This window comes from Dryobates pubescens (genome assembly GCF_014839835.1).
Source record: "Dryobates pubescens isolate bDryPub1 chromosome 41 unlocalized genomic scaffold, bDryPub1.pri SUPER_41_unloc_1, whole genome shotgun sequence".
In the NCBI taxonomy this organism is placed as follows: Eukaryota; Metazoa; Chordata; class Aves; order Piciformes; family Picidae; genus Dryobates; species Dryobates pubescens.
In genome coordinates, this window is record NW_026530685.1 from 8,584 (window position 1) to 115,531 (window position 106,948).

Below are 106,948 nucleotides of genomic sequence, written 5' to 3' on the forward strand. Positions count from 1 at the left end.
ATCATTGCATTGCATTGCACTTCATTTCATTTCATTTCACAGAGAGCACCATCATTGCATTGCATTGCACTTCATTTCATTTCACAGAGAGCACCATCATTGCATTGCATTGCACTTCATTTCATTTCATTTCACAGAGAGCACCATCATTGCATTGCACTTCATTTCATTTCACAGAGAGCACCATCATTGCATTGCACTTCATTTCATTTCATTTCACAGAGCGCACCATCATTGCATTGCACTTCATTTCACAGAGAGCACCATCATTGCATTGCACTGCACTTCATTTCACAGAGAGCACCATCATTGCATTGCATTGCACTTCATTTCATTTCATTTCACAGAGAGCACCATCATTGCATTGCATTGCACTTCATTTCATTTCATTTCACAGAGAGCACCATCATTGCATTGCATTGCACTTCATTTCATTTCACAGAGAGCACCATCATTGCATTGCACTTCATTTAATTTCATTTCACAGAGAGCACCATCATTTCATGAAGCCAGCCAACACCACCTAACCCTAACCATCCCGCTAAGATACCCACAGGAGACCCTCCATTGGCACCCGCATGCCCCTAAATTCCCTATGGATAGCCCAAACGCCAAACCGATCAGTATTAAAAAACCCTACCCCGCACACAAAGGAAAAATCCATTCTTTGTGTATTATAGCTACACATTAAGCTTACATATTTGAGAACCCCATGTAGCTTATTTCAAAACCTTTCTTTTCAGAAAAATTAATACCATACTTTTACACATAGTTAAACAGGAAATCTATGGAGTTGGAGGAGAGGGGTTAGGGGGAGCCGAGCCACGCCCTTTCACGGGACGGAAATCCTCTCGATTCGCTGAGAGAGCTAAGCCAACTCACCCTAAGACTAAAAATCTCTTCTGGTAACCTAGATATTGAAGAACAGTATTAATTCATAAGTCAAAAGGCTTTGAAATCACCCCTACTGTATCTCTGTTACATGCAAAGGCTTCTAGAATGTAAAAGCAAGTTCTAGGTACAGCAAAACCGGGTTTGAAAGCATAAATATAAAATCTCTATCGCTTACTTAAAACCAGTTGTCCTTCTGTAGGGCTTTGCGTTTCTCTTGCAGTGTGATGGTTTAACGCACGGACGTCGACGAGAACTCGGGTGACTCCGGTCAGAGAAGCGAATGAAGCTGTATTTTACAAGCAAAAATAGAATGCAATGAATATGCACAGAATATACAGTACTTGCAATATTATACAAGGATTTACAAAGGGGGACAAAAAACACCTTGCTGCCCGCCCCCCAAACACCTCCCTCCCTTTTCCCTCTAGTTAATTAGAGGAAAAGAGAAAAGAAGAAATGTTAGAGGAAATTTCAGTTAGCTCAAAGTGTTGTTAAGAAGTTAGTTTTGCTTATCTCAAGTCTGCCAATGAGCAGCGTCTGTCCAAGGGCAGTGTGCGTGCGTTCCAGCGGAAAGAGACACCGTCATCTACCGGTGACATTTGTCTAGAGTTATTGCTCTCTTGTTTTCCCTTTTACACCAACTGTAGCTCCTAGCCTAAAGGCACAGCCTCAACTGTCACAGTTTCATCTGGGGTTTTTTGTTTCTTTGTTCTCGATACGCACGGCAAAGCCCTGAAGAGCGCCCGGCTAAACCGCTTCCCGTGCGCAGGGGCAAGAGAAGCCCCTGACTGGTCACTGTTGAGAGCGCAAAACAGATTTTGAATACAAACCTATAGAGAGTGTATCAATTACAAACAGGTGATCTTCCGTTGTGTGTATCAGGAAACATTTATCATCCTTTATTGATTGTTTAATTTGTTGTGGAATTATTTGGTCTTTGTTTCTTTGGTTGTAATTTGAATGGAAAACCCTCTCAGAGCCTAGCAAAGCTGCTTCCCCCATGCACCAGGGCAAGAGAGGCCAGGGCTGTTAGCACACCTTTTAAGGGGTTCTGATGACATCCGAGGTGGGTCTGGGGGTTATCAGAGGAGAATAGGGGGCATATGGAGGGATGCGGGGAGCCTCTACAGGGCCCCAAACGGATCTTTTAGTTGGACGCTCAGGGTTAGTTGGAGCCAACAACTACTATGGCACCCGCCACCAGCCACCACCGCCGACTACTACCGTGCCTGCCACCGGCCACCCGCAACTAACCCTAACCGTCCAACTAAAACGCCGAGAGGAGACCCTCCATTGGCATCCGCACGCCCCTAAATTCCCTCTGGGCGGCCCCACGCCCATCACAGATGCAAACAGAGCCCCTTAGGAGGGGTGCAACAGTGACCGGTTAGGGGGGTGTCTCTTACCGCTGTGCATGGGAAGGAGCTCAGCCAGCCTCTGTTCAGAAGGTTTCCCATTCAAATTAAATTAAAAAAAACCCACACAACACCCCGGAAAAAACCCTACACCCCCCTCCCCCCCCCAAAATCAATGAATATTTAAAAACCCCTAACACACACACAAAGGAAAAACCATTCTTTGTGTATCAGACATACACACTGTAAGTTTACGTCTTTCAGAACCCCATTTCAAAGCCTTTTTTTAAGTCAGATGAATACCACACTTCTACACCTAGTTAAACAAGAGAGCTATGGTGTTGGAGGAGAGGGGTCAGGGTTAGCTGGCCTCCTAGGGGGTCTTAATCCTCCCCAAGAACATGCAGGCATTTCAAACGTTCCAAGCTGATACAGAACCCCCCCAGAGAGCAGAAGAGGCTGGCACTTACCTGGAGGGGAGCCCAAGGAAGCCAGAAAAAAGCTGAGCAAAGAGCCATCCTCGGCAGAGCCGGGCACCGCCGAGCCCGGTCTTAAGTAGCCCGGCTTGACGGAGCCACCATCCCTTTAGGGACAGAAAATCCTCTCGCTTTGCGGACCGGTCCTAAACATTCAGTTACTGGCCACGCTCACATTTACAATTTTCGCTTCGTGTGTCTCTGGCCACGCTCGTCACAGAACCGCAGATTGGGACTCCGACTCACTCCGTAGATTTTTTTCCTACATCTCAATCGTGCCCACGCTCAGCTGCACGCTCCAAACCAACTACGTTTCTAACGTTTTAAGGTCTTTGAGGAACTTCCCCTGGTTCTACACAGACAACGCTACAATACCTGAAGTTCTTGGGGGATCCCCCTGATCCCATACGCTTGGCCCCAGTTTCCATTTTCTATAATGCAACACCGTACCGCCTCCTCACTGTACAGAATACGCCACAAAAAAACCTATTACACACACAAAGGCAAATCCACTCTGTGTTACAGAAGCACACTGTATACTTACGTGTTTCAGAATCCCACGTAGCTCATTTCAAAGCCTCCTTTCATACAAATTAATACTATTCTTCTACATCTACTTGAACAGGAGAGCTACGGAGTTGGATTGAGACTCCCTCTCGCTTCGTAGATTTTTTTTTTCTCCCGCGTCTCGATCGTGCGCGCTCAGCCACGCGCTCTAAACAAACAAGGTTTCTAACATTAAGTTCCTTTGGGGACTATCCCCGGTTCCCCACAGACAATGCCTACAATACCTTAAGTTCTTAGAGGATCCCCCTGACCCCATACACTTCAAACAGAAATAACACCTGTAATACTTCAAGTTCAGCAGTACCTGTAATAAAAGAAACAATGCTTCTAATGCTTTTGGCTCCTGAAGCCCTGTGTGCCAAACAACTTCACAAACTCCGTTTATTTCCGTAATACAGGAAGTGGCACCGTTTTAGTGCCAGAAATCTATTGCCTTTTTTCCCCGTTTTGAGGGTTACGGCATATGTTTTTCATCTTTTTTTTTTTTTAAATCAGCCACTTAGCTATCCCTTGTGGTTATTTTGCTCCTTTGACACTCACAGTTTAACATTCTTATTTCATATAAAAGGTTAATCTTTTCCCATGTTAATTCTTATTTTATACAAAAAGGTTAATTTTTCCCATATCAGGCTCAGCCAGCCTCTGTTCAGAGGGTTTCCATTCAGATAAAAAACAACCGATCAACAAAATCAATACATTTCAAAAAGCCGCTCTTTGCATATTATAGATGCACATTGTACATTTATATATTTGAGAACCCCATGTACCCCATTTCAAAGCCTCCTTTCATACAAATAATACAGTTGTAGTAGAGATGTTTCAATTACTTCGAGCAGCACTTTCTGGACCAGAGGTAAGCAGCTGAAGACGTTTATTACATTATACAGCAAAGTTATATAGTCTATCAGAAGGCAGATGTGGCACATCTCAATTGGCCATTTTCTACTGACGTACGTGTAATTAAGGCATACAATAGATCGTAATAACAAAACTATTTTAACACATCCAACCGAATTCTGCCCGGTTTCTCTCCTTCGGTTCCCAAGTGTTTACATTATGTAAAAGCACAAAATTGCAATCGCAAAAAAGGTAACGCCTTAGGCCGATATCCCTGTGACTCACAAACCAGCAGCACCTGAGAGAAAAAGGGAACTGCAGAACACTGCACAACTGCTAGATGACATCAAGCTATTTGCCCTCCTTCATTGAAAAGCCACCTTGTTACTTCATAGGATAGGGTACCTCTTTATCCCTGCTTGGCGATTTCACTGAACTGTACTCCTGAGATGCCGCTCTCAAAGACAAAACATAGCTTTCTCTAACTCGAGCAAAGGCAAATCTTCCCCGTAGTCTAAAGCTATCCGAAAACACCCTCTTCCCACATCTCCCCCCTTTCTGTGTACCAATAGAACAAGGCTTTTGATGGACCTGTCCAAAATTCTTTGCATACATAGAAGCGAGCAAGTTAAAAACCGTATAGCAAAAGCTACAGTTCTATGAACGCGGTGTGTCTAACGGACTGATGTAACCCATAAAAGATGCGATGCTCAGCTAATCGGCTAATTGAGCTAATTAGAACATTCTAACAGAACTGGCATAATATATGGTTAAAGATAACAAAACTCCCAGCTACACCTCAGCAATTAGTTCACATTCTTTTCCATTTCTCTTACAAGGTCAGAACACAAACAGAACAGTTGCTTTTTTCAGACAAAGTTGCATCCTACTTACTCCCTTACTTCAAAGAACTTACCTCTTTGTCACCTGCTTAATCTGTCAAAGAACTTAGATCTTACCAGTTCAAGTTCTCACACTTCACTCCTCTTACCAACAGAGATGACTCGATTAGGCCCAAATACATCGTACGCGTCAAGACGCGATGACTTAAAAACACAGCAAACCCTATCCTCGCCCCTGTCTTTTACAATAGGCTTTAAAGGTACGTTACATCTTCTCTTGTCTAAGAGGCTCAAAAATCGTAAGTTGTTTTATGTTAGCAAGATTCTCCTTGATCCGTAAAGATAAAGCTGGCCAGGCTCCATCTCCGTAAGTAAAGAAGAATCTTGCAGGTAAACGGCAGAAGTGAAAAGGCTTCTTTGCCGGGTCAAAGATGACGCCTTGAATATTCACGGTTCTGCCCGATATAAAATTGACCGTAACGCAACGATCCACACTTACTCATCCTAACAACGCTGATCTTTTGATACTTTATTTTTGCTAAGGCACTGAGCCCTATCGATACTATCTTTGGTCTAATGTTGTTTGTTCTTCTTTCAAATTTCTCCTAGCTAAAACTTCAGAATTCTTATATCCTCCATAAACTTTGTTAAATCGCACTAGAAACCGCACATAAAATGAAAGTTTGAAAACGTAATATACTTTAGCCTTTTTTTTTTGTGATGTAACACCTGAATTCTCCCCCCCCCCTTTTTTTTTATATAACCCAAAATGCAAATGTATTTTGTGTTACAATGAAACTAACTATTTAAAATTATGACAAACCGGTGAGTTAACATACAAGTCCATGTCAACATATTCTCTAATCACACAGCAATTAGGCGATCCTGATATTCAGTCCTAATAGACATAGTTTTTGGGTACATTCTTCTGATCGATGCTTTTCATCTCAGATTATCTTAACAGACATTGTGATCGGTGTCAGGTAGATCTGCTGATTTTCAGCTTCATGTGAAATGCCATCTGTCCCATCCTCTTGATTCTTGTGCTGCTGTTTAAGATGATTGCAGTACTGCGTTGCAGAAGTGATGTTTCCAGGGGTTGACCTGGGTTAGCTATTTCTTGCTGGTATTACTAAAAACCTTAGTTACAAGATATGCATCCTTTTTGGTTTTTAGTATATATAATCCCTATCTTAAAAGAATTTTGAATACAAAGAAAACAAAAAAAAACACGTTCTATAATATCCCTACATCAAACTCTTATGCTAACACCAAAAATCTCTACAGAACTGAAAGAACCGTGTTAAAATTAAATTATCAAATCAATGTCTAAAAATAAACAAAAACTTAGAGCTCTTTCAAAATGCCATGGCACAAAAGAAAAAAGAAAATTCTGAAGAAAAAGAAAAAGTTAACATTTGAACTCATTACTAAATGGTTATACCTGACTATAATTACTAAATACTTATAAACACTAAATACTTACTATTCATTATGCTTACTGGTAAAACTTAACTATTGAAAGCATGAAAAAAAACCAAATCTCTAAAACATCACAATCAGAAATAATGAAATAATCATTGCTGCTTTAAATCGGAACACAGCTTTCATAGACTAGAGAGGTTACCAGAAAAGGGGCGGGGGGGGGGGGGGGGGGGGGGGGGGAGGGGGGGAGAGGTGGCTGGCTAGCAAAGGCACCGTAGGTACAGAGGGGCAGGGGGGAAAAGGAGGGTGGGGAGAAGGCCACCGAATTCACAGCAGCTGCCCTTTCAGGCAGCCTCCAGGTCAAATGTAGGATCCCCTGAAGGCACGGAGAGTTCCGTGGGAGGTGATAGCAGCAGTTTTGAGCTTAATGGATGTTTTTGAGCCTAAAACTCGAGGTGCTGGATGCCATTGTTTCTTCTCCGCTCCGTATCGCCGGATGTTAGTGCGTACGACTTACAGCAGCGGTTCCTAAAGTATGCAAAAGTATCTGCCAATCGGTGTTTCTTACAGGCTTCTGGGACAGTCATCCTCTCCCAAGTCATGCTTTTTGCCTAAAGTGTCCCCTCTGTCCACAATTAAAACACATGGAAGAACTTTTAAGAGTTAGTGGGGGGGGTGTCCAGCAGCAGGGGGGGAGTGGGCCGCTGTTGCTATCGGCCAGGCACCAGTGACTGCAGCTCCAAGGGTACGGGTGAGCTTAGTGGCCGTGGTAGGGGAGGGGGGCTGGGGGGGGCGTAGAAGTCAAAGAGCAGCTTTGTTCTGGTGAAATGGCATCGATTACTATTGTAACAGCTTTGTAAGGCTCTGCTAATTGATCTAAAGAATGCTTAATTAGTCCCCATACCGTAAGAGAAGATGTAACAATTTTGTTTACTTTTGTTGCCGCCCTGAACACGCCATCCCTCCCCGCTCCCGTGTCTTTTCATCCTACGTTGTTGCCCTTTTTTTCCCTCCCAGATGTAAGTAATGACTCCCGGTATCAAGTTATCTTTTGTTATTTGATTACCCATATGTGCTCATCAAAAGGAGGCACCCACCCTCAGTTTCCCCAGTCGCTTACCTCGGTCCGGGGTGACCGTTTGTTGCAGTATCAACGTTTTAATTACTTCGAGTGGCGCTTTCTGGGCCAGATGTAAGCAGCTGAAGACATTTATTACATTACACAGCAAAGTTAATATAGCCTATCAGAAGGCACATGTGGCACATCTCAATTGGGCATTTTCTACTGGCATACATGTAATTAAGGCATACAATAGGTCATAATAACTATTTTAACACATCCAACCAAATTCTGACCACTTTCTCTCCTTCAGTTCCCAAGGGTTTGCACTACTCTCAGAGTCAAAGACAAAACACAGCTTTCTCTAACGCGAGCAACAGCAAATCTTCCCTATAGTCTTCCAAAGCTATGCCAAAACATCTTCCCACATAATACTATTCCTCTACATCCGGTTAAACAGGAGAGCTTCTAGAATGTAAAAGCAAATTCTAGAGAGAGCAAAAGAGGGTTTCAAAGCATAAATATAACAGGTGTATCAAGTAAAAACAGTGGACCTTCCTTTTTGTCTGCCATGGGAGGGGGGGGTTGCCCTTTTTGGTTTCTTTGGGGTTTTTTTCCTTTTTGTTTCTTTGTTTTCAATACAAATGGAAAAACCTTCAAAGAGGGCCCCACTCGGCCGCTCCTCACACACAGGGGCAAGAGAAGCCCATAACTGGTCAGCGGTGCCACCCCTCTTAAGGGGATCAGTTGACACTAAGGTGCACCTGGGGGTATTCAAAGGGGAATTTGGGGGCACATAGAGGGATCAGGAGGGCCCCTGGAGAGTCTCCCAAAGGATCTTTTAGTTGGATATTTAGGGTTATTTGGACACACCACCCCCACACCCCCCCTCCAAAGGCCACTACTGCAAAGCTTACCACCACCACCACCCCTTACCATCCAACTAAAATACCCACAGGAGACCCTCCATTGGCCCCCACAAGCCTCTATATTCCCCTTGACTTCTCATTCAAATTAAAAAACTAAAAATAAAACCAGTGATGGCTCCTTTGTGTGTGTCTTGTGGGGGGGGTTAATTTATAAATAAGAGTAATTTCAAAGCCTTTTTGCATCCACACTACTACTGCTCTGCAATCTCTCAATTAAGAGCACAGCTTTTTCTCTGCTGGAATACCTCACACTAATACTTTTTTCCATGGGTTTTCATCCCCTCTGAGAGCATTCAGGCCTTCAAGCAGCTTTTCTGGGCAGCTTCCCCCACCTCTCGCTCACCTGCTCCTCTCCTGCATCACCCACCCCCATCGTGGAAGGAAAGAGAGACAGCTGAGGGGCTGCCCTGCTTTTTATCACCCCGACCCACAGGCGCCCTTCTCGGTAGGATTTGCGCCTTCGGCACACAGCTGAGTTTTTGCTGCGCTTCTCTGCGAGCGCTGCTGTGCGGGTCTGCGTCTCCAAGCGCGTTACGCGTTCTGGGATTTACTACCCCAAAAGTCACCTTGCAGTCGGTGCATTTCTTGCTGGCAATCAACCCATCTCTTCCATCTGTTGCTCTCATTGTTTTGTTTCAGCTTTCTGAGCCTGTGTCGGTACAAGTGCTTCTCAGGGCACCACAAACAGAGAGAGACTAAGCCTCCTGTTCTCCCATAGTTCCAGGAAGATTTCCAGCACTCCCAGGCAAGCACCAACAGAGTGACAGCTGTGAGGTGACATCAGCCTGGCACTGGCGCTGGGCATTCTGAGCAGATGAGGAACCCTGGGGAACACCTGCAGAGAAATCTTGGTTCCTCTGTGGAGAAGCGCTGGCCTTGGAGACAAAGCTGTCTTTGATCTGGGCACCGGCTGCAGCTCTCAGCGGTGCCCAGCTGCAGAGCAACGCCCTGCACCTTCGTCCTGATCCAGGTGGAGAGAGAACTGCCAGGAACACAACTTCTCTGCTCCGGTTGCAGCATCCCCAGGTGCCGAGCGCAGCCTCGCCGTTAGCCTGTTGGAGTGGAACGCGGCCCCTGTGAGAAGCTCCTGGGGTCAGGGGACAAACAAGAGGTTTTCCACAATGGAAACAAGGGAAGTCTCTTTGCCACCCCCATTATACCCATCAGAGGACCTCTGCTTGCCTACCTGCGCGGTTGGAGTCTGCACTGGCAGAAATTTCAGCTCCTCGGTAAAAGCGTGGACTGAACAATTTCCTTTTCAGCCTTTCCCTCCTGACTGACAGAGATCAAACCCTACCTGGAGCCCACACAAGCCAAGCAGAAGGAGATCCCCTGCTAGGCTGCAGGGCGAGGCTGCACCGTCGCGGCAGCCGCGGCCCTTGCGCTGCTGCACGTCTTGCTTGCTCGGTCAATGAAGTGGAAAGCAAAGTGTCAATCTGTAAAGAGTAAAGCAAAAAGCAAAGAACAGATCTCAGTTGCTCCCATTGTAAAGCTGTGAGGAGGTTGGCGTGCATCCAATAAAAATACTGCAAAATCATTTGCTTTTCATTCAGTGTTCATTTAACTCACAGAGCTGAGAACTGGTGCCAGCCCAAAACACACAGTCAGCATCTGGTGGTACTTGGAGCACCAAGAAGAGAGTCTGGCATACTGGGAGGACACTTCCCCACTGCGGGAAAGATCTGGGGCCCCCCTGGGAGAAGATCTGGAGGTTACTGGGAGCACTAGAAAAGGATTTTGGAGTTACTGGGAGGAACAGGGAAAACACAGGGGCCATGCTGGGAAAGCAGAATAGAATACAGGTTTAACCAGGCTGGAAAAGACCTTCAAGATCACTGAGTCCAACCTATCACCCACCACCATCGAATCAACCAAACCATGGTACTAAGTGCCTCATCCAGTCTAAGTTTAAATACTTGCAGCGATGGCGACCCCATCACCTCCCAGGGCAGCCCATTCCTCATGAGTGTAACAAAAGGAGATTTACTTGTGGTCTGGTTCTCCAAAGCACAACGTACAGGCTGCCACTGATGGAGACATACACACAAATACAACATGTATTGAACAGCAAAAGTCCTGCAGACAAAACTCCTAAAAGGAGTGGGGAAACACTAGGTGTACCAGAAAGCGGGCAGAGACCCAACCCCCGAGCCGCCAGCCCGCCAGCCCCGGCAGCGGCGAGAGCCAGCCCCGGCAGCGGCGAGAGCCAGCCCCGGCAGCGGCGAGAGCCAGCCCCGGCAGCGGCGAGAGCCAGCCCCGGCAGCGGCGAGAGCCAGCCCCGGCAGCGGCGAGAGCCAGCCCCGGCAGCGGCGAGAGCCAGCCCCGGCAGCGGCGAGAGCCAGCCCCGGCAGCGGCGAGAGCCAGCCCCGGCAGCGGCGAGAGCCAGCCCCGGCAGCGGCGAGAGCCAGCCCCGGCAGCGGCGAGAGCCAGCCCCGGCAGCGGCGAGAGCCAGCCCCGCCAGCCCCGGCAGCGGCGAGAGCCAGCCCCGGCGGCGGCTATAGAGAAACCCCAGAAAGCAGCAGAGGCTAGCACTCACCGGGGACACAGCAGAGAAGCGAAGAGCTGCACCAGCCACAGCCCCCAACTCACGCGTTTTAAAGCATCCGGCGCCATGTTGTTGAGGGCGGTGCCGGCTCGGGAGGGCGGTGCCGGCTCGGGGAGGGCGGTGCCGATCTTGGACCGGGCAGCTAGGATAGGAAGGTCGCCGTCGTGCGGAGGGCAGCGCTGTCTTGGTGCCCCCCCGATCCGTTTACGTGTCCCCAGACCCCCTCTGTCACCTCACACGCACAGCTTCCCGTGGGTTTTATTCCCCTCCAAGACTGTTGAGTTCTGAGCAGCTGAGGAGCCCTGGGGAACACCTGTACAGAAATGTGCCTCCGAGAGCTGTCAGAAAAACGTTCGTTCCCCCAGCAGGCAGCTCTGGCTTCAGAGCAAAAGCCTTCTGTGATCATTCTGTTTAGCTCAGCACCAGCTGCAGCTGTCAGCATTACCGAACTACACAGTAATGGCCTCCTCCCAGTGCCCTCCCAGTCCCAACAGTTTCCTCCCACCGAAGGACTGGGAGAGAACTGGAAGCGACTGGGAAGAAACTGGGAGTGACTGGGAGAGCGCTACGTGGAATCTGGGAGGGAAGGAGGAGGAAACTGTCAGAGACTGAAAGAAAACTGGGAGGAAACTGGTAGAGACGAAGAGGTAGTGGAGGCTCAGGTGGGAGGCACTGGGAAGAACTGTGAGAGAGCTCAGAGGGAACTGGAAGGGACTGGGAACAACTGGGAAAAAAGTCCCAAACAGGACCCTAAATTGGCCCAAATGGCCCCAAAGTAAACAGAGCCCAAACTGGGGTGATCGGTACCAATGGAGCCAGTTGGAAGCACTTCCCACCTAAACTGCACCGATTGAAGAGAGCGCAGCTCTGCTTTCCCACTCCGGGAAATCTGCCACGCTGCAAGATGAGAAGGAGACTGGGAGGGATTGAGAGGAACTGGGAAAGGACTAGGAGAGATTGGGAGGGGACTGGGAGGAACTGGGAGGGACTGGGAGTGACTGGGAGAGACTGGGAGAGGATTGGGAGGGATGGGGATGGGACTGGGAAGGGACTGGAAGGAGATTAGGAAGGACTGGGAGAGGAATGGGAGGGACTGCGAGGAACTGCAAAGGGAATGGGAGGAACTGGGATGGAAATTAAAGGGACTAGGAGGGACTCGGGGTGACTGAGAAGAGCTGGGAAAGAACTGGGAGGGGCTGGGATACCACTGGGACCCTCACAAGTCTATGGGACCAGATGGGATCCATCTCAGGGCAGAGAGCTCTGGCAGATGAGCTCCAAGCCACTGTCCAACGGTTGCCACCGGTCCTGCAGAGGTCCCGAGTGGCCGGAAGCTGCCAGTGTGATGCCATTCACAAGAAGGGCCGGAAGGAAGAACCTGGGAAGTCCAGGCCTGTAAGCCTGACCTCAGTGCCTGGCAAGACTACGGAGCAGATCATCCTGAGGGCAATCGCAGCAAACCTGCAGGACGGGCAAGGGCTCGGGCCCAGCCAGCAAAGATTTGGGAGGGGCAGGTCCTGCCTCACCAACCTGATCTCCTTCTATGCCCAGGTGACCGCCTGGTAGGTGTGGGGAAGGCTGTGGGCGTAGTCTGCCTGAACATCAGCAAGGCCTTTGACGCCGTCTGCCACAACAAACTCCTGGCCAAGCTGACACATCCTGGACAGGAGCACTCCGTGCTGGGTTAGGAACTGGCCGGAAGCTGAGCCCAGAGAGTGGTGGTGAATGGTGCCACAGCCAGCTGGCAGCCAGGCGCCAGTGGTGTGCCCCAGGGATCGGTGCTGGGCCCCATCCTGTTCAATATCTTTATTGATGATCTGGATGAGGGCATTGAGTCCATCATCAATAACTTTACAGATGACACCAAGCTGGGGGCAGGAGCTGATCTGTTAGAGGGTGGGAGAGCTCTGCAGAGGGACCCTGACAGGCTGGGCAGATGGGCAGATTTTGGAAAGCATGCACGGACTCCCTGGTTGGTGAAGCAGGAAGTGTTTATTGGTACAGAACGAGCAGTTTATGTAGGAAAAATCAAGCAGGCTAAGCGATTCCCCGACCTTCTCGCACCACTGCCGCTCATAGAGTTTTCTCCCTTGATATGCAGCTGTCCATTACTATCTTCATCCCATATCAGGTTGAGCTTCTCCGGCGTGGAGGCAAGCGTCCTCCTGTCTCGCGCTTCAGGCTGGTTACTGCGGTCGGCTCTTCTTCGTCATCGGACCGGTCTTCTGTTGTCAGCAGCCTGTTGTTCTTTCCTGTCCTGAAGCCTTCCATAGATACTTTCTGCTTTCCTACAGGCAGAGTCCAAGGGGATGATGTTTAACACATCCAAGTGCCAGGCTCTACACGTTGGCCACAACAACCCCGGGCAGCGCTACAGGCTGGGGTCAGACTGGCTGGAGAGCAACCACGCAGAAAGGGATCTGAGGGTACTGGTTGAGAGTAGGCTGAACGTGACCCAGCAGTGTGCCCAGGTGGCCAAGAAGGCCAATGGCATCCTGGCCTGCGTCGGGCACAGGGTGGCCAGCAGGAGCAGGGAGGTCATTCTGCCCTGTGCTCAGCGCTGCTCGGGCCACACCTTGAGTCCTGTGTCCGGTTCTGGGCCCCTCGGTTTAGGAGAGAGGTTGAGACTCTTGAAGGTGTCCAGAGAAGGGCAACAAAGCTGGGGAGGGGTCTGGAGCACAGCCCTGGGAGGAGAGGCTGAGGGAGCTGGGGTTGCTTAGCCGGGAGAAGAGGAGGCTCAGGGGAGACCTTCTTGCTCTCCACAACTACCTGAGGGCAGGTTGTAGCCAGGTGGGGGTTGGTCTCTTCACCCAGGCAAGCAGCACCAGAACACAAGGACACAGTCTCAAGCTGTGCCAGGGGAGGTTTAGGCTGGAGGTGAGGACAAAGTTCATCGCCGAAAGAGGAATTGGCCATTGGAATGTGCTGCCCAGGGAGGTGGTGGAGTCCCCATCCCTGGAGGTGTTCCAAAAAAGAACGGGATGTGGCACCTGGAGCCACGGTTTAATTGTCAGGAGGGGTCAGGGATGCAGTCATAGGTGGGAATTGATGAGCTCTGAGGTCTCTTCAAACCTGGTTGATTAGGTGATTATGTGAGACTGGGAGGTACTAGGAGGAACTGGGGGCTACTGGGAAGTACTAGAAGGTACTGGGAGGTACTGGGAGGCTGTGGAAGGACTCTGGGGGGGAGGATTACTGGGGGGGGAGTGAGTGGGGCACTGGGGAATACTAAGGGATAACTGGGAGGTACTGGGAAGGGCTGTGAATGGCGCTGGGAAGAACTTGAAGACTGTGGAAAGACTTTGGGGCAGTCTGGAGAGGCTCAGGGAGGCACTGGGGGTTATGGGGAGATACTCCCAGTGCTCCCAGTACTCTCCTAGTTCCTCCCAGTGATGTCTAGTGCTCCCAGATAGGTTCTGACTGCTTCCAGCTGTCTCCCAGGGCTGGAGGACTGATGCCATGTAGTGCAGGTATGGCTCCCAGTCCCTCCCAGTGCCTCTCAGTCCCTACCAGCCTCCTCCCAGACTGGGAGAGGAATGGGAAAGGACTGGGAGGCACTGGGAGGGGCTCTGGACAGTACCGGGAAGGACTGGGAGGCTGTGGAAGGACTTGGGGGGGGTGGGTTGGGGGGGGGGCGGTTACTGGTGGGGAGTGAGTAGGGCACTGGGGAATTCTAAGGGTTAACTGGGAGGTACTGGGAAGAACTCAGAACGAGCTGGGTTCTGGGTTGGGCGGGGGGCAATGATTTGGGGGATCCAGGCAGGCTAAAAAGGGTTTGAGGGTGTGCAGAAAGGTCCTGAGAATTCCATAGGGGATTGTCTGGGGGTGTCAGAGTTTTGGGGGGGCGATGGGGGGTCCTGAAGTGGATCATAGCTGGCCAGAAAGGATGAGCTGGGAACTGGTCAGAGGGAGGGGGGAGCATGGATTTCGGGGGCTGGGGGCCTCTGGGGGTGTCCAGGCAGGCTACAAACGGCTCTAGGTTGTGCAGAAGGGTCCCTAGCATTTGGGAGGGCTTTGTCCGGGGGTGTCAGGGTTTTGGGGGGGCTACTGGAGGGGCCTGAATGGGATCGTTGCAGGGTAAAAAGGACGAGCTGGGTTCTGGGTTGGGCGGGGGGCAATGATTTGGGGGACTCTGGGGGATGATTTGGGGGATCCAGGCATAGTCCAAAGGGTTTGAGGGTGTGCAGAAGGGTCCTTGTTATACCCTAGGGGTTCGTCTGGGGGTGTCAGGGTTTTGGGGGGGGTTACTGGACGGGTCTGAATGGGATCGTTGCAGAATAGTAGTAATGCCTAAGTGGAAAGCCTTTGACATCAGCCCTACTGTATCTCTTCTGTTACAGGAAAGGCTTCTGGAATGTAAAGCAAATTCTAGGGACAGCAAAACAGGGTTTGAAAGCATCACTGTCACATCCGTATCACTCGCTTCAAAGCCGTTGCCCTTCTGTAGGGCTTGGTGTTTCTCTGGCGGCGTGATGGTTTCACGCACGCGCATCCGCCGGCGCTCGGCCGGCTCCAGGCAGGGAAGCCAACGAAGCTGCATTTCACAGGCGGAGATGGGATGCAATGGGTCTGTACAGAATGTGCAGCACTGACAATATTAGACAAGGATTGACACAGGGGGACAGCAACACCCAAATCCTCCTTGGGCAGGACTCCACCTGGCCTCCCCCCAACACCTCCCTCCCTTTTCCCTCCAGTTCGTGAGAGGGAAAGAGAAGAAGCGTCAGGGGAAGTTTCAGTTAGCTCCAAGCGTTGTTAGGAAGTTGGTTTTGCTTACCTCAAGGCTGCCGGGAAGCGGTGTCTGTCCGAGGGCAGCGTGTGTGCGTGCCAGCAGGGAGACGCCGCCGGAGTTTGAGTCCAGGGCTGTAAAACTGCATCCCACTCCTCTCCCAGTGCCATTTGTCTGGAGTTATTGCTCTCTTGTTTGCCCCTTGACACCAGCTGCAGCTCCCAGGCTAAAGGCACAGCCTCGGCTGCCACAGTTTCCTCTGGGGTTTTTTGTGTCTTTGTTTTTGATACACATGGGAAAAGCTCTGAGGAGAGCCCAGCTGAACTGCTTCCCATGCACAGGGGCAAGAGCAGCCCCTGCCTGCTCAGTGTTGCCACCCCCCTGAAGGGCCAAAGGCCAGAGCTGCCACACCAACATCACCACCCCCCCACCCACAAAGGCCACAGCTGGAACACTACCAGCACCCCCTGCACAAAAGACAGCAGCTTCACCTGCCTCAAAGAACGATTTTATTCTTGATTCCTTTTCCCAGCAATGCAGAAAGGCTCAGATCTACCCCAGCTCCAGGAAGATGTGGCTACAGTTAGAGGTGTGGGAGGTTCATGCTGTGTCTGCTGCAAAAGCCCTTGATGACTTCATGAGCAAAGGAAGCTTTGCAAGGGGCAGGACACTCCTGCTCTGGGCAAGGTCATGGAATGTATCCTTACGGGGGGAGTTATCTAGGACCAGCTTCTCCACCCAAGTGGCACTAAAGCAGGCAGAGAGTCCTTAAAATCCTTGGAACTGAGTGACTGCAGAGGGCTTTGTGCAAGGGGAAGGAGTGGAGACCATGAGCTGAGTGTCACATCTTAGAGGATTCCCTTGGCTGCCTCAGAACGAGGAGGAAGTGGAGCCTCTGTGGCTTAGCCTGGTGGAAGTCTCAACTGAGAGAGGGGACAAAGTTCCAAATGACCCAAGTTCACCTCTAGGAAAGAGGAGTGGAGGGTGGAGAAAAGAGGGAGGGAGGAAAGCAAGAAAAGCCCAGAAGAAAAGGGCTGCTGGCAAGGCTTAGAGCCAGATGTCAGAGGTGCAGTCTCCACCAGGGTAGCGAATCTCGTGAGCCAGGACAGGCCCATCAGGTTCCTTCCCAAAATCCACCAGGAAGTTTGGATTCACTTTCAAGCCACCTTTGTCAGAGTCCACATCAATCTGCAGCATAACAGATCCTTGCCTGGAAAAGAGAAGGAAATGGAGGCTTGGGAGAAGGGCTTGTGCTCCTCGCTGTGCCCCTCCACATCTGGGCAGGGGTTGCTGGAAAACGGGAAGAATCCCAGCATCCAAATGGTCCTCAGCAGGCCACCAAAGGGCACTGCAGCACCTCAGGGGGAGCTGCAAGCTCCAGACAGAAATGGGGAAGGGTCTGGAGAACAGGGCTGGGGAGGAGCAACTGCAGGACCTGGGCGTGTTTGGTCAGGGGAGGCTGAGGGAGACGTCATTGTTTTCTCCCTGAGGGGAGGCTGGAGCCAGGTGGGGGGGGTTGGGCTCTTCTGCCAAGAAACAAGGGACAGGACAAGAGGAGATGAACTCAGGTTGCCCCGGGGGAGGTTCAGGTTGGCCGTAAGGAACAATTTGTGCCCTGCAAGAGTGGTCAGGGCCTGGCGCAGGCTGCCCAGGGAGGTGGTGAAGTCCCCATCCCTGGAGGTGTTCCAGAAACCTGTGGCCATGGCACCTGGGCCCTGGTGGTGTCGATGTTGGAGTGGATGACCCTGGACATCTTCTCCAACCCAATCAATTCCATGATTCTGTGAATTAGGGACCCTGAGCAGCGACAGGAACAGAGAGGCTGTGCTGAGCCCTCCTGTGGCCATCTGCAAGAGCTTCTCCTTCCTTTCCTTCCGGAGTGGAACCACAGAATGGTTGGGGTTGGAAGAGGCGTCTGGAGACCATCCGAGCCCAACCCCCCTCCTGCCAAAGCAGGCTCACCCAGCGCAGACCACACAGGAACACATCCAGATGGGTCTTGGAAGTCTCCAGAGAAGGAGCAGAGTCCTCCTGACACCCTCACCTAGAGTTGGAGCCAGGCTCTTTCCTGCACCAGCTGGTGCAGGAACACCTCTAGCTCCATCACCTCTTGTCCCATCACCCCTCTTGCCCACAGGGTTCTTACTTGACAAGCTCTGGGTAGAACTGCTTGTCCCAGCCGCTGTAGAGAGAGGTGGTGACATACAGCCTCTTCCCATCCAAGCTGAGCTGGATCATCTGAGGGCCACCTGGCACTTTCTTCCCCTAAAATTGAAGCAGAGAACAAGGTGCTGCAGGTGAGCTGCCAGAGAAATGCAGCAGCAAGGCAACAGCAACCAGCGGCCCAGAGCCAGCCCTCTGCTGGGCCGAAGCCAAAGCAGGGAGGGGATTCTGCCCCTCTGCTCCGCTCGTCTCAGACCCCACCTGCAGCACTGCTGGGGTCCCCAGCACAAGAAGGACCTGGAGCTGCTGGAGAGGGGCCAGAGGAGGCCACCAAGATGAGTAGAGGGCTAGAGAACCTCCCCTGTGGGGACGGGCTGCGAGAGTTGGGGCTGTTCGGCCCGGAGAAGAGAAGGCTCCAGGGAGACCTTAGAGCTGAAGAGGCTCCAGGAGAGCTGGGGAGGGACTTTTGACAAGGACTCGGGAGTGCCAGGATAAGAGGCAATGGCTTTGAGCTGGGAGAGGGGAGACTGAGCCCAGAGATGAGGAAGAAACTCTGGAGAGTGAGGCTGGGGAGAGCCTGGCACAGGCTGCCCAGGGAGGCTGTGGCTGCCTCCTGCCTTGGAGGTGTTGAAGGCCAGGCTGGACGAGGCCTTGAGCAAGCTGGGCTGGTGGCAGGGGTCCCTGCCCGTGGCAGGGGGTTGGAACTGGATGAGCTTTGAGGCCCCTTCCAACCCAACCACAACTCTATGACCTGACAGAAGCAGTCATGGCAGAAGTAAGGGCTGAAGGGTTCCTGCTGCTGTACTGGGCCAGAAAGGCGAAAAAAGAGTCAAGGGGTGGGTGGCCCAACACAGTGACAAGGAAGAGGAGGTCTGTACTGCAGCTGGGCCACACACTGCAGCCAGTGGAGCTTCCTGAAACTGCTTTTGGTGGCCAAAAGATCTTAGCTGTGACCATATTCAGTCCATGACCATAGGTACCTCCCTTGGCAGTGGGGGACATCAATGGACACAGACAAGGAGCAGGGACCATTAACGTTCCTTCATTTGTCACACATCAGAATGAGCCGGCTTAGGGCTTCAAGCATCCGCATCTGCGGCGATGGCAGAGGGGTGAGCGCAGACTGAGCCAGCTGCCTGGCAGCAGCAGGGAAGATGCCATGACTCAGGCTTCGGGGCACTTGAACAGCTTGTCCTGTGCCAGCGGGAACCCAGAAGACCACCAGGAACCACCAGCATCCTGCCCAGGTTGTTGATCTGAGGCACAACCCAGCTCAGACACAGCTGCACAGGGTATAGGAGTAACCAAGGAGCAAGGGGGAGGTGGCACAGGGGTCACGATGAGATCACCGAGAAAGTGTAGTAGGAAAACTCACCTGGATCACAAAGGGCTCTGGCTGGCACTGCAGCTCCTTGTCCTCCACCACAGTCACAGCCCCACCTTTAGTGATGCTGCCTCCCAGAAACACCTGGAACACAGGAATGGAGCAGGGGAGGCCACCAAAGGAAGGAGACAGCAAGATGGTGACCAGCACTCGAACAAAACCCTCAAGAAACTGGGGGTGCTGGGTGCAAGCAGCTGGGGAAGAGCCAGGGGGTGCCCAGGTGGCAAAGGCGGCCACCGGCGGCCTGGCCTGGAACAGCTACAGTGTGGCCAGCAGGAGCAGGGCACAGGAGAGGAGAAGGCTCCAGAGAGACCTTCTTGTGGACGTCCAGTATCTAAAGGGGGCTCCGAGAAAGCTGGGGAGGGACTTTTGAGGCTGTCAGGGAGCGATAGGCCGGGGGGGGGGATGGAGCAAAACCGGAAGTGGGGAGATTCGGATTGGATGCGAGGAAGAAGCTCTTCCCCGTGAGGGTGGCGAGAGCCTGGCACAAGGCTGCCCAGGGAGGTGGTGGAAGCCTCAGCCCTGGAGGTTTTGAAGGCCAGGCTGGAGGTGGCTGTGAGCAGCCTGATGTAGCGTGAGGTGTCCCTGCCCACGGCAGCGGGGTTGGAACTGGCTGAGCCTTGAGGTCCCTTCCAACCCTGACAATTCTGTGATTCCACGATTGCCCCCTGGGCTGGGCACTGGGGAGGCCACAGCTGCAATCCTGGGCTCAGGGTTGGGCTCCTGACTGCCAGGACACCGAGGGCTGGAGCAGGGCCAGAGAAGGGCAACAAAGCTGGGGAAGGGTCTGAAGAACCAGGGCTGGGGAGGAGCAGCTGAGGGAGCTGGGGGTGGTGAGGCTGGAGGAGAGGGGGCTGAGGGAGACCTCATTGCTCTCTGCAACTCTCCAAGAGCAGGCTGGAGCCAGGTGGGGGGTTTGGGTCTTCTGCCAAGGAACAAGGGAGATGCGGTGGTGAGAGAAGGCTCGGTTCTCCCCCGCACACAAAGAAACCACAGCTGACTCAGTCAGAGAAGCGGAGATATGGATGAGAGCTGCATTCACAAGCAGGATGAAATGCAGATGGATATAGACACAACACACAGGATTTACAATAGCTACAGAAACACACAGCAAAAAAAAACCTTTTCCTCCTCCAGAGGAGGGGTCCCCAACAATCCCCCCCTCCCCCTTCCTCCCTTTTTTCCCCAAAAAGCGTTAGAGAGAGAAAAGGTAATTATTGAGGAGGGAATTCTGTTAGCTCAAAGCTTGTGCAAGGATTAGTTTCTTATCTGGTTGGCTCAGTTAGTCCGAGGTCAGCTCCGTCCAGCACAGAGAGAACACAGCTGCTGCTCAGAGAGACTGAGACAGACAGACTGAACTGACTGAGATTCAAACTGAACTAAAGCCAAACATTTAATGCTGCATTCTACCACTCTGCCAGTGAAATTGGTTTAGAGTAGCTTTGTTTTCCTTTTTGTAGCAAACCATTCAGCCAGAGCGTTCCAGCAACTGTCCCTTTCTCAGAGGCACAGCCTGAACCGGCCACGGGACAGGACAAGAGGGAACGGCCCAAAGCTGCCCCAGGGGCAGGTTCAGGCTGTCCATGAGGAACAATTTGTGTCCTGCAAGAGTGCTCAGGCACTGGCAGAGGCTGCCCAGGGAGGTGGTGGAGTTCCCATCCCTGGAGGCGTTGAAGAACCCTGTGGCCATGGCACCTGGCCCCACGGTTTGGGGGCCACGGTGGGGCTGACATTGGATTGAATGACCTTAGAGGTCTTCTCCAACCCAACCAGTTCTATCATTCTATGATTTTCTCCTCTCAAGAGAGAAGGAAACCAGCAGCCTGCACTGCTGTGGTCTGCGGCAGGGCCTCCGCTGCTGCCTCACCTGCCCCACCAGCCTGGGTCTGCGGGTGTCAGAGATGTCGTACTGGCGGACGTCACCGTGCAGCCAGTTGCTGAAGTACAGGAACCTGTCATCCAGGGAGATCAGGATGTCAGTGATGAGACCTGCAAGGAAAGAGGCAGCAGCAAAGTCAGGACACGGTCAGGACCAGCAGCAGCCAAGAGCACAACGGTGACTGATGTCTGTCAAAGTTCTGCTCGTAGGAGCTTCGGAAGAAAGCCTTCAGAGAGGAGCTGGACAAACAGGAGAGGAAATGGCCTGAGATGGCCCCAGGGGAGATTCAGGTTGGCCATGAGGAATTTGTGTCTTGAAAGAGTGGTCAGGGACTGGCACAGGCTGCCCAGGGAGGTGGTGGAGTTCCATCCCTGGAGGTGTTCAAGAGCCCAAAGGAGGTCCAGGCTCTGCCAGCACTCCCAGGAACATTCCTGGACACTGGGATCTCATCTGAAGGACCCAGACTCCAAGAGGAACCAACTTCAAGCACTGAGCTGTGTGGAAGCAGGGGTCTAGCCATCTCCTGCTTGGCAGCTCACAAGCCAGGCTAACCTGGCTCCGGCAGGAGATGGATCACATCCACATGGAGCTTGGAAGTTTCCAGAGAAGGAGACTCCACAAGCCCTCTGGGCAGCCTGCTCCAGGCCTCCAGCACTCTCACACAAGCCAAGCCAGGGGAGCGCTTCACAGGGGTGGGGGCTGTTTGCCATTTCCGGTGAGAGCTTGCAGAAGGCTCACCTGCGCGAAGGGACTGGAGAGGACGCCACCCAAAGGTGATCCGCACACTCACCGGGCATGTCAGGGAGCAGCCAGCCCTTCACCTTCTTGTTGGGGACTTCAATCACCTTTTCTGCTGCCCAGTCTCCCTTCTGCAGGAGGCACAGGGGAGAGAATCATAGAATCAACAAGGTTGGAAAGACCTCAAAGATCATCAAGTCCAAGCTGTCACCCAGCACCTCCTGACTACTAGACCACGGCTCCAAGTGCCACCACATCCAATCCCCTCTGGAACACCTCCAGGGGTGGGGACTCCACCACCTCCCTGGGCAGCACATTTCAGTGGCCAACGACTCTCTCTGGGAAGAACTTTCTCCTCACCTCCACCCCAAACTTCCCCTGGCACAGCCTGAGACTGTGTCCTCTTGTTCTGGTGCTGGCTGCCTGGGAGAAGAGGCCAACCCCCACCTGGCTACAGCCTCCCTTCAGGTAGCCGTAGACAGCAGTAAGATCTCCCCTGAGCCTCCTCTTCTCCAGGCTCAGCAACCCCAGCTCCCTCAGCCTCTCCTCACAGGGCTGTGCTCCAGACCCCTCCCCAGCTTTGTTGCCCTTCTCTGGACACCTTCCAGCAGCTCAACCTCTTTCCTGACCTGAGGGGCCCAGAACTGGACACAGGACTCCAGGTGTGGCCTGAGCAGTGCTGAGCACAGGGCAGAAGGACTTCCCTGCTCCTGCTGGCCGCACTGCTCCTGATCAAGCCCAGGCTGCTCAAGGTCTCATCCAGCCTGGCCTTGGGGGGTGCAGGCAGACCCTCCCTGGGCAGCCTGTTGCAGGGCCTCCCCACCCACACTCACCTCTGTCTTGTAGAAGCGCTGCACAGCTCCGCTCAGAGCACAGCCGACGAAGCCCTCTGCAGCGTCTGGGTTGTGGAGGAAGCGAATCTCCAGCGGGATGGAGCCCTTCCCCACGTCCACTGCCTGGGTGAAGCGGTGGGTGCTCCAGTCCCACACGTTGATGTGGCTGCCGTAGTGCCCTAACAGGGCAGGGCAGGCAAAAGTAAGGCCAGAAAAGGCAATGTTAACCCACCAAAGAGATAAAACGTTTCTCTTTGGAAGAGTGCAACCAAATCCTCCCTCACCTCTCTCCACATCAGCTGGGTTGAAGCCATCCGCAAAGACTTTTGGGGGTGCCCACTCGGTGCTCAGCAGGACGTTGTGGCGGGGTTGATACCAGAAATCATAGCCCAGGCTGGGCATCTTCTCCCCTTTCTCCCAGTTCCCTTTCACCTCAAAGGTTTCCCCATCCAGCAGGATGAAGCCAGCTGGTAGAGAAAGCAAAGAGAGATGTTCGAAGCCACCCTACAGAGATTCACAGCTTTCAATAAAGAATAAAGGTTGGGGTTCAAAACAGGCTGCAAAAGGCAGCTCTGTGCTGGAGGAGAAGGTTGGGATCAGAGGATAGCAGAGGTGGGAAGGGACCTCTGGAGATCATCTCCTCCAAGCCCCCTGCTCCAGCAGGGCACCCACAGCAGCTTGCCCAGCAGCACAGTGCCCAGGGGGTGTGCAAGCTCTCCACACAGGGAGACTCCACAGCCTCTCTGGGCAGCCTGCTCCAGGCCTCCAGCACCCTCACACCAAACAACTTTCTCCTCCCGCCCTCCGCTTTGTGCCCCTTGCCCGTTGGCCTGGCCCTGGGCACCACTCAGCAGATGCCAGCCCCAGCCTCTTGCCCCCCACAGCCTCTTCAGCTCCTGCTGAGCATTCAGCAGATGCCCTCAGGGCTCTCAGCCTTTGCTCCTCATAGAGCTGTTCCAGGCCCCTCAGCAGCTTCCCAGGCTCCTCTGGACTCTCTCCAGCAGCTCCCAGGCCCTCTGCAGTTGGGGAGCCCAGAGCTGGCCCCAGCACTCCAGAGAAGGCCTCCCCAGGGCAGAGCAGAGGGGCAGCAGAATTTCCTTTGCCCGGCTTGCTACACTCCTCTGAATGTCCCCAGGACGCTCCTGGGCACCTCGCTGGCCCAATGAGAATCTATTGTCCATCGGCACTCCAAGATCCTTCTCCATGGAGCTGCTTCCCAGCAGGTCGCCCCCTGGAGCACTGCCTGGGGTTGCTGTGGCCAAAGTGCAGCCCCTGGCACTTGGATGTGTTCGATCTCCTGCCCTTGGCCTCTGCCCCTCTGCCCAGCCTGCCCAGGTCCCTCTGCAGAGCTCTCCTACCCTCTAACAGCTCCACTCCTGCCCCCAGCTTGCTGTCATCTGCAAACCTACTGCTGATGGACTCCATCCCCTCCTCCAGATCATCAATAAAGATACTGAACAGGCTGGGGCCCCGCACTGGTCCCTGGGGCACACCCCTGGTGCCTGGCTGCCAGCTGGCTGTGGCACCATTCACCACCGCCCTCTGAGCCCGAACAGGAAACAGGAGCAGGGTTCTCCACCCACCATCTGAAAGGCTTCCTCTGGTAGCTCAGATTTCTCTGTGGGTGTCAGGTGGTTCACACCTGAATAAGCAACAAACTTTACAGTCCGGAAGCCTTCCCGAGTTTTAAGCAGAAGACAGAATCTAAACTAGCTCGAGAGGTCTGAGGCAAAGAGGACTTCAGGTTGGCGCCAGAATTTCTCCTGGCCAGGTCACAAGCACTGAGCTGCTACAGGCTGCAGGCCTTCCTTGCTCTGTGCTGAAAGGGATCCCAGTGGAATGTTCATGGAATGGCTCAGGTTGGAAGGGACCTCAGCGATCATCCAGTTCCAACACCAGCCCAGGCTGCTCAAGGCCTCCTCCAACCTGGCCTTGAACACCCCCCAGGGGAGGCAACCCATTCCTGAGCCTCCCTATCCTGGTACTGAAGAACTTTTTCCTCAGCTCCAGTCTAATCCTGCTCTCCCTCAGCTTCAAACCGCTCCCCCTTGTTTTGTCTCCAGAAACCCTCAGGAAAACTCCCTCTGCAGGATCCCTGCGGGTCCTGGCAGGCAGCTCTGAGGTCTCCCTGGAGCCTTCTCCTCTCCAGGCTGAACTCTCCCAGCTCCCTCAGCCTGTCCTCACAGCAGAGCTGCTCCAGCCCTTGGCTCATCTTTGTGGCCTCCTCTGGACTCTCTTCAGCAGCTCTGTGTCCTTCTCATGCTGGAGACACCAGAACTGGAGGCAGGATTGGAGGTGAGGTCTCAGCAGAGGCCAGGTGCAGAATCCCCTCCTCTTGCCCTGCTGCTCACACTGCTCTGGATCCAGCCCGGCACGCAGCTGCCTGCTGGGCTGCACGAGGGCATTGCCAACCCACGGTGATGGTTTCTCACTCCCAGCCCCTGGACTTGGCTGTCTTCAGCGAGCCGAGGAAGCTGAACTCATCCCCAGCCCCCGCGAGGTTCCTCCACAGCGGCTCCAAGCTGCTGTGGCAGAGCAGGGACCATAGCTGGTGGCTGAAGTGTTGCTTCTGCTGTTAGCTAAAGGGCTTGCTTGGAGATCTCAGAGGAGGTCTTCACAAGTCCTCCAGCTCTGGGAGCAGGACCCTGCCATACTGAGTCCCTTTCTGGAGTAGCAAGGGATGATAAATACCTTTTCCATTGCCAGCAGGGTCTCCCAGGCAGCTGATCAGGATGTCACCGCTGCCCAGACAGTGAGAGGTGTGAGGATTTGCCAGGTTCCCCTTCCAGAACAGCTCCACTGGCTCAACAATCTGAAATGCAGACAGAGAATGGTTGTCAGCTTCCCTGACCACTGCAGGACACCAGCTCCAGCCTCAGAGTTCAGCTTTCAGAATGAGGAAGGAGCAGGAAGGGTTCACATGTGAGAGGGAGGCCTTTGCTGCTTTGAGTTCCTGCCACCTCCTGGTTTCTCCTCTGCCCTCTGGGCCATCCATGACATTGATTCATTCTGCTCAAGAACACAAAACAGCAAGAGCTGAGGGGGTTAAACCCAGCCTGAATCATGCAGCAGGAAGACCCTGACTGGAGTTAAAAAATTCTTGAGAGTGAGCACGGGGAGACCCGGAAACAGGTCGCCCAGGGAGGCTATAGCTGCCTGGAGGTGTTCAAGGCCAGGCTGGATGAAGTCTTGAGCAGCCTGGGCTGGTGGGAGGTGTCCCTGCCCATGGCAGGGGGCTGGAGCTGGATCACAGAATCATGGAAGGGACCTTAGAGATCATCTACTCCAAACCCCTTGCCATGCCCTCTCCAGAGATGGAGACTCCACCTCCTCCCTGGGCAGCCTGCTCCAGGCCTCCACCACCCTTCGGTTCCAGAAGTTCCTCCTCATGTTCAGGTGGAGCTTCTGATGGTGCAGTTTGTCCCCATGGCCCTTGTCCTGCCACTGGTCACCACTGGTCTCACCCTCCTGTCCCCCACCCTTGCAGTATCGATCAGCACTGATCAGATCCCCCTCAGGCTGCTCCTCTCCAAGCTCCAAAGCCCCAAGTCCCTCAGCTTGTCCTCATCTCAGAGATGTTCCAGTCCCATCAGCATCTTCACAGCCCTTTGCTGTGCCCTCTTCAGCAGTTCCCTGCCCCTCTTGAACTGGGGAGCCCAGCACTGGCCCCAGCACTCCACAGGTGTCCTCCCCAGGGCAGAGCAGAGGGGCAGCAGAACCTCCCTGCCTTGCTGGCCACACTCTGCTTGATGCACCCGGGAGACCCTTGGGGCCTTCTTGACCACCAGGTCACCTTGATGGCTCATGGTCACCCTGTTGTCCAACAGGACTCCCACATCCTTCTCCACGGAGCTGCTCTCCAACAGACCTTATGGAGTCTGGGAGCTCGTGAGTCTGTCCCCACATCCACCACGTAGACGCGGGAGGAGATGAAGCTGGGCAGGATCAGTCGGTTCCTCTTCTTTGTGGCATCCCCAAAGCAGCTGCTGCAGGAATTCCACCCAGAGTGGTGGAGCTCATCCCTCAGGTTGGGCATGGGCAGGCGATGGATCACCTGCAGAGAAGCACAGCATCAGGAAGCCCTCCAAGGGCATCCAGCCCAGCCCCGCCGTGGCCTCCGAGCCCTGGCCCCAGCGCCGTGGCCGCGGGGCTCTTCGGCGCCTCCAGAGATGGGAACTCCACCGCCTCCCTGGGCAGCCTGTGCCAGGGCCTGGCCACTCTTGCAGGGTACAAATTGTTCCTCGTGGCCGACCTGAACCTCCCCTGGGGCAATCTCAGGCCATTTCCTCTTCCTTTGACCCTTGTCCCTTAGCAGAAGAGCCCAGCCCCCACCTGGCTCAGCCTCCTCTCTGGGAGCTGCAGAGAGCAAGGAGGTCTCCCTCAGCCTCCTCTTCTCCAGCCTCACCACCCCCAGCTCCCTCAGCTGCTCCTCCCCAGCCCCGTTCTCCAGACCCTTCCCCAGCTTCGTTGCCCTCCTCTGGCCCCGCTCCAGCCCTCAATGGCCCTGAGGAGCCCAAGCCTGGCTGTTAGGTTACAGCCAGTCCCAGAGGGGGTGGAACTGAAAAGAACCCAGCCCCCAGGTGGACAAAGAAACCTGACCCAGGTGGGCAGAGAGGCTTGGTCCTGCCTCCCAGGGGAGGGGTCCTTGGGTCAAAGCCTATTCCACTGCCCCTTCCTGTCCACCAAGCCCATTCAAAGGGAGTCATTTTGCTGCTCCTGCTGCTCCCTGCTGTAACCAGGCAGTGAGGCCTGCTCCATGCTGCACCCAGACTCCTGAGGACTGCACCCCAAGAGACTCCACACTGCACCAGGGAGTCCTTTGCCAGATGGGATACTTTTCTGTAGATCTTTCTTTCCTTTTTTCCCTTGTGGCTTTGTGACCTTCCTTTCACTCAAATGCCTTTTGTATTCTGTTAATTTTACCTCTTCGCTTCCAAATCGAGACTGTTTCTTTTGTGGGTTCACCTCCCTTTTCTCCTGCTTAATTTGCTTTCCCCTACCAGGAAAAATGGGAGGGGAGGCAATCCCAGTTTGTTCCATTTGGGCTTTTGGACTCTGGGAAAGCTTAAACCACAACACCTGAGCCCAGGATTCCGGTTGTGGCCTCCCCAGTGCCCAGCACAGGGGAACAATCCCTGCCCTGCTCCTCCTCACCAGCTTTGTTGGCAGAGACAGGCTGAGGGTGCAGTTCGGGGTCGCTTTTCCCCGAGGCCAAGGAGCAGGTCTGGATGTCAAGAGCATGAACTAGTGCAGGAACAGAAGGAAGGTGCCTGTTTGTCATTCAGGAAGCAGCTCCAGGCTGAGACAGAGCTGCAGCTGGGAAGCGGGGGAAGGTTGGACACGGTGTCTGCAGAGCCTTTGCTGCATGCTGGGTGTGCTGGTGGCTGAACCCAAACCTGGTCAGGTTGAGACTGGAGAGGAGGAAGAAATTCTTGGGAGTGAAGCTGGGGACATTGGCACAGGCTGCCCAGGGAGGCTGGGGCTGCCTCCTCCCTGGAGGTGTTCCAGGCCAGGCTGGATGAGGCCTGGAGCAAGCTGGGCTGGTGGGAGGGGTCCCTGCCCGTGGCAGGGGACTGGAACTGGGTGAGGTTTAAGATCCCTTCCCACCCCTTCTATGAATGTATGAAACCTTGAGGTACAAGTTTGGGCTCTCCAACTTCTGTAAGCCTGACGAATTAATAACCAGCACGAGGGGGTGGTTCTGCTGCCTTCAGCTCCAGCCAGGATCTCCCCAGAAAGCTCAGGCTGCACCCTCACACCAAAGAATGGTGGGGCTGGAAGGGATCTCTGGAGATCACCCAGTGCCACCCCAGTGCCTGGGCATGGGCACCCAGGGCAGGTCACACAGGAACACAGACAGGTACGGTTGGAAGCTCTCCACGCCAGGAGACTCCACAGCCTCTCTGGGCGGCCTGCTCCAGGCCTCCAGCACCCTCACACCAAACAACTTTCTCCTCCTGCTCAGCCAGAACCTCCTGGCCTCCACTTCGTGCCCCTTGCCCCTGTCCTATCCCAGGACAGAGCTTGGCCCCTTCCTCTTGCCCCCCACCCTTCAGCTATTTGCAAGCACTGCTCAGCTCCATGATTCTACCCAAAACTGAAGATGTGACACCAAATACCCAACCCTGGCCTGGGGGCCACTCTACCTGACAGTAGCTTGGGGACTTGGGGTCCACATCCACAGTGGCCAGGTAGTCAGGCTTGTCCTTGCCAGTGTTCCTGTAGATGCAGGGCACGTAGACAATCTCCTCCCGGGGCCCTTGCAAGGCACAACTCTTGTTAATGAAACCAAGAAACCATTACCATTTCCCAACAAGCTGTGCCCAACTTGGAGGCAGTTTTCCCTGGATTTAACCTTTTCCTCTCTAAACTCCAGGAGTGAGTGACTGGAGCAACCAGGTGGTGACCCAGCTGTGGGGCTTTTCCAGCCCAGTGCCCACCTAATGCAGGAGCCTCTGGGGCTGCTCTGGGCTCTTTTGCTGGAGCAGGGCAGTGCTGGTGACCACCCTGCCGTGGCACAGCTTCTCCCTTCCCTGGTGGCCCTAGCGGTAGCTGTCCGATGTTCAGTCCACCTCTGCCAAAAGCATGCTCAGGACAAGGCTGAAGCTTTCCAAGGACTCACAGAGGAGTTCTGCCACCATGAAAGGCTCCAGCAGAATGCCTCAGGAGCTCTGGTGAGGTTCAGGATTTAGGCAGACACTGCTGGGAAGAGCAGATGCTTCCTGGGAAGAGGAGGGGATCCTTTTCTACAGCTGTGAGTGGATGAGAATCTTGCACTAACCTCTTGTCACACTGAAAACCCTCACTCCTCTTTCCCCCTCTGGTGTCCTAATGGGCATTGTTGTTATGGGAGAACCTGAGGGCTGCACCTAAAGCTCTCCATCCCAGCTGGAGGAAGTGGTGTGGCAGCACTTCAAACCTCAGCCCACTTCGTGTTGGTGGACTCCGGGTCAGAGCTCAAAGGCTCTGCCCAGAGCTTGGCTGCCAAAGGAACCAAACTCTTCTGATCTTTGGAGTCTCTTTGGCCTTGCTAATCAATGAGCCACTCCAGAAGGCATCTACCCAGCCTTCACCTTTCAGCTTGAGACCATCCTTGGCTGATGGCCTGGCTTTAGAGAAGACATCCCAGTACTTGCCTTTCATGGCATCCAGGGGAGTTGCATATCCTGGGCCACAGGCTCCACATTTTGCTGATTGGAGAAGGAAACAGGAAAGTCTTTAGATCTCCAGCCCACTTCCCCCAGCTGGAGCTTGGGTTTGCATTCAACACTTAGACCCCATCTTCACCCTGCCAAGTACCCCAAAGTCTTGCTGACTCCCCTCAGTGCTGAGGTTCCTTGAGCTGCTGAAAATAAACCTGCTGGGAGGAATGGGAGATCCTGGAATGGGAGATCCTGGAATGGGCTGGGTTGGAAGGTACCTTTAAAGGTCATCCAGGCCAAGCCTCATCATTTAGGTTGAACAGAACCCTAGAGATCATTGAGTCCAACCATTAACCCAGCACTGCCAAGTCCACCACTGGAGATTCAGCCTTCATCCTGTCCTTGGGAGGGACCCCACTTGGAGAAGGGTCCCTGGCCTGCAGGCAGCCCTTAATGAGCAAGGAGGGAGTCACATCCTGCCCAGCCTGCCCTCCACTTTGACAACATCTCTGATCCCTCCCAGGGAAAGTGATGCTGCCTCCCAGAAACACGTGGAGCATGGAACGGGACAGGAGAAGCCACCAAAGGAAGGAGACAGCGTGGTGGTGACAATACCCAAGCAAAACTCCCAAGAACCTGGGAGTGCTGCTTGCCAGCAGCTGGAGATGAGCCAGGGGTACCCAGGTGGCCAAGAAGGGCACCAGCAGCCTGGCCTGGAGCAGCCACAGTTGGGCAGCAGGAGCAAGGCAGGGATTGTCCCCCTGGGCTGGGCACTGGGGAGGCCACAGCTGCAGTCCTGGGGTCAGCTTCGGGCTCTTTGCTGCCAGAAGGACCTTGAGGGCTGGAGCAGGGCCAGAGAAGAGCAATGAAGCTTAAATCCATCAGCCCTTGTCTCATCACTCCAGGTCTTTGCCTCCTTGTGTGGAGAGCTTCCAACCCCACCTGGCTGTGTCCCTGTGTGACCTGCCCTGGCTGCCCCTGCTTTGGCAGGGGGTTGAGCTGGGCGATCTCCAGAGGTCCCTTCCCACCACTCCATGATTCTATGATGAATGTTCCCTTTTCGTTCTTCACACACGCCTCTCTTCCTCCTGTCTCTCTGATCTTGTTCCAACCCTCTTTTGTTCTCCAACTGCCTGCAGATACCTGCTGAGGCCTTCCCATGCAGGCTGTGCCAAGCTGGCTTGTAAACACAACCTGAGAGGTTTGTCATCAAGCTGGGATTTGCAGCAACTCGTTCCCAACAGCCTTTACACTACCACGTTCAGAACCTGTGCTCAGGCACCTACAACTCACACACTGCTTCTGGGCTGCAGCCAGAGCAGGGTGGGCAGCAGGGCAAGAGAGGGGATTCTGCCCCTTGGCTCTGCTCTGCTCAGACCTCGCCTCCAGCTCTGCTGTCCCCAGCAGGAGGAGGACACAGAGCTGCTGAAGAGAGTCCAGAGGAGGCCACAAAGATGATCCAAGGGCTGAAGCAGCTCTGCTGTGAGCACAGGCTGAGGGAGCTGGGGCTGGGCAGCCTGGAGAAGGCTCCAGGGAGACCTCAGAGCTGCCTCCCAATAGCTGAAGGGATCCTACAGGAAAGTTGCAGAGGGAGTTTTCCTGAGGGTGTCTGGAGACATGACAAGGGGGAATGGTTTGGAGCTGAGGAAGAAGTTCTTCATGTACCAGGGTGGGGAGACTCTGGAATAGGTTGCTCAAGGAAATTGTGGTTGCCCCCTCCCTGAGGGTGTTCAAGGCCAGGTTGGATGAGGCCTTGAGCAACCTGGGCTGGTGGGAGGTGTCCCTGTCCATGGCAGGGAGGTTGGAACTGGATGAGCTTTCTGGTCCCTTCCAACCCACTCCATGAATCTATGAAATTGGAATTCTTGGCCAGTTTGGAGTTCCCAGCAGGCAACAAAGGAAAGGAGCAGGAAGGGCTTCTTGGTTGTGGCATTGTGGTCCTTCAGCCCTCTTCAGACAAGCTGGGAACAGACCCAGGGCACTTTAGAGAGGCTGTTGAGGCGAAATGTGACAATAAATGACGCTGCCCTGCTGAAAGCTTCGAGTGAGGTGGAGCAAATCTGGGCCAAGCTTGGCTTGCTGCAGAGCGTGAGTAAACAGCAAGCTCTCTGAAGTGAAGGTGTGGGCCCCAGCTGCTTAAATCCTGACAATGGAGGGAGGGTTGTGGAAGGATCCCAGCAAACTGCTGAAGAGGCACAAACTGGGGGGGAGGGGGAAGCATCCACATCCAGGACCAACCACAGCCAAAGCTGCAGGTCCTTGCAGGAGACCAATTCTTCTAAGTACCAAGCCATGCAAGCAGCCTTTAATGAGCTTTGGGGAGGAGAAGCCCCAGAGCTGATCCTCCACACTGCCAAGAGCACCTTGCTGACACCAACCAGCAGCTTGCTGGAAGCTTTAAGGTAGAATCATGGAATTGGTTTGGTTGGAAAAGGTCTTCAGGGTCATCCAGTTCAACCTTTCTCTGTCTCACCACCCTCGCTGTGCAGAACTTCTCCTGATGTCCAACCTGAACACCCCCTGCTCCAGTTCCAGACCACTGCCTCTTGTTCTGTCACTCCCAGCCCTTCTGAACAGCCCCTCCCCAGCTCTCCTGGAGCCCCTTCAGCTACTGGCAGGCTGCTCTGAGGTCTCCCTGGTACCCCTTCTTCTCCAGCCTGGCCTTCTACACTTAGTGCATCCAGACCTGCTCCTGTCCTGCCTCTGAGCCCACAAAGCATCCAGGTGAACTGAGGATGGGGTTCTGACAGTTAAAAGAGAATCCTGGAATGACTGTTGTTGGGAAAGGCCTTTCAGATCATCTGGTCCAACCAGCTCTAGCTCTGCCAAGGCTGGGGCTAGTCCATGGCCCTCAGTATCACACCTCTGTGGCTTTGAAACCCCTCCAGGGGCAGGGATTCAACAGCCTCCCTGGGCAGCCTGTGCCAGTCTTTGAGAACCCTTTCAGTGAAGAATTTTCTTCTAATGGCCAACCTAAACCTGCCTGGGAGCAACTTGAGGCCATCTTCTCTTGTCCTGTCCCTACCCACCCCCCACATGCCTCCAGCCTCCTTTCAGGGAGCTGCAGAGAGCAATGAGGCTTCTCCTCAGCCCCCTTTCCTCCAGACCAAACACCCCCAGCTCCCTCAGCTGCTCCTCTCCAGCCCTGCTCCCCAGAACCAGGTGCAGCAGTTAACTTACTGCCAGGTGACCCGAGCAGAGTGTGGCAGAATTGGCACCATCCCAGCTCACAAACCCAAATGCAGAGTTTCTTGGAGGCCTGGAGCAGCCTGGGTTGGTGGGAGGTGCACCTGCCCATGGCAGGGAGCTGGAACTGGATGAGCTTTGAGGCCTTGTCCAGCCTGGCCTTGCACACCTCCAGGGAGGAGGCATCCACAGACTCCTTGGGCCACCTGTGCCAGGCTCTCCCCACCCTCACTACAGAATTTCTTCCTCATCTCCGGTCTCCATCTCCCCTCTCCCAGCTCAAAGCCCTTCCCCTCACCCTCCTTCAGCCATCTCCTTCAGTCCCCTCCTTCTACTTCCTTCCCTTGTATCCAAAACCGAACACCCACAGCAACACCCAGGGCTGGCACAACAAAAACGTAACCAGAAGGTTGCTGAACTCTGTCACTCAGTTCTGCTGCCTGCTCCTTGGAGACCTTCCCAAGCACGCTCCAGGTTCCCAGCCAACCACAGCAGTGAGTCCAAGTTGTTTGCTCCTCGAGGGTGAGAAAGTGGCATTTAAAGGGGAAAAACAGAAGTGACATTCGAGGGCACAAAGAGAAAACAAAGTGGCACTAATAGCAAAAAGAGGCATTCAAGGGCAAAAAGTGGCATTTAAGGACATGAACGGCGTGCACTGCTGCCAGTCAACCCTTCACAGCACAGCAGTGGCCGAGCTGAACTTCGGCCCCACGGCTCTCCCCACCGGCCCGGCCCACCAGCAGCCGCCCCGGCCCCTGCCGGCCGCTTCCCCGAGGCAGCAGACCCCTCCGGATCCGCCGTGCACCTCTTACCCATGGCGGCTGGCAGGCGGCGCAGGAGGCAGCAGAGCTGCTTGCAGAGGAGCTGCTTGCAGGGGAGCTGCGAGGAGCGAAAGCGCCCGGCCGGGGTCAGCGCAGCGGCGCCGGGCGGCGCGGAGGGCAGGGAGGCTCTCGCCAAGGGGAGGATCCAGCGCAGGGGCCGCGGCCGGGAGCGCAGCTCCGGAGCGCCGCTGGGGCTCTGCCGCGCCTTCACCTGCTCGGATCCTGGAGCTGTCCCTGGGTGCTTTGAACCCTCCTACTCACTGCCCTGGCGCAGAACCAGCCTGCGGCTTCGCACCAGCCAAGCGAAGAGTTCTGCTGAGCTCCTGTTCCTGGGCAGGGTTTTATGCTCTCCAGGAGTCCAGGCAGGTCAGGGCAGGTTTGGCAGCCTCCAACGTCTCAACCCCATGCAGCAGGAACTGCTGTCTGATCATTGCACGAGGAGCAGATTAGGGGATGAGCTGGTGAGAAGCAGCTCCATGGAGCAGACCCTTGGAGTCCTGGGGGACAGCAAGTTCTCCATGGGGCAGCAAGGTGCCCTGGTGGCCAGGGGTGTGCTGGGGGCATTCAGAGGAGTGTGGCCAGCAGGGCAAGGGAGGTTGTGCTACCCCTCTGCTCTGCCCTGCTGCGTCCACCTCTGGAGTCCTGGGGCCAGTTCTAGGCTCTCGAGTTCAGGACGAAGAGAGAGCTACTGGAAAGTCCAACAGAGGCTGTGAGGATGCTGAAGGCACTGGAACATTTGATGGGGAAAGGCTGAGAGCCCTCAGGCTGTTTAGTCTGGGGAGGAGCAGCCCCAGAGGGGACCTGATCAATGCCTGCAATTAGCTGAAGGGTGGGGGGGCAAGAAGAAGGAGCCAGGCTCTGTGCAGTGGTGTCCTGTGATAGGACAAGGAGCAATGGACACACACTGGAACCCAGAAGTTCCACCTCAAGGTGAGGAGAAACTTCTCTGGTGTGAGGTTGCAGTCTGAGCTTTCTGGAGGGCCATGGGCAGGGACCCCTCCCACCAGCCCAGGCTGCTCCAGGCCTCATCCAGCCTGGCCTTGAACACCTCCACGGAGGAAGCAGCCACAGCCTCCCTGGGCAGCCTGTGCCAGGCTCTCCTCACACTAAACAACTTCTTCCTCATCTCCAGGCTCAGTCTCCCCTCTCCCAGCTCAAAGCCATTGTCTCTCATCCTGGCACTCCTAGCCCCTGTCAAAAGTCTCTCCCCAGCTCTCCCAGAGCCTTCTCTTCAGGTACTGGAAGGCTGCTCTACGGTCTCCCTAGAGCCTTCTCTCCTCCAGCTGGACAGCCCAAACTTCCTCAGGCTGTCTCCACAGGGGAGGTTCTACAGCCTCTGATCATCTTGCTGGCCTACCCTGGATCCCCTCCAGCAGCTCCAGTTCCTTCTTGTGCTGAGGGCCCCAGACCTAGATGCAGTGCTGCAGGTGGGGTCTGAGCAGAGCAGAGGGCAAAACCCCCTCTCCCCTCATCCTGTTGGTCACACTTCCCCTCAAGTTGCATCCATGCTCAAGTATCTCCTAAAACAAAGTCCTCACACCACAGGGGACACCTCCTAACATGGCTATGTCCTCACACCTCTGTCCTGTCTGCCAGGAAACCTCCAGAGAAGCTGGGAGGGGGAATTTTACAGCAGTTTTAATTCTTCACCTCTCCCTCTGGAGCCATCCCCGAGGGGTGAAACCTGTAGCAACTTTTGAGATGAGCCTCACAGAAGGGACATAAACCAGAGAGAAAAGGAATCAAAAAGACTTCTGAAAGTGTTTGGACCTCCAAAGTCTCTTTCCTCACTAAAATCATCTTCTGTTTCGAGACATGGCCAGCAAGATGCATTTGAGCATCCCTGGCTCTCAGACTCGTTGTTTCATGGCCGATGGGACTGAGGTTCTAACCACAGCAGCTTTCACTTCACCTTCCCCCAAAACTAAAGGCTACAGGGCAAAGGCTGCAGGCTTGACTCTTGTCAGCATTGCTAACCCCCTAAACCACCTCGCACTGAAGACACCAGGACCCAAGGACAACAACAGGGTTAATGATCACTACACCTATAGATGGTAGCATCGAGCCCTCACCACGCTGCCAACCTATGGTGCCTGGGGAGTGCAAGATGCAATCAACAGTACCAAAGGTGGCAAATGCCCAAGATACAACTAAAGCCAAAGGGAACACAGGCTGCAGGTGGGCGATTTTGGCTGGCAACGCTCTGGCCAGCCACCTCCTTGCTTCGACATGGTGAGGAAGGCTCCATTCCCCTCCAGCAGCCATGAAGGCAGGTGGGACAGCCCTGAGAAGAGATGGCACAGGCTTGCCTGGAAGCCTGCTGCACCCCCAGATCCCACCTGAGGAGATGGCGCCAGGGCCTTGAGGCGGCGCCCGGGCCTGCAGGCACCGGCAGGGCCTTCAAGCAGCGCTAGGCCCCGCCACAGCAACCCCACCCCCAAGCTCCCACCGCTTCCCCTAGAGGCCGAGAGCAGCCCGGAGGCCCCGCATCTCCTCCGGGGGGTGCGCAACCTGCGCTGGACAGGCGACAGGCGAGGAGCTGCCCCCGGCCAGGCCCCGGCGCCGTTCGGAGCGGGGCAGCGCCGGCCTGCGGGTGACGTCAGCACGCCACGCACCTATCAGCGCGCTTCCCTGCGGCCCAGGAGGAAATGACGTCACCGTATCCCTCCGCCGGCAGCAGGTCGCGTGTTTGCGTGTATGTACGCAGTGTGCCTGCGCCGCCGCGCGCCCTCTTTTTCCTCCCGTCTCTGGTGTGAGGGGGACTTCCAGGTGAGGGAGGGAGGGAAGAGGGGGGAAAGAGGCGGGAGGGGGAAAGAGAAGGAGAGGCAAAAAAAAAAAGACCCGCGCCAAGCACGGAGCCGCCCCCCGTGAGAACGTGCGGGGAGCTCGCAGGAACAGAGATCATTTCTCCTCCTCGCAGCATCACGCTCGGGGGTCCCGGGGGGCTCATGCCTGTCGCCTCACCCGGAGAGCGGCGGAGCGGGGGGGCCCCTTTAGGGACGAGCAGGCGCGGCTGAGGCAGCGGGAGGAGCGGCGGCGGTGGGGACGTGAGGCGCCGCGAAGCCGGAGGGGGGGATGGGGAGTAGGGCAGGGGAAACCAGCGGTGGGATGTGGGGGAGTCTCCGCCGTGTGCGGGTGGCGGTAGGTGGCTGCTGGAACCGGTTCGAACCACCGGGGTCTGGGGGAGAAGAAGAAGAAGGGGGGGGGGAGGGGCAGGCTGCAGCCTCAGTACACAAAGCGGCGGCGAGGGGAGGGGAGGGGAGGGGGAGTGCTGGTCCCGCTGAGCGGCGAGGGGAGCGGAGGGCGCCGCCGCCGCCTTGTGTGTGGGGAAGGGACGGCAGGGGGGTGGCGAAGCGGCCCCGGCGGCTCCCTCCGCTTCTCGCCACCTCCCCCCACCTCGCTCTGTAGAACCCCCCCGGCGCTAAGCGGAGCCTCCCCCCGCCCACAGCCTGGGCACCAACAGAGCTTTCAGAACAGACGGTCCCGGCCCTTCCCGAAGGTTATCCAGCCAAGAATGACAGAAGGAGCGCACGCAAGTCCCAGTTCCCCTTTGCTCTTCCTTTCTTCGAGGTCCCTCTGCCCCTCCCTGCCTTCCAGCCCCTTGTAGGAAGGGGAGCTCTTGGTCAGCGTTGCCATCTCATTAAACTGGGCATCTCTTTATCCCCTCTGCTGTCTTGTTAAACTCGGGAATTGTTTTGCTGCTTACCAACAGGAGCAGCTGCACCACCAGCTCCCAGCGCAGGGCTCTGCCCCAGCACCTTGGAACAGAGGTGTGGAGAGGGACATCCTTGGATCCACCTGGGCCCACAGACCCTGGCCTGGTGCCTACCCTGGCCCCTCACACTGACAGGACACATCTGGGGTGCCTTGGTTGGTCTCTTCACAGGGACAGGACATCATCTGGGACCCCTTGGTTGTTCTCCTGTCCCATCAGTGGGGTAGGAGCTGGCTTTGAGAGCTTCTGGCCAAGGAGCACTGAAAGCTTCCCTGCAGAGTACCCTCAAGGCTGATTTTTCTGCCTGCAGATCTTAAACTGGAGATGTTTGCTGTCCCCAAGGTGTAGCTGTCACTGGGACAACAAATGGGACAGGAGCTGGGGGAGGTTTAGGCTGGACATGAGGAAGAAGTTCCTCACAGCCAGAGAGATTGGCCCTTGGGATGTGCTGCCCAGGGAGGTGGTGGAGTCCCCATCCCTGGAGGTGCTTAGGAAGAGCCTGGCTGAGGCCCTTGGTGCCATGGTTTGGTTGATCAGATGGTGCTGGGTGCTAGGTTGGACTGGATGATCTCGAAGGACTTTTCCAACCTGGTTTCTGGGGGAGGATCTGTTGCTTCTTTCAGGCACTATTTTACATCGTCCTCACCCTGCTGCTCTCTGCTGCCTCAGAGCTTCAGCTTGCTGCAGTTGTCCATTTTTGTCTTGCAGGCTTCCAGCAGGCACATCCCACACTTGGGTGGTGTCCCCAAGGCTGCCCCATGGGGCTGCCTGCCCTGGGATCCTTGCTCTCTGTTGCTGCTTTAGGCTCTGTCTGGCTGTGGGAGTCTTGGTGGGGGTTTGGTATTATGGCTATTCAGAGAAGCAGAGAATGCTGGGGTTGGAAGGGACCTCCAGAGATCATCCAGTCCAACCCACCCCCCAGCCAAAGCAGAACCACCCAGTGCAGGTCACACAGGAGCACATCCAGCTGGGTTTTGGTCTCCAGACAAGGAGACTCCATAACCTCTCTGGGCAGCCTGCTCCAGGCCTCCAGCAGCCTCACACCAAAGCAGCTCAGCTGGGCTCTGTTCAGAGGGGTTTCCATCCAAATGAAAAACAACCAAATTACAACAAAATAAACTCATTTTGAAACCCCTACAGCCCAGCCACAGGAGCATCCACTCCTGACCCCGTGCAGCCCAGGTCAAAGCCTCTTTCCGTCCTGGGAGGGACGGAGAGAACACAGGGGCCACACGGGGAGATCACTTCATGCTACTGGGAACGGAGCCCCCCTGACTCCTCCGGACCGCTGCAGACCGACCCTCCCCCCAGCCGCGTGCCGGCTGCCGCCGTCGGCTTCCGGGCAGCGCCGAGCCCAGCACCCAACCCTGCCCCCCGCCGCGGATCCTCGCGGTCCCGGCCCCGGGAACCTGCCGCCAGCTCCGGGAACCCTCCCACAAGCAGAGCCAAGGCAGAGTCCTACAGCTGCTACAGCAAAGCGCCAGAGAGCAGCAGGGGCTGGCACTGACTTGGTGCAGAGCAGAGAACCAGGAATCCAGGACGGTGCAGTGGGAGCCGTTTTAAAGCGGGCAGCGCTGTCGTGCAGAGGGTGGCACCATCTTGGTGCCCCCAGACCCATTTACATGTCCCTTAGACCCCCTTTGTCACCCTCTAAACCCCTTTAGATGACAGGGAAAACGTGGTTGGGGGGGGTCGGGGCTGCAGGGACACCGAAAATCAGAGTGAGTCCTGCGGGACCCCAAAACCTGAAACCCCACAGAGACCCCTAACCCTCACAGCCCCCTTGAACCCCCCCAACTCCTTTGGGACCCTCCAAAGGCCCCTAGGGAGCCTCCAGGAGACCCTCTAGAGGCCCCCTGACACCTCTAGATGTCCACAAAACCCCTTTAGAGGCCCCCAAATACCTTTCAATGCCTCCAATGCCCCTTTGGAGGCCATTCACGCCCTTAGCGGCAGGTGGCAGCACGCAGTACCCAGCCGTGCCCACAAGGAGGCAGCAGTGAGCAAGAGAGTCCGCGGCACTAGGGACGCCGAGACCCCAGCAGCGCCACCCAGACACAGGGGGTCCTGACACAGAGACCCCAGCAGCGCCACCCAGACACAGGGGGTCCTGACACAGAGACCCCAGCAGCGCCACCCAGACACAGGGGGTCCTGACACAGAGACCCCAGCAGCGCCACCCAGACACAGGGGGTCCTGACACAGAGACCCCAGCAGCGCCACCCAGACACAGGGGGTCCTGACACAGAGACCCCAGCAGCGCCACCCAGACACAGGGGGTCCTGACACAGAGACCCCAGCAGCGCCACCCAGACACAGGGGGTCCTGACACAGAGACCCCAGCAGCGCCACCCAGACACAGGAGGTCCTGACACAGAGACCCCAGCAGCGCCACCCAGACACAGGAGGTCCTGACACAGAGACCCCAGCAGCGCCACCCAGACACAGGGGGTCCTGACACAGAGACCCCAGCAGCGCCACCCAGACACAGGGGGTCCTGACACAGCTCCAGGGCTGCGCTGGCCCCGGCAGGGCAGGGCTGCCAGGCTCTCAGGGGGGCATCTCCCACATTTTGGGTCTCAGCAGCCTCCCTCTGCCCTCCCAGACAGCCCCAGGGTAGCTGCAGCCCAGAGGCAGCAAGGGGGCAAAGGAAGGTCCTCGCTGGCAGCCCCCAGCCCGCCCCAAGCCCCCAGCCCCACACAGCGCCAGGCCCTGGAGCACTATCTGCATCTGTGGGGGTGAGTTCTGGACCCAGCCCCCCCCACCTCGGGCTGGGGACCCCCAGGTTGGGGCCACCCCACACTGCCTCTGTCTGTCCCTCTGTCCCCAGCTCTGGCTAGCTGCTGGACCCCTCTGGCAAGTGGGTCAAGGATGAGAAGGTTGACTTCGACTCAGACGAGGTGGAGCCTCCCACGCTGCTGCCCCCAGCCCGAGTCCCCCTGCCCCCCACCAGGCCCCCCAGAGACAGCCCCCACCTGGCTGTCCCCCAGCCTCCCCCTCCCCTCATGAGCAGAACAAACTGCAGCAGGGGTGGAAGTGTCTGAGCCCTTGGGGCAGCTCCTTGGGCTGATACTGACTGGGGGTCCCACAGCCTTCTGCCTGGGGGGTGGGAGTTCTGGGGTTTTTTGGGGGGGTGTCCTGACCCTGGTCAGAGCCCTGGGAGCTCCATGCCAGCCTTGCTGTGGGCCTTGGCCTGGCCTTGCCCTGTCCCCTGCCCTGTCCCCTGCTGTCCCTGGCCCAAGTCACACTCATTTTTTCACACACTGGCAGCTGCCTGCAGGTTGTGGCCTTTTGGGGTGGCAGTGCTGGGCCCCCCACCCCCATCCCCACCCCCATCCCCTCCCTTCCCCCAACCTCCTCCTCCCTGTCCCCAGCAGCTGTCCCAGAGCTTTGGAAAGTGCCTGGCCCTGACACCTTCCCCTGCCTCAGTTTCCCCCCCCCCCCGTTTTCCTGCCTGCCTTTGAGTGCCCCCACACCAGGGCTGGCACCGAAGGAGCTATGCCCAGCTGGCATCCACACCCCTGAGGCAGCACCCAAGGGTCTCTGGAGCCCAGAGTTGGCTCCTGTGCCCATGGAGGGGGTGTCCCTGGCAGTGATGTTAGCTCTGGGCACCAGGCTTTAGCTGCTTGCTTGCCTCCTGCTATAAATAGGTGGTAGGAGCTATAAATAGACCTTGTGTGTGCCCCCCAACCTCACCAGGCTATGGGTGCCCTGGGTGCCAGGTTCTGTGCCATGTGGGGGCACCCAGCTGCCCACTTTGGGGGGGGCTTGGGGGTTACCCTTCTTCCTTGCACCCCTCTGCTGCTGTAATCCAACCCCTGAGGTATAAATACCCTGGGCCCTGCTGCTCCCCGAGGGGATCCAGGCTCAGGCCGGGGATTAAGGGCCGGATGTGAACGGGGTGGGGGCACGGCCACGACCTCTCCCTCAGCTCATCCCCATGCTCCCAGTCCCGGCCCCAGACACAAATCCTACCCCGGGACACATCCCAGCAGATCCCAAGCTCAGTACTCTCTTTATTTACAGCACTGGGATGGGGCTGGGGAAGAGGGGTTGAGGGCTGGGGGGGAGGGAGGGGGCTGGGGGCCCTTAGGTTTTCTTCTGCTTGCGACCTGGGGCCAAGGAAAAGAAGCAAGAGAAAAACTGTCAGGGTTGGAAGGGACCTCAAGGACCACCCAGTTCCAACCCCCCCTGCCATGGGGGGCCGGGGGGGGAGGGTGGCAGGCATGGGACCCCCTTCCCCTTCGCCCCCATTCCTAGCCCGGGGGGAGCGGTCCCGGGGGGGCACTCACGGAGTTCGTTGTTGTTGGTGATGGCGATGGAGGCTCGGGCGCGGGGTCCCTGCTGCGTGAAGTGGTAGCCGAAGCGCACCACGGAGGGACACTGCTCCAGCATGGAAGCCATCTCCATCTCCACCGAGTCCCCGAGCCGCTGGCACTGCCGGCAGACGGAGGTCGGGGGGGCGGCGGCAAATTGGCGGCGGCGGCAAGTCGGGGCCACCCCTCCCCTGCCCCAGTGCCCGGCCCCCCCGCGCCCCCCAAGTCCAGCTCCTGGGGTGTAGTAGATTTCGTGCTGAGAAGTCCCCAGGGATGCTCCAAGCTTGGAGCAGAGGGGTTGGAAACTGCCCGGGAGGGAAAGGAGCTGGGAGGGTTGGGGTCAATAATTGGAAGGCAGAATCGATTCTGCCAGGAAATAGTTAAGGCAGGAACCCCGGAATAGCAAGGGGCACAAGGCGGGGGGGGGGGGCTTGGGGGAGGTCTCAAGGGGGCTTGGAGGGGCGCTCCCACAGCTCTTGATGTGGGACAGACAGACAGCTGCCTGGGCCAGGGAGGGTTTATTCCCATATCACAGATCCCAGGATGTGAGGAGTTGGAAGGGACCTCTGGAGACCCTCGAGTCCAAGCCCCTGCCAGAGCAGGAGCACAGAACCCAGCACAGGGCACACAGGACCCCAGGGGGGGCTTCAAGTCTCCAGGGAAGGAGACTCCACAACCTCACAGTGCAGAAGCTCTTCCTCCTGCTGAGCTGGACCCTCCTGTGCTGCAGTCTCCATCCATTGCCCCTTGGCCTATCCCAGGGTGCAGCTGAGCAGAGCCTGTCCCTGTCCCTGTCCCTGTCCCTGTCCCTGTCCCTGTCCCTCTCCCTCTCCCTCTCCCTTCCTGACCCCCAGCCTCAGGTATTTATGACCATTTCGTAGGTGTCCTCTCAGCTTTCCTCTCTCTACACCAAGCACCCCCAGGGCTCTCAGCCTCTCCTCCTCAGGCAGTGCTGCAGTCCCTTCCTCACCCTTGCAGCCCCCTCCAGCAGATCCCTGTCCACCCTGGGCACCTCCTCCTGCCTTGGGGGCACCTCCTCCTCCTGCTGCCGGTGCCAGTCTCTACCTGGTTGTCCACCTTGAGCTCCGTGAGGCTGCGGTTGTGGTGCATGGCTCGGATGATGCTCAGCATCCCGGCGCTGGTGATGAAGTTGGACTCAATGTTGAGGCTCTCCAGGGTCTTGTTCTCCATCAGCATCTCGGCCACAGCCTGTGTGGCACCTCAGGGAGTCACCTCGGCTGGCACCCCAAGGCTGGCACCCCAAGGCTGGCACAAGCTCCACTACCACCACCTCCACCCTCTGGAACCTCCTGGCGCCCATCGACGCCCCACGGGCAGCGGTGGGGATGCCAGCAGCAGCCTGGGTTGGGCTTGCTGGTGCCCGGGAGGGAGCCAGAGGGAGGGGACTGTGCCCTCCTCTGCCTGGGGGGCACCGGGAGAGGGAGGAGGGGACAGCGGCACAAGGGGCCGGACTCACAGCGGCCACGGGGTCGTTGCTGCGGGTGGCCACCAGGCTGAGCTTGCGGACGTGGGTGTTGGCCTTCATGGCCTCGCAGATGGCCTTCAGCGTGGCGACAGGAATGTCCTGGGGCGAGGGCACAGTCACCCAGGGCCCGGGGACACCCCCAGGGCACCAGGAGTGGCACCCAGAGGCTGTGGGATGGCGCTGAAGGGGCGCAGGTGGCACGAGAGGAAGGCTGGTGCCACCCGGGAGCCGCTCCGGGCTGGGGGCAAACGAGCCAGGGGTGCCCCCAGGACAGGGAGCAGCCCCACAGGGACAGAGTGGCTCAGCCACGTGGGCACACACCGAGGTGCCACTCGTCACCCTGGCACCACCTGGGGACACTCTGGGACAGAGACCAGCCCAGCATGGGCAGCAGAACCTGGGGGTGCCCTGGAAACACCCTGAGGTAGAGACTGCCCCCATGGGGACACCCTGGGCACCTCGGGGGGCACTGCCAGCTGCTCCCTCACCTTGATGTTGTTGAGGTTGACCTCCTGCAGGGCCTCATCGTTGGTCTGGATCCTCCTCAGGGTCTCCTCCACGTCCGTGGGGTTGGGAGGTTCGTCTGGCACCGGCTTGTAGCTGTAGCTGTCCGGCTTCACCACGCCTGGGGGCACCCGGGGGGGCATGGGGGGCACCCACGGCCATGCCAGGGGTTGTGTGTGCCCAGGCACAGGGGCACAGATGTGAGGGCAGCCCACAAAGGTTCTGCTCTCCACAGCCCTGCCGTGCCCTGCGCTGGGAGTGCCAACCTGTGCGCCCCCTGCCCCAGGGGTCCCACCCCAGTGCCCCCCCGTGCCCATGCTACTCACTGTTGATGCCCTCGGTGTTGGAGATGGTGCCGCTGCAGATGGCATCATAGTACTGCTTGTTGCTCATCAGGGTGTACATGCCCAGGATGGCTGCAGGGCACGGGGGGAGGGGTCAGCAGGTGCCCCACAGCTCCCAGGGTGTGCCCTCGCCTCAGGCTGTGGTGTGCCATGGCCACCCCTGTGCCAGGCTGTGGTGTGGTGTGGCAGCCCCATGCCAGGCTGTGGTGTGCTATGGCCACCCCTGTGCCAGGCTGTGGTGTGGTGTGGCAGCCCCATGCCAGGCTGGGGTGTGCCATGGCTGCCCCAGGCCAGGCTGGGGTGCCACACAGGTGCCCTGTGCTAGGCTATGGTGCCATATGGCCACCCCATGCCATGCTGTAGTGCCACACAGCCATTCCCTGCCAGGCTGTGGTGCCCAGGGGTGCCCGTGCCATACCCACCGGCGATGTCGCACATCTCGGCCTCGGTGGCGTTGGCCAAGGCCTCCTCCAGCTCTGGCTCCAGAGTGATTTGCTCCTCCCTGGGGATCTCCCTCGTTGGGTTCTTGGGCACAAAAGGCTTCCCTGGGCACAGGGGGGCACAGGGGTCACAGGTCACACATGGCACTAGGCACAGGATCCTCCCTGGGGTTGTGTGGCTATGCTGGGGGCATGATGGTGCCAGGCAGTGGCCACGCTGGAGGGGTGGCACTGCCAGGGGCTGGGGTTGTCACCAGGTCTCTGTGCCAGGGGTGGTATTGCCAGGGGGTGGCATTGCCAGGGGGTGGCTGTGCTGGAGGTGGCATTGCCAGGGGTGGCATTGCCAGGGGGTGGCCGTGCTGGAGGTGACATTGCCAGGGGTGGCATTGCCAGGGGGTGGCCGTGCTGGAGGTGGCATTGCCAGGGGTGACATTGCCAGGGGGTGGCATTGCAGGGGTGCCCATACAGGGGGATGGCATTGCCAGGCAATGGCTGTGCCGGGGATGACATTGCAGGAGGTGCCCATTCTGGGGGTGACATTGCCAGGGGGTGCCCATCCCGGGAGGGCTGGCAGGGCCCCAGCTCGCCCAGGACACCTGAGCCGCTGGCGAGCCTGGGGCTGCAGAGCTAAATATACTCAGTGCTGGGGGCCCCCGGGCGCCCTGGCCCCTGCCACCTTCCCCCCCCCCCGTCCCTGTCCCCATTGCCCCCTTCCCCCACCCCCGTGTGCCAGCCTGGGCTCCCTGGGCACCTTTCTTCTCGCCGGTGAAGGGCACCAGGTCCTGGCGCTCGGCAGCCTCCAGCGCCTGCTTCTCCAGGTGCTGCAGCAGAGCCTCCCTGTCCAGGGGCCCCGTGGGGCTCTTCTGCGTCTGGTCCCTCTGGCGCAGCCCCGCGGGCAGCAGCACGTTCTGGGGGGGCAGCCGTGGGGGAGTGTGGGGAGGTGGGGGTCACCCACAGTGCCAGCCGTGGCGGGGGATGGGGATGGGGTGGCTCACCTCGGGGTCCATCTCGGCCAGCTCCAGGTCGAGCTGCGCCAACTCCTCTGCCGACAGCTCCCGCAGGATCTTGTCCTCGTCGATGTCTTTGTACTTCTCCAGCTCCTGCCGGTAGGACGTCATGGCGGGGGGCTCGGGGGGCTCTGGGGGGAAGGGGACACAGGGGAGGTGAGGAGCTGCTGGGAGGCTCTGTGGGGTGGAAGGATGCCCTGTGGCATGAGGTACCATCCCCCACCCCCCCACCTCCACGCCGGGGCGATCCTCCCCCCACCCATGCCAGAGTGACTCCACACCGTGCTCACCCCCCCCGTGCCGTGGTGCCCTCACATCCATGCCATGGACCCCCCCTCCGTGCCATCCTGCTCCCCCTTCCAGGTCATGGCCCTTGTGCCACAGGGTGGTATTGGGTCCCTACTGCTCTGGTGGGGCCGGGGGGCACCCCAGGGTGGGGGTCACAGCTCCAAGGTGCTCCCCAAGACCTGGAGTCCCCTCAGTGCTCCCCAGGACCAGCACCAGCACCAGCACCAGGACCTGTTTTCCCCTCAGTGCTCCCCCCCCCCCCCCCCCCCCCCCAGTCTTCCCCACTGCCTGGGGGCCAAATCCCAGTTCGGCCTCCCCCTACCCCCCTCCAGCCCCACTTTGACACCCCCCCCACCCCCCCCAGGTCCCCCCCTCCCTGCTGGGTTAACCCCTGGGGCCACGACTGCCCTGACACTAGGGTCAGACCCCTCCGAGAAGGACCAGGTTGGGATTTGTCCCCCAGGAGCTGAGTCCCCAGGGCTGGGAGGGGACCCCCACCCCCAGCTATCCCACTCAGTACCCCCAGGAGGAACCAAGCCCCCATGGGTGATCCCTGCAGGGTTGGAGGGACCCCTTGGGGAGCAGCTGACAGCACCCAGACCCCCTGCTTGGGGGGGACCACCTGCATCCCGGAGACTCCCCCCTCAACCCCTGGGACCCTCCCCACCCCCGTGGGCCCTACCTGGCTGGCGGCCGTGGGGAGGGGGGGCGGCGGCGGAGCTGTGGCTGGGTGCTGAGCCCCGGTGCTGAGCCAAGGGCTCCGGCGGCGCAGGGCATGAGATCAGCGATTTATTCTGCGAGCCGCGGGGAGGGGCAGGATCACATAACCCCAGGCGCTATCGAGCCCTGCCAGCCCCGGCGCCTCCTCCCCGGCACCCCTCGCCCCGGGGGCCCCTCCCGACACGCCCCCGCGCCCCGGGGGGGACCACGGGAGAGGCTGACCTTTGTGCTTGGGGTCCTGCAGCGCTCTGAAGACCCCCACGACCTCCTCCCTGCTCCCCAGGTGGGGTCAAGCCCTGCCAGCCGCACTACAGCACCCCTGGCAGTGTGCCCCCCGCCCCCCCCCCGGCACCCCACTTCACCCTTTGTGGGACCACAGCAGAGGCTGAACCTGTGTGCTTGGGGTCCTGCAGCGCTCTAAAGACCCCCGAGACCACCTCCCTGCTCCCTCAGGGATGTTTTTTGCCTTCCCCCCCACAGCTACCTGGGTGACTCTGCTCAAGTGTCGTCCCCCCACCCCGAGGAGAGCAGCTGCAGGGGCTCTGGGTGCTGCAGGGGTCCCCTCTCCCCTCGAGTCTCCCCCTTAACTCTCCCCTCCCCCCCCGAAGCCATTCTGGGGGCAGCAGCCTTGGGAACTGGCTTTTATTGTAGAGGCTGTGAGAAAAGGGGGGGGTGGGGGGGGGGAGGAATCCTGCACCCCTGGGGGTTAGCAGGGGGGCTCCTGGTGACAGGAAAGAAGAGACCCCAACCCCCCAACCCCCTCCCCCCCCCGTGGCTTGCAGGCCTCTGGAATTCATTTCCCTTTCACATATAAAAAAAAAGAGGAAGGAGATAAAGAGAACAACAAAGTCCTGGACCTGGGGGGGTGAGACCTCCCCCCACAGCCACCTCAAGCCCCCCTAGGGCCACCTCAAGCTCCGTTTGGGGACCCCCAAGCCCCGCTCTGAAGCTCAGCTGCCGGGGACGCTCTGCTTGATGATGATCTTCTGGCGGGCAGGGCGCAGCCCGGGGTCGGGGCCGGGGGGAGCGGCGGCGGCCGCGGCAGCTCCTCCCAGCGGGGCGGAGGAGGAGGAAGAGGAGGCGGCGGCGGCGCTGGGCAGGCCGTGGGCGGTGATGTACTTCTTGTAAGCCTCCCGGATGATCTTGAAGGCTCTGATGTTGGAGTAGGGGATGTCGGTGATGGGGTCCCGGTAGACGGCCGGCCGGTGGGTGACAGGACACAGCTCCCGCACCGGCAGCCGCGGCGGCTTGGCCCGGGGGAAGAAGCGATCGAAGGTTTCGTCGTCGCTGAAGGAGATGAAGGTCCTGGAGCACTTCCCAGCGCTGCCCAGAGGTGGAGCCGGGGCTGCCTCGGCCGGCTGGAGGTCTTGGTCCAAGCTACAAGAGGCACAGAATGGGGACGGGGGCTGTGCAGTCTCCTCTGGAGGCTTTCAAAGCCCCCTCTGGATCTGCTCCCGTGGGACCTGCCTGGGATTCTGCGCTCCTGCTCTGGCAGGGGGCTTGGACTCCAGGATCTCCAAAGGTCCCTCCCAGCCCTGACCTCCTGGGATCTGTGACCCAGTGGAAGGGAGCTTGAAGACCAATGCAGTTCCAGCTTCCCCCCACAGTGGTTTTGTGTGGAAACTTTGGGGAGTTTTGTCCTCTGACCTCACCTGGCAGCACTGCTGGGGCTGGAGTGAGGTTGGTTAAGTGTCACAGACTGGGTTGGAAGGGACCCCAAAGCTCAGCCAGCTCCACCCCCCTGCCATGGGCAGGGTCACCTCCCACCAGCCCAGGCTGCTCCAGGCCTCATCCAGCCTGGCCTGGAACACCTCCAGGCAGGAGGCAGCCACAGCCTCCCTGGGCAGCCTGTGCCAGACTCTCCCCAGCATTTCTTCCTCATCTCCAGTCTCAGTCTCCCCTCTCCCAGCTCAAATCCATTGTCCCTTGGCCTGGCACTCCCACCCCTTGTCCCAAGTCCCTCCCCAGCTCTCCTGGAGCCCCTTCAGGTTCTGGAAGGCTGCTCTGAGGTCTCAGAACCCAAGAGACCTCTCTGGGGATTGTGGGGGGGAAGCCCTGGCAGAGCTGCCAGGGTGTGCAGACCAGATCTGCTCCAGCCACACCTGAGACGTGAGGCTTGAGGGGCTCCTAAACACTGCAGAGCCTGGGGAAGGCTCAGGGTGGGGAGGTGGGGACAGAGGAACACATTTGGGTGCATGGGGAGGAAAACAAACCACAGCTGAGGTGAGCACAACCTACCCCTCCACGTCCACGTTCTCCTCCCTGCCCGGCTCGGGCAGCAGGGGCATGGTCACAGACCAGTACCGGATCACAGGCCCCACACACTTCCTCTTCTTCTGCACCTGCTTCTTCTTGTCGGCCTCCAGGCGCTCGTAGTTCTCTGGGGCAGCCCCAGGGGGAGGCTCCACCTCAGCACCACCCTGCCCTGCCCCCCAGCACCCTTCAGGGGGTCCTTGTGCCCCTTGGCACAGCTCCCAGCTCACCCAGCACCCTTCTGGGGGTCCCTGCACCCCTCAGCACCCTCATCTCCCCTGCCCCAGCACCCTTCTGGGGGTCCCTGCACCCCTCAGCACCCTCATCTCCCCTGCCCCAGCACCCTTCTGGGGGTCCCTGCACCCCTGGGCACAGCTCCCAGCTCACCCAGGGAGCGGAGGTTGATCTCCTCTGTGATCTTCGCCTCCTCCAGCAGCTCCTCCTGTGTCAGGGGCCGGTCGTAGTTGGGGCCTCCCTTCTTCCTCTTGGACTGGACCTGCCTCTCCTGGAGCCGCAGGAAGGTTTGCCGAGTGTGCTCCGTGGTCGACTGCCGCATGTGCTTCCGGCCTGCCGCGGGGGGGCGCTGCTGAGCCTGGGCACCCCTGGGCCCGGCTCAGCTGGAGCTCACCCACAGCCTGCCCTCTGCCCGCCTGGGTCCAGCCCATCCCAGCCCTGCCCAGGCCTGGCTCACCGTGGGCACTGCCTGGACCCGGCTCAGCACAGGCACCCCCGGGGGTGGCTGCCCTGGAGCTGCCCCCAGCCTCCCCCCCCGCCGGTGCCAGGGCACTCACTGTCTCCCAGGTCATCCTGCAGCTCCAGGGGGATGGATTTCACCTCCCGGGGCTTTTGGGAGCTGCTGCTGGGGGTCTCTGGTTTCTTGGGGCGAAGGCTCTTGAGAGGTTCCTGTGGGATGGGGGAAGGGATGTGAGGAAAACTTCTCCTGGCTGCGGCAATCCCTTGGGATGGGGCAGAGGATGCGAGGCAAACTTCTCCTGTCCACAATCATCCTGTGGGATGGAGCAGGGGATGTGAGGAAGATGGAAATCTGCCCCCTGGCCTCAGCTTCGTCCCAGCCTGGGTTTGTCCTAACGGGCAGCCCCCGGCCCCGCCGGTACCCGGTAGGCCTTGGTGACCACGCGGCGGCGGCGCTTGGGCTCGCTCTCGTCCTGGTCGCTGGCCGGTTCGTCGCCCTCGTCGATGTCGAAGTCCGAATCCACTTCGTCGTCGCTGTCCGACTGGTCGCCGCGGTACTCGTCATCGCCCGACTCCTGCGGGGACAAAGCGGCTGCGGCGCTGCCCGCGGAGCTCCCCCGAGCCCCGGCGGCCCCACGGAGGTCCCGGACGGTTCCTTAACAGACATCCCCAGAGCCAAGCCCCTCGGATCCCGCCCCTCCCCCGGTGATTCCCACCTCCCCCCCGGGGCTCCACATCTACCCTACCTCAGGATCCCCAGATATCCCCTCGGGGCCCCCGAGCCCCCCCGTGACACCGCACTGCGCCCCCGAGCCCCTCACAGCCCTGAGACACCCTGGCTCTAAGGCCCCCGAGACCCCCGCCCGGCCCCTTCCTGCCGCAGCTCCCCGCGTCCCCGCACCTCAGTGAAGCCTCCGTAGGTGGTCTGGTAGAACTCATCCTCCTCCTCGGCCTCCAGGAGCCCCGAGAGGCGGTTACCGGCCGTGCGCCGCGGGGCGCGGCCCTCCGCCAGGCTCATGGCTGCGGCCGGGGCTGCGCCGGGCTCCGCGGCCGCCAGGCAGGACGCAGCCAGCGCCGAGCTGCCGATGGCAGCGAGCGCCCCCGGGCGGGCCGCGGGGGCACTGCGCGCTCCTCCTCGGGGCGCGGGGAGGGGAGGAACCGAAGCCATCGTCACTGGGAAGATGACGTCACTGGGAAGGGTCCATCATGGAGGCATCAGGGGAAGGTGACGTCATGGGGAGGGTAACGTAGCGGGGCCGCCCCCGCCCCCCATGCCTGTCTGTGTGCCGGCTTCGGGGCCCTTCCCCCTCTCTCTCAGCGCGGCCTCATCGCTCCGGCTGGGGAGAGACGTGGGGGTGACGTCACCGGGTGACGTCATAGCAAGCCGGCAGCGTCCGGCGCTGCCACGTGCTCCCCCCGGCTTTGTTTTGGAGTCCCTCGCCGCGCTCTGCGCATGCGCCAGGGACATTTCCCCCTCCCCCCCCCGGCCGCTCCTGCCCTGGCTCCCTCCCGGGCGGGGGCGGGCCCTAGCGGGGAGGGGCCTAGCGGGGAGGGGCCGGAGGCAGGCGGGGAGGGGCGCGGGCGGCGCGTGCTCGCCCGTGGCCGCCGCAAGAGGAGGGCGCGCGGCAAGATGGCGGCGGCGGGGCCCGAGTCGGGGGGCAGCAGCGGCAGCAGCGGCGGCCTGGCGGGTACGGGGCCGGGCCCTGTGGGAGCCGGGAGCGCGGGCTGGGGGCGCCCTGGAGCCGAGCCGAGAGTCGGGAAGGGGGCGTGGGGTGCTGAGGGGCTGTGAGAGGCGCCGCGGAGGGGGCTCCTGGGGTGTGTGTGGTGCCGGGAGAGGCCTCGGTGGGGCCCGGGAGGGCAGTGCGAGCGAGAGGAGGTCTCTGGAGCCGAGGGAGGCTCTGTGGGGCTGAGAGCAGGGGGCCCGGGGGCAGTGGGCAGTGCTGAGTGGCCGCTGTGGGGCTGAGCGGGACAGGAGCGGGGAGAGGACAGTTGGGGCTTGTGGGGCTGAGGAGATCTCCTGGGGGGGTAGTGCTGAGGGGGCGCCGCGGGAAGGCTCTGGGGCTGGGGGGGCTGAGAGGGGTGGGGAGCGTGGGGCTGAGGAGGGCTCTTTGTGGGGGTGGGGGGCAGCGGGGCTGGAAGGAGCCGGCGGGGGGAGGCCTGCGGGTGCCCGGGGCTGGGTGTGGACAGGAAGGGACTCGGGACCTGGGCCGGGGAAGGGCTGGGGTCGGCGTGGGAGTTGGGGTTTGGTGCTGTGGGGCAGGGCCGTGGAGTGAGGGCAGGGCTGGGGGAGGCCCCTGGGCGGTGGGGGGGATGAGGATGAGGAGGCTGAGCCAGGCTGAGCCTGTGTGGGAGGCAGCACGGGGGGGTTATGGGCTGCGTGAGCCCAGCTGGCTCCGTGGGGTGCCCTGGGGCTGAGCCTTCCCGGGGGAGGTGAGCGTGGGGCTGAGCTCTTCCTGCAGAAGGAGCCTGGGGGGTTGGTGAGGACCCTCCAGGCGTGAGCGTGGGCCCAAGGAGTCTGCAACCCCTGCAGCAGGGTGTTGGGAGGGGGCAGAGGGGCTTAGGGGGCCCTGCCTCCTCTGGGGGGTGCTGCCCGTGGGGTGGGGGGGAGCAGAGGGGCTGCTGCCAGGGGAAACTTGACTCTGCTGCCTTGCACTTGTAGAGCCTGAGCCATGAGTCACTTCGCCTGCCTCGGGGGTGGCAGCAGGTCCTGGGGCCCTGGGCTCGGCTGCTGGGGCCCGGAGGAGCCTGAGTATCTGCCTTCAGGCAGGGAAGGGGGAGGGTGGCATCTCCTTGGCAGCTCCCTGGCACAGACACCTTCTCCTCTGTTGCATCTGGTGCTGGGCAGGGCGAGGGGAGCTCAGCAGAGCTGCTTGGCACCTGTGGGAGGCAAAATACTGTGGGAAGGCAGAATGTCTTCTGGGTAGCTCTGCTCTGCTGAGTGGGACTGGAGCTGTGGAGAGTCAAAGGGAAGGTCCTGGAGTGCTCTGACAGCTGATCCAAAATGTGAGCTGAACCTGAAAGACAGAGGGCAGGAACTGGGCACCATCCTCACAGAGGGGTTGGTGACAAGGGATGGAAACCTCCTCTGGGGTACACCAGGCAGCTTTTGGCTCTTCAGGCTGTGCCTCCTCCTGCTCTTCCACAGCCTTCTGGGGGGCAGTCAGGAGCCCTCTTCCCCTTTCCACAGGCCCCCAAACAGCTTCTTCTTTATGCTGGTTTGTGGTTAGAAACCAGAATGAGTTTCTCAAAGCCTTGAAATCTGCATCTGTCACCCTTCCTGAGGCTCCCTGGCAGAGGTGGCCCAGGGTGGCAGTGTCACAGCCTCTGACAGCAGCCTGGCAGTGGGAGGTGTCCCTGCCCGTGGCAGAGGGATGGAACTGGGTGACTCAGAATGGTTTGGGTTGGAAGAGACCTTCAGGATCACCCAGATGAGCAATGAGATGATCTTGAAGGCCCCTTCCAACCCAAACCATTCTGAGTCTCTGTTGGGTGATGTTTTCTTGCACCCTAAGCCCTGCTGCCTCCTTTCTGGAGGCATTTGGGGCCCCCCCCCAAGGAGCAGGCTGTGGTTGTTGCTGTAGTGTTGGTGAAGGGCTGGCTGCTGGGGGGCTCTGGCTGTGCTGGGCTTTCTGGTTGCTCAGCTGGGTCCTCTGGGCAGGCTGGAAGGCAGCCATGCCCCATTCCTGCTTTCTCCCTTGTCCCTGTTGCCCCTTCTGTGAGGAAGAGGAGAGCCCTCGGCTCTTGGCTGGCTGTGGTGCTTCAGCACGGGGCTGAGTGTCCAGGGCCAAGACCCTTTGGGTCTTTCTTTTGCTTGCAGACTTCCTTTAGGGATCCCTTCAGCTATTGGAAGGCAGCTCTAAGGTCTCCTTGGAGCCTTCTCCTCCCCAGGCTGCACAGCCCCAGCTCCCTCAGGCTGTGCTCCCAGCAGAGCTGCTCCAGCCCTTGGCTCGTCTCTGAGGCCTCCTCTGCACACCAACAGTTCCATGCCCCTCAGATGAGTGTTGGAAGGAAGAGGGCAGGAGCCAGGTTGCTCACAGTGGTGCCAGGCTCCTCTGGCAGAGGCTCTGGCAAAGCAGCAGCTGGGAAGTGAGTGAGGCTGGTGTGCTTCTGGGGCCTCCCCTGACCTAGGCCATGTCCTGACTTAGAGCTGAGCTTCCCTTTGGAAGGCACAAGCTGCTTCTCCCACCCCCTGCTCCTTGGGTTTGTTCTCCTCCCCACCACCCCTCTGAGCCCTGCAGGCTTCCCAAGCCCTTCCTTTGGAGCTGGAGGTGACTTAATGCCTCTGCTGCTGCTTCCCTCTGCTCTGCCAGAGCCTCCTTCTCTGGGAGGTGCCCCTGGCCGTGGCAGGGGCTGGGCCTGGATGGTCTGTGGAGTCTCTCCCAACCCAAGGCAGCCTGGGGCTCTGTGTGAGAGCTGTGAGCTGAGGAGGGCTATGCTGCTATGGCCCAAGGGAGGTGCTTGATCCACACACAAGGGTTTACCACTTCAAGCCCTTCCATGTCTTTTGGGGGCTCACTTTCCCTTCCCCCCGAGGTATCCCACTCCTCCTGCCCCAGAGCACAGTGCTGATTGACCTCACCTCACTGCATCCCTGTGGGCTCTGCCTTGGTTACCAAGCAGAGTGCCTCAGGGGCAGGGACATCCCTCACAGTGACCCAAATCTCACTGCTCTGGGAGTGAGTCTCAGCCTCCTGGGAGGGGATCACTTCTCTACTCCCAAATTTAGACTGGAGATGAGGAAGAAGTTCTTTAGAGGAAGGGAGGGGAGACACTGGCACAGGTTGCTCAGGGAGGCTCTGGATTCTCCCTCCCTGGAGGTGCTCAAGGCCAGGCTGGATGAGGCCTTGAGCAGCCTGGGCTGATGGGAGGGGGCTTGGAGCTGGATGAGCTTTGAGGTCCCTTCCAACCATGATTGTTGCTCCAGCTTGGACCAAGACCTGCAGGAGGCCAAAGCAGCTCCAGGTTCCTGCTCTTTTTTGACTCCCAAGCAGCTCCCTGAGGAGGAGCAAAGAGCTTGTGTCTGCTGGGTGGGTTTGTTGTGGGGGAGCAGGAGGCCTCCTGGCTCAGAGATGTGCCAGGAGAAGATGTTGACAACTTCTCACTCGGTGTCCTTTCGATCTGCAGAGTTTCTGCCCTTTAGTCCTTCCCTTTGCCACTGCTCTGTGCCTCCAGCCTGGGCTGCTGAAGCCACCAAGCATCTGGGGCTGCTTGATTTGGCCTGGAGGCTTTGGGGTGTTTCAGCGGCAGGGGGAAGCTGCTCTCAGCCACAGGGTCACAGAATGGTGTAGGGGTTGGAAGGGACCTCTGGAGATCATCCAGTCCAAGCCCCCTGCCAGAGCAGGCTCACCCAGGGACACAGCCAAAGAGGTCTTGAAAGCCTCCAGAGAAGGAGACTCCACAGCCTCTGCTCCAGGCCTCCAGCAGCCAAACACTGTGGAAGCTTCTCCTCATGTTCAGAGACTCACAGAATGGGTTGGGTTGGAAGGGACCTTCAAGATCCAGCTCCAAGCCCCTGCCATGGGCAGGGAGACCTCCACCAGCCCAGGCTGCTCAAGGTCTCATCCAGCCTGGCCTTGAGCAGCTCCAGGGAGGGGGCAGCCACAGCCTCCCTGTGCCAGGCTCTCCCCAGGGGCTGATGGCAATGTGCCTCCCTGCACACTCAGGCAGGGCTTTGTCTGCTGGGGCCCTGTGACCACAGCCCTTTGGTCAAGCTCTGCAGATGAGACCTGAAGGAGAGCTTTCTTCCCAGCCCTGCTGAGTTCTGTTGATGTTGGCCTGGAGCTCCCAAAGGATTAATAACCATGGAGCCCTGTTTTGGTTCCTGGAATCCCTGGGGTAAGCTCCAGCCTGTGGAGCTGGAGTTTCAGTGGGGGCAGCACTCATCTGCTGCCATCAGCCCTGGCCTGGGATGGAGGTGGAGGCTCAAACTCCAACCTCGGTGGCACCTTCTCCCTCTTGGTCACCACTTCTCTGCTCCCCCACTGCAGAGAGCCAAAAGTGTTGCTTGGCTTGTGGGGTGGCTTGGATTGATTTCTGGGTGTCCTACCACTGCTAACCTCTGTGGCCACCTTCATTCCAGCCCTGGCTGCTCTCTGGGTGGCTTGGCCATGCTGAGGTCCTCAGAGAGCAGCTGGCTGGGGAGGGAGAGATTGAGGCAAGGGTTTCATGTTTCTGCCAGGCAGCCAGGAGCTCTGAGATAAGGTTACTGAGATTGCTTCTGCTGGGACATGTCAGTGGTGTCCTGTGACTCCCAGGGGTGTCCCATCCTGCTCCTCCAGCAGCAGCTTCACCAGGAAGCCATAGGGGACAGGGTGGGAGGGGTGGTGGTGTAGGGCCCCACAAGCTCTTGGTGGGGGGTGGGACAGAGGAGCCCCCACAGGGGACTGTAAGGTGCTGGTTGGATCCAGGAGCTCTTAATTCCTCAGGCTGGAGAAGACCTTTAAGATCTTTGAGTCCTGGCATTAGCCTAACCCTGACAAGTCCTTGGCTGAGCCATGGCCCTGAGCACCTCATCTCCATGGCTTTGAAACCCCTCCAGGGGTGGGGGCTCCAGCAGCTCCCCCAGGGAGCTGCAGAGAGGAAGGAGGTCTCCCCTCAGCCTTCTCCAGGATGAACACCCCCAGCTCCCTCAGCTGCTCCTCCCCAGACCCTGCCCCAGCTCTGTTGCCCTTCCCTGGCCCTGCTCCAGCCCTCCAAGTCCTTCTGGCAGTGAGGAGCCCAACCCTGAGCCCAGGACTGCAGCTGTGGCCTCCCCAGTGCCCAGCCCAGGGGCACCATCCCTGCCCTGCTCCTGCTGGCAGCACCTTTGCTGCTCCAGGCCAGGCTGCTGCTGCCCTTCTTGGCCACCTGGGCCCCCCCTGGGTCCTGTTCACCCCCAGGCCCCTCCATGCTGAGCTCTGCAGCCACTCCTGTGGCAGTGTTGGCCAGAGCAAACCCACTGCTTCAGAGACTCACAGAATCAGCACTGCTCAGCCTCTCCTGGCCAAGCTGAAGTGTTCCTAAGTGGTTTATCTTGCTCTGGAGAGCTGTGCTGGGCTGGCTGCTGATCCCATGGGCTTTCCTCCAGCTCTAGCTGCTGCTGTTGAGAACTTTGGCTTCAACTTCTACTCCATGACAGTTTTCCAGCCCTGTGCTGGGCAGCAGCCAGAGCAGGGAGGGGATTCTGCCCTTCTGCTCTGCTCAGAGCCCACCTGCAGCACTGCAGCCACCTCTGGGGCCCCCAGCACAAGGAGGACCTGGAGCTGCTGGGGAGGGGCCAGGGGAGGCCACCAAGATGAGCAGAGGCTGCAGAGCCTCCCTGTGGGGACAGGCTGGGGGAGCTGGGGCTGCGCAGCCTGGAGAAGAGGAGGCTCCAGGGAGACCTCAGAGCAGCCTTGCAGTGACTGAAAGGGCTCCAGGAGAGCTGGGGAGGGACTCTGGACAAGGGCTGGGAGTGCCAGGCCCAGGGCCAATGGCTTTGAGCTGGGAGAGGGGAGACTGAGCCTGGAGATGAAGAAATGCTTGAGAGAGGCTGGGGAGAGCCTGGCACAGGCTGCCCAGGGAGGCTGTGGCTGCCTCCTGCCTGGAGGTGTTCCAGGCCAGGCTGGATGAGGCCTGGAGCAGCCTGGGCTGGTGGGAGGGGTCCCTGCCCGTGGCAGGGGGTTGGAGCTGGCTGAGCTTTGAGGCCCTTTCCCATCTAACCCATTCCACAGTCCCAGAAGAGCTTCCTGAGGGAAGCCAATGAACCTCTGCTGCTGCTGTGGACAAGGCTCTTGTGTGCAGCTGAGTGCCCTGCTCAGCAGGGTTGTGCTGGTGAGCTTTGGCCCTTTCTGGTGGGGGGAGGATTTCTTTTTCCCATTCCTTTCATTTCCTAGGGGGCAAATTCCTCTTTCTCTCTTCAGGCAGGTGCAGGAAGCAGCACCACAGCTGCTGATGGCTTTTGTTTCTTTTCCCTTGTGTAGCTCTCCGCTGTTTGTGCTGCTCGGTGGTGTCCTTCCCAAGAGGTAGTTGTGTTGCATACAGCTGCTGCTTCCCAGAGCATGATGGCAGCCCCCCAGTAACCACCAGCCCCCCCAGTAACCAGCAGCCCAGCCTGGGGTGCCCCTAACTGGCTTTTGGCTTTTCAGGGGTGACAAAGCCTGGGGGGGTTCCCTCTCTAATTAACTTGCTCCTGCTCCCCAGCAGAGCTGCTGCTGTGCCTGAGGTGTGTTGTGGAAGCTCTCTCCTGACCCAGACTGCTCTCTGCATCCTGCTGGCCACCAGCAGGACTGTTCCAGAGGGGTCTTTCTGCTTTGTTTTTGGCTGTGTTTGCATTTGGAAGGAAAGAATTCCTGCTGCTGTTCCCTTTTGTTGGGAAGGACTCCCCCCAGCAGGCTGCTCTGGGGGGATTTCAGGCACAGCAAATTGGATGTGGCCAATGTGGAACAGATTGGGTTGGAAGGGCCTCAAAGCTCCTCCAGGTCCAGCCCCCTGCCACGGGCAGGGACCCCTCCCCCCAGCCCAGGCTGCTCCAGGCCTCCCCCAGCCTGGCCTTGGGCACCTCCAGGGAGGGGGCAGCCACAGCCTCCCTGGGCAGCCTGGGCCAGAGTCTTCCCACCCTTGCTGTCAAGAATTTCTGCCTCCTCTCCAGTCCCAGTCTCCCTTCCTCAAGCTTCAGTCCATTCCCTCTTGTCCTAGCACAAGAAGCCCTTACAAGAGTTCCCCTCCCAACCTGCCTCCCAGGCAGTGCCTGCTGGGCCCAAGCCTTGAGTCACAGAATCTCTCAGATTGGAAGAGGCCTCTGAGGTCATCACGGAGTCACAGAATGGTGTAGGGGTTGGAAGGGGCCTCTGGAGATCATCCAGTCCAAGCCCCCTGCCAGAGCAGGCTCACCCAGGGACACAGCCTCTGAGGGCAGCCTGCTCCAGGCCTCCAGCAGCCTCTCAGCACAGAGTTTTCTCCTCCTGTTGAGGTGGAACTTGGGGGCTCTGGTTTGTTCATGCTGCTCCTTGTGCTATCCCTGGACAGCACTGAGCAGAGCCTGGCTCCTTCCTCTGCCCCCCAGCCTTCTGCCCAGCATCCCCATGGCCCCATTCAGGTGGGCTGAGCTCAGGGCCAGCTTCTCTGTGCTCTGCTCCGGGGTGCCACCCGCTGTGGGCAGAAGCCAGGGCAGGAGGGACACTGTTCCCATCCCTCGCACTGCCAGGAGCTGCCTGTGCAGACCTCTGCCCCCTGGGGTGTGCTTGAGGCCCCATCCCTGGGCACAGCCACCAGCAGGCTCCATGTGGCCCTGCACAGCCAGCTGGAGGTGTCCCTTCCAGCCTGCTGCTGCCTGTGAGCTCGGGGGCCCGGGGAGCAGGAGGAAGGGCTCTGCATGGCTGCCCTGCCCCAGGGGGGCTTTGCAGGCTGGTGCTGTGTCTGGCTGTGTTCACCCCCTCCCCTCTTCAGTTTGCTCTGAAGCCACAGAGGTGCAGCTCGAGTCTGAGCAGCTCTGAGCTGCTGCTTTAACCCTGCCCTGGGCCTCTGTGGCAGCCTCCTCCTTGCTCCCACCAGGCAGGATCTGAGCCACAGCCCTTCCTCCCCTGCAGGTACTTGGCCAAGCCCAGGAGCCCTCCTCACGGCGTGGTCAGGCTGCTTCTGCCTCGGCAGCATGACAGCAGGGCTGGGGAGGGCAGGCTGCTGCTGGCTGAGGCTCAGCCCCAGCCGCTCAGCTGCTTGCTTAGCTTGATTCAGCTGCCAGCAAACAGCTCTGAGCAATGCTCTGAGAGTGGTCCCCAGGGACTGCTCCCAGGGGCAGGAAAGGAAAAGGGAACCTTTGGGGGGGGCAGCGTGGACTGGGTGTGACTTTTTCACCCTTCTCTGTGGCCTTTGGGCTGATTTAACTCTTCAGGAGGTCGAATTCTGGCTGCTGGGAGGGGGTTGGAGTCGATGATCTCCAGAGGTCCCTCCCGAGCCCTGCCCATTCTGGGCTTCTCTCGTCTGAGAGGTGCTGAGGCAGCTCCAGGAATAGCAGCTTTGGTGAAGTGATTTCATTTGTGTCAGGTTGGTGCTGCTGGATTTAACACCTTCACTTCTCCAGGCAGCGTGGGAGGGCACCAAGCCTCCCCCCAGACCTCCCTTTGCACTGCAGTGGAAGGAGGTGGAGACAAAGGAAGCTCTTTGGTGTGGAGCCCCTGGGGCTGTGTCCTCTGACCTCACCTGGCAGCACTGCTGGGGCTGCAGGGAGGCTGAGCTTTGTAGATAGCACAGAAGGGGCTGGGTTGGAAAGGACCTCAAAGCTCAGCCAGCTCCAACCCCCTGCCACGGGCAGGGACCCCTCCCACCAGCCCAGGCTGCTCAGGGCCTCATCCAGCCTGGCCCTGAGCACCTCCAGGGAGGGGGCAGCCACAGCCTCCCCAGCCTCACTCTCCAGAATTTCTTCCTCATCTCCACTCAAAATCTCTCTGTGGAGGGTTGAGGTTTCCCCCCAGTAAAACCACCACACTCTCCCAGCTCAAAGCCATTGGCCCTGGGCCTGGCACTCCCAGCCCTTGTCCAGAGTCCCTCCCCAGCCCTCCTGGAGCCCTTTCAGTCACTGCAAGGCTGCTCTGAGGTCTCCCTGGAGCCTCCTCTTCTCCAGGCTGCGCAGCCCCAGCTCCCCCAGCCTGTCCCCACAGGGAGGCTCTGCAGCCTCTGCTCATCTTGGTGGCCTCCCCTGGCCCCTCCCCAGCAGCTCCAGGTCCTCCTTGTGCTGGGGGCCCCAGAGGTGGCTGCAGTGCTGCAGGTGGGCTCTGAGCAGAGGGGGAGAAGGATGCTTGGCAGACCTCTCACCATGGTGTCCATCCTCATGCTCAGGCCTGCACTGGGGGTGTTGTGGTGGTCAAGCAGCAGTCAGCCAGGTCCCAGTCAACAGCAGGCTCAGGTGGAAGCCAGCAGGAGGCAGGCAGGGAGGGAGGGGAAGCTTCCTGCGGCGGCGCTGGGGGCGCGGGGCTGCAGCTTCCCCCTGCTGACTCGGCCCTGCTGGGAACATCCTGGGCAGGAGGGTCCTGCTTGGTGCTTCCCAAATCACTCTGGGCAGGGGTGAGCAGAGACCCAGTGGCCTTGGGGTGGTGGGGGAAGAGGAGGAACCCTCTTGGACTCCTCCCTTGCAGGGAGGCCTGGCCAAGCTGGGGCCATAGGCTGAGGTCAGTGAGATGAGGCTCACTGGGGCCACCAGCTGGGTCCTGCACTTAGCTCACAGTAACCCCAGGGAGGCTCCAGGGTTGGGGCAGAGTGGCTGGGAACTGCCCAGTAGAGATAGGACTTTGGGGGGTTGGTGCCAGCAGCTGGAGGTGAGCCAGGGGGTGCCCAGGGTGGGCAAGAAGGGCAGCAGCAGCCTGGCCTGGAGCAGCAAAGGTGCTGCCAGCAGGAGCAGGGCAGGGGTTGTGCCCCTGGGCTGGGCACTGGGGAGGCCACAGCTGCAATCCTGGGCTCAGGGGTGGGTTCCTCACTGCCAGAAGGCCTTTGAGGGCTGCAGCAGGGCCAGGGAAGGGCAACAGAGCTGGGGAAGGATCTGGAGAAGAGGGCTGGGGAGGAGCAGCTGAGGGAGCTGGGGGGTGGTGAGGCTGGAGAAGAGGAGGCTGAGGGAGACCTCCTTGCTCTCTGCAGCTCCCTGAAGAGGAGTCTGAGGTGATAGAAGATGAAATAGCCTCAGATTGCCCCAGGGGAGGTTCAGGTTGGCCATGAGGAACAAGTTGTGTCCTGCAGGAGTGGTCAGGCCCTGGCACAGGCTGCCCAGGGAGTCCCCATCCCTGGAGGGGTTTCAGGAAGTGTGTGGCTGTGGCCCCTGGGGCCAGGGTGTGCTGCTCACGGTGGTGTTGGGTTGCTGGTTGGACTCAATGATCCTGGAAGGCTTTTCCAACCCCACCAGTTCTGACTCTTGGACACTGCAGTCTTTGGGTGGTGGTGGAAGAGGAGGAACTGCCCCAGATGAGGACACCCCCAGGTGTCCCAGGGCACAGGAGAGGTGCTGGCTGCTCCAGCCCAGCCTGGCTGTGCTCTTGCCCTTGCTGTGCCCTGCAGGTGATTAAGGCAGCAGAGAGAAGATTTGCTGCTGTGGCCAGAGAGCTTTAGTGAAATCCTCCTGGAAGAGAGCTCTGCACAGCTGATTAAATCTGAGCCCAGGGGGCTGGGGGTGCTGCTTGGGGCTGGCCTCAGTCACAGGCCTTGCAGAGGTTTCCATTGCCATCACTGCAGACACTTGGTTCAAGCAGAGGCCTCACTGCCACTGGCCAGGTGGCCTGCTGGGATTCCCAGGAGGTCTTCTCCCTCTCTGTGTCCTGGTGGAGCTTGGCCAAGTTCAGAAGCAAGGTGATGGGAGTCAGTCATTGCTTAATCATAAGCCACCAAGAGACAGAAGCTTCCTTCCAGCTGCAGGTGACCCCAGATGGGAAGGGGAAGAGGGATGGGAGAGAGGCTTTCCTGGAAGGTCTTCTTCAGCCTGAATGCTTCTGTGGCTCCCTTGCAGAAGTGGCACTAAGGGACATGGCTGAGCAGTGCCATGGAGGTGTGGGACTCCTGCTTGGACCTGACCTTCTCAGAGGTCTTCTCCAGCCTGAATGGTTCTGTGGTTGTGTTGTGGAGGTGGCCCTGGGGCACCTGCTCTAGTGCTGGGTTTCTGATTTGGCTCAGGCTTTCCCAACCCAGGTTCCCTGATTCTGAGAGAGGGGAGGCAGGGTGGCCAGCTCCACAGAGCCTTGGGTGTGCCAGGGAAGGAGGAGAGCCAGCTGCAAGAAACTTCCAAGACAAACAACAGAGCTTGTGGGGACAAAGCTTGGAGAGGATGGAGGCTGGTTGGAGCCACTTGGTGCTTTCCCTGGGCCCCTCTGGATTGAAAGGAGAGCTTTGGTCACTCAAGGAGGCTGGGAAGAGCCCTGCCCTTGCTGTGGGGGACCTGGGGGAGGTGCTCCTGGCTGAGGGCAGCTTTGCAAGGCTGTGGTCTTGGCTGCCACTGCAAATGAGGCTGAAGGAGAAGCTGAAAGAAGCTGTCTGGGCTGGAGGCACAGAGCCTGGCTGGGGCAGCAGCTGTGTCCTGGGCTCAAGCTGGTGGCTTGGTGGTGTGGACACTGCAGAGGGGCAGAGCCACCCTGATGGCTCCTGGGTTTTCCTCACTGCCTCCAAACCAAATCTCCAAGATGGGAGCTGAGGCCTAAAAGAGAAAATCAGAGCATCACCTGGCAGGTGCTGAGCACCACGGGGGGCAGGGAAGTTCCTGGCCTTGGCTTCAGCTTGGAGGAGGTCCTGGAAAGCATTTGGAGGTGAAGTGTGGTCAGCACAGCTCCTGAAACACTGCAGAGCTCTTGGCCCTCTCAGTCCTGATCAATGGATGGCAAGAAGCCTCCACTGAAGGTGAGGAACCACCTCTGAAGGTGGTCCTGTGGCAGAGCCAGGTGAGTGGGGGCAGGGCAGACCCTCACCCACAGCTCTGCCCCCAACCTGGGTAAGCAGAGCAGCATTTCCTGGTGGCTTCCCCAGAATCCCTCCCTGCTGGAGGAGGAGAAGCTGGGAAGAGAGCAGCAGTGAGTCAGTGACGCTTCAGATGTTTGGTGGAGCCAAGCTGTGTGTCAGCCTGGCAGTGCTTCCCCCTGCTGAGTGTGGCTCTTTCCTTCTGTTGACAGGATCATCTACCTTCAAGAAATCCCTCACCCCTGAGGTAAGTTTCTGCCCCCCAAGCTGCTTGGTGCATGCCAGCCTCCTCTGCTCCTTTGCCAGTCCCATGCCAGCCAGAGGGAAACTGGGCAGCAGTGAGGGCAGTGAGCTGCAGGTGCTCAGCTGGGGAACCAGAGCATTCCTCCTGCCTGAGGGAGTCTCTGCCCAAGCCCACACCTTCCAGACTCATGGAATCCCAGACTGGGTTGGGCTGGGACCTTGAAGCTCACCCAGTGCCACCCCCCTGCCATGGGCAGAGACATCTTCCACCAGCCCAGGTTGCCCAAGGTCCCATCCAGCCTGGATCTGAGCACTTCCCAGGCTCAGAGCCTTCACAGCTTCTCTGAGCAGCCTGTCCCAGTGCCTTCCCACCCTCCTGGGGGAGAGTTTCCTCTTCATGTCTCCCCTCAGTCCAGCTTCTTCCAGTCTGAAGCCATCAGCCCTCATCCTCTCACTCCAGGCCTCTGTACCAAGTCCCTCCCCAGCTCTCCTGAAGCCCTTTTCAGATCCTGGAGGGCTGCCCTAAGGGCTCCCTGGAGCCTTCTCCAGGCTGAGCAGCCCCAGCTCCCTCAGCCTGTCCCCACAGAGGAAGTTCTCCAGCCCCTGGATAATCTCTGTGGCCTCCTCTGGCTCCCCTCTAGCAGTTCCATGTCCTGGTGTGGGGGGCTCCAGAGCTGGACACAGTGCTGCAGGTGGGTCTCAGCAGTGCAGAATGGAGATGCTGAATCACCTCCTTCGACCTGCTGCCCAGCTTGTCCTGGAACTGAGCCATTCTGCCCCCAAACCAGCCTGGAGCTCCCCTGCCATGAGCAAGGAGTTCAGCTGGCTTGGGCTGGGGCTCCAGAGAGGAGCTGCCTGTGCTAGAAGCTGATGAGTCAAGCCAGCTCCTGGGGCATGAGTCAGAGCAGAATTTGCCACCTTCCTAAAATGTTTCCTCCAGGACCTGGCTGTGCTGGCAGAAAGCAGTAGGATGGGCAGCACTTGAGCCAGGCTTGAAGTCCTGATCTCTTTGTGACCAGGAGAGGCAAAGCCTCTGGGCTGGTCTTGCCTCTAAGGAGATGTCCAGCCCTGAGCACCCAGCAGTCGTTTGCTGCTTTGTAGGCACTTCAGTGCTGGTGCTGTCCCAGAGGCATCCATGGCCTTAGGGGTGCCCAGCACAGGCTCCATCCTTGAGGAGGGCACAGGGATGGTTCTGGGCAGCCACCAGCCTCTGAGGCTTCTGTTTCCTTGCTTCTTATCATCTGTTACTCTGACCCTAGATGCCAGGAGGATCTGGGCAGCCAGGCTCACAGACAATAAAGAAAGGGCACAGAGGAGTGGACTCCACGGGGGAGACCACCTACAAGAAGGTGAGTGGCTTCTGGCCCAGCTCAGGGAGCTGCTGCCATGCATAGAGCCATGAAGGGTTGGGTTGGAAGGGGCCTCAAAGCTCCTCCAGCTCCAGCCCCCTGCCATGGGCAGGGACCCCTCCCACCAGCCCAGGCTGCTCAAGGCCTCATCCAGCCTGGCCTGGAACACCTCCAGGGAGGGGGCAGCCACAGCCTCCCTGGGCAGCCTGTGCCAGGCTCTCCCCAGCCTCACTCCAAGGAATTTCTTCCTCATCTCCAGGCTCAGTCTCCCCTCTCCCAGCTCAAAGCCACTGTCCCTCGTCCTGTCACTCCCAGCGCTTCCAAAGTCCCTCCCCAGCTCTCCTGGAGCCCCTTCAGCTCTAAGGTCTCCCTGGAGCCTTCTCTTCTCCAGGCTGCACAGCCCCAGCTCTCACAGCCTGTCCCCACAGGGGAGGTTCTGCAGCCTCTGATCTTGGTGGCTTCCTCTGGACCCTCTCCAGCAGCTGCACTCTTTGCATTCTCCTCTTCCTGACCCTGGAGCAGCAGCATGGCTCAGGAGATTTGGTGTTAGAAGCTTGGGGGTGTCTGTGAGAGTGGTTGAAGAAGGTCTCAAAGGAAAGGAACCCAAGGGCTTGTGGCTGCTCCTCAGCTTCTCTTCTACAGCCTTCTGAAGGAGATTTTTTTTCCCAGCTTTGCCCCTTGGCAGCACTTCCTCAACCCCTTCTGGCTCCTTGGGTGCTGCCTGAGCCCTCTGGGCCCCACAGGTCTTGGGGCATTACTGGACTCAGCTTTACAAGGAGGAGATTGTTTGGCTGCTGGTGGAAAGAACCTCAATGTGAGGATTTGGGGGGCTGCTGCCTCCTGTTTGTTGGACTCAGCCTGGGCCAACTTCCTCTGAAGGGAGGTCAGCTTCTAGGAGGTAGCTGAAATCTTGCTGTGGACCCTGCAGTGCTTTGTGTCAGGCAGGCTTCTGGTCTGCAATCTCTAATCCAGCTGTGTCCCAGCTGCCTGTCAGGAGTGGGAGGGAAGGCAGGAACTCCCTTGGTGCTTCTGCAAGCAGCCAGCTTTTGTTTTCCTGCCCTTCTGGAAGCTGCTCCTCTCATCAAGACTGCATCTGGCCTTCAGTTTCCCCTCAGACTCAGAAGATTGGAGAGCAGCAAGAGGAGAGAAACGTAGGAGCCAGTGGAGAGCACCTGGAACTGCTTCTTGCAGAGGTCTCAGAGACCTGGGGGGACACCACAAGGGATTCCTGTGGGAATGGGCCTCAGGCAGGCTGCTTTCCAGGCCCTCCCACTCCAGGGGTGCTGAGCTGTTTGTCACAATGCTTTGCCCTGTGGAAGAGACAGAGACAGGCAGGCAGCTGCTCAGCTGCTGCTGGCCTACAGCAGAGGGAAGGCCTCGTTCCTTGGCAACCTGGACCCCTGGCTCTGCTCTGGGCCCTGGGGAGCAACAGGGAGAGCCTCCTGGGAGCTCAGGACTGGGGCAGCTGAGCCCAGAGCTGTTTGCAAGCAGCTGCAGCTTCTAGAGGGTGAGGGTGGAAAGAAAGGAAGGGAAGGAGGAAAGGAAAGGCTGGGAATGATGGGAAAGAAAGGCTGGGAAAGAAGGGAGGGAAGGATGGGGAACAAGAGGAAAGGATGTGAAGGGAAGGAAAGGGAAGGGGAGGATGAGCAGGTCTTGGCTGCTGTGAGAACAGCAAAGCAGATGAGGGGCAGAAACGTTCCCATTGCTTCCCAGGGCTGCCTGGAGCATGTGTCAGGGGACACAGCTTGAGCTGCTTGTCCCCCAGACGCTGCAGTGTCCCCTTGCCAGGAGCTTTGATCCGGGGGTGACTCCTTGCATGTGGCATGGAACTGGGCTTAGCTTAAGGACACAAACACAGAGGATCTGGGTGGTGAGGCCTGGATCTTGTCCTGAGCCCAGCTTGCTTTCTGAGTGAGCCAAGTGACACAGCCATGAGCTGTGTGCACCTGCTGTGCAGCCTCAGCCTCTCCAGCAGGATTGGTGCCTCTGGGAGCTGGCAGGGTGGGGGACACTGGGGTGCTGAGCAGCTCTCAGCCAGGCTGCCTGGGAAGGACAAGCCCAGAGCATGAGCCATGTCCTGGTGGTCTGAGATGGTCAGGAGCTTCAGGGACACAACCCCTCCAGGGCTCCCTGCAGAGGGTTCAGCTCTCTGCTCCTCTGTGTGAACACAACTCTGAGCTCTGCCTTCAAAAGCCACCACCTGGCTAGCCAGGACGAGTCTGGGAGCACCAAACAGAAGCTGTTGTGTGCTGGCTGTGCCTTGGTCTGCAGGGGACCTGAGTCTGTGTGCAAGGTGGGGAAAGGCAAGCCTCAAAGTGCTGCAGGAGCAAGGTGCCAAGAGCCTGCTTCTTGCCAGGGACCCCAGAAGAGCTCTCCCTGGGTCGTCCCCAGCTGGCTACAGGGTGCAGGAATAAGTGCTGGGAGAGGATGAAAGTCCTTCAAGGGCCAGCTGGGTGCTGGCTCTAGCTCAAGTCCTTTACTGTTCCAGCACCCAGAGTGCAGGGATGGAGCAGGAGGCTCTCAGGGATGTTCCCATCCCCAAGCAAGGAGAAGGGAACCAGGGAAGCTGGGACCAGTAAAACCCTCCAGCTGTGGGTGCTGGTTTAAACTGGGAGGGCTCAAACTCCATTATTCCTGTTTTCAGCCTGCTGCTGCCTGTGTCTAACTCCTGCTCTCCACCCCTCCAGACCACATCATCTGCCTTGAAAGGAGCCATTCAGCTGGGCATCACACACACAGTGGGGAGCTTGAGCACCAAACCCGAGCGCGACGTCCTCATGCAGGACTTCTACGTAGTAGAGAGCATTTTCTTCCCCAGGTCGGTGCTTGCCTGCCTCTCCCCCTGCTGCTTTGGTGCTTGCTTGCCTGCCTCTCCCCCTGCTGCTTTGGTGCTGGGGAGCAGGGGTAATTTCCTAACCCTGCCTGCACATGAGGAGGCTCCACCAAAACATGAGATTATAGAACCATTAAGGTTGGAGAAGGCCTCCAAGCTCATCCAGCCCAACCCAACAACCCCCTGGCCACCAAACCATGGCCCCAAGTGCCTTGGCCACAGGTTTCTTGAATGGGGACTGCACCACCTCCCTGGGCAGCCTGTGCCAGTGCCTGACCACTCTTGCAGGGCAGAAATTGTTCCTCATGGTCAACCTGAACCTCCCCTGGAGCAGCTTGAGGCCGTTTCCTCTCCTGTCACCTGAGACTTGGCAGAAGAGCCCAACCCCCACCTGGCTCCAGCCTCCTCTCAGGGAGCTGTAGAGAACACTGAGGTCTCCCTCAGCCTCCTCTTCTCCAGCCTCACCACCCCCAGCTCCCTCAGCTGCTCCTCTCCAGACCCTTCCCCAGCTTTGTTTCCCTTCTCTGGCCCTGCTCCAGCCCTCAAAGTCCTTCTGGCAGTGAGGAGCCCACCCCTGAGCCCAGGATTGCAGCTGTGGCCTCCCCAGTGCCCAGCCCAGGGGCACCATCCCTGCCCTGCTCCTGCTGGCAGCACCTTTGCTGCTCCAGGCCAGGCTGCTGCTGCCCTTCTTGCCCACCTGGGCACCCCCTGGCTCACCTCCAGCTGCTGGCACCAACCCCTCCAGGTCCTGTCTCTACTGGGCAGTTCCCAGCCAGTGCCCCCAGCCTGGAGCCTCCCTGGGGTTGCTGTGACTCGAGGGCAGGACCTTGTTGAACCTCATCCCACTGAGCTCAGCCAAGGCTCCAGCCTGGCCAGGGCCCTCTGCAGAGCCTCCAGCAGCTCAATTCCAGCTCTGTCATCCTCAAACTTCCTCAGGGTGCAGCTTAGCTCCCAGAGGACCCAAGTGCAGGACCCAGCACTTGGCAAGGGCTTTTGGGGTAGTTCCTCCAACCTCTGTGTGTGCTTCTGCCCCTGCTCAGTGAAGGCAGCAACCTGACCCCAGCTCACCACTACAACGACTTCCGCTTCAAGACCTACGCCCCGGTGGCCTTCCGCTACTTCCGGGAGCTCTTCGGCATCCGGCCTGACGACTACCTGGTGAGTTGGGCCCTGGCCCTGGCTCCTGCGTGTTGCTGGCTCTCTGCTGTGTGCCCTCATCTGCTGGGGCCCACGGTCGGCTCTGTGGATGCCCTCTGTGCCCCTGGGCTTGGCTCCGTTAGGGTTTCAGAGATTCACAGAAGGGTTTGGGTTGGAAGGGAGCTTAAAGCTCATCCAGCTCCAAGCCCCTGCCGTGGGCAGGGACCCCTCCCACCAGCACAGCTTGCTGGAGGCCTTGAACACATCCACAGCCTCCCTGGGCAGCCTCTTCCGGGCTCTCTTCACCCTCAAGAACTTCTTCCTCATCTCCAGCCTCAGTCTGCCCTCCTCAGGCTCCATCTGTTGAAGAGGAGGAGTCCTCGGTGCTGAAGTTCCCTGCTCATGGCTCTCTCACCTGTTTCTCACCGTCTCCCCCTCAGTACTCGCTCTGCAATGAGCCTCTCATCGAGCTTTCCAACTCTGGGGCCAGTGGGTCCCTGTTCTACGTCTCCAGCGACGATGAGTTCATCATCAAAACGGTCCAGCACAAGGAGGCTGAGTTCCTGCAGAAGCTGCTGCCTGGCTACTACATGGTGAGTGCCTCTGCAGGCTGGGCAGGGCCCCCACGCGCCCAGCGTGCCAAGGCAGCCGCGGGCTACCCTCAGCAGCCTGGGTGTCGCCGGTCTGGTGCCCTGTGCAGGTTGGACTTGGGGTGGCTCTGCTGTGGGGACAGGCTGAGGGAGCTGGGGGTGTTCAGCCTGGAGAAGAGGAGGCTCTGGGGAGACCTAGTAGAGACCTTACAGTACCTGAGGAGGGCTACATGAAGGCTGGAGAGAGACTGCTCCAAAGGCCTGCAGAGATAGGACCAAGGGCAATGGCTTCAAACTAGAGCAGATTTAGGCTGGGTGTTAGGAACAAGCTCTTCGCCGTGAGGCTGCCGGAACGCTGCAACAGGTTGCCCAGGGAGGTGGTTGGGGCCCTATCCCTGGAGATCTTCAAGGTGAGGCTGGACAGGGCCCTGGGCAGCCTGATCTAGTTGGGGATGTCCCTGATGACTGCAGGGGGTTGGGCTGGATGACCTTTGGAGCTCCCTTCCAGCCCAGACCATTCTGTGACTCAGACCCTCTCTGAAGGTCACAGGGTGCTCCAGCTCTGAGCTGTTTTCTGCCTCCTTGCTGTGCTACTCAGGGATGTGAGACTTTGTCTTGCAAAGTTCTTGGGTGTCCCCTCTCAGGGCTGTGCTTGGTTCTGGCTGTGAGGGTCAAGAGTTGGAAAGCTCCTGCTCTGAGGGAGCTTGGAGAGTGAAGCTCTCTTGATGGCTACATGGTGGCACAGGCTGCCCAGTGAGTCCCCATCCCTGGAGGTGGTCAGGAAACCTGTGGCCATGGATGGTTTAGTGGCCATGGTGGGGGTGGGTTGAAGGTTGGGCTCTGATCTGGGCAGAGCTGAGGGGGGCAGAGGCAGAGGGTGCTGACAAGTGGAGGCCTCGCCCAGCTCTCCCTCTGCCCCTCCTCTCCTGGCGACTTCGGCTTCCGTCTGAGACACGCAGGGAAGGAGTGGAACAGCTCTGATAAGCAGAGCAGCTTGGAAAGCCTCAGCTCTTCTCTCTTGGTGCTTTCAGAATTTGAACCAGAACCCCAGGACACTGCTGCCAAAGTTCTATGGCCTGTACTGCGTGCAGGCCGGGGGCAAGAACATTCGCATCGTGGTGATGAACAACCTGCTGCCGCGCTCCGTCAGGATGCATCTCAAGTACGACCTGAAGGGCTCCACCTACAAGCGCCGAGCGTCCCAGAAGGAGAGGGAGAAGGTCTTCCCCACCTACAAGGACCTAGACTTCATGCAGGACATCCCTGATGGTCTCTTCTTGGACTCTGACATGTATAATGCACTCTGCAAAACGCTGCAGAGAGATTGCTTGGTGAGAGGAAGGGTGGAGGGGAGCTGGGGGAGGGGTCTGGAGGGCAGGGCTGGGGAGGAGCAGCTGAGGGAGCTGGGGGGGGTTCAGCCTGGGGAAGAGGAGGCTGAGGGGAGACCTCATGGCTCTCTACAGCTCCCTGAGAGGAGGCTGCAGTGAGGTGGGGGCTGGGCTCTTCTGCCAAGGAACAAGTGATAGGACAAGAGGAAACAGCTTCAGGTTGCCCCAGGGGAGGTTTAGGTTGGACATTAGAGGAAACATCTTCACTGAAAGGGTTTCCAGCTACTGCCCCAGGCTGCTCAGGGGGGTGGTTGAATCCCCAGTCTTGGAGGGGTTTCAAAGCTGCAGAGATGTGGTGCTGAGCCATGGTTTAACCCCAGCCTTGATAGGGTTAGAGAATGGTTGGACTGGATGATGTCAAAGAGCTCTTCCAACCAAAGGGATTCTGGTTTATGACTTCTCTACCCTTTCCCACCACGAGGGGATGGTGGCTGCCAGCCATGGAGCCTGTTGGTTTACAGAACACACATTTTGGTGGTGGTGTAGACAAGAAGCAGGACCTGGACCCCAGCTGTGTTCAGCATTTCCAGCCAGACTTAAACCCAGGACTTTGCTGCAGGATGGAGGAAACCCTCTGTGCTGAGCTTCAGCTCTGAAGCAGGGCAGGAGCCAGGGAGAGGGGCAGGGGCTGTGTGACTGAGTCTGGTCTCAAGGCTGGGTGGCCCTGCAGGTGTCGTTGTCCTCCTCTGCTGGCACTCTGAGAGGGGTACCACTGATGGCTCTTCCCTGAGCCCCTTTGGTGGCTGTCCCTGAGCTGACTCTGCAGGAGCCACGGATTCAAGTCCCCTCCCCGGGCTCAGAGCTGGAGGCAAAGCTGCTGACAGCAATTCCCCATGAACATCTGCTCTGACTTTCTCTGGGCCTTGCAGTTCTGACCCATCCTTTTGTTGACTTTCCTGCCCAGGTCCTGCAGAGCTTTAAAATCATGGATTACAGCTTGCTGGTTGCCATCCACAACATGGACCTGGCCCAGAGGGAGCATGCCATGGCAGATGGCACCTGCCAGGCCGACACGCGGCGCCCCGCTGCCCAGAAGGCTCTCTACTCCACGGCCATGGAGTCCATCCAGGGGGAGGCCCGGAGGGGAGGCACCATAGAAACAGATGACCAGTAAGTGTGGCTCAGGTGCTCTTGGTCTGGTCTCTTAGAATCATCAAATCATGGAAGAGTTTGGGTGGGAAGGGACCTTCAGGGCTGCCCTGTAGCCAGCAGGGACATCTCCATCTACAGCAGGCTGCTCCTACCCCATCCGTGGTACCACAGTGGAGTCCGGGTTGAACGAGACCTTTGAAAGTCATCTCCTCCGTGAGCAGGGACATCTTCACAGGGTCACAGGATGTTAGGGGTTGGAGGGGGCCTCCAAAGATCCTCCAAACCCCCTGCCAGAGCAGGACCATAGAACCCAGCGCAGGTCACACAGGAACACATCCAGATGGGGCTGGAAAGGCTCCAGAGAAGGAGACTCCACAGCCTCTCTGGGCAGCCTGCCTCAGGGCTCTGTGAGCCTCACAGTGAAGAAGTTCCTCCTCAGGTTGAGGTGGAACCTCCTGTGCTGCAGTTTATATCCATTACCCCTTGGCCTATCCCAGGGTGCAGCTGAGAAGAGCCTGAACAGGTTGATCAGAGTCCCATCCATGGCATCACAGAAGTTTGTGTTTAAATAGACCTTTGAAGGCCATCTCCATAGCAGAGACGTTTTCAGCTAGAGCAGGTTGCTCCTAGCTCCATCCATACCACAACAGAAGTTTGGGTTGACAGAGACCTTTGAAGGTCGTCTCTGAGCAGGGACATCTCCAACTAGATCAGCTTGATCCTGTCCAAGCTGACCTGGAATGTTTCCATGGATGGGGCATCTCCCACCCCTCTGGGCAACCTGGGCCAGGGTCTCACCACCCTCAGTGTGGCAAATGTCTCCCTTATTCTACTCTAAATCTCCCTCTTCTTGTGCATGAGTGGGTTTGAGCCTCAGCTCCCACACTCAGAGGTCCATTTTCAGGTGGTCAGCTAATTTAGTGACAAATCATTCTGCTCTGACCAATTCTTTGCTGCTCAGTGGATGCCTCCTGCGTGCTGACCTTGTTGAACAGTTCACACAATCCCCCAATCCCAGCATGGTGAGGTGGGAAGGGACCTCCAAGCCCCCTGCTCCAGCAGGGCCCACACAGCAGCTTGCCCAGCAGCACAGTGCCCAGGGGGTGTGCAAGCTCTCCACACCAGGAGACTCCACAGCCTCTCTGGGCAGCCTGCTCCAGGCCTCCAGCACCCTCACACCAAACAACTTTCTCCTCCTGCCCTCCACTTTGTGCCCCTTGGCCTGGCCCTGGGCACCACTCAGCAGATGCCAGCCCCAGCCTCTTGCCCCCCATAGCCCCTTTAGCTCCTGCTGAGCATTCAGCAGGTGCCCTCTGGGGCTGCTCTCCTCCAGGCTCTCAGCCCCAGGCCTCTCAGCCTTTGCTCCTCACAGAGCTGCTCCAGGCCCCTCAGCAGCTTCCCAGCCTCCCCTGGACTCTCCAGTAGCTCCCAGGCCCTCTGCAGTTGGGGAGCCCAGAGCTGGCCCCAGCACTCCTGGCTGCACCTGACCCTGAGGGCACCCCAGGCTGCAGGTGATGTTTGACCTCCTCTCCTCTCCCCCAGGATGGGAGGGATCCCAGCTCGCAACGCCAAGGGGGAGCGGCTGCTGCTCTACATTGGCATCATCGATGTGCTGCAGTCCTACAGGTCAGAGACCTTCCATGCTCTCACCTCAGGGTCAAAGACCAGCTCACACCACTGCCTGCCCAGTCTGCTTTGGCTTTGAGGAAGCAGTTGTGACTCCAATCAACCCTGGCTTGTCTTTTCCTTGACTCCCAGACCCATAGAATGGTGGTGGTTGGAAGGGACCTCTGCCAGAGCAGGGTCACACAGGGCAGGTCACACAGGATGCTTCCAGATGGGTCTTGAAAGTCTCCAGTGAAGGAGGCTCCACCACTTCCCTGGGCAGCCTGTGCCAGTGCCTGACCACTCCTGCAGGATGAATTCTTCCTCAGAGCCAACCTGAACCTGCCCTGGGGCAACTCAAGGCCATGTCCTCTTGTCCTGTCCCTTGGCACGAGAGCCCAACCCCCAGCTCACAGCAGCCCCCTCTCAGGGAGGGCTGTAGAGGGCAATGAGGTCTTCCTCAGCCTCCTCTTCTCCAGGCTGAACAATCAGCTGCTCTTCCCCAGACCTCTTCTCCAGACCCTTCCCCAGCTCTGTTGCCCTTCCCTGGCCCTGCTGCAGCCCTCAAAGTCCTTCTGGCAGTGAGGAGCCCAACCCTGAGCCCAGGACTGCAGCTGTGGCCTCCCCAGTGCCCAGCCCAGGAGCACAACCCCTGCCCTGCTCCTGCTGCCCACACCATTCCTGACACTACTTCTGGTGTTCATGGTGTCCTCATCCCTGTGGCCAGAAGCCAGGCTGGGGCCTGAGCCACCAGGGTATGACACAGACAGGGAGGACTTGGTGTGAAAATTGTTCTTCATCCTTTGTCAGATTTGTCAAGAAGTTGGAGCACTCGTGGAAGGCTCTTGTCCATGATGGGGTAAGTGGAAAAGTCTCCCTTTTGAAGTTGCTCAGCAGTAGCAGCAGGGTCTGTTCATAGACTCACAGAGTCACAGAATGGCTCAGGTTGGAAGGGACCTCAGAGCTCATCTGCTCCAGCCCCCTGCCATGGGCAGGGTCACCTCCCACCAGCCCAGGCTGCTCAAGGCCTCATCCAGCCTGGCCTGGAACACCTCCAGGGAGGGGGCAGCCACAGCCTCCGTGGGCAGCCTGAGTCTCACCACCCTCAGACTGAAGAATGTCTTCCTCAGCTTCAGTCTAACCCTGCTCTGCCTCAGCTCCAAACCCTGCCCCTTAGCCTGGCTCAGACACCCTCAGGAGAAGTCTCTCTGCAGCCTTCCTGCAGGATCCCTTCAGGTCCTGGCAGGCAGCTCTGAGGTCCCCCTGGAGCCTTCTGCTCTCCAGGCTGCACAGCCCCATCTCCCTCAGGCTGTGCTCCCAGCAGAGCTGCTCCAGCCCTTGGCTCATCTTTGTGGCCTCACTCCAGCAGCTCTGTGTCTCCTTCTGCTGGGGACAGCAGAGCTGGAGGCAGGATTGGAGAGCAGAACAGAGCAGAGGGGCAGAATCCCCTCTCCTGCTCTGCTGCCCCCACTCCTCTGGCTGCAGCCCAGGACAGGGTTTGCCTTTTGGGCTTCTGTTGGAGCTGTGCCTGCTCCTCCTGGCCACAGGACTCCTCCAGGAGGTTTCTCTTTGTCCCCTTGGGTCCAAGTTTTACTTTCCAGGTCCTCTCTGAAGGGTTGGGTTCGTTACCCCTGGTCCTCTGCTTGTCCTTTCCCGTGTAGTGATCATGTGTATCCAATCCCTGCTGTTTGCAGCCAAGCTCCTGCTGAGCTGCTTGGTCAACTGGTGGCTCAGACTGTGCCTCTGATGTTTGTCCCTTGGGCTTTCAGGACACTGTGTCTGTGCACAGACCCAGCTTCTACGCAGAGCGGTTCCAGCGCTTCATGTGCAACACGGCCTTCAAGAAGATCCCACGTGAGTGCCTCCCCCAGCCCTGCCCTTGCCCCCTGGCTGGCTGCTGCCTTCTCTGCTCAGCAGCTCTGCCTTGGAAGAGGGTCCAGAGGACTCCACCAAGGTGATCCAAAGGCTGGAGAATTTCCCCTGTGGCCACAGGCTGGGAGCTGGGGCTGTGCAGCCTGGAGAGGAGAAGGCTCCAGGCAGACCTCAGAGCAGCCTTCCAGTGCCTGAAGGGCTCCAGGAGAGCTGGGGAGGGACTTTGGACAAGGGCTGGGAGTGCCAGGATGAGGACAATGGCTTTGAGATGGGAGAGGGGAGAGTGAGAGTGGAGATGAGGAAGAAATTCTTGATGGTGAGGCTGGGGAGACTCTGGCACAGGTTGTCCAGGGAGGTTGTTGCTGCCTCCTGCCTGGAGGTGTTCAAGGCCAGGTGGGAGCACCCTGGGCTGGTGGGAGCTGTCTGTGCCTTACAGCAGGGGTTGGAACTGGATGATCCTTAAGGTGCCTTCCAACCCAGCCCATTCTAGGACTCCCTGAGAGCTTTAGGAAGCCCTTGTGCTAGGTCACTGTGCTAGTTTTAGGCTTTGCCTTTAGAATTCAGCTGCAGATTGTGAGCAGAACAGTAGAAATGAATCACTGCTGGGTGTGAAAAGGAAACCAAAAGATTGTTCTAAACAAATTCCTTGGCTGGGTGTCTGGGGAAAGGGAAGCTGCACCCCAGCAGTGCTTCACATTTCATTGCCATCCCCATCCCTTGGCTCTTTGGTGCTCAGCTGGGTGAGCACTGAGGCTCTTCATCTCTGGCTTGTGGGTTCCAGCCCCGGGTTCAATGGGCACCAGTTGTTTTGTGATGTGGGGGGCTGAAGTTCCTCCCAGCATTAACTTCAGCCAGACCAGCTCAGTCAGAGGCAGAGGAGGCTGTGCTCACAAGCCAGAGCTACACTCACACAAGGAATGCACTGAACAGGTACAACATTTACACTGTCATACAGCTACTGACAACCAGCAAACACCCCCAAGCCCCCTGCTCACACCACCAGAGAAGCCTGCTCCACTGCCCCCCAGGAGAGAGAGTTGTTGAGAGACAGCAGCGGGTTAGGCTGCAGCCAGGGTCAGGCAGAAGCAGAGCAGCCAAGATCAGAAGAGCCAAGGGATGGGGATGGCAATGAAGTGTGAAGCACTGCTGGGGTGCAGCTTCCCTCACCCCAGACACCCAGCCAAGGAGTTTGTTTGGAACAATCTTCTGGTTTCCTTTTCACACCCAGCAGTGATTCATTTCTACTTTTCTACTGTTCTGCTCAAAGTCTGCAGCTGAGTTCCAAAGGCAGAGCCTAAAAGGACCTCGGTGACCTCCTCCTTCCTCCCAGATTATTGCCTCAGAAGTGTGACTTCGCAGGAGCTGCTTCGCCCCTCACAGCACAAGCTTCCTGGCAGGCTCCTCCTGCTGGCAGGTGGCTGTGTGGGCCCTTTACCCCTTCTGCAGGAGTCAGAAAAGTGCTTTCTCCTTCCCTGTTGTCCTGCAGTGAAGCCTTCCCCGTCCAAGAAGAGTCGCTCCGGCGCGGCGGTTCCCCGGCGGAGCTGCCAGGGAGCGCTGCCCTCCCAGCCGGCCCTGGCCTGCGAGACGAAGGCACAGCTGACCACAGAAGTGGATGTAGAGCAAGGTTGGTGTCTGGGCTGAAGAGCCAAAGCCCTACAGAAGTCTCTTTCTCAGCTGGTGTTTGTCTAGGGAGGTTCTTCTGCCCCTCCGTGCTGCCCTGGTGAGACCACACCTGGAATACTGGATCAGGTGGAGAGAGATGGAGATCTGCTGGGGAGGGCAGAGCAGAGGCTGTGAGGATGATGCAGGCACTTGGACAGCTCTGCTAGGAAGAAATACTGAGAGCCCTGGGGGTGTTTAGGCTGAGAAGGGATCTGATCAATGTCTGTGAATAGCTGAGGGTGGGTGTCAAGGTGAAGGTGCCACTGGTGTGCCCAGCGACAGGGCAAGGAACAGGCACAAGCTGGAACCCAGGAGGTTCCACCTCAACATGAGGAGAAAATGACAGAGCCCTGGAGCAGGCTGCCCAGAGAGGTTGTGGAGTCTCCTCCTCGAGAGGCTTTCAAGACCCACCTGGATGCATTCCTGTCACCTGCCCTGGGTGACCCTTCTTTGGCAGGGTCATCACCTCCAGAGGTCCCTTCCAGCCTCCACCATTCTGTGATTCTAATGGCAGCCTGTTACCTGCTGAGCCCTGCAAGACACCTCCACGTTGTGTGCTGGTGCCGCCTGCCTGCTCTCCTCCCAACAGCTGCTGCCCACGGGGCTGGTGCAGTGGGAGGAGAAGCTGGGCTGGCACAGGATCACAGATCCCAGGATGTTAGGGATTGGAAGGGACCTCTGAAAGTCGTCAAGTCCAGCCCTCCTGTCAGAGCAGGAGCATAGAACCCAGGACAGGTCACACAGGAGCACACCCAGAGGGGGCTGGAAAGTCTCCGGGGAAGGAGACTCCTCCAGCTGTGTGGAGGCTTTGCCCTGGTGCAGAGCTGCCTGCAGGGTTGGTTCTTCGCTGCTGGGCTTGGCTTGGGTGTCTCAGGTGGGGCCCAGTGTAATCCCCAGCCCTGGCTAGCGTGAGCTGGTGCCACATGATGCCACTGGTGCTGGAACAGTTTATGCTTCAACTCAGGCTCCCACCTCGGCCGCCCAGACCTCCTGCCCAGGACGCTGCCGGCAGACGAAGCCAACAGCGACTCCATCGCCACCACCCTCTCCACCTCCTCCCTGGGCAGTGGGGGCCTCAACTCACCTGCAAACAGGTAAGGAAAGGAGGTTCTGGCTGCTCTGCTGCATGGCAGGAGGAGCTTGGGTTGAGAGGTCCTAGGAGGTCTTTGTGCTGATGCCTGGGGGTTTGGCATGGCTGCATTTAGACCTCTCGGAGTGCTCCGTGTTGGGGGAGGAAGTTCAGTGCCGTGGGGTCGAGCATGAGTAAGCCAGGGGCCTGGTGTCCTTGTCCCTGCTTGCAGCCCTTTGCCCAGGATGTGATCTTGCTTCTGCTGCTTGTGGGGTGTCTGGGGGTTCTCCATGGCTTTCAGTTCCTCTTGTGTCCTGTGTTGGTTTGTTCTGGAGTGGAGGCAGTTGTGAGCTGGTGGCAGTGCTGTGGCCATCGGTGAGGTGACGGTGCTGGAGATGACTGTTCCTGCTGCTGTTCTCAGAAGGCTGGGCTCTTTGGCACCTGCTGAGTGGGTCAGTGCTGAGCTTGTGCATCTCCTGGGGAGGGGAGGCTGTGCAGATGTGGTTTGAAACATCTGGGAAGCTGAGGTGCATGGAGAGCCCCAAGGGAGCTGGGGGCTGCCCGTGAATGCTTCCTTTCTTGCTGGAGCGGTGAGCAGAGCAGGGCCGAGGAGGAGCTGTGGTCAGAGGATGATCCCATTAGCAGAAGTTGTTCTGGGGTGGAACAACTCTGTTCCTGCTCTGCCTGGAAGTCATCAGAAACCACCTTCCCCATTCCTGCCCCTGCCTGGTGCCAGCTCTGCCCTGAGCTGCAGGAGAGCAGGACACAACTGTCATGAACACCTCTTAACACCTTCTGGAAAACGTGGGAGACTTCTTGGTAGGGATCCTAAACCAGAGCTGCTCCTTTCCAGGCCATCATCAGCATGCCTGAGGTGTCCTTTCTGCTGCCTTAACCCTGGGTCTCTCTCCTTCCATCTCCACGTAGGTCAGTGGGCGTGCAGGTGCACAAAGCTGACAGCTCAGCAAAGGATTTGACTAGGACAGCTCCTGGCATCTTCCTGTCTAGGTGAGGGGAAGAACCAGACTCTGCTCAAAACCTTCCCCTGGAGGGAGGAAATGGCCTCAGGTTGCCCCAGGGGAGGTTCAGGTTGGCCATGAGGAACGATTTGTGTCCTGCAAGAGTGGTCAGGCACTGGCACAGGCTGCCCAGGGAGATGGTGGAGTCCCCAGCCCTGGAGGTGTTCAAGAAACCTGTGGCCATGGCACCTGGGGCTGTGGTGGTGTTGGGTGCATGTTGGACTGGATGAAGACAGCCTGAGAGAGTTGGGGCTGTTCAGTCTGGAGAAGAGAAAGCTCCCAGGAGACCACCTTGTGGCCATCCAGGATCTGAAGGAGGCTACAGGAAAGCTGGGGAGGGACCTTTTAGGGTGTCCAGGGAGTGATAGGACTGGGGGGGCAGGGAGCAAAACTAGAGTGGGAGATTCAGATTGGATGTTAGGAAGAAGCTCTTCCCCTTGAGGGCTGCCCAGGGAGGTGGTGGAAGCCTCAGCCCTGGAGGTGTTTTCAGCCAGGCTGAAGGTGGCTGTGAACAACCTGCTGTGGTGTGAGGTGTCCCTGCCCATGGCAGGGGGATGGAGCTGGCTGAGCCTGGAGGTCCCTTCCAACCCTGACAGTTCTGTGAGTCTATGATCTTAGAGGTCCTCTCCAGTGATTGTGTGATAAATTTCTGCATGGCTCAGAAGCAAGGAGCTCACAGGCAGCTGTGGCCACCAGATCCTCAGCAGGCTGCAGGACAAAGCCCATGCTGGGCTGTCATGTTCCTCAGCCAGCAGGTTGCAACTTTCCAGCTGCAGGATCATAAAAGAAGTGAGGAAAAGCAGGAGGGGGGCAGCCCACAGCAAGCTGTGGTGTCGTGGAGATGTCCAGGGTGTTCCCTGGCCTGCTGACAGGCTGTAGCTGAAGTTGATGTGGGAAATGGATGGAAAAGGGCATAAAAGGATTGCCAGGGGCTATTTCAAACCCAAGTGCCTCTGTCTGGAAAGGCTCAGACAGGTCTGAGCTCTGCAGAGGGCTTGGTGGTTTCTTTGTCCCTGGACTGTTCTCACCCAGGACCATTTCCATGTTGATGAGGTGCTTGAAGAGCTCTTCCAAGAGGTGCTGCTGCTGCTGCTTGGCTGGACACAAGCTGCTGGTTCCTGCTGGCTGTGGTGGTGTCAAGACTAGGAGGGGGCTGGTGGTGGTTTGGGTGTCTGCAGGCACCAGCTGAACCTTCAGCCCTCGACCTGACAGGGGTCCTGCTGCCTGGGCCTCCATGGTGAACCTGCCTACCCAAGGCCTCTGTGCCATGCTGGGAAGTTGGCTGGAGGGCACTGGGCAGGCCTGGAGATGGGACTTAACTGACAGCCTCTGAAACCTGCTTTACTGGTCTCCCCCTTCTGTCTCCCCAGCGGCTCCCCAGGCCCAGCCCTGCCTGAGGGCACTGCAGATCTGAGAGAGCAGCTGGAAGACCTCCAGGAGACAGAGATCAGCTTTGTGAGTACCTCCCTCTGCAGGGGGAAAGAGCAGCTCCAGGTGGGGGATGGAGAACTGAGGGGGTTGTTCCCTGGTTGGGATGGGAACAGGGACACAGTAGGGTATGGAAGGTCCTGCTCCTGGGAAGGATCAACCCCCTGCACCAGTACAGGTGAGGAGGGACCTGCTGGGAACCAGCTCCGTGGAGAAGGACCTGGAAGTGCTGGGGGACAGCAAGGTGCCCCCATGGCCAAGGAGCTCCAAAGGGTCTGCTGGGGGCAGTCAGCAGAGTGTGGCCAGCAGGGCAAGGGAGGTTCTGCTGCCCCTCTGCTCTGCCCTGCTGAGGACACCTCTGGAGGGCTGGGGCCAGGGCTGGGCTCCCCTGTTGCAGAGACAGAAGTGCTGGAGAGAGTCCAGGGCAGGCTGGGAGGCTGCTGAGGGGCCTGGAGCAGCTCTGTGAGCAGCAAAGGCTGAGAGGCTGGAGAAGAGCAGCCCCAGAAGGGGATCTGCTGAATGCATTTAAGTATCTGCAGGGTGGAGGTCATGAGGCTGGGGCTGGGATCTTCTCAGTGGTGGCCAGTGATAGGAGCAGGGGCACAAACTGGAGCCCAGGAGCTTCCATCTGAACAGCAGGAGAAACATTCCTGGTGTGAGGCTGCTGGAGGCCTGGGGCAGGCTGCCCAGAGAGGTTGTGGAGTCTCCTGGTGTGGAGAGTTTCCAACCTTCCCTGGGCACTGTGCTGCTGGTCAAGCTGCTGTGGGGGCCCTGCTGGAGCAGGGGGCTTGGAGGAGATGATCTCCAGAGCTCCCTTCCCACCTCACCGTGCTGGGACTCTGTGATTCCATGCAGAGTGAGCTGACCAGGGCAGATGTTCCTCACCCCTTCTGTCTTGTGACAGCTCAGCCTGCCTGGGGCAGGTGCCCACTGTGCTCCCAGTGCTCATCTGCTGCCCAAACCACCTCAAGTTAGATCAGCAGGAGCCAGAGCAGAGCCACTGCCCATCCCTGAGGGGCCAGCCTGGCTCTTAGGGCAGAGATAAACCAGGCTGGAGCTGCCCAGACTCATCCCTGTGCTGGGACATGAACACCCTCAGCCCCTCTGTTAATGCAGGCTGGTGGCTGGGGGGTTAGCCTCACCCCAACAACCCTCTCCCTGCTGCTGCCAGGGTGGAGAAGCTTTACAGCCAAGAGCAGGCAGAGGAATGCTGCTGCTGCTCCTCAGCCAGCTTCTCCTCTCTTCTGTTCTCTCTGCAGTGAGACCCTCACGGGGAGCGCCGCGACGGCAGCAGAATGTCCTGAGCTCTGCCTGGCCTGTGGAGGCTGACAGCCTTCAGCCCCTGCTGCTGCTTCCTTATCTTGTTTGGTTTTTTAAAGTAACCTTCTCTGGCCAGAAAGCCAGGAGCTGGCCAGGCTGGGGCTGGGCTCGACTGGGAGCCACAACACAACCAGCACCAGCTGGACCTCAGGCACCTGGAAGTCTCCCCACACAGCACAGCACATTGCAGTGTCCCTGATGTCCTCCTTGGAAGCCTGGAGGAGGAGGAGGAGCTGCTCCACCAGGGCTTGAAACCCTCTGGCAAAGGGATTTGACTTTCAGGGAGTTGGCAGCGGTGCCAACGCCGCAGACCTGGCAAGCGCGGACGGCTCTTCGGCCTTACTGGGGGCAGGGGGCTGGGCATGAAAGCCTCCTTGGGGCAGCTGGCAGCAGAGCAGGGGGGTGGGAGCTGGGCATGAAAGCCTCCTTGGGGCAGCTGGCAGCAGAGCAGGGGCTGGGTTGGTATTTTGAAGGGGGTTCTGATTTCAGGGGTTGCTCTGGATTCAGTCACTTCTCCTCAGGCCTGCAGTGCAGTTCCTCTGGGGGGGGTGGTTGGTAGTGAGGAGGGGCTGGGCTCTTTCTCTGCAGTATTCCATCTGACAGGCAGGCAGCAGGAGAGGAGCAGCAGCTGCACTGCCCCCAGAGGAGCTCTTCTCCCCCAGCCCTGCTGCTCCTGGCTCCTTTTCCAACCTTTCCTCACCCCAGGAGGAGCTGGAGGAGAGCTGGGAGCTGCCCTGGCTGCTCATGGGGGAACGTTGCGAAGCTTTTCAGCCATCAAGGAGGTTTTGGGATCGCTTTGCTCCCCCTGGTTTTTAAGCTAAACCCTCTCCTCCCTCTCCTCACCAAGCAGGGCAGCTGCAGGGGAAGGGAGAAAGGTTTTTGTCAGGGGCAGCCTTTTTTAAAGAAGTATTTCTTAAGCAAATGGACCAAATGCAGCCTGCCCCACCCTGGCCCTGCCCCAGGCCCTGTCCTGCCCCAGCCCCTTCCCTCCCCTGGCCCCATCCTGCCGACCACCTCCCCACCCCTCCCTGTTTTTATAGCTCCCCCTCCCTTTTGATATCTCTACTCTTAGCCACACTGGTGCTCCCAGCAGCCCCAAACCCAAATCCCTACCCACCCAGGGCAGACTTCTGCCTCCAAGGGGTACTTCTGAGTCTGATTTTTTACCACAATAAGCTGAAAGGGAAACTTCCCTTCTGCCACATCCCCCCAGGGATGCTGTGCCCTGCCCCTCGGGGCAGGTGTTGGGCTGCTTGGTTTCTTTCTCACCAAATGCTTTGGTTTTCAGCAAGGAAGTGATGAATTCATTTTTTTCCTCTTCTTCCTTGTTCCTGGGGGGTTGGACTCTTCCCTTGTGGTTATTTTCTATCTTTTAAACCTCCTCCCCCTCAGTGACCTCTGTCAGGGGAGCAAGGAGGAGGAAGCCAAGAAGGTAGTGCTGGGGGTGGGGTTTGCTGGTGCAGAGCCAAGGCTCTCTCCCATCCTCCCCTTCAGCCTTCCAACACAAACTGCTATTTTTTTAAAGGAAAAGAGATGCTTTTCCTTCTTTTTTAAGGTCCTGTGAGGAAGTTTTTTGCTTCTCCCCCAGGCCCAGTGGCAGAGGCCTTACTCCGGGTCCCCGGGTGCCCAGGGCTGGCTGCTGCTGGAGCCACTGAGGAATCCTTCACCCCTCAAGGGCTTTCAGACCTCCTTCCACCCCCCCCTCCCCCAGCCTTTCGACACTGGGAGTGGGGGGGAGCCAGGCCAGTGTCCTGGGGGGGGAGGGGGGACAGAGTGCCTCCCCCCCAGCCCCTCCCCCGATCCAGCAGGTCACACTTTATAGCTGAGTCTATATTAGACGCTTCGTAGCCTCCCTCCTCGCCCAGCCTCTTCTGTTCCCTCCCAGCAGGAGGGAGGCAAACCCAAGGCTCAATTTTTGTTGTCACAGTTTAATATTTATGAAGTTGTATTTAAATGTTGGTTGCTTTGTTTTCTTTCTTCCTCTCCCTGGGGATAGTTCTGCAGCGTGTAGGGGGGTGGGGTGGGGTTGGGGGGTGGCCTCTTTTCTTCTCTTGACCTCTCTGCTTTTGGAATGGGTTTGCAGAACTCTGCTTCTTTTTCCCCCTCCCTGCGTGTTTCCAAGTGACAGCCACTGGGTTCCCACGGCTCCCCAGGGCTCTGCCTCCTGCACAGGGAGGGGACTTTGCTTCTGCAGCCCCACTAGGGAGCAGCCAACACCACCATGACCTGCACATCGACATCAGGTGATGGGCTGGAGTGTGGACAAAGTTCTGCTGGGAGCTTGGATGGACCTCTCCTGTCCATTTGGGTGCTGATGGAACATGGATGGACCTCTCCTGTCTATCTCAGCATTGGTGGAGCACAGCTGGACCTCTCCTGCTCATCTCAGTGTTGATGGAGCAAAGATGGCCTTCTCCTGTCCATCCTGGTGTTGATGGAGCATGGGTAGACATCTCCTGTCCCTGGCATTGATGGGAGGCAGATCATCCTCTCCTGTCCTCAACATCAGTTGGAGCACGGAAGGACCTCTCCTGTCCTCCTCAACACCAGGGGAAGGCAGATGGACCTCTCCTGTCCTGCTCAGTATGGATGGAGCATGGACAGACCTTTCCTGTCCTCCTTGGCACCGATGGGGGGCAGATAGACCTCTGCTGCGCTGCGCGGCGTCGCCGTGGTCCCGAGAGGGGCAGCAGCTCGGCGCCGCCCGCGGCCTCTCCCTCGTCCCTTCGGTGTCCTGCTCGTGGCCCTGCCTGGCTGTTGGACCCACGCTCAATACACAGTGTGCTGCTGGACCCAGCGCCTGCTGCTGCCTCTCTGTCCTCAGGGGGACCTCCTGGGGTGCCCGTGGGGTGGTGGAGGGTCAAGAGCCAAGTGGAAGCTCCTCGGTTCCACCCCAGCATGGGGAACTGATTGGGTGGGAAAAGAGTTTTAAGATGGTGGAGGCCAAACCCTAACCCAGCACTGCCAGGGCACCACCAAGCCATGGCCCTCAGCACCACATCTCCCTCCAAGGCTTTGAAACCCCTCCAGCAGTGGGGATTCACCGCTGCCTGAGGGAGCTTGAGCCAGGCCTTTACAGCCTGCAAGGGACAGAAATTGTTCCTCAGGTGCAGCCTGAACCTCCCCTGGGGCAACTTGAAGCTGTTTCCTCTTGTCATGAAATCATAGAATGGTAGGGGTTGGAAGGGACCCCTGCAGATCGAGTCCAGCTGTCTTGCCAAGCAGGGTTACCCAGGGCAGGACACACAGGAACACATCCAGATGGGTCTTGAAAGTCCCCAGAGGAGACTCCACAACCCCCCAGGGCAGCCTGCTCCAGGCCTCCAGCACCCTCACCGCACAGAAGTTTCTCGTGTCAAGGTGGGTCTCCTGTCCTGGGGTCTAGTTTGTGACCCTTGCTCCTTGTCCTGCCACTGGGCACCAGTGAGAAGAGTCTGGCCCCATCCTCTCGCCCCTCACAGCCCCTTCAGCTCTTGCCGAGCACAGATCCCCCCTGGGCTTTCTCTTCTGCAGGCTCTCAGCCTTTCCTCAGGTATGTTCCAGTCCCTGCAGCATCCTTGGAGCCTCTGCAGCTGGGGAGCCTACAACTGGCCAGAGGTGGCTTCACCAGGACGGAATAAAGGGACAGGACAACCTCTTGCTGTGCTGGCCACACTCCTCTGAATGCCCCCCAGGACCCCATCGGCCTTCTGGACCACCAGGGCACATTGCTGTCCCAGGGAAAACTTCCTGCCTGCCGGCACCCCCAGCTCCTTCTGCACGGAGCTGTTTCCTAGCAGGTCAGCTCCCAGTCTGGCCTGTCGCTTGCTCCTCGGGAGAAGAGCCGACCCCCACCTGCCTCACGCCTCCTTTGGAGAGAGCCAGAAGGTCTCCCGAGGCTCCCCAGCTCCTTCAGCTGCTCCTCAGATGCTTTCCATCCCTAGGGCCACCCCAGGTCAGGCTGTCTGGGGCTCGGAGCCACCTGCTCTGGCTGCAGGGGTCGGTCTGCAGCCGCTTTAAAGCTCCCTTCCCAGCCCAACCAGTCCGGGTTGACAGAAGCTCCCCGCGGCGCAGCCTCCTCCTCGCCGCCATTGCCGCTCCCCTCCCCCCGCGCCTGCAGCTCCCGGCCTGCCCCGCGCGCCGCCCTCGCCAAGACGGGAAGCGCTGATTGGCTGCACTCTGCCGACCAATCCGCGGGCGCCTTGTTGGGTGCGGTCCGGGCCGGTCTGCTCGGGCAGGAGGAGGCAAAATGGTTCTGGAGAGTACCATGGTTTGGTGAGTGGGGGCGGCCGGGCCGCAGCTGGGGTGGGCCCAGCTCCACGGTCCCCTTCCCGCCGCCCCGCAGCCCGCGGTGAGGCCCCGGGGGCGCCCCGGGTCGCTTTTCCTGAGTCATCCCAGGCGGCGGGGCCGGGCCAGGCCCGGGCCGGCCTGAGGGGGCTGGGGGAGGGATTTGAGGGGGGCTGTGGAGAGACTTAAGGCAAGGGGAGGTGCCTAGGGGAGAGGTTCGGAGAACTGAGGTAGGGGAAGGTGTTTATGGGAGCCGGGGGGAGAGATGAGTTGGGGGGGGACGCACTTGGAGATTGGGGTAGGGGGAAGCGTTTGAAGAGGGGAGGGCAGGGCACAGGGGTAGAGAGGATGAGTTTGAGTTGCGGGGGTGAAGGTTTTGGGTGCTGGTGGTTGAGTGAAGCGAGGTGAAGGCGGGGGTTGGCATGGGGAGTGGGGTGGGGAGGGATGGGGCCAGGCTGGGGTGCAGAGGGGTCTGTTGGTGAGGAAAGCTTCTGGCTGTGTGGAGGACAAGGAGGTAAGAGCAGGGTGGAGGAGCTCTTGCAGGCATTAACAGGCTGAGGAGAAGCAGAGAGGGACCCAGTGACGGGGATGGGGTAGCCTGCTGCTGTGACCCAGGGCCAGGTGATGCTGTGGCAGCAAACTGAGGTCATGTCCCAGCAGAGGAGAGCCAAGGTACTGGGTGGGTTGTACCCAGGGTCTGAGAAGGGTCAGCAACTCGAGGGGACCTTAGGCAGCACTGCTGGGGTGTGGAGGAAGGGTGAAGCTGCTACCATCTCTGTTCTGGTTGCCCAGCAGCGGTGATGGGGGTGAGAGGTTTTGTCCCCAGGTGGTGAGTGCAGCTGGGGCTGGAAGCAAAGGTGAGTGTTGATGAGTCAGTGTCACAGCAGCTACAGCCCTGATACCTTTCTGGGGTCAGTATTCAGGAGGAAACAAGTGAGATCTGGCCAGGTGCCCTTGGCTGTCAGCACCGTCCTGCAGCTGTGTGTAGGACTCTGACCCTGTGTCAGTGATGCTTTCTCTGGGGGGTGATTCTTTGCTTAGTCACATCCAAGGGCATCACAATGTGTCCATGCTCCCTGTGTGGCCCTGGAGAGCAGGAGGAATTCCCTGCTCCTCCCTAAGTCAGCTGCAGCTTGAATGGCCTTGGCCAGGCTTCTTTGCTTGTGCCTGTAGTGAAGCTTGGCCACTGCCTCCTCTTCCCTTTCCTTGCTCTTCACCTTGTAATGGTGTGGGCTGGAGGAGAGGGGGCCCAGAATGACCTGGAACCAATCCTGAGCAGCAAAGCCATGGCTGTAGGGGCAGGCAGCCAGGCAGGAGTGGTGGTGGTGGTTGGTGTTTGGTTTTCCAGAGGAAGCATTTCCCTGTCAGAAGTTCTGGGAGTGCTCCTCAGGGAAGCTTCAGTGGGGGCCAGAATAAACTTCCAAGCTGTTACTTAAGCAGTGCTCCTTCCTGGGGTAGGAGGAGGGTCTTTTTTGCCAGCTCTGTGCCACATTTAATGGTTGATTTAATGGCTCAGTGACACAGCTGTAATGGCAGTGCTGTGGCTGCTGCCATCTGACACTGGGGCACTGTTGTTGGGTCTGAGGTGGTGTCTGGCTGCCATCACCTCTTGTGCTCCTCCCTGAGGAGTCAGAGCTTCCAGCTCTGAGGCAAAGCTCAGTTGTGGTTAGTCCTGAGGGAAAGCTGAGAGGGGACCTTGTTGATGTCTGTGTCTGAGGGGTGGGTGCCAGGAAGAAGGTACAAGACAAGGAGCAGCAGGCATGAGCTGGACCCTCCTGGGTTCCACATGAGGAGAAAGCTGTTTGGTGTGAGGCTGCTGGAAGCCTGGAGCAGGCTGCCAGGGAGGTTGTGGAGTCTCCTGCTCTGAGGAGCTTCCAACCCCACCTGGATGTGCTCCTGGGGGACCTGCCCTGTGCTCTGGCAGGGGGGTTGGACTCAATGATCTCTGGAGGTCCCTTCCAACCCCTGACCACCTTAGGGAAAAGCAGAGACAGCTCATCCCTGCCCTGGGAGACAGCCATGGGCTTGCTGGGGCTGGGGAGGACCTCCAAGAGCATCCAGCCAACCATCAGCCCAACCCCAGCGTGGCCACCAAGCCCTGGCCCCAGGTGCCATGGCCACAGGGCTCTGGAACACCTCCAGGGATGGGGACTCACCACCTCCCTGGGCAGCCTGTGCCAGGGCCTGGCCACTCTGGCAGGACAGAAGTTGTTCCTTGGGGCCAGCCTGGCCCTCCCCCGGGGCCGCCTCAGGAGACCTCAGCCCCCAGCCGGCTCCAGCCTCCTCTCGGGGAGCTGTGGGGCAGGCTCCCCGTGGCCTGCTGCCCGGCCCCAGCTGCTTGGCCTCGGTGGCTGTGCCCCCAAAGGAGGGCTCTGGGGGCAGGGCTGGGGCCTGAGGGGCTCTCTCTGGCCTGCAGCGTGGACAACAGCGAGTACATGAGGAACGGAGACTTCCTGCCCACGCGCCTGCAGGCCCAGCAGGACGCCGTCAACATCGTCTGCCACTCCAAGACCCGCAGCAACCCCGAGAACAACGTGGGGCTCATCACCCTGGCCAAGTAGGGGGCAGCTGGGGTGACACCAGGGAGGGGCTGGGGGGCTGCAGTGGAGCAGAGCAGCTCTTCCAGGAGGGTTGGTGTGAGGCGGCCTGGCTCCTCCCTGGGCTCTGCAGCACCAGGATGTGGCACTGAGGCTCTTCTCTCCTGGGAGCTCTCAGCCAGATCCATCTCTTGGTGCCTTTGTGTCCCAGAGGGTGGCACAGGACGGCTGAGCTGCCCCTGCAGCTCATGGGCAGCTCTGTGAGTGCCATTCCTTCCTTCTCCTGAGTGCTGCAGGGTTTCAGTGCCTCTGGGAGGTGCAGAATTGATGAGCACTGGCCCAGGGGGCTCAGGGCTGGTGGGGCAGGGGACAGTGACACACAGAAGCCTTTGTGCAGAAACAGAACTCTGGGATCTGTAGGAAACCAGGCCAGGGGTCTGCTCCCTGGAGCCACCCAGGAGAGCTGGCAGCCTCTGGGAGCCTGCACAGGGAGAGGGGAAGGAATTTCCCAGCCCTGCAGCAAAGGGAGGATGTCACAGAGCTGCCCCAAGAAGAGGGCCCCAAGGAGCTGTGTTTGTCTTGCAGTAACTGTGAGGTGCTGACCACCCTGACTCCAGACACAGGCAGGATCCTTTCCAAGCTCCACACAGTGCAGCCCAAAGGGAAAATCACCTTCTGCACAGGGATTAGAGTTGCTCATGTGAGTGCTTGTGGCAGCTTCTCTCCCTGCAATGCCTTTGGTCTGTCTCTTTAATTCTCTGCCCTGGCTCAGGCACAGGAGATCTTCTTCTCAGGTTTGGCTTGGAAGGGACCTTCAAGATCATCCAGTTCCAACCCCCTGCCACGGGCAGGGACCCCTCCCACCAGCCCAGGCTGCTCAAGGCCTCACCCAGCCTGGCCTTCAACACCTCCAGGGAGGGGGCAGCCACAGCCTCCCTGGGCAGCCTGTGCCAGAGTCTCCCCAGCCTCTTCATCTCCAGGCTCAGTCTCCCCTCTCCCAGCTCAAAGCCATTGGCCCTGGGCCTGGCACTCCCAGCCCTTGTCCAGAGTCCCTCCCCAGCTCTCCTGGAGCCCTTTCAGTCACTGCAAGGCTGCTCTGAGGTCTCCCTGGAGCCTCCTCTTCTCCAGGCTGCGCAGCCCCAGCTCCCCCAGCCTGTCCCCACAGGGAGGCTCTGCAGCCTCTGCTCATCTTGGTGGCCTCCCCTGGCCCCTCCCCAGCAGCTCCAGGTCCTCCTTGTGCTGGGGGCCCCAGAGGTGGCTGCAGTGCTGCAGGTGGGCTCTGAGCAGCCTTCACCAGTGAAGGGGAAGCTCCTGATGCCTGCCCACTCATGGAGCTGGTGCTGGAGAGCCCACAAGTCTGCCCTGGGGTTTAGCCTGCATTCCCCTGTGTGCTGGGAGGAGGCTGTGGGCTCCTGCAGGGCACCCTTGAGCCCTGCTCCTCACCTGCCCTCTGCTTCCTGGCTTGCAGCTGGCTCTGAAGCATCGCCAAGGCAAGAACCACAAGATGAGGATCATTGCCTTCGTTGGCAGCCCTGTGGAGGACCATGAGAAGGATGTGAGTGGTGGCCAGGCACAGGGGAGCAGGATGCTGGCTCAGCTCCGGGTTCCACCCTCAGCTCTCACTTGGGTTTGTTGCTGCTTCCCTGCCCTGTGTTGGAGGCAAGGTAGACCCCAGAGAGGAGGCTGCTGGCCAGAGCTGCTGGAGGGAAGCAGTCCTCAGCTGGGAGGAGAGAGGGAAAGCAGAGCCCCTGGATGTGGATCCAGAGCTGCCAGAGGGAGCCTCTGCCCTGTCCTGGCTTGTGGCTGCAGCCTCGCAGCGCTGTGGGCTTTGTGCCTGGGAAGCTGGGGAGGGCAGTCCGTGTCCCTGAGCAGAAGTGATGCTCCTGGCCTTGGGAAGAGGCTGCTCTGTTGGCACACGAGTGAGCTGGCTCTAGATGTTCTGTGGCTCTGAAGGGATAGGTCAGGGAGGTGAGGAGAGGTCCAGCTCCATCCCTTGTGCTGCCTTGGGCACCCTGCTCCTGTCCCACCCCCGGAGGTGAAAGGCCTCCAGGGCTTCAAACTGAGAATCTGATTCTGGGCTTGGTGCCTCCAGGACTGAATCCTCTGTGGTGAGAAGAGCCTTGGGTGGGAGCCAAAAGCCAAACTAAAGACCTTGATGTCTCCTCCTTGCAGCTGGTGAAGCTGGCAAAGCGTCTGAAGAAGGAGAAGGTCAATGTTGACATCATCAACTTTGGAGAAGAGGTGAGGACTTCCTCCTGGGACCCCAGCTGGGGGCTTTGTGTCCTTTCCAGCCCTGAGCACTGCCTCAGGCATCTGAGGATCCAAACAGCCTCAGCAGCTGCCCAGTAGAGGCAGCAATGCCCAGTGGGGCACTCCCACTCCCCTCTCACTGCTGCCCTGGTCACTGGGGCAGTTGGAGGTCGGTGGCTGCTGCTGGCCCCCCAGGGTCAGTACTGGGTCCAGTCCTGTTCAATCTATTGATCAATGACCTGCACGAAGGGCCAGAGTAGATCCTCACCCAGTTTGATGGTACCAGCCTGGGAGGAGTGGCTGACTGCCCACCAGGCTGTGCTGCCATCCAGGGTGACCTGGCCAGGCTGGAGAGCTGGGCAGAGAGAACCTCTTGAAGTTCAACCAGGGCAAGTCCTGCACCTGGGGAAGGACCACCCCAAGGCCCAGTGCAGGCTGGGGCTGCTCTGTTGGAGAGCAGCTCTGAGGAAAAGGACCTGGGAGTGCTGGTGGACAGCAGGATGACCACCAGAGCCAGCAAGGTCCCCTTGTGGCATCCTGGGGGACATCCAGAGAGTGTGGCCAGCAGGTCAAGGGAGTTGCTCCTCAGCCTCTGCCCTGGGGAGGTCATATCTGGAGCACTGGGCCAGTTCTGGGCTCCCCAGCTCAAGGGGGACAGGGGGCTCCTGGGGAGGGCACAGCAAAGGGCAGAGAAGATGCTGAAGGGCCTGGAGCAGCTCTGTGATGGGGACAGCTGGAGGAACTTGGGGCTTTTAAGCCTGGAGAAGAGCAGCCTGAGGGGGATCTGATCAATGCTGATCAATACTGCAAGGGCTGGGGGCAGGAGGGGGGCAGCAGGCTGTGTTCAGCGGTGCCCAGGGCCAGGCCAAGGGGCACTGAGCACAAACTGCACCACCAGAAGTTCCACCTGGACACGAGGAGGAACTTCTGTGGCTGAAGGGTGGTGGAGGCCTGGAGCAGGCTGCCCAGAGAGGTGGTGGAGTCTCCATCTCTCTTTGGAGCCCTTCCAACCCCACCTGGATGTGCTCCTGGGTGACCTTCTCCAGGTGGCGCTGCCAGGGGGCTCCGGATGACCTCCAGAGGTCCCTTCCAGCCCCTCCTGTTCTGGGCAGCGCTTCCTGGTCCCGGGGGGAGCAGCGGAGCTCTGGCCCTGCCCCGCGGCGGCGCAGCCGAGCCGGGGGCCGGGCGCGGCCGCGCTGCCAACCTCTCTCCCGCCGCCCAGGAGGCCAACACGGAGAAGCTGACAGCCTTCATCAACAGCCTCAACGGCAAGGACGGCTCCGGCTCCCACCTGGTGACGGTGCCGCCGGGGCCCAGCCTGGCCGACGCGCTCATCAGCTCCCCGATCCTGGCCGGGGAGGGCGGCGCCATGCTGGGCCTGGGCGCCAGCGACTTCGAGTTCGGCGTGGACCCCAGCGCCGACCCGGAGCTGGCGCTGGTGAGCGCCGGGAGGGGCAGGGAGGCAGCAGGGCCCCCGGCGGCTGCTGGGCCCCAGCTGTGCCCCGCGGCCAGCCCCGGCCCCCCCCCCCCCCAGCTGTGCCCCGCAGCCAGCCCCGGCCCCCCCCCCCCCAGCTGTGCCCCGCGGCCAGCCCCGGCCCCCCCCCCCAGCTGTGCCCCACGGCCAGCCCCAGCCCCCCCCCAGCTGTGCCCCACGGCCAGCCCCGCCCCCCCCCCAGCTGTGCCCCACGGCCAGCCCCAGCCCCCCCCCAGCTGTGCCCCACGGCCAGCCCCGGCCCCCCCCTCCCCCCGCTGTGCCCCGCGGCCAGCCCCGCCCCCCCCCCAGCTGTGCCCCACGGCCAGCCCCAGCCCCCCCCCAGCTGTGCCCCACGGCCAGCCCCGGCCCCCCCCTCCCCCAGCTGTGCCCCACGGCCAGCCCCGGCCCCCCCCCAGCTGTGCCCCACGGCCAGCCCCGGCCCCCCCCCCCCCCAGCTGTGCCCCACGGCCAGCCCCGGCCCCCCCCCCAGCTGTGCCCCACGGCCAGCCCCGCCCCCCCCCCCCCCCCCCAGCTGTGCCCCACGGCCAGCCCCGGCCCCCCCCCAGCTGTGCCCCACGGTCAGCCCCGGCCCCCCCCCAGCTGTGCCCCGCGGCCCCCCCCCAGCTGTGCCCCGCGGCCAGCCCCTGCCCCCCCCCCCCCAGCTGTGCCCCGCAGCCAGCCCCGGCCCCCCCCCCAGCTGTGCCCCGCGGCCAGCCCCGGCCCCCCCCCCCCCCCAGCTGTGCCCCACGGCCCCCCCCCAGCTGTGCCCCGCGGCCAGCCCCGGCCCCCCCCCCCAGCTGTGCCCCGCGGCCAGCCCCGGCCCCCCCCCCCAGCTGTGCCCCGTGGCCAGCCCCAGCCCCCCCCCCAGCTGTGCCCCACTCTGCCCCACAGCCATCCCCAGCTGTCCCCCAGCTGTGCCCCACTCAAGTCCCCAGCTGTGCCCCATGCTGCCCCCAGCTGTGCCCCACTCTGCCCCACACTGTCCCTTTCCCCCCAGGCCCTGCGAGTCTCCATGGAGGAGCAGAGGCAGCGGCAAGAGGAGGAGGCCAGGAGGGCTGCAGCTGCCTCTGCTGCTGAGGCTGGGATTGCAGCCACTGCTGGGGATGGTAAGGAGCTGGGCTGGGGGTGGTGTGCAGCAAGGACTGGCAGGAGGGTAATGCAGGCAGGGAGAGGCAGGGAATAACATGGAATGAAGCAGGCAGGGAACTGTGGGACAGGCAATGGATAACAACACAGGCAGGGAATAATGACATGGGCAAGGAATAATGCAGGCAGGGACAGGCAGGACATAGCTGAGGGAGCAGGGCTGGCTTCCATAGCAGTGTCCATTGCTGTGGGAAGCAGCATGGTGGGGCCCTATGGAGGAGGTTTCTGCCCTGGAATGCCACAGGGAGGCTTTTAACTGTGTGCTGGGAGCTCCCACTGCCTCAGCTGGAGTTCCCAAATGGAATCCGTCCTGAGTGCCATGGGCAGCAGCCCTGCTCCAGTCCCCTTCTCCAGTGGGTGTGTGCTGAGGGGACAGGGGTGGTGGAGGTCACCCTCGAGGAACACTGGCTGCTTTCTGAGCACAGCTCACCCTTGTGGGTCACTCTCATTGGTCCCTGGGCCTGGGTGAGCCTGGCTGGTTTCTGGGGCCTGGCTTGCCCTGGCTGGTCTCTGAGTGTGGCTCCTGCCTGTGCAGACTCAGATGATGCCCTGCTGAAGATGACAATAACCCAGCAGGAGTTCGGCCGGGCAGGGCTGCCTGACCTCAGCAGCATGACAGAGGAGGAGCAGATTGCCTATGCCATGCAGATGTCCCTGCAGGGAGCAGGTGAGTGCCTGGTGCTGGCCCTCAGCCCCATTCCTAAAGGGAAACCCAAGGAGGCAGCTGCTCTGCCTCTGGAAGTCGAATTGACGTGCCCCAGAGTGGGCCTTTGTCAACAGGGCAGGGTCTAGATCTCCCCAAACACTTCTGGGGTGGGTGTGAGGGTTCCTCCTGTGAGCTGTGGGTGTGTAAATCCTCTATGCTCAGCTGTCCCACTCCTCCCCTAGAGTTTGCCCAGACAGAAGCAGCAGAAGTGGACAGCAGCACAGCCATGGACACCTCTGAACCTGCTAAGGTGAGGCATTGACCTTCTAGGAGATCCCACCCCTGGGGGACGAAGGCAGGGACTCAATTCCTCTCCCTCTTCCTGCAGGAGGAAGATGACTATGACGTGATGCAGGACCCTGAGTTCCTGCAGAGTGTGCTGGAGAACCTCCCAGGGGTGGACCCCAACAACGAGGCCATCCGCAACGCCATGGGCTCCCTGGCCTCACAGGCCTCCAAGGAGAGCAAGGACAAAAAGGAGGAGGAGAAGAAATGAGGTGGCCCTGGGGTAGGGCTTGGGGGCTGCTGCTGCTGCCTGCCTGGGTGAGTTGGTGGTGGCCTGGGGCAATAAAGGATTTTCATGGCAGGGTGGGCTCTGGCCTGATGCTCAGGGGGGAGGATGCTGGGGTGCAGCCTAGGCCCTTCCTCGGGGGACCTGGAGCTTGGGTTTCAGCAGTCCTGGGGGATGGAAGGACAGCTGCGCTCTGGGCTGCCTGGAAGTGGGCCCCTGGAGTTCCCTGCTCTGGGGGGCCCTGAGCCCTGGGGCTTCCCTGGACCTCTGGGATTCCCTGCACTGAGGGAGCCAGGCCTCGAATCCTCTGTAGTGGAGGGGAGGTGGATGACTGGGCCCTGGCCCCCCTGGCACTGGTTGGAGCTGGACCCCTGCGTGACTTGCACTGGGACGGGGAGCCGCGCTCGACACGTGCCGGGGGCGGGGTCTGGCAGCAGAAGCCCCGCCCCTACGCCGCCCCCCCCGCGGCTGCAGGATGTTTACAAGCGAGGCCGGAAGGGGTGAGCCTGGGTGGTTGATGGGCAGCGGCCTCAGCCAATCGCTGGGGGGACGGTAGAGATTACGCCGGTTCACGCGTGCCTGTGTGCTGGCCAATGGGGTGAGCGTTCAGTGGTGAGTGGCCGCCAGCTCTGGCGTGGCTGTGTCATGGCGGCCTGGCTGGCTGGACAGCCAATTGGGGAGCAGAGAGACAGGGGCGGGGCTGAGTGACAGGGATCTTCACCAATGGGACTGAGCCTTGTGCATCACGGGACAGGCGCGCGGCCCCCTGAGTGACGGTGCCGCCAGAAAAGGGGAGGAGCAGGTTGAGCAGCCGCTGAAGCGCTTTGCACCAACAGCACTGGCGGCGGAGCGGGGCCCGGCCGTGCGTAACAGGTGTCTCGCTCAAGAGGAAAACAACCTCTGGGAGAGGTCCTGAGAGACAGTCCCCCTGGCCAATAGCTGCGAGAATCTCTGCTTGAAGGGCAGCTTCACTTGACCAATGAAAAGCGGGAGGAGGCGGGGCCCCTTGATGAACAAAACCTCCAGCCAATAAGGAGCGGGACTGCTCGGCGGGCGACTTTCCGCCAACCACCAATAGGAAGCCGGGGCACCGATGTGGGCGGGGCTAAGCATTGACGGGCATCTCCGCCCCCCAATGATCGCAGGCCACGAGCGGGCGGGCCCCGGCCAGCGGAGTTGTCTCCCTTTCGGCCAACGGCGAGTGCGAGGCGCCGCGACCACCCGAGAGCGACACAGCTGTCGACCAATCGCGATGCCCCGGGCGGTGAGCAGCGGGCGGCTCTGCCAATGGCGTGACGCGGGGTGGGAGCGGGGTGGGCGGGAGCGCCGCGGCCGGCGGCGGAGGGCGGGGGGCGCGAGCAAGCAGGAAGTGGCGGAGGAGAAGCGGCGCCGCCGAGGGGCCTGGGCGGGAGTCGGCTGCCCCCCGCCGCTGCTGCTGCTGCAGGTAGCGCCGGGACCGCGGGCACTGCGCGGCCCCGCGGGGAGCTGGGAGGGGAGGGGGGCTCCGGGTCCCCCCAGGGCCGTCCGGGATCCCCCCGGTGAGCGGGGCCCGCGCAGCATGGGGTCGAGCCGTGGGGTCCTGCCCCGCTTCCCCTGCAGGCCTCTCGCTGTGCCGCGCCGCAGCGCGGGGCTGGCCGTGGGGGGCGGCCCCGTCCCGCTGCGTGCCTCGGGGTGGGGTCACGGGCAGCCCCTTCCCTCTCCGGGGTGGGGTCACGGACACCCTCCCCCTCTCCCGGGCTTTCTGTTCGCCCTCCCCGTGCGGTTCGGGGGGGTGGCCGCAAGCCTAACGGTCGTGCTGCCCTCTCCCGTTCTGGAACTGGGGGGGGGGGGGGGGGGGAAGCGTCGCTGTCATTTCCTTCGGGAGTTCGGGATGGAGGATCCCTCCTGGTCCTCGGCGGCTCCTGGGGGTGCTGAGCACATCCCTCTCCTGGGGCCTGAGCGGGGTGATGTTTGGGGGGACAGTGGTCGTGACGCCCCTCTGGTCGTGCCCCTCTCCCTCCCCAGCAGTGGAGGAGCTGACGCTGCCCACCCGCAGCGTTTGGGGGCACTCGCTGCCATTGCTGGGAGGGGGCAAGAGCTGCTCATGTGCCCCCCCGGCTCCTGCAAGGGCTTGATCCCAGCGCTGGGCTTTGGGATTGTTATGATTCCCTTCCGGAGCTCCTGGGGCTGAGCTCCCTTCTGCTGGGGCTGAGGGGGCTGCGGAGGTGGGGAGCAGCCCCCTGCCCCCAGCACAGGGCTCAGAGAGGGGCTGGCTGGAGCCGCCCCGGTCGGTGAGCTGTAGCATCTCCTGCAGATGAAGTTGTGCCTTGTTCGGGGGCCTCAGGTCCTGGGGGGATTCTCTTGCGCCTCCAGCTTCTGAGGAGTGGTCGAGAGAGAGGAAGGAAGGAGCTGGTGGAGCTCTGAGCTCTCCAGATCCCCTGTGGGCTCTCCAGGTACCCTGGGGTGGTGTTGGAGAGCCTGTGGGTCTTTTATCGCGGCCCACACGTCCTGGGGAGAAGTCTTGCGGCTGCCAGGTGGTTTGGGGCTCGGGGGAGGAGGGAGTCTGGCTGTGGGGAGAGGGCCTGGGAGGTGTGGAGAGGATCCTGCGGTGGCCTCGCTGCTGCAGCTGCTGCGGGTTTGGATCCTCGGTCAGCTGTTTGCCTCTTCGGGGCTGCTCGGGGGGATGGGGAGGCTCCCTGGGGGGTGCTGGCCTGAGTCAGGCTCTAGGTCCACCCTGGCTTCCCCCAGGGAGCAAACTGGGAATAGCAAAGGCCAACAACAGCTTCCTGCCGTCCCTTCCCAGGGTGCCCGGTGAGGCCCGGGGGACTCTGACCTGCTTTGGGTCTGTGGGCAGTGAGACAGCCCTGGGCTGGGGAGGGGGTTCTGAAGCCTGGGAGAGGAGGAGGAGGCCAAGGGGCCAGGAGAGGACTTTCTGGGATGTGAAGCATTTCAGCAGGGAACTTTCTTGTAGCTCTCAGCCACTTCCCCAGGAGCCTGCTGCCTGGGGAGAGGCAGAGAAGCTTGGTGCTGTTTGCCTTCAAACCCAACTTCTTCTCTCTCTTCTCCCGTGTCTCAGCCTCTGCTCTTGTAAGGTTCTTCACCTTCCTGCTGGTGCCCAGCAGCCCCTGGGGGAGCAGGCTGGGGGAGGGGGCCGTGGTTATCTCCCCACAATGGTTTTGATTCAAAGAGGCTTTCCCAGAAGGTGAGAGAGGCGTTTGCCACCCCCCCGGCTCGGCCGGGAGCGGAGCCTCCTTTGTGGCAGCAGCTGCCTCGCAGGGAGTATTTTTAGTGTGTCTGAGGAGGAGAGGAAAGGGAAGGAGAAAAGCCTCGCCCCGCGAGTGGCCCTGCCGGCAGAGGTGGGAGGGCTGCTGGAGGGACTCGCCCGGAGCCTCTGCCCTGGGGGCTTCCTGGCCAGGAGGAGCTCTGCCAGCAGCTCTGCTGCTGAGCTCAGCCCCGCGGCCGGCTCCGGGCCCCGGCTGGGCTCCCTGTCCCCCGGCACAGCACCGCAGGGCTCCACCAGCTGCTGAGGCTCACCCCGGCTCGCCGGGAATGGCTTTGGGTTTGTGCCCCCCCAGCTGGGCTCCCCTGGGGCCCAGTTGCTCCTGCTGCTAAGGTGCTTCCCGCGGGTGTTCCTTTGTGCTCCCAGGGGGCTGAGCACCCCTCTGGGTGTCGTGCAAATAACAATGCGACAGCGATGGTGATTATTGGTAGCGGTTATCGACACCCTGGCAGCAAGCAGCGGGGCCCCCGGAGCCTGCTCTGGAGCTCTGCGCCCTCCCTCCTGGCACCCAGCCCCTCGGGGTGGGATGAAGCGGCACAAGCCCCGGGCTGGGGGCCGCTCCTCCTGGGGTGGAAGTGACCCCGGGGGAGGGCAAGGTCACTCTGAGCGCCCGGCTGCGGCTCCTGCTCCTTCCTCCCCGCGACCCCCCCTCGGCGCTGCCGGCCGCTGCGGTCCCGCTGGCCGCAGCCTCCCTCCGGCGGCTCCGGCTCCATTTCCCAGCCTCGGGAAAGTTGGTTTCTCCTTCTCGTTCCCCCCCCGCCGCCAGGCTGGCCAAGTTGTGGGGATTTCTGGATGCCATCCACCGCTTGTTTGTTTTGATGGCTCCAGGAGTTAGCAGATGGCGAAGGCTTTAATTCCCTGCAGCGGATGGGAGCCTAATCCCCTGCCGGGCTCCGGCCGGGATGCGGCGGCTCCGCGGCGGCTGCGCCGGGACCGGGGGCTCGGAGCCGGCTCCGGGGCTCCGCTCCTTGGCTTTGCAGCCGGCGTGGGGCAGGAGGAGGATTCGGTGCCGCTGCTGCCTTCCCTCGGGAGGCAGCTGCAGGGAGCAGTGAAATCCCTGGGCTTGGCTCTCCGGATCCCGGCAGGGGGAATCTGTGTTTGCTGCGGGTGGTGAGAGACATCTCCTCCGCCTCTGCCTCCCCCTCTCCCTCTCCCTCCGCGGCTGATTGCAGCTCTGCCTCTTCTTCTCCAGGCTGCCTCTCACAGAAGCCCCCCCGGGACAGAAATGGTGGCTTGGGGGAGCAGCCTGCTGCACCTGGGGCTTGCATCAGCCCTTGGTTGCCCCCCAGATGTTCCTCTCTCCTTTCCCCTCGACTGGTTGGAGGCACAGCTGGGGATGGTTCTCCTGCTGCTTGTGATGCAGAGAGCAGGGCTGCACCCCTCAGTCACCTGAGGATCTCCAAGGCTCAGAGAACTGTTTCAGCTGGAGATGACCTCCCAAGATCCTCAAGTCCAGCAGTCAGCTCAAGACCATCACAGGCAGGAAGCCATGTCCCAGAGAGCCACCTCCACACCTGATCCCAAATGGATCTGGTTGGGAGGCAGAGAGGAAGGAGAGGTCCCCCAGGAGGCTGAGGGGTCCCCAGGAGGCTGAGGGGTCCCCAGGAGGCTGAGGGGTGGTGGACAGAACACAGCAGGACACTGGGAGGGAGAAGAAGAACCTCCTGCAGCAGCACAGGTTGGGAGCTGACCTGCTGGGAAGCAGCTCCTTGGAGAAGGACCTTGGGGGCCTGGTGGGCAGGAAGTTCTCCATGGGGCAGCAAGGTGCCTGGGGGCCAGGAAGGCCCCAAGGGCCTGCTGGGGGCAGGCAGCAGTGTGGGCAGCAGGGCAAGGGAGGTTCTGCTGCCCTCTGCTCTGCCCTGCTGAGGACACCTCTGGAGGGCTGGGGCCAGGGCTGGGCTCCCTGGCTCCAGAGGGGCTGAGGCCACCAGAGGCTGTGAGGGTGCTGAAGGCATTGGGACAGCTGATGGGGAAGGGCTGAGGGAGAGCAGCTCTGGAGGGGCTCTGCACTCAGATGTGTACAGGGTGGGGGTCATGGGCTGGGGTCTTGTCAGTGGTGCCCAGGGCTGGGCCATGGGGCACGAGGTGGAAGCCAGGAGGAGAAACTTGCTTGGTGTGAGGGTGCTGGAGCCTGGAGCAGGCTGCCCTGAGGGGCTGTGGGGTTTCTCTGGAGACCTTCTGGACCCCTCTGGATGTGTTCTGGGTGCCCTGCCCTGGCAGGGAGCTTGGGCAGGATGATCAGAGGCCCCTTGCAGCCCCTCTCCATGCTGTGGTTCTGTGACCTGATGCTTTCTCCTCAGGAAGCTGAGGAGGGGTTGGGTGTGTGGGGCAGGAGGCAGCACTCAGCTGTGTGTGTGGGGAGCACTGCTGCTGGGCACCCAGCTCTGCCCCTCAGCCTGCCCCAGCAGAGCAGGGCTGGGCTCTGTTGGCTGCTGTGGCAGCAGGAGCCTTGTCCCAGCCCTGCTGTGTGCAGAGGCAGCCAGGCCCTGCCCGAGGCTCTGCAGGCCCCCAGCTCCCTCTGTGGTCTCAGCTCCTGGCCCTGCTGCTGGCTCTCTGCCTCCCCCTCCCTGGGCTCTCAGCCTGCACCCAGTGAGTCCTGCCCCAAAGCCTTTGGGAGTGCCTGTGCTGGGCACTGGGATGGCCTCAGCTCCAGCCCTGACAGCTGGGGGCCTGCCACAGTGTCTGCAGCAGCAGGGGGAAGAAGTTCCTCCCTCTGGAGGTCGCCTCCAAGCCCCCTGCCCAGCCAGGGTCCCCTGCAGGAGCTCAGCCAGGAGCTGGAGAGCAAAGTCCCTGGAGATGGAGACCCCAGCAGCTCCGGGGAGCCTGCTCCGGGGCTCTGCCACCCCAAAGAGGTTCTGGGGAGCCTGCTCCGGGGCTCTGCCACCCCAAAGAGGTTCTGGGGAGCCTGCTCCGGGGCTCTGCCACCCCAAAGAGGTTCTGGGGGCAGCCAGAGTGAGGCCTGGTTGGCAGCACTGTGCCCACACTGCCCTGCAGCTCTCCCTTCACCCACTCAGTGCAGCCCCTGTGGCCTGGTGCTGTCCCCAGCTCCCTGCCTGTAGCAAATGGAGCCAGGGAGGGCTCCTCAAGCTCTGCTCCTCCTCCTCCAGCTGAACCCAGTGGGTGTGGGCACAGCCTGGCTGAGCTCTTGCAGCCCTCATGGGCTGATGCTTGGACCCTGCTGTGAGATGCCCAAACCCCACAGGGTGATGCCCAGATGCCATGGGGAGAGCTTGGGCCCCATGGGGTGATGGCCCAGCCCCATGGCAGGGCTGCCTGGGCCCCAGGGGAGCTGCCCAGCCCCATGGCAGGGCTGCCTGGGCCCCAGGGGAGCTGCCCAGCCCCATGGCAGGGCTGCCTGGGCCCCAGGGGAGCTGCCCAGCCCCATGGCAGGGCTGCCTGGGCCCCAGGGGAGCTGCCCAGCCCCAGCTGTGAGCTGTTCAGATGTTAATGTGCAGGGACAGGCCGAGCACAATGCAGCTCAGGCCTTGTGCACAAGGGTTGAAGTTTTAATCCCCTGCTGCTGCCTGGAGCAGGGGAAACAATGCCCAGGGTTTCAGAGGGCTCTTCCAGCCCCTGGCAGGGGATTGCTGTCTGCCTGGTACCCCAGAGAGAGGCTTTTCATGTGCCAGGGAGAAGCAAGGCAAGGGGGGCAGGCAGGGCAGGCAGAGCCCCTCCCAGGGTGTGTCAGCAGCAGGGCACCAGCTCCACACCTCCCCCCCAGGGGCTGCAGCTTTGATTGGGAACAATTAATAATTAAACTCTGGAAGTGCCTCAGAGTGACCTCCCTGCCCCGGCAGGGGGATGGCAGTGCCAGGCTCGGGGCTGGGGGGGAGGTCTGCCACAGACCCCTCTGGAGCCTTGGAGGGATTCCTGGCCCTGAGATGGGACAGTTCCTGGAGCTGGTTGGGTTGGAGAAGAGCTCCAAGGTCCCTGAGTCCAGCCAGCAGCCCAAGGCCACCAGGCCCTGGCCCCAGGCTGCCTGAGCACCTCCAGGCGTGGAGGCTCCACCGCCCCCCCGGGCAGCCTGTGCCTGGCCCCTCCTGCAGGGCAGAACTTGTCTCTCGTGGCCAACCTGAGGCAGTTCCAGGCCATTTCCCCTCCCTGAGAGCAGGGAGCAGGCTTGGCCCCAGGCATCCCACCCAGGGAGCAGCCTGTGGCACTGCCACCCTCAGGAGCTGCCTCTGGGGGGGTCTGAGCACCTTCAGTGGTTAACCCAAGGGCTGAGGTGCTGGAGCCACCTCCCCAGGGGTCACATCATCATTGTCCCTCCAATCCTGTGGCCCCTGGGCTGGCAGTGCTGAGGGGTGCTGCAGGAGCCCAGACCAGCTCCAACCCCCAAGCCTGTGGTGCCTGTGCCTGAAGGCAGCTGAGCCCTGCTCCCCCCGGGGCTGTGTGGGGCTGGGGCAGGTGGAGCCCCAGGCAGGAGCAGCCCAGCTCCAGGCTGTCCCTCAGGGCAGACCTGGCTCCTGCATTTTGTCACCACAGAGCCCTGGCTGGAGCTCCCCTCCACCTGCTGCTCCTCAGCTTGGCTTCTGTGCTGGGGGGGGTTGGGGATGCCCTTCCCCTGGTCTGACCTGGGAGCTGTGAGGTCCTGTTCTGGAAGGCCTGAAGCAAAACCATCCCTGCCCCAGGCTGGGTGACCTGGGGAGGAGCAGGGGCCCTGGGCTCACCCCGACCCTGGGAGCAGCTGAGCAGGGAGCTGGAGGCTCAGCTCCTGCCAGAAGGGAGAGCAGAGTGCCCCTGAGCAGGGAGCAGGGCCTCAGCTCTCCCGGGGCCTGGAGGCATCTCTGTGCCTGGCTGGCCCCAGAGTGCCTCTCCCCTGGCACCCTTGGGTGGCTCTGGGCAGCTCTGGGGCTCTGAACAGGCAGCAGCTGGGCTGTCAGCAGCGCTGAGCTGCTGCTCTCTCTGCTGTGAGCCTCAGGAGGTTTCTCCCCAGGCCCAGGTGAGTGCTGAGCTGCAGGCAGAGGCTTCCCTGCTGTGGGAGGAGGAAGCTGAGCGCAGTGAGACGCTGGAAGAGGCTACCCTGGGGAGGTGGTTGAGGCCCCATCCCTGGAGGCATCCAGGAGCAGCCTTGCAGGGGCCTGGCTGGGGGTGTCACTGCACAGGGGCTGGACAAGGTGGCCTCTGAGGGTCCCTTCCACCCCAGTGCAAGCTGTGACTGGGAAGGGGAAGCTGGGAGGCTCAGGCCTGCTGTGTCTGAGCAGGAGGAGCATGGAGGTGATGCTCAGGAGGCTCCCCAGCTGCTGCCTGGCTGCCCTCAGCAGCAAGCTCTTGAGGCTCCAGCAGCCCCCTGGAGGTGAAGGAAGAGGGGGTGGGCAGCTGGCTCCAAGGCTGGGACCCTTCCTCCTTGGAAGAGCCCTGGAGGCCAGAATGGTTTGGGTTGGCAGAAGCCTTTGAGATGGAGTCCAACCTTCAGCCTGAGAGCCCTGTGGCCCTTAAACCATGTCCTGAATGCTCTGCTGGACTCCATCCTCCCAAGGGGCTGCACTTGCCACCAGCTCCTCTGTTCTCTGCCATCTCCCCTGTGCTTCCTGGTGCCCTTCAAAGCCCCAGAGTGTCCTTGAGGTGCCCTGGGCTCAGGCATGGTGAGGAGCAGGGATTCTGGCTCCTTCCCCAGTCCCAGGCTGGCCAAACTCTGGGGCTGCTGGAGCACTGCAGCCCTCTGCCCCAGGGCTCCCTGCAGAGGGCCGAGGCAGGTGCCTGGGGGTGGGGAAGAGCCTCTGCAGGAGCTTGGCTTTGGGTTTAAGCAGAGGGGGGAGGAGGCAAAGGCTGCCCGAGGCTGGGGGCTGGGTGCCAGCAGGCCTGGGCACCCCTGCAGTCCCCAGGCTCTGCTGCCCCCTGCCCTGCCTGCTGGGCTGCAGAGCTGCTGGCTCCTGGCAGGAGGAGGGGAGAGGAGAAGGTGAAGCTGCTCCCAGTCGTCAGCTGCTGTGCTGTGAAGGGGGGGAGGGGGCAAGGGGACCCCTCCAGCTCAGCTCATCAGGGGGTGGCCACTGGCCTGTGGCTGTACCCAGAGCCCCCCTCCCGTGCTGGGGGTGGTCAGAGGTCATTTTTTTCCCCAGGGTGTTTCCCCTCCCCCTGCAGCCCTGACCCCGTGCTGGGCCAGGAGCTGCTGCTGCAGCCAGCCTCTGCCTCCCCGGCCTTGCCCCTCTCCTGCAGGTGAAACCTGAGCCCACTCTCTGTCCCTTCCTCCCCCCTTTCTGCCTCTTTTGCTTTTTCCTCCCCCCTCCTCCTCCTCTTCCTCCCCCTCTCCATCAGGAGCTCCCTCCCAGCAGGTCAGCACCGGAGCCAGGCCCTGGCACAGCAGCAGCGCAGCAGGGAGGGCACTGCAAATCCTGCTGCTGCTGCAGGCTGCTGGGTAAGCAAATTCCCAGGAGATCAGGAGGCAGAGAGGGGCCTGGCTGCTGGCCCATGGGCTCCATGGGCTCCAGAGGTCCTTTCTGACCCCAGCCAGCCAGGGATGCTCTGTGGGTCCCAGGCTGCAGTTAGGGAGCGGCTGGAGGGGGGTGGCAGCAGGGCTGAGTGGCTGGGGTGAGGGAGAGGGGATCTGGGGAGCAGCTGGAGGGGGGCAGGAGAGGATTTGGCGGCGTGGAGGAGCATGGGACAAGTGCAAGGGGTGGGCAGGAAGCCCAGGAGGTGTGGGGCCCTGTGCCCCACCTTGCTTTGCTCCTCCCTTGGTGCTTCTCACCCTGTCTCCCAACCTTCAGAAGGTGGAGGGGGGGAGGTTGAATTCCATGGGCCTGGATCCACCCAGGGGGCTTCAGTTCTGGTCCCAGGGATGTGAGATGAAAGATCCCTGACCCTAACCTGTGTTTGTCTCCTGCCCTCTGTTGTCTCTCCTGAAGCCTGGCTGAGGCCCTTCTGCCTTTTTTCCCACTGGCAAAGCGAATTGTGGTTGTGGGCAGTAATGAGGGGCTGCTGAAGAGCACCCAGCACTGCCTGGCACCCTGCCTGGCACCCTGCCTGATAGCAGCTGGCCTGGGGGGGCCCACACAGAGGTGAAGAAAGCAGAGAGGGAAGGATGTAGCCCCTGCAGGTATGGGGCTGGGGGGGAGGGATCCTGCAGGGTCCTGCTGTGATGGGGCTGCAGCAGGGCAGCGAAGCTGGGGAAGGGGCTGGGGAGCAGGGCTGGGGAGGAGCAGCTGAGGGAGCTGGGGGTGCATTCTCTGGTGAGTTGCAGGGCTGAGGGCAAGGCCAGGCCGGGCCAGGTGGCTGCTCCATGGCTATCTCCGTGCCAGGGCAGATGCCACTGACCCCATCCCTCCCTGGCACCAGCTACCAGCTGCATCAATGTGGTGTGGGGTGAGGAGGGTGGGGAGCTCTGCTGCAAGGGGCTAGGGGGGGCTGGGGAGGGTGCAGGGAGGCTCTGGCAGGGAGTTTGTGGCTGGGGGAGTTTGCCCCCCTCCTGCCCCCCCCCCCCCCCCAGTCCTCTCCTCCCTTTCACAAAGGCCTCTGCAGATGATGTGCAGTGAGGGGAGGCTGGCAGCCCACCCCCAGCTCCCTCCCAGCAGTTGTTGCCCCCCTGGCACGAAGGGCTGAGGCTTGGCTCAGTGTCTGGGGGGATCACCTCCCAGCCGGCTGAGGACGAGAGGTGGGAGCCAGGGGGGCACCGAGTGGGGGTCCCTGGGGGGGGGCAGCCTCTGCTCAGGGAATGGTTTTTCTCTGGGGGGCTTCCCTGAGCAGAGCTGGGGGTGGCTTGGGGCCTGGGAGGCAGCAGCAGCAGTGCTGGGGACAAGGCTTTGTCAAAGGCTTCCTCTGTGCCTCGCAGCTAATCCTTGCCCATCACGTGGTGCCCCTGGCTGCCAGGCCTGGGTGTTGGGCTAAGCCCAGCTTAACTCTGCTCCAGAGTCAGCTTTTGAAGGCTGATTCTGTAGCTGGTTTGGGGTTCTTTTCCCTTTCCTTCTTGCTCCCTCTTGGTTTGGTGCAAACCTTGCAGCCAGTCCCTGCTGAGGGCTCAGGAAGGGAAACAGGAAAAGCAGCTTTCAAAAATAGCAAGGCCCTGAAATAGGCCCAGCCTGGCGGCCCCAGGGCTGAGCCAGTGGCCCCCAGCCCCCTGCCAGGCCCAGGCTGGGGGCCTGCAGGCTTGGGCGGGTGGTGCCCAGCGGTCCTGTGCCAAAAGGGTGCCGGGGGAGGCCCTCTGGGCGCTGCCGGCGGCGAGGGGGAGCGTGCAGAGCGCTGAGCCCTGGCCCGGGGCTGAGAGCTGCCCTGGAGCCCCTGGGCAGTGGAGCTGCAGGAGCAAGGAGGGGATCCCTGGGGTGTGCTTGGCTGGGGCCCTTGAACGTGTTTGTGGTGGTGGGATGAGAGGGAGGGGACTGATGGAAGCTTGAGGAGGGGAGATGGAGGCTGGGGGTGAGGCTGGGGAGAGCCTGGCACAGCTCATGGCACAGCTCATGGCACAGCTCATGGCACAGCTCAGCTCCCCCTCCGTGCTGAGCCTGTGCCACGTCCTGCTGCCAGCTGGCTCTGTCCCTGCCCCATCTCCCAGGGGCAGCTGGCAGTGCCACCAGCTGCGGTGGCACAGCCCTGGTCTGGGCAGGGTGTGGGGGTGCAGGACCCTGCCTGGTGTTCTCCAGCAGGGCACCCACCTCTGGGGGCGTTTGCCAGGGTGCTTTGATGTGCTGCTGGTGGGAGGCAAGATCACAGGGCAGCAGCTTTCAGATGTGGAAGCTGCTGGCCTCTAATTCAGAGCTGGGGCTGCGATGGTCCAGGCAGGCTCCAAACAGGTTTGGCAACCTTCACATCCTCAGCTCTTCCTTCTCAAATCCAAAGAGGCTTTGGGGATCTCCTCCACAGCTGGGTTGGAATCTCTGCCTCTCCCCCCTGTGCCATGGCTTCTCAGGCTGCCAGGCCCAGGACACTGGTGGCCATGAGCTGCCCTCATGCAACCCAGAAGGCAAACCCTGTCCTGGGCTGCAGCCAGAGCAGCAGAGGGGATTCTGACCTGGGCTGGTGGGAGGTGACCCTGCCCATGGCAGGGGGTTGGAGCAGATGAGCTCTGAGGTCCCTTCCAACCTGAGCCATGCTGTGACTGTGCCTCCTGTGCCATCTCCTTTGGCTGCAGTGCAGAGGGAAGCCCCAGCAGCTGCTTGCCCTCTGAGCTTCCCCTCGGCCATGGTGGCACCTGGGGCTGTGTGGGCACAGCACAAACCATGCCAGGAGAGTCACCCACTTGGACTGGGAATGTCAGGGTCCTTCTGGAGCAGCTGAGCCTCCTTGCTGCCCCACAGACCCTGATCTGCACCTG

The 106,948-nt window shown here is 59.8% G+C and overlaps 5 protein-coding genes across 6 annotated transcripts; 2 read left to right on the forward strand and 3 right to left on the reverse strand.

Moving 5' to 3' along the window:
- Positions 1-16,158: 16,158 nt before the first annotated feature.
- Positions 16,159-33,800, reverse strand: LOC104308073 (methanethiol oxidase). The gene is made up of 12 exons (XM_009909201.2): positions 33,722-33,800; positions 29,793-29,846; positions 28,803-28,915; positions 26,525-26,710; positions 25,348-25,468; positions 22,941-23,123; positions 22,657-22,835; positions 21,876-21,954; positions 21,074-21,195; positions 19,198-19,290; positions 17,806-17,924; positions 16,159-16,869 (listed from the first exon to the last, which is right to left on the reverse strand). Exons 1-12 carry the CDS (start codon positions 33,798-33,800, stop codon positions 16,707-16,709), a joined length of 1,491 nt encoding a protein of 496 aa, XP_009907503.2. The 3' UTR covers positions 16,159-16,706.
- A 7,708-nt stretch (positions 33,801-41,508) lies between these two features.
- Positions 41,509-45,740, reverse strand: TMOD4 (tropomodulin 4). Of its 2 annotated transcripts, XM_054179107.1 has the most exons (9): positions 45,606-45,740; positions 45,362-45,518; positions 44,593-44,715; positions 44,153-44,242; positions 43,811-43,947; positions 43,314-43,421; positions 42,902-43,045; positions 41,813-41,957; positions 41,510-41,632 (listed from the first exon to the last, which is right to left on the reverse strand). In XM_054179107.1, the coding sequence occupies exons 1-9, from the start codon at positions 45,726-45,728 to the stop codon at positions 41,610-41,612; spliced, it is 1,050 nt and encodes a 349-aa protein (XP_054035082.1). In that variant the 5' UTR covers positions 45,729-45,740; the 3' UTR covers positions 41,510-41,609. The 2 variants fall into 2 exon arrangements, with proteins under 2 accessions (XP_054035084.1, XP_054035082.1); XM_054179109.1 differs by lacking the exon at positions 44,593-44,715 and having other exon boundaries at positions 41,509-41,632.
- Positions 45,741-47,535: 1,795 nt separating this feature from the next.
- VPS72 (vacuolar protein sorting 72 homolog) lies at positions 47,536-50,613 on the reverse strand. The gene is made up of 6 exons (XM_054179106.1): positions 50,473-50,613; positions 49,994-50,146; positions 49,670-49,781; positions 49,266-49,445; positions 48,864-49,005; positions 47,536-48,002 (listed from the first exon to the last, which is right to left on the reverse strand). Exons 1-6 carry the CDS (start codon positions 50,587-50,589, stop codon positions 47,576-47,578), a joined length of 1,131 nt encoding a protein of 376 aa, XP_054035081.1. The 5' UTR covers positions 50,590-50,613; the 3' UTR covers positions 47,536-47,575.
- Positions 50,614-64,453: 13,840 nt separating this feature from the next.
- On the forward strand, positions 64,454-80,698 carry PIP5K1A (phosphatidylinositol-4-phosphate 5-kinase type 1 alpha). Its single transcript, XM_054179111.1, has 13 exons — positions 64,454-64,543; positions 67,231-67,361; positions 68,417-68,534; positions 68,954-69,106; positions 70,135-70,434; positions 71,396-71,601; positions 73,126-73,209; positions 73,999-74,047; positions 74,958-75,042; positions 76,547-76,684; positions 77,687-77,816; positions 78,719-78,799; positions 80,181-80,698. The coding sequence occupies exons 1-13, from the start codon at positions 64,454-64,456 to the stop codon at positions 80,680-80,682; spliced, it is 2,067 nt and encodes a 688-aa protein (XP_054035086.1). The 3' UTR covers positions 80,683-80,698.
- Positions 80,699-85,705: 5,007 nt separating this feature from the next.
- Positions 85,706-94,495, forward strand: PSMD4 (proteasome 26S subunit ubiquitin receptor, non-ATPase 4). Its single transcript, XM_054179105.1, has 10 exons — positions 85,706-85,812; positions 88,241-88,381; positions 88,947-89,061; positions 89,830-89,916; positions 90,534-90,602; positions 91,834-92,049; positions 93,083-93,191; positions 93,767-93,898; positions 94,120-94,187; positions 94,266-94,495. The coding sequence occupies exons 1-10, from the start codon at positions 85,787-85,789 to the stop codon at positions 94,431-94,433; spliced, it is 1,131 nt and encodes a 376-aa protein (XP_054035080.1). The 5' UTR covers positions 85,706-85,786; the 3' UTR covers positions 94,434-94,495.
- Positions 94,496-106,948: the final 12,453 nt, after the last annotated feature.

What these genes read in the sequence shown, in the direction of transcription:
- LOC104308073 (XM_009909201.2), bottom strand. Translation starts at nt 33,800, where the DNA reads ATGGGTAAGAGGTGCACGGCGGATCCGGAGGGGTCTGCTGCCTCGGGG. An exon ending in AGGGGCCGGGGCGGCTGCTG is followed by an intron (nt 29,847 to 33,721) that starts GTGGGCCGGGCC and finishes TTCTCCAATCAG; the next exon opens with CAAAATGTGGAGCCTGTGGC. An exon ending in GAGCTCCCAGACTCCATAAG is followed by an intron (nt 25,469 to 26,524) that starts GTCTGTTGGAGA and finishes TCTGCATTTCAG; the next exon opens with ATTGTTGAGCCAGTGGAGCT.
- VPS72 (XM_054179106.1), bottom strand. Translation starts at nt 50,589, where the DNA reads ATGAGCCTGGCGGAGGGCCGCGCCCCGCGGCGCACGGCCGGTAACCGC. An exon ending in CCTACGGAGGCTTCACTGAG is followed by an intron (nt 50,147 to 50,472) that starts GTGCGGGGACGC and finishes TTGTCCCCGCAG; the next exon opens with GAGTCGGGCGATGACGAGTA. An exon ending in GCAGGATGACCTGGGAGACA is followed by an intron (nt 49,446 to 49,669) that starts GTGAGTGCCCTG and finishes CCCCCGCGGCAG; the next exon opens with GCCGGAAGCACATGCGGCAG.
- PIP5K1A (XM_054179111.1), top strand. Translation starts at nt 64,454, where the DNA reads ATGCCAGGAGGATCTGGGCAGCCAGGCTCACAGACAATAAAGAAAGGG. An exon ending in GGGAGACCACCTACAAGAAG is followed by an intron (nt 64,544 to 67,230) that starts GTGAGTGGCTTC and finishes CCACCCCTCCAG; the next exon opens with ACCACATCATCTGCCTTGAA. An exon ending in AGAAGTGGATGTAGAGCAAG is followed by an intron (nt 76,685 to 77,686) that starts GTTGGTGTCTGG and finishes GCTTCAACTCAG; the next exon opens with GCTCCCACCTCGGCCGCCCA.
- PSMD4 (XM_054179105.1), top strand. Translation starts at nt 85,787, where the DNA reads ATGGTTCTGGAGAGTACCATGGTTTG. An exon ending in CAGGGATTAGAGTTGCTCAT is followed by an intron (nt 89,062 to 89,829) that starts GTGAGTGCTTGT and finishes CCTGGCTTGCAG; the next exon opens with CTGGCTCTGAAGCATCGCCA. An exon ending in TGGAGGACCATGAGAAGGAT is followed by an intron (nt 89,917 to 90,533) that starts GTGAGTGGTGGC and finishes TCCTCCTTGCAG; the next exon opens with CTGGTGAAGCTGGCAAAGCG.
- TMOD4 (XM_054179107.1), bottom strand. Translation starts at nt 45,728, where the DNA reads ATGACGTCCTACCGGCAGGAGCTGGAGAAGTACAAAGACATCGACGAG. An exon ending in CAACACCGAGGGCATCAACA is followed by an intron (nt 43,948 to 44,152) that starts GTGAGTAGCATG and finishes GGGTGCCCCCAG; the next exon opens with GCGTGGTGAAGCCGGACAGC. An exon ending in CACCAACAACAACGAACTCC is followed by an intron (nt 41,633 to 41,812) that starts GTGAGTGCCCCC and finishes CCTTGGCCCCAG; the next exon opens with GTCGCAAGCAGAAGAAAACC.